Source organism: Hypomesus nipponensis, chromosome 16, assembly GCF_054491055.1.
Source record: "Hypomesus nipponensis isolate SF chromosome 16, ASM5449105v1, whole genome shotgun sequence".
Classification (NCBI taxonomy): domain Eukaryota; kingdom Metazoa; phylum Chordata; class Actinopteri; order Osmeriformes; family Osmeridae; genus Hypomesus; species Hypomesus nipponensis.
Window position 1 is genome coordinate 10,432,785 of NC_140376.1, and position 121,270 is coordinate 10,554,054.

General features: G+C 40.7%; 2 protein-coding genes across 5 annotated transcripts; one reads left to right on the plus strand and one right to left on the minus strand.

The window, feature by feature from the left end:
* Positions 1-910: 910 nt before the first annotated feature.
* tmem259 (transmembrane protein 259) lies at positions 911-102,474 on the minus strand. 4 transcript variants are annotated; one of them, XM_084675720.1, is made up of 13 exons: positions 101,564-102,472; positions 77,165-77,239; positions 76,916-77,059; positions 63,410-63,536; positions 55,235-55,345; positions 32,957-33,061; positions 23,136-23,258; positions 22,934-23,034; positions 22,716-22,773; positions 12,458-12,541; positions 11,935-12,067; positions 11,608-11,707; positions 911-2,656 (listed from the first exon to the last, which is right to left on the minus strand). In XM_084675720.1, the coding sequence occupies exons 1-13, from the start codon at positions 101,774-101,776 to the stop codon at positions 1,841-1,843; spliced, it is 2,190 nt and encodes a 729-aa protein (XP_084531846.1). In that variant the 5' UTR covers positions 101,777-102,472; the 3' UTR covers positions 911-1,840. The 4 variants fall into 4 exon arrangements, with proteins under 4 accessions (XP_084531846.1, XP_084531844.1, XP_084531847.1 ...); XM_084675718.1 differs by having other exon boundaries at positions 76,916-77,239; positions 101,564-102,474; XM_084675721.1 differs by lacking the exon at positions 101,564-102,472 and adding an exon at positions 78,369-78,717 and having other exon boundaries at positions 76,916-77,239.
* A 295-nt stretch (positions 102,475-102,769) lies between these two features.
* Positions 102,770-105,197, plus strand: LOC146254853 (uncharacterized). Its single transcript, XM_084675466.1, has 3 exons — positions 102,770-104,236; positions 104,536-104,664; positions 104,774-105,197. Exons 1-3 carry the CDS (start codon positions 103,985-103,987, stop codon positions 104,969-104,971), a joined length of 579 nt encoding a protein of 192 aa, XP_084531592.1. The 5' UTR covers positions 102,770-103,984; the 3' UTR covers positions 104,972-105,197.
* The last annotated feature ends 16,073 nt before the right edge of the window (positions 105,198-121,270 follow it).

Sequence of the window (121,270 nt, forward strand, 5' to 3'; positions counted from 1 at the left end):
TCGTTTTTAAAAATCGAGGCGACAAAGCGTTTGCTGAGCTGTCGAAGAGTAAACATTTGGTTTCTTATATACTACAGCAATACGTGGGAAGATCCCAATCAAACACGTCGAATCTGGAGCAGACGCCATGTTGTCAGAGCAATCAGCGGCACTGTGACGTTACTACACACAAGGCAACATATCAACAACTGAACAGAACAACTCTCTGGTTGGTTAAAAGTGTTTATTTAGCTCTGCGAACATTCGGGAGGTCAATAAACTGATTTATTAACTTTTGAGAATGCCTTCTGGATCAATAGGAACAGCGTATTAGTCCAATTATTACACTAGTATATATAAGAATTTTTTTTGTAACTGATGGACACTTGACTTGGAAACAAAAACTTATGACTTAAATTCTACCAATGGTGGGATTTTAAGTTTGTGATTTTTCTAAGTGTGGATTTCTTGAGTTAATACCAAAGTCAGGTGAAAATATGTGAATAGCCTCATTGGAAATATATTTACTTTTATTTCCGACTATGTATGGTCAATGTAATATTCCTAAAGACACAATGAAACAAATATCAATATCTAAAAATGGCTGCAGTCTTGGCAAAACATGTCAATAGACAGTTGCATATTTGGTGATTCAGCATTAGTGCAACTAAATACTCACTTTTATGCATCTTACAATTGCAGTAGTGAATTATTAAAAGCGACAAAGATAAAGATTGATTTTGCACTTCTGCCATAAATGCATCTTTTACTGTCATGTTACATAGGTAGGGGCACTGTAGACTTAAAAAAATGTATGTGTCAGAAAAGAAAATGCTTCTCTGGTGAATTCAGTTAAAGAAATTGCTTTTCATAAAGAAACTTTAATGACACAACAAACACAATGTGGCTATTCAAATAACATTTCAACACATTTTAAAGCAGGGTTCCAGTTTGGAATCTTTAATGTTGTGCATTTCTCCACCCAGCAGTAAATACTATGCAGTTGCTCACAGCAAAATAATTTCTGTATGCAAATGACGTGGCAAAATTACTTCCAACTTTTTGAGGATTTCAACTTTGTTAAGAAGCAAAAAGAAGCAAGTTGTAAAATATCTTGGTGTGATACTTTAACACACACACTGAATATGTAAACACAGGCTTGATTCCAATATAATTTTCCATGAACATTTTCAGCATATGGTTGAGCTTCTTTTGGACAGACATACGTTTTAAGACACAATATTTTGAGTAGGTCTCGTGTATGAATTCCTTTTCTCTCAAATAGACATTTCTTACTAAATGAAATATTGATTTTGAGTTTACTGACTAATTACACATTTTAATACAACAACTGATCCTTCAGCTATACACTTCTTTCACAATATATTGTCAAACTATTCATGTATTTTTTGTGGCAAATTGGTAGAAATGTTACCGTTGAGTTGTGTCAAACTGCACATATGCACAGTAAATTAATTAGGTAAGACAGAAAACGTGGGTTCAAATCTTTGTCTTTGTTGAACGGTCTTTAGTTGAACACAATTTTGGAAAAGTGTATTTCTTTAATAATCATTTATGTCTAAATCACATGGTAATCAAATCATAGTAGCCTTAAAAATGATTACAAATGCTTACCTGAAATGTGACACATTCTAAACATACTTCCAAAGAGAACAAGAAACTGACAAGTCCGGCCTTTTGCAGTTGAAAACTAAAAGCTACCCTAGTCCACAGCTAATGTGCAGAAAGAGACATTTCTGTTTGTACCAGTCCATTTATGTATTTTCTCCTCTCCTCTGTTCCACTTTGCATTGTGAATGACTAGTAAAGCATACATAATGCGAGAAAGTGATAAGTGGACTCAACATTGAGTGGGTTTGATAGAATTTGAGGGGTCATATTTCTTGGTGTCCCAGTCTGTCTTGGTCTGCTTGGGTGGGGATATGGGTGCCAAGGAGCTATCTCTACAGTCCGTTTGGGAAGAGGCGAGGCTGAACATCTGAGGGTCAGTCTCTCCTCTTTGGGTAGCTTCGTTTTGAACAGAGTGACAAAACAGTGGGCCTGAAGCATGTGCACTGTGACTAAAATCACCTATGCTTTTGAATTCTACTGCTACCATACTGGGACTACCAGCATTTATATTTCCAACTCCCCCTGCTGCTTCACCTCCACTTGCTGCTCCCATCTGAATCTCTGCCACTACGCTGAGGCCTTTTTCTGAACTCTCCACTCCATCAACCTCAACCAACTCTACTCCAGACCCTTCTGCAGTATCCAGCAGGAATTCACCAAGCTGCTGGGGAGCCGAGGTGGAAAATGCCTCAGTGAGGATGGCGGCAGTCTCTGCCATCCAGTTCAGGTCAGATGTAGCTTCACCTCTCATTGCGAGGTCACTGGGCTGAGATCCCTGCATGGGACCTTGACCCTGGGTAGCAGCTTGGGGTTCTCTTGGTGTGCTGTTCTCATCAATTGCTTCCCCTACCTGAGCTGGAGCTATGGCAGCAGGAATAGAGCCTTGGGTTGCACTGGTTGAAGTTGTATTATTGTTGAAATTGTCCTGCAGGGCTGTCTGGTTGCCCTGGCCCGCCTGCTGGTTCTGAAGCAGCATCTCCTGGATGCGGATCTGCTGCAGGATGGCAGGTAGCTCGTAGTGGTGAAAGAAATAGATCATTGAGTGCTGTGGATAGATGACGGAATAGAAGGCAGGTCATGGTTAATAAATGGTTTTTGATATGGTTATGGATTTACAGACTTAAGCCCAGTTCCCTAACCATGTGTGATTGTAAATGTTAAAAGACAGTTATTACTAGTTATTTGTAGAACTTAAGAAAAAAATAGTGTGAATGTCAACAACAGCATACGAATATTTATAATTGAATCCTAGAGATTTGAAGAACTAAAACGGCAACTAAATTGGCACCACAAAAAAGCAGTTCACTGAGACACTGTCCAAGTCAGATCTGGGTGGTATTGCATTTCCGAAAGCATTGGTATTGCATTTAACAGGGCACAACCACAAAAGGGAACATTAGCCGATCGCTGATTTAGCTGGAGCTGACTGAGTGCAGGGATAAAGGGCTTGATAATCTACACTTGTCTGCTCTGCAGTAGCCAGTTTTGCACATGGTTGCACACATACCAAGTTTATTCCCATTATTTTTGATTTAACAGTTTTGTAATGAACGTTGTGAATGAATCACGTCATGAATGTTCATGACATGACAAAAGTTGGGTAAGAATTTTATTATTGGCATTATAGTGGCATGTTAAGGCGTCAGAATCAGGATATGATTAATTCATTTGTTATTCAATTGAGAATCCAAAACCCCCCAAAACTAATGGGAAAACGTGCCACTGATTGAACTTGATTTGGAAATGTTGTTTTTGAAACCCTGAAGTTATTGACTTGACGTGTGTGGCAGCCATCGACTTGTATATAAAGTTGGACAACACGTCTCAACTTCCTTCCATTGTACAAAAATGAAGCCAAAATATTTTTTCACGTAATAATTATGGGGTATTGTGTGATTTTTTTTATTTATTTTTTATGTAATAAATTTTGGAATACGACTGTAACATAACAAGAGGAAAAAGATAAGTGCTGTTATACTTTCCAGATACACTGTACACACACAAACGCATCCACTAAAGTAGCTGGCTAATTTAGACTGACTTGAACTTTTCCAGTTGTTGAACACCAGAGGATAACATCTTCGAATTCCCAGAACTTCAGGGACACTCAACAAAAATCAGTGTTTGAAGCGTTTCACATTTTGCAACAATTTATTTAGAAATATTTTAGTATAGACTATAACACAAGGAACTACATTTGTTGATGTAACTACAGATAATTTGTTTTTTACTAGGATCCGCTATTCCACTAAAATGAATGAGTAAATGTGGTATGGTCAGAAAGGTAGCTACCTAGGTTTGTTTTGCTTTTGAAGTAACTACAAGGCTAGCTAAACTACCGTATTTCTTCAAATAAACGCTGCACAATGATCATTTTTGGTGCAGCGTTTATTCGAGGGTGGCGTTTAATTAGTAAGAGAGATTTAGAGAATTGCAGCTGAAGTGCGGCCATAGACAAAGAATACACAAGGAGGTCAAACACAAAGCATAGTATAAAATTAAAGCCATGCATGTGTCTAAATTGTGTGGAAATCTGAAGCAGACGAAACATTCTTACACTTCAGCTTTCAAACAAAAAGCTGTGCAGAAAGCACTCACCACCAGCAAAGATCTGTAGCACGCAAACTTGGGGTTGATGAAAGGCGAATTCACCAGTGGTTAAGTCAGCTACCTCACTATATTGTAGGATACATGTAATTGTCGCAATTACATTATTAGGGTTTCTCAGGTAGGAGAAAACCTATTGTTTTTGTTAGTATTCTTATTCTTCTTATAATTTTTCTTCTTCGCTAAATGGCCCAATAGCTCAAAAAGTCCTGGACCCGATTTTTTCCAATTTGGCCCAATGATACAACAGGTCCCTCACTACTCCCACACGGCTAGTGGCCCATGTGCGCCCATAGGTTGCGCTATAAAACACGCCCACAGTCTACGTGATTTCCCCAACGCCCCATTACTCCAAAATGCCTGAAAATTGGTATACATGCCTTATTTCTCACGGGGAACAAAAAAGCCTCAAGGACCCATATTGTCAGACTTATGAATTTTCTTGTACTGTCCAAATTTGGTACAACCTTCAGAACCCTTCTCCTCATGAACCATAGATCCAATCAACTTGAAATTTGTTCCAGATGTGTAGAATACATGTTTTTATAAAGGGTCAAATTGAATAAGAAATGCAATACAAAATGGCTGAAAGGGTTATATTTATGTAAATGTCCACATTGCCTCAATATCTTTGTGTCAATAAATCTAATATAATTTTGACTGATTGTATTTCAAACCTAATAGGGTTCAAGACGACATCAATCTCTAGTACCATAAACAATTGCACTTTGGTATGTCAATATATGATTGAATTCAATTGAATTGCTCCACAGTGCGCGCGCTCCAAATTCTCACAGACTCATCCTGCCCCTTGTCACTAGGGTGACCACCTGTCCCGCTTTGGGTTGTGTTGCACAGCATTTTCACCCCTTGTTCCGCATGTTGCATATTGAAAATGCTGTGCTATACAGCGCAAAGAGGAACAGGTGGTCAACCTACTGACATGTGCGAGCTTGGCGAGACGCACACACTTCCTTTCTGGAAATGGTGTGCTGACCAAGCCCCACCTTCACCCTCATTTAGCTTCTTAGCAGCTCGCCGTTACGAATATAAGTTATCTTTTGGCGGCCATTGTTGTTTTCAGTTGGAATCACCTGAAAGCCGTGTTGGAGGCAGCCACGTTCGATAAGTCCTATTTTACACATTTTAAGATAGAATCAATGATTGGGTTCGTGAAAGTACACTACGCTTGAATGATGGTGAAGGTTTGAGCACTTTGAGACCTTTAAATCGTGAGTTTGAAGTGACGGAAAACCAAACTCGAAAAGTAACTAGTTTTTCCCTCTGTGTAATTAGTGAATCATAGCATCTCGGCAAATTCATCAGAAAAGTAGAGGAGGGCAGCTTTTAGCAGAACAAGCGATTCCCCACAGACTTGTCGGCTCAGATTTTGATTTGGCTCGTGAAAGTCTTTGTAATAAGCCTATGCACCAGGGAGACCGCATAGGCTTAGGCGGCAGCCATGTTTTGGTCGCGTCATGTTTATAAGTTCACCATTTTACAGTTCGGTCGACACCAAAAATTATTTTTGTGATTTGTGGAAAACTTGCAAGTGGAGTGAGACTGCGTCCCGGGGGTACATTGTTTTGACTTTGATTCAGTGACAGACTCGGCTCGCTCACTCACTGGCAGTGTGTAAACAATATTGTAATTCACTAAATTCTAGTCCTAAAACGTCAGGGAGGGCTGCTTTTTGTAGACAAGAGTCTACTGAAGATAGCCAGTATATAGGATCTTTCAAAACAAGCCCATTTCATTTGTCATTTTCCTGAGAAAGCGACCTACGTTAGCCAGGCTAGTTTCACTCGGTCAGCCTATTTAAAGGTCTCTGACAGTCAGAATCACTGTTTACAGGCAAATGTCGAGCTGGTCTTTGGTCAGATGTGTATATTGACCAGTTTAGAGCTAAATAGCCTGGAATCGAGCCAAATGTTTGGAGTGACTGCATGGCCGGGTCTCCATCAGTTCAACACATTTGGATTCAAGTTCAAGTGATGCCACTGCATTTCACAGTCAAAACTGTAGTTTTTGTGTAGATGTAAAAAGCTTTTTTTTTTTTACAACTGACATGGATCATTTCTTCACTTTTACAGGTCTGGAGGGTCATGCAAAGGCCTGCTCAACAGAGTTCAACAGAGGATGCTGAGATAAAAACTGATCCCTTGCTGGACTACCCCCCTCTAGCTGGATGGAATCAGAATCAGGGCAGCTTCTCTTCAGCCCTGACCCCAGGACAGCTTCATCCAGCTGGCCTGCCCTGACTGACTGCCTGCAGGCCCTTCTTGCCCCTGCCTGCAGGCCCTGTTTGCCCCTGCCTGCAGGCCCTGCTTGCCCCTCCAGAGACAGACAGTCACCCCACAGACACAGTAGCTCTGCAGACTGCTTTTTTGAGGACATTGATGAAAAAGGACAAACCAGCATTTTTTACTTTGATGAAAGTCTAAATGTTTAATCCTTTCCATGTCACAGCATGCCAAGCTGCTGACTTTTAGTGTCTTAAGTAATGAAACCAGTTCAAGTTATAGACTTTTGACTTGAATCCAATGATTAGTCATCTGAATAAAAACCACGACCATTCAAATATGGGAACTTTTGTTCCCATGGTTCCCGCCTTAATATCTTTGCTGTCCAATCACCGATTTTATTTCTGAAAACTGCCAGATACTCATGACAACTTAAGCTCAAAGTACATATCATTGGTTAAGGGGTTACTGGGAGGGGAAAAAAACCGTATCGTCAGCAACGGCAGCCATTGTTTTCCGAGGCGGAGCCAGAGCGGAGACCATGGGAGATTGCCTACAGTGTTAGATTTACAGCTTCGAATTGAAATCGGAGACGATATTATGAGTAAAGACAAGTTTCTTAATATGTGTTGTCAATATTGTCGATTAAAAGTCTAAACTTTTTCCTTACGAAGAATTTGTTTGTGGGAGTGAAGCGAGTCTTTTCAGGAAAGAATGACGTGTCCGGCTTGGCCGTTTGTGACAGGCAGCTATGACGGTAGTAGCACTGTTTAGCTTCGATTTGAGCAGATTTCTAAAAAAATTGGAAAACCAACATTAACTAGCTAGATTATGTACACTGTAAGCTAAATGTACATGCCTTGTTTCGCCAATTCGGTCGATAGTGGAAGAAACTCAAACGTTTTTTAGTTATCGAGAGGAGTATCCAGCCATAGCGCTAGCTACTTTTGGGGGAGGAGAATTCCGGTTTCCCCTATGTCTCCACTAGTCACTAGAATGGTCATAACTTTTAATCAAAATATGATATTTCTAATCTGTTTTCTGTTCTACATTGCCCACAGATTTGTGGATATTCCACCTGCTCAAAGTTTTTCTCCATCTTGTAATTAAAGTGGTTAAAAATTAAGTTGTCTGATGAGGGATGGTGGACGGAAACGTTTTTTGTAAAAAATGGCTTCCTGAAACCACCTTGATAAAATATGATTTGCCTTAAGTAATCATATATTCATTTACATCATAAAAATCCCCTAGTTCTCATCTTCAATGTGGTATAAACAGTTAAGGTGTATGATTTAATATGAAAATTCATAAAATATGAAAATTAATGACTTATCATATTTCAACAGCATATGGAATGTTCAGAAATTTGTCTCAGGCAGTAAAGGGTTAAGAGAAGTACTGCTTCTTGGATGATTTGTGCTCCACATCAGTACATTTCACACATTTGCCTTTGTTTCCATGGGCTTCATGGAATTGCTAGTTTCTGCTCCACCATTGTGTAATAAAAAATATAATTTAGGACAGCAATTACATTTTTGTGTTATCCTTTCACATTACACACATTTAGTCAATGTTCTTAAACTCAATTGATGTCATTTTACCAGACATCCGTGTTTGGAAAGATTACTGTATATTTCCACTTCTGATTTGTATTTCCATCGTAAATTTGGTCTTTAATTTCGATGGGAAGTGGTATTAAAAGGTCATAAAAAGTCTTAAATGTTACTTGTTTACACCTGTAGACACCCTGTGAAGCCCCCACCCCCCACTCCAGAGACAGTTGATGACAGAGAGGTGCAGACATTAAGTTAAACATAGTTATGCCTTAAGTGTAGAGTAAAAAATTGAGACTAAATGTGGATGTAAATGGATGTTGACACTCAGTTCTCTGAGTTGGTGCATGTCAGTTTAGGCAAAGGTTGTCTTTTAAACCTTTAGGTTTCAAAAATAATTCAGATTTGATTGGAATTCTTTCTTTTATACATTTATAGTTGGATTTGACATTTAACAGCCATTTAATTCATTAAGCAAGTTGTTTAACTCAAACAACCATAACACAGTACATATGGTATACAAAGCTGCAGTCAGATTTGGAGAAATTGTTAGCTTGGATGTTATCTTGCCATATACATGGGGTCTATGATGATGATGCGCACGTAGCTTCAAGGCAGAAAGACGCGTTCCATTTCAGGAGACTCTGAGACCTTAGCGCGTCACTAGAATCTCGGCATACGCAGTCGGCACAGCTAGATCATCAACGTCAGCGCTCTTGGGTACCCAGCATGCAGTGTGGCATGTCAAAAAACGCCAAACCTTGTGGAAAATAGTTTGGTTACAACAGCTATGCAAGGGTTTTCAGTTGTTGCGTTCGTTCAGATAGATGTTTTTTAATATTGTTTGTTAGTTAAAATAATCTTGTTGGTCACTCTGAGAGTGCATGTTGTGTGGTTAATGGAAAGTGAGAGTCGGCAATTGTACATCAATGTCCACAAGGAGTTGATTATGGGCTGTTCCATAATGAGGTTAATGCCAATGAGGTTATTCTTGATCGTAAGTTGACTGTGGTTCTGGAAAGCGGTCTTCAAGCCATCTTTGAGAAATTCTGGAAACAGTGTTGTGAGCAATGTGTTTTGACTGTGAGAGGCAATTTTTGGTCATCACCTAAACCTCATGCATCCGCTACAGCATTTCTGCTTTGGCATGACTTGAGCTGGGAGGGAGGTAAACGGCATGGATTGGGATAGTGTGTGGGCAGGTTTATATTTATATAGGGTGAAATGGAATGAGAAATGTAATACAAAATGTCTGAAAGGGGTGTAATTATGTAAATGTCCACATTGCCTCAATATCTTTGTGTCAATAAATCAAATATAATTTTGACTGATGGTATTCAAACCTTATTGGGTTCAAGATGACATCACTCTGGAGTACCATCAACAATTTCACGTTGGCATGTCAAAATATGATTGAATTTGAGTAGTTTAAACTTTGGCTGAATCTAACAACTCTTACCACAGAAGAAACAGCGTACTTTTTTATACAGTAACTGAACATGACAATATTCAACACTGAGAATAGCTCAAAGGACTGGGACTGGGACAGTGACCTGTAAAGTATAAGGTTGCAGGTTTGAATCCAGCTGCAGTCTTTTAGCCTGTCTTAAATTTGAATATCTGTTTCGTTAAACAGGATGACATCATTATGAAATACCATGCGCAATTTCATGCAATTCCACTTTGAAATGTGAACCGCTTCTTAACCTTTGTCCCAAAGCTGACCAAAGCTAATTCTCTGCCCTTTCTTCTCATTCAATAGTTGGTGTGTAGCAGAGAGGATAGTCTGCCTTGTAACCTTATGCTCAGTTCAAATCCCCATTCAGACTATTGTAGTTGGCCCAACATGAAGTAGTTTTGCTCTCTTGTTGTCCAACTCTTGACCTTCTACAATGTACATTTTTAAAATATTTTGCCATTTTGCGGAGGAACCCGCATCGCTGCTTGCAGCTATATTTATAATGTATAATTTGTTTTCAACCAATGTCATAATTTTGGATTGTTATAATATTTATATATAATATTGCATTCAGTGTTATTAAGTGACTTTGGTAAGAGTACAGTGCCTTTTTTTTGAAGGCCTTTTGGAACACTCGTGAGTGAGAGAGTAGCAAGCAAAGCACGGACCATTTAATGCTCTGATAAGAGTTTAAGGTTGTAATCGGATGTTAGCGACCTAAGGAAACCTTTATTCCCTTGTGTACAGCATGCAGCCAATGAGGTATGTTGTTTTGTGTCTGTATTTTACTTTGGTGATACGTTATTTACATGCTGTGCATGTTATTGTACGTTCATATTAGGCTAATGTGGCCTTTATTTTCCCGTTATACTGTGGGTTTAGTTTTCACGGTGGATTTGGAGAAGAAGCTTCAAACTTGTAGCAAGAAAGCCACTTGTGTCTGCCATTGCTTCGAGGGAATTATACCATTGTGATTTACTTGTGTAATAAATACTGTGTTTTAATTTAACCAATTAAATAACCGTTTTCAGATTTTTTTGGTGAGGCGTTTAATCGAGGGCGGCGTTTATTACACAATGTTCATTTTTGGTGCAGTGTTTATTCGACGGCGGCGTTTATTTTAAGAAATACGGTAATATGGGATTGCAATTCAGAACAAAGAAGAGACCACTTCCGTTTTAAAAACCCTACTGCTAGCGGTACTTTTTGCTTAAACCGACAAGATGTTGATTTCACAGGATAGCATATCAAGCTAGCTACACATGAGAAATTATCATCATTGTCTGTGCCTGTGGCATTTTCTCTTAGGCTAATCATTTACTGTGCTGTAGCATTTATAACCAGCCAACTATCTCCCGGAAGCTAACTGCTGGTAGCTAGGTAACAAAAACTGAGAAACAACTACAGAACAAACAGGGCGACATGCCATATTTCCTGCGATAACACCACCCTGGTCTGTCTTTTCTGTCAGCTGGAGCTAGCTATGCAGGTAGCAAAATGGTTTAAAACGTAATGTTCACTGCGTCGGTCTACACTGAACAAGATTTGCACTATAAAGGCCAATGTTGTATGACATTGTGGCATTTGTGACTGCGACTAGCTAGTTAGCTAGTGTTAGCAGCTTTTTTCACCACAAATATTTAAGATTTTGTGGTGAAAAAATCTGCTGAATATAAGTGGGACACTCATTGAAGCTGTTGTCATTTCACTTGATCCTAATATGTGCATGTGTTATTTGGCTATTTTATTCAGTTATATACTTTATATTTGTTGATTTAGATTGAGGGATCAACGAGATGGACAACAACTGGTTAATTCGACCACACCCCCAGCTCAGGATGTTTGGTGGATTTGTGACTTATGCTTATTCTACAGGCGTCATTTGCCATCACTTTTAAACCTTTTGGTTTTATCCTATTTTATTGACTATTAATAAATTGCTTAAGGTCATCCTGCGTGTTTCCCCTTTTTTAACAGTGGAAACCACCTAATACACTTTTTTTTTGTTGCATTCATCCCTTAAGGATTTTGTAAATAGAATATCTAAATTAAGTCCCAAAATAACTAAATCTGTACAAACGTAAGGAGTCTGAATGTTTTTTAAAGGCATAGACTAATTGAACTTCCACATCACCTGTATGAAGAGCCAGGAAGTAACCAGTGCCAGGCTGCTGTACTGCCCATTGAAACGGTAGTGGTAGGCGTAGAACGCAAAGTGATACAGATAGAAGAACCTTGAAAAGAAACAACAGAGACTGTCTTATCTGAAATTGCCTCAAACATAAGGACAAAGGAGTGAGTAAAAAGTATGAATAGCATGACAAATTGCAGCTGAGTTTGGCTTATGCTTGTGTGATCCCATTTCTCAATTGTATTGGTGTAGTGTGTGGATTTGTTTTTGGCACCAAACAAGCCCCTTACATGACCAGTGTTGGTGTGTACAGATGTGTTTGGGTTTTACCTCAGCCAGTGACGTTTGCTGGTGTTGGTGTGGCAGCAGATAGCATCATACTGGTCAGCCAACCACACAATTAGGATGATATAGAAGGCTGTCGTTGTGTCATTAAAAAATTCAGACATGATGGCTTCCATGCCTGTGGAAAGGAGGGGGGAAACTATGTAAGTGTCTGAACTTGGTCCCTTCCCCCATATTTATAAAGAAATGCAGAAAATTCAATTTGTCACAAACAATACACGTGTTCTACTATGTAGAACTGTATGCACATGACTTATACGCACTACAAAAAATGCAATGCCAGATTGCACAGAGGTGTTCTACTTTAATTCCAAACTGCTGGACGGTTAAAGGAAGGAAAGACAAATTAACAAGCCAAATTAGTCATTTAACATTTCAGTCATGTGCATAAGAGGATATAAATGCATCAATAAAGGCAAACAATATCTTAATTTGCTGTGCACTTATTAATAGAATACAATATAATTTGTATTTCTAGTTATGGTACAAACCACTTGAAGGATCTTACCCACAAGGGCCAGAATGACAGTGAGCAGAGGAGCTGCAGGGAAGGCAATAGTCATATTCATTTCCAACATCTGCAGTAAGTCCACTGAGGGGGTAAAAAAAAACCAAAACGAAAATACATTATCATACAATTTGGATGGATGTCAAGCTGTACACCTTAATTGTATGACTTTAACATTGACTGCGAACCCGAGTTTACCTTGTCTGAGTTGAATAACGACAGTTCGGTGGGTAAAATGGACATACAGTAAATGTCAAAGTCCATTGACACCTCTTTCCTATCTAAATCTCACAATTTGAAACTGCTGCTGTAAAACCAGCGGTTTCAAAAATCATTTTAAAAAATCCACATTTTTTGGCTCTGGTCTGTACCTTTGTCACGCCCCGAAATTTGCTGTTCTTCAACGGAATTACAATGAAGAAAGTTTTTCAAGGATATTGAAAATTGACTACGGTCGTAAATGCAGTGTTCCAGGCTGTACAGGGAATACTGACACTTTTCAGAGTCTTCCCAAGGAACCAAACACTCACAGTCCGGCTGTGATTTTTGTCTATGAGAAGATCCCTGTGCAGTTTGACCCTCAATTACGCATTTGCTTTAACAATTTCACCGAGGACAGTTTTGAAAACCTGGGACAATGTAAAGCAGGATTCGCTATGAAGCTATTGCTGAAAAGAGGTACGTTCCGACCTTATATTCATCACAATCGCAAGCTGTAGTATGATTTCATCGGTAACAGTTAATAGCATTGCTAATGTATCCTGTATCTAGCACATGCCTTTCTCCAGTTCTTTCAAATAGATAATCTAGACAGGTGTTAGAAATAGGCTCGTTGGTGTACATGCCTTATTTCTCATGGGGAACTAAAAAGTCTCAAGCACCCATAAGGTCCGCCATGATAGATTTGGCTGTACTGTCCAAATTTGGTAGAAACTTCAAAAGTCTTCTCCTCATGAATCATAGATCCAATCAACAGATGTGTAGAATACATGTTTTTGTAAATGGTCAAATTGAATAAGAAATGCAATACAAAATGGCTGAAAGGGGTGCATTTTTGTAAATGTCTACATTGCCTCAATATCTTTGTGTCAATAAATCAAATATAATTTTCAAACCTAATAGGGTATAAGATGACTTCACTATTACGTACCATAAACAATTTCACCTTGGTATGTCAATATATGATTGAATTCAATTGAATTGCTCCACAGCGTGCGTGCTCCAAATTATCACAGACTCATCCTGCCCCTTGATACTAGGGTGACCACCTGTCTCGCTTTGCGTTGTGTCGCACAGCATTCTCACCCCTTGTCCGTCGCATATTGAAAATGCTGTGCAATACAGAGCAAAGCGGGACAGGTGGTCATTCTACTTGACACGCGAGCTCGGCGAGACGCACACACATCCTTTCTGGAAATGGTCTGCTGACCAAGCCCCACCCCCCACTTCCAATTGCAGCTCGCCGTTCAGAATATATATAATTTTTTGGCGGCAATTGTTGTTTTCAACCGGAATCGCCTGATAGCCGTGTTGGAGGCAACCACGTTTGGTAAGTCCTATTTTTACACATTTAAATCTAGAATCAATGATTGGGTTTGTGAAAGTACACTACTCTTGAATTATGGTGAAGGTTTGAGCACTTTGAGCTTTTAGATCGTGAGTTTGAAGTGACGGAAAACCAAACTCGAAAAGTAGCTAGCTTTTTCCCTCTGTGTTTATAATTAGTGAATCATTTAGCATCTCGGCTAATTCTTAGAGGAGGGCAGGTTTTAGGAGAACAAGCGATTCCCCACAGACCTGTTCGCTCAGAATTGAAAGTCTTTGTAATTGGTGTGCGTTCGGACGCAAGGGAGACCGCATAGGCTTAGGCGGCAGCCATGCTTTGTAAGTAAGTAAGTAAGTAAGACTTTATTTATATAGCACATTTCATACAGGAATTGCAGCTCAAGGTGCATTACATAAAATCAACAAAAACAATAATACAAGTGATAAAAGTAATAGATCTAAAACATATAACAACCCAGACGAGCCGCAATCTATCTGCGGTCTCTCGAATCCGTCTTGGATCCGAGCTGCCACTTGCAGTTTCCGCACATAAAACAACCCAGACGAGCCGCAATCTATCTGCGGTCTCTCGAATCCGTCTTGGATCCGAGCTGCCTCGTGCAGTTTCCAAACATAAAACAACCCAGACAAGCAGCACTCTATCTGCGGTCTCTCAAATCCGTCTTAGATTCAAGCTGCCACTTGCAGTTTCCACACACATAACAACCCAGACAAGCCGCACTCTATCTGCGGTGTCTCGAATCCGTCTTGGATCCGAGCTGCCTCGTGCAGTTTCCAAACATATAACAAAACACATGCACTCTTGCACAGTCTTTGTGGTTTCTCAATAAAAATAAAAATACTAAAATAAAAAACTAAAACAAAGTAAAATAATAATAATAATAATAATAAAAACTACAGAATAACAAAATACAATAACTCAACAAAATGGATAAAATGTAACGCATAAGCAGTAGTGCAAGTCAAACACAAGGGAATACAAAGCAAATCTATAAAAACAATAATATAACTACTACCAGTTGTAAGGCCCTTCTGAGATAAAAATGTGTTAAATGCTTTGGTAATAAGGTAGATTTTAAGCTGTCTTTTAAAAATGTCTAGCGTATTTGCTTCTCTGATATTTATGGGTAATTTGTTCCATAGTTTTGGGGCGTAATTAGCAAAGGCAGCATCACCAATCTTCTTATGGCTGCTTCCGTCAAACTCTACTAGGCCTGCATTTGATGATCGCAGTGTTCTAGCTGGTGTGTAGTTTATAAGAGAGTTAGCAATGTAGCTAGGTCCTTGTCCGTGTAGAGCTTTGTATGTGAGGAATAGGACCGTAAATTCAATTCTGAAGGTAACAGGGAGCCAGTGTAAAGTAGCTAGGACAATGTGTTCTCTCCTTTTAGTTTTGGTTAATAATCTAGCTGCAGAACTTTGAATGAGCTGTAGTCTTTCAGTGTTTTTTAGGGAAGACCAGCAAAAAGTGCGTTACAGTAGTCCAGCCGGCTGAATATAAAAGCATGAATTAACTTTTCTGCATCATTTTGGTTTATGAATGGTCGTATCTTTGCTATATTCCTCAGGTGAAAGAAAGCTGTTTTGGTCACTTTATTAATGTGGGAGTTGAAATTCAAATCTGAGTCCAGGATTACACAGAGACTTGTCACCTCTGGTTTAAGCCAGGGGGTTAAACTTCCTAGATTCTTAGTAAGCATCTCTCTTTTGGATTTGGGGCCACATAGTAGGACTTCAGTTTTGTCTTCATTTAATTTAAGAAAGTTCTCATTCATCCATTTGTTTATTGCCAACAGGCAGCTGGTAATGGAATTGATGGCCGTTGCATCGTTGGGTTCAGTGGATATATATAGTTGTGTGTTGTCCGCATAGCTATGGAAATTCATATTATGTTCTCCTACTATGTCACCGAGTGGTAACATATAAAGAGAAAAAAGTAATGGACCTAGGCAGCTTCCTTGAGCATCCCCGTAGCAGTTCTCATGTTTCTTAGACCTTTGGTCTCCTAAACTAACATAAAACTTCCTTCCTGTGATATATGATTTCATCCAGTTCAATACACTATCCGTGAACCCAATAAGCTTTTCCAGTCTATTGATTAGGATGTTGTGATCAATGGTATCAAATGCTGTACTGAGATCTAAAAGGATAAGGATAGAGACTTATTTTCATCAGAGTTTAGTCTGAGGTTGCTAATTATTTTGGTGAGAGCAGTTTCAGTACTGTGATATTTCCTGAAACCTGACTGCGAGACTTACAGAATGTTATTTTCTTCAAGAAAATTATTTAGTTGGACTGAAACCATCTTTTCCAGTACTTTACTAATAAATGGAAGGTTTGATATCGGTCTGTAATTTGCAAGTAGACTGTTATCCAATTTGGGTTTCTTTAATAGGGGCTTTACAACAGCTGTTTTGAAGGCATCTGGGAAGACGCCAGTTCTAAGGGATGTGTTTATAATCTCTAGCACCGGACCTGAGACACTATCAAACACTTGCTTAAAGAATGTTGTGGGTATAGGATCAATATCTGAGGTTGTGGAGTTAGATTCACTGACAATTTTTGAAAGTTCACTAAATGTGATACAGGTAAATGTGCTCATGGTTATGTTGCAGAATCTACTGATGTCAGTTTCAACCCCACTATTACTAGTACTAGCTCTGATCAAAGTTATTTTGTTCTTGAAGAACAAAGCAAGCTCTTCACATTTAACTGCTGAGGATGGCGGGGGGGCAGGGACAGTGTTTAGCAGCTGGTCAATGTTTTTCTGTAATCATGTTGGAAAAATATTCTCTCCTCATGCTTTGGTCGCGTTATGTTCATAAATTCACCATTTTACAGTTTGGTCTAAACCAAAAAAGACGAGCAGGGTAGCCTTAAAGAGATGTGGGAATTGTGCTTTTAGCCAGATGGTTTTATTGTGATTTGTGCAAAAACTTGCAAGTGGAGTGAGACTGCGTACCGGGGATACTGTACATTGTTTTGACGTGTTTTGAGTCAGACTCGGCTCGCCCACTGGCAGTGTGTAAACAATTTTGTATTTCACTCAATTCTACTCCAAAAACATCAGGGAGGACTGTTTTTTATAGACAAGAGCCTGGTAAAGATAGCCAGTATCTCAGATGTTTCAAGGCAAGCCTGTTTAATTCGCCATTCGCCCTGAGAAAACGACCTACGTTAGCTAGGCTAGTTTTGCCAATTTCAAGCTATTTAAAGGTCTCTGACAGTCAGAATCACTGTTTACAGGCAAAGTAAGTTGGTCTTTTGTCAGATGTGTATATATTGAACAGTTTAGTGCTTAATACTTGTGCCAGAACTTGGAATCGAACCTGTGTTTTGAGTGACTTTACAAGGGTCTCCATCAGGTCAACACAAGTGGATTCACGTTTGAACTAGTGCTACTGCATTTCACATTCAAAAATGTTGTGGATCAAGTGTAGATGGAAAAAGCTAAATTTTTTACTACTGACATTAACCCTTTCTTCACTTTGACAGGTCTGGAGGGTCATTCAGAGGCCTGCTCAACAGAGTGCAACAGAGCATGCTGAAAGCAACAACAGAGGATGCTGAGAGCAACACAGACCCCTCGCTGGACTACCCCTCTCTAGTTGGACAGCGTCTCTTCAGCCCTGACCCCAAGACAGCTTCATCCAGCTGGCCTGCCCCTGCCTGCCAGCCCTCCAGAGACATACAGTCACCCCACAGACTACTGTGTCTACTGGCTATGCAGGCTGCTTTTTTGCGGACATTGATGAAAAAGGACAAACCAAAATGTTTTACTTTCTTGATGAAAGTCTAAATGTTTAATCCTTTCCATGTCCCAGCAGGCCAAGCTGCTGACTTTGAGTGTCTGAAGTGCATATCAGTACATCTCACACGTTTGCCTTTGTTTCCATGGGATCCATGGAATTGCTAGTTTCTGTTCCACCATTTCCACCATAGTGTAATAATAAATATAATGTAGGACAGCGATTAGATTTGTGTTATCCTTTCGCATTACACACACTTAGTCAATGTTCTTAAACTCAACCCATTATTGTCACTTTAACATACTGTTCATATTGAATAGACATCAGTGTTCACCTGGAAATATTACTGTATATTTCCACCTTGTATTTCCATCACAAGTTTGGTCCTTAATTTCATTTGGAAGTGGCATTAAAAGGTCTTTAAAAGTCTTAAATGTAACTTGTTTATACCTGTAGACACCCTGTGAAGCCCCCACCCCTCACACCAGAGACAGTTGGTGACAGAGAGGTGCAGACATTAGGTGTGTTGGACTTCATGCAGCACCGGCGGCGCCGACAGCCGGCTGCCTTGACTGAGAATGACATTGCTTGCTTCAAGTCAGCCGGGCTGCAGGCGGCTGCAGGCAACTGCAGGCAATGCCGGCGCTGCATGAAGTCAAACTCACCAAAAATTGAGATAAAATGTGTAAATGGATGTTGAAACTCAGTTCTCTGAGTTGGTGTCAGTTTAATTCAGATTTGATTGGAACTCTCTCTTTTATACATTTATAGTTGGATTTGACATTTAACAGACATTTAATTAATTTAGCAAGTTGTTTAACTCAAACAACCATAACACAGTACATATGGTATATACAAAGCTGCAGTCAGATTTGGCAAAATTGTTAGCTTGGATGTTATCTTTACATATAGATGGGGTCTTGATGATGATGAGGCGCACGCAGCTTTGAGGCAGGAAGACGTGTTCCATTTCACTTTAACTGTACCCTACACTTTTAATGTTCCCGCCATCCCCCCCTTTCTGAATAAAGTTAGATTATTCTGATTTGTTAATTTCTGTTGCTATAAAAAACAGTTCAGCCAAGCTAACTAACATTGTTTTTAGCTAGCTTGCATTACCATTCAATCGCTAACAAATCATTACAGGGCTCGACAATAACGATGGCCCGATGGCCCTGGGCCAGTAAAAAATAACGTTGGGACAGTTAAACTAGCAACTCACTGGCCCGATCGGGCCACTGCAAATTATTGATTGAAAAAAAATGTGCATTGTAAAAGTTAACATCCTTCATATGTTTTGCTATCTGCTAAATGCATAAATAACTTTGCAGCTCGTGGGGCACACAGTTGGCAAATCAAGAGTTGAGGAGTGACGAGTGGTTGTCAAATTGTAATTCTCTAATCTCGATACATTTTTTAACAACTGGTGCAAGACTGGCGCAAGACAATAGAGGGTTTTCACCGACGTCACGTTCTGGGCGGTAACCCGGATACGCAGCCATATTGGAGGCACTCGGTGTAAACAACTGAACGGAGCACAACCAAAGAACGTATATTCTATAATCTTTGGTAGAACTGTAGCCATGTCTAAACGACCGAAATGGTTATCAAAACGTGTCCAAGATCCAAAGGCATATAGGGAAGGACTTGGACCACAAGAAAAGGGTCGATATTTTGAGAAATTTGGATTTATTGGTGGTGCAGATCCCTACCAGCTAACCTAGCTCCCTCTACTTGGATTTGTGACGACCCGGTGATTCTGCCTTCAGTTGGATATCCCGATATTGTTAACTACCTTTCTTGCCGAACCCATACACATGCAGTAGTTTGATATGAATTACATTATGTCAATGTCAGCTTTACAGTAAAATAAGCACAGTAAAAACAATAAAAGCAGTAATTGTTTTTACTATTTACTTTTAAAAATATTATCATTACAAGAGAACATTTTTAATGAGCCACTGAAATAAACATTTCACAATACCTGACAAGAAATGTGCCGAACAAATACGGATGTCGTCCAGATTTTTCCCTCGTAGATCTTGGTTGAGCTTTGCCAACCACAAGCGCCTCCTTTACTCAGATAATCTCTGGCATTCCTCTCCCTGGTTTTTAATTACTTTTGGAAGTCGATACTATACCAAATGTTTTTCTCGATCTGTCCTATTGATATAACCTGAAACACGGCAATAATTCAACATTTTCCTTGACGACGTTCGGGATATACTTCAGTGCCAGTGCTTGTTGTGATGCGGAGTGCCTCCAAGATGGCGACTTCCGGTCCGATGACGCGTCGTGAAAACCCTCTATAAAGTGAAGATGGCAGTAAAGTAGAGCTACGAGCTCAAATGGAAGCAACTTTTTTATGGAACGAAGATGCACTGTGTCGTTTGTCGTATGTTCCCGTCTAAAGCAGACAAAAGTGGATATTTGTACATTTTACAGAGGCACCGACAATTTTTGAAAACAATACCTGACCAGCCATGCTAGCAGTAGCAGACAGCACCTGGTTTGCGTGACACCTAAGCGGATGGTTGACAACCCATCTTCCAGGCCGTTGACTATGCTGGTCAGGAATTTCAATGCAGATGCCCATCGTGTTATTGCACAACTTATAACAAAGGCATATCAGGTAATTAGGACGGGCCAGCCGTTCGCCTCGTTCCGCCAGGCTATTGAACTGCAGCGGAAGAATGGTGTCGACTTGGGTACTTAGTATCATACTGATAAAATGCTACGGAACCTTTTATATATTAGCATTGAGGGACCAGAGGTTTCAGTTGTGCAGAGAGATGGCTGTCAGCAGGCAAGAAGGCACGTCACGTTTGAGTTTAAAAGTCAATTGTTTTGCTGACTATTACCTTTTTATTATCACTAGAAATGTGATTTCATTTTTGTTCTTTTTATATCCAGGATGTGTTTAATAAATTATTAAACATGTTAACAGAATAACACAATTTATAAGTCTTTTGTTTTGTTGTAACAATGATAAATTACAACTTTGAGGGGGGGGCCAGTAAAAATAGTCTCAGGGGCAGCAAGTTTCAAACCCACTAGCCCGGTAAAATGTTAATGTTGAGCCCTGCATTAGTAAAAATAGCTTGCTAATCGGGCAGAACTTGTTAATGCAGGAGACTCCGATAACTTAGCACGTTACTAGCATCTCGTTATTTCACGCAGTCGGAGCCCAGCTAGATAATCAGCGTCAGCGCTCTTGGGTACCCAGCATGGAGTGCAGCATGTCAAAAAACGTTATATGTTTGTAATGTTATTGTTTGTTATATGATCTTGTTGGTCACCCTGAGTGTGCATGTTATGTAGTTTATTGGGAAGAGAGAGTCGGCTATTTTACTATCAAATGCCATACTCGCATGCAGTTGAACGTGGGCTGTGCCCTAGCCCAGTTGCCAACGAGACTGTTTTGCTTGTGTATTGACTGAGGTCCTGGAAAGAGATCTACTCAGGGAGAGTCAATATAGCTGTTTTCAAGCCACCTTTGAGAAATTCTGCAAGCAGTGTTGCGGTTAATATGTTTTGATTGTGGGAGGCAATTTTTGGAAGACATCTAAACCGCATGCGGCTGCTACAGTTTTTCTGCTTTGGCATGACTTGCGCTGGGAGAGAGGGAAACCGTATGGATGGGGATAGTGTGCTTCAGCGTGACTTGCGCTGGGAGACAAGGAAACCGCATGGATGGGGATGGTGTGCGGGCAGATCAGGGTCTTTATATAGGGTGAAATGGAATGAGAAATGCAAAACACAATGTCTCAAAGGGGTGTATTTATGTAAATGTACACTTTGCCTCAATATCTTTGTGTCAATTAATCATATATAATTTTGACTGTTTTTCAAATCTTATTTGCTTCAAGGGGACATTATTCTGATGTACCATGCACAATTTCATGCAATTTTACCATGAAATGTCAACCGTTTCTTGACCTTTGTCCCAAAGCTGACCAAAGCTAATACTCTGCCCTTTCTATTTATAAAATCTCAACAGTTGGTGTGTAGCAGAGAGGATAAAGAGACTGACTTGTAACCTTATGCTCATGAGTTCAAATCCCCATTCATCCTATTGTTGTTGGTGAAGTAGTGAAGTAGTTTTGCTCTCTTGTTGTCCAACTCTCGATCTTCTAAAATGTACATTTTTACAATATTTTCCCATCTTGCGGGACGTTAGCATTGCTAATAGGCTAACTGTTTGCGACAAAATCATACTTACAGCTTGCGTTTGTGATGAGCATATGGTTGGAATAGCACCTCTTTTCAGCAACAGCGGCTTAGCAAATCCTTCTTTAAATTGTCCAAGGTTATTATTCAAAACTGTCTTTGGTAAAATGGTTTGAGCAAATGAATAAATGTGTTGAACTTCACAGGGATCTTTACAACCATAGTCCATTTTCAATATGCTAGAAACACGTTCTTCTTTGTAATTCTGTGGAAGTACATAGAGCAGCGCGCAGGAAATTTTGGGGCGTGACCAAGGTACACACCAGAGTCTCTGGCAGAGCCAAAAAAGGTGAAGGCATTGAACTGACGTCAGTTTGGTGGCTTTTTCGAAACCTACCGTTTTACAGATACATTTTTTATTGTGATATTTGCATAGGAAAGAGGTGTCAATGGTCTTTGTGGTTCACTATGTCCATTTTAACCACTGAAACTGTTGTTATTCAACTGTGACAAGGTAAATTCGATTCTGCAATCAATGACCCTTGTAAGAAGGTTAAATCTTAATAATTTTGAACTCTGTTGTAAATGTTGTTAAGGTATATTTAGGAAAACTACAGAAATCTGAAAAATTAGACACACTACACTGCTATATGGACAAAAGACTGGTGGTGAGTTATATTTAGATATCTGTAATGTTTTTATTTTGTATACGGTATTTTTGTATTTGACTTTATATTTTTTGAATTTTGTACTAACTTCTAAAATCTGCTCACCTATGAAAACGAAAATCTGGTGGTGGGAGTAACGGAGAAGCATAGAGACTGACAGGGTCTGTAGGTATGGAAAAAAACGATGGCACAAACTCATTTTCCCTCAATTACACCACAAAAACCAAGGGATGTAAGGTCCCTTGATCTAAAATTAAAGGTTGCCTTTGGGATGATTATATTACAGCTAATTTTCTACAGAAAAGGTGCATTGAACCACTTACAAATATGACCATAATGACAAAAGCTGCCAGGTAAGAGGTGCGAGCCATCCACATGCTTACAAATCTGTAGTGTTCACCAGATACCACATTCCTAAGGAAACCTGTTGACAAAGTGCAAAAACTGCATGAAAATATATTCAAATAGGACAAAATTGAGTAGATTAGAAGGAAGTGTACCAACACACAATACACATAAACATACCTTTATTTTCCTCATTCTCAGCCAGAGCCTTGACACTGGACATGAGGATATCATCGTAGCCGAGGAACTCATCCAAGAGAAAGCGGCTGAAACTATCCCCAAAGCACTGATCTTTCAGAGGATCTAAAAGCAAAAAGAATCAGTTGTTACCTAAGATAAGAGGTAAACCTATTATAATAATATAGCTGCAAGCAGCAATGAGGTGTCCAGGCCGGTTAAGCAGGTAAAATGAACGAAAAACATTTTAGACATCCTCAGAACAGGGTTCTGAGTAAATGCAGATTTTAATCCATAAAAGATTTGCTGAGATACGACCCAACTTCCTGTTTGCCGGCTTTGCCGCAGATTTTGATTGGCTGTACCAATCAAACCGTTTAGAAAATGTTAAATAATTTTGATAGTTTGTGTGAGGATTAGGGATGAGATAAGATTTTAACAATTCCGATTCCTTATCAATTTCTGCTTATCAATTTGATTCCTTATTGATTCTCTTATCGATTCTTAGTGGGCAAGGGGGGGGAAAAGCACAAACGGGTTTATTGTTGGAATACTGCTTCAGCATTCCATGTATTGTACTTTGAATCTATATTCAACTTCTTCTATTTCTTCCGTGACACCCTTCAGCACCTTCAAATCGTTAGTTATTAAAACCGTTCAACTATCAAACAATTCAGCAGTTTCAGGCTTTGACTGCTATGACTTTTCAGCTTTCTGCCTCTTATGTTTGAATTAATATAAATCAATATTCATAATATTTGTACATGGTTTTCCAATGGAGTTCTTTTTCAAATCCTCTCAATCTTCTTAAACTTCTTCAACTTTCAAATCCTTCTTCTTCCTCAATATTTTAGCTACAGCCACCATTTAAACTAAAAAATGTTGACAAAACTCTAAACCATTTTATTCAGATTTTTGATATCTATTCAACTTCGTTCAATATCACTGATTATGTTCCATGAGTTTTTCAAATAGTTTCTGAGATTTACATTGGTGTTTATGTGGAGAGCCTAGAGTGCTGACTAAAAGGCTTAGAGCTTCGAAATCAGTTTTAAAAAGTATTTCTACTAATTTGCCAGCATTGCAACAATTTTCACTCTTCATGCTTCATTTTTGGATCAATAGATAGCTAATTATGTGTTGGTCGTAGACAGTTGTCTGTGGAATCCAACAGACTTACACATTTCAGAGCTTCACGAAAGCAATTCAGAGCCCCACGAAAGCAAGACAAAGTCCAACTCTTGCCCCATAGAGACCAATGCAAATCTGGTGACAAATTCGTCAGAGAAAGCAGAAGGAACACGTTTTAGAAACTTCTGGTAGAGTAGTATTTCTGTTTCTATAATTTCAGCTACTAAAACAAATATATTACTTCTTGTACTACCACAGTTTAACAGTTCAGCTTTCAGCTTCTCCCGCATTGTATTTTTGCTCTTAGCATTTTTAGCTGATGCACTTCAGCTTCCACACTGCCTCTTTTGTGTGACTCACACATTTTTAAAGTTCATTTCAGCTTGTGGGTATCTTTTCATTTCTGTATTTTCAGCAATTTTTAAAAATTAATTTCAGCGTTCAGCATTCCAATGCATTTTCAGCAGGAAATGCACTTTCTAGTTTACATTAATTTTCTTTTATACAATTTTCTATAATGCTGCACACCATATACAGTATGTATATATACACATTTACATTTTTCCGTTGCTCTTCTTCTACACTTCTATTAGCTACGCTAGCTTAGCTATAGAATCTTCAATTTTCAGCCAAGGTCAAATCATATAATATGACAGTGTCAAACATCGACCATTCTGTTAAACAATAAAAATGCTAAGTTTAATGATGGAATAAAAATCGGTGTGCTCAGTTTAATAATGGGTTAAACACGAACGTTTGCTGATAACACACGCCCTCCGATAATTAACGTGAAGTGATCAACTATGGGAGACAAATGCCGGAGCTAAAATGTATGTTTCAAACGACGGGACAGATGATAACTTGGTCGACTATACACAATAAAAGGCAAATTGCTTCACACAGTGACAAGTGGTTGTGATCACTTTTGAGGAGTTTAGCTCTACCTTTGATAGTTAGAGATGACGCGCAAACGTTAACTGCGCTGCTGCATGCATCGAACACATGACGTTCCAGTAACTTCATTCCATGCTGTGTGTTCAAATGCTTCTTCATATTTGTAGTATTTCCTCCCTTTGACGAAATATACGTTTTACACGTGTTACAAGTGGCGTTGTTGTAATTTTGGTCTGAGAAATACAACCAAACTTTAGAACGCTTCTGCTTAGTTGCCATGTTTGCTGCAGTCTGAATAAACTATAAAAGTTTGCGCATGCGCAACGCCACAGAGAACCGTCCGCAGAATCGTTAAATAATTTAGCTGACGATTCCAAGGAATTGGTTCACTGGGAACCGGTTCTAAGCAAGAACCGGTTCTCGATACCCATCCCCAGTGAGGATTGCCATGACTATATACAGCTAGACTACAGGTAGCTAGCGACTGCGTTGTACCTGGCTTCCTTTGCTATGGCTTACAGTCTCGCTAAACAGAAAACCAGTGACAGGGCAGGCTTGTTGGCTTTGAACCTCTTACTGCCCTTGCCAGGACACCAATTTATCCTAGTGAGCTTATTCTCAGTGCTGGAATTGACTGTATTCAGTTACTGTGTAAAAATATAAGCAGTTTTTCAACTGGCAAGCGGTTGTCAGATTTAGCCCAAGTTTAAACAGCTGTAATTCAGTCCTATTTTGACATGTCAAGGTGATTGTGGTCTGAGGATAATATGTGCCAAATTTGGTGAAAATTAGATACATTTTAAATTGGAATAGGGAAAAAACTTTTTATAAAACGTAAAATGGCAGCCGCATCAATTCATCTGGTATCACAAGTTAACATGTGTCAGACACGGGATCGCCGCCAAGAGGTTAGACGACACAACCTTTTGTGGTCCTCTTTGGAACAGGGTCCCGAACACCTGTACCAAGTTTGATGTCAATTCAGCAAATATTTCCTGAGATATGATCTCACTTCCTGTTTTGGCGGCTTCATCGCCGACTTAGATCAGCCTTACCGGAAAAACAGTTTTGAAAAATCTAAAACCATGTGAAAACTAATTTTTGCTTATTGCAGCACCACCTAGAGGTGAAATGGCATGACCTATTGGACCTCTTTAGAACAGGGTACCTAGTCCTTATACAAAGTTTGGTGTAAATGCAGTAAAGAGGTAGCCTGGCTGCCAGCCCAACTTCTCCCGCCCACAAACAAATTTGTTCGGGAAGTTGGGTCTGGAGGGTCTCGTATTGGGGACAACTACAGAAAACCCAGAATTGGGACGGACCAATGAAATTCCCAGGGCGGGCTTTATACGATGATGGACAGATGATCAACAGTAACGTAATCAACAACGTCACGAAAGAGCCCTTGGGTTGAATTCGTTTTCAACAAACAACATAATACGTTGCTCTGATTGGTTGTAGGTCTATCCAATTGAGGGTAGAGGCATTTGTTTTACGAGTTCGGTTGAAACACGCTCCGTACTCAAAGCCCAACGGAGAGTTTTCAGACTCATATTCTGACTAGAATTATGAGTATGACAACGTCAGGCTAGTAAAGAGGTGCTGAGATATGACCTCACTTCTTTTATGGTGGCTTGGTTGACAACTTTGATTGGCTGTTCCAGTCAAAAGGTTTAGAAAGGGTTAGGGTTAGTCTTGTCTTTTGTGAGACTTAGTCTGAAGATCATCTGTGGCAATTTTGAAGAAGATTTGACCAAAATTGTAAGAGTAGTTACAAAAAAACGATTTTCCTTAACATTCCAAATGGCGGAGAATCTATATAAGTGGGTATGACGTCATAGAATGCGTTGGACTCGTCTTGATCCAGGGAATACAACGATATCTCATTTTCGAAAATGGGACATGTGGTTCCAAAGTAACATGTGTAAACACACCTTCAACTTTGACCCATTGGTGGTGCTAGAGGGTTTGAAATGGAGACATGAAACTTGGTGAAATTGATGAGGGGACTGGCCCCAAAGAGTGTGCCAATTTTCACAACTTCTGACAATACGGTTCTAGGGGCTACCATAGACTCCCATAGCAGAAGAAGATGTATAATAATAATGATAATAATAATAACCAGAGAGGGTACAATTTCTGGTGAAATTGTAGGGTGTGCTTGCTTGCTTCAGATGCAGGTGGGTGCGTTTTCCCTTCTTGTGATATGTTCAAGCATTTAGCCTACTCATATTGCATAATTCATTAAGAACACCCTTTGAAACAAGGAACCCCCTTTGAAACAAGCTCCTGTAACAATGTTGTCACTGGCAGTATTTCAGATGGAATTGTGATTCAAATAGTACCGTCTGCTAACTGAAAATAAGCCCCCCAAAACGTAAATAAGTTCGATATTAATTTAGGGGGACATGGCTAATTCAAAAGCAGTTTGCTAGAGGCAAGCTAGCTGCCGTTGCTATCCACACTACACTGATTGTTTGAAAGCGCAGGAAATTAAATTCAAATCAGCTGACGTCGGTAAGCAACAGAGTACGCTGGGGTTGAAAAGTTACCGGACTACTTGCGGAGTGCTACGAAAGACGTGAATCCGAGGCAAAAAGGCCACTTCCCTTGACAGCGGTCAAATATGCATAGCAACGGTCAAATGTGAGAACATTGTTCACTGCAGAACGTTGGGAAGCCCCATTCAAGTGAATGGAGCATTCTACAGCATTAAGAACAGCCGTGTAACCTACTACTAGACACTGCCAGTGGGCGAGCCGAGTCTGTGACTCAGAGGCTAACGTCAAAACAAGACGCGGTCTCACTCAAATTCCAAGTTTTACACAAATAACAAAAATATGCTGACACGCTGGCTGTCTTCACAATCGCCATATCTTTAAAACACTGCTCTCCATTTGGATGTAGAATTTACCCTGGTACGAAATTAAGAAAATACTCATCAGACGCAGATCGACAACACTGTTGTCGACGATTGCTTCCGCAATCGTCAATGGAGGCTGACGGGGCTCTCGCATAGCAAACAAATCAACGTTTTTACAGCAACCTATATTAAAATCTCACCACCTGGCTGTCTTCACAATAGTCATATCGTCATAAAATGTCCCTCTTTCTATAAAATTAGCTACGAAAATACTACTATGACGCTTTCTAGCATGGCTGCCGCCTAAAAGACTAGGCGGTCTCACAGGCGACCCGCACTCGCTCAAATTACAAAGACTTTGAGGACCTAAATCAAACATCCGAGATTGCAGTTCCACTCGAAATCGCTTTCTCAACAAAGCCAAATGGTTGGGATATTTTGGGGGTGGTATTTTTCACTCGTAATCCAAGCTCCAATTTCCGTGCTAGAACGTCTCAATCACGTTGTATCCATGCGTTGTTGCTAACGTGTGTTGACGTGGTGACGTAGCTAGCACAGATTACCCTTCGTCGACTAAAGGCACTTTGACGTCACAAAAACGTTGTAACCTCCTAAACTGTGCAACGGGACGTAAATCCCAATACAAGCAACTCAATCGCTACCAAGACGAAACTTTTGACACCTTGGTTGTCTATGTAGTCCAAATATTGAAAAAGTTTTAGGGGTGGGAAAATAAATAAATAAATAATAATATATATGTGAGATAACAATGGTTGTGCCCTTGCCGAAGGCAAAGCACACCCAATAATAATACGTAGAAACACTGACTGTGGCTTCGCCGCTTGGCCACCAATAATGCTTGTCTGGAAGTCCAATTATAATTTAATATTTTCATGAAATGCTGGCTAGCTAAAAAGCAGCAAGACTATATGAAGTGGATATTTTATTTTCCGTAGGGATGCAGTGAATTGTAAAAAATATTAGGGCTGTCAAAGTTAATGTGTTAATAACGCATTAATGCAATCTTACTTGAAGCCCCTCTTAGTAGCCACTTTGGCAGGTGGAATTCTACATATCTCTCGCTATAAGATTTTGTATTGTAGTCTTCTCAAAACAAAATAATAAACTCATTGCAGGGTTCTCAAGCCTCACGCACTGACCGTGAGAAGCACGCATTTCAACCAGCACGTATCGTTTCCCCCTGTGTTAAACAGTCTCGGCCACCGTACATTCGTTGCTAAGCAACATAGACGCACGAACACACGCAAAAGCTCGTCTCGTGGGGCTTTTGATTAAACTTGAGGACCCTGCTCAGTGCAAGGCAAGGATGTGGCGGTCGGCTACATAACAGGTGTAGGAAAACCCGGAGGGCAGACAAAAAGAGAAAAACTGGTTATGAAAGTGAAACCAAAAATAAATAGACTAAAATAATTGTGTTGTTTATAAATATTTAACTGGACAACAAAAAATTCTCGTTAGTTCCTATATTTGAATACATCTTTACAACCCGTTATATGCAATGAGCTAACGCTACTCTTTTTGTCTTTGTCTTAATTGGTTGCATATTTTCATACAAAAGGAGCTTTACACACTTATAAGAGCTGAAGATTTGGCGACACAGCCTACATTTTATGTTGTCTTGATTTGGGGTGTTTACAATGGTAATTTACATTTGAAAGGATTGTAAATCTCGTTCTTCAAGTAAATTGTAGCAAACCGTAGTCAACTTTAATCCCATAAAATGTAATTTCCCAACAACAAAATTTTGGCTAGTGAAATTGCTGAGTGGCTAGTAACTTTGGAAAACCACTAGCCACAGTGGCTGGTGAGCAAAAATGTTAATGTCAAGTGCTGATAAAAACCCATTCAGAGTGGGACCACTCCTGAACACTGACCCTAAGGGAGAGAAAGTGAAAGGACAATTAAAAGGAGATTTCACCTTCACTCTGGACAAAGTACCAGAAATCTACACTGGAAGCAGAAAAGCAGAGATATCAAACAGAAGAGAGCTGGTCGAAACTGGCATGGGACAAGAAGACAAAAATTCAACATGCAGCAGTGAACAATCACAAGACTATTTAGACAGACTGGAGTACCAGAAGAAAACTGCAGTAAAAGCAAAATTGGCGGTCTTGGCTGACAAACTGAATTATCTGGAGAAAACAATAAATGAATCTACCAAAGAAGAGTGGAGAAAGCAAAAACAGCATGACCATCAAAGCACCAGACAAAAGGAGTGTGAGGACACCAACGCAGCACCTCTAATGCAACAATGAGATCAGTCACTTGGGACACACCCAAAACAAAAAAGCAGAGATCAATTACTGAAAGTGGGGAAAACAAAAATGCCAAGATTGGGAGGAGTCAATACACAGAATGGAGAGTGAAATACACAACCTATCAACAAAATTGAGATACCACAGGGATAAGACGTCAACTCCCAAGTTAAGACCTGAGGAACAACCAAACAAAGACCCCCACAGTGCATGGCAACAGCCCAGCAGCAGAGGGGTAATGCATCTGAGTTGGAAAGGCATGATAACTCCAAAAGACAGTGGAAGTGGACAAGGCTTTAAATGGAAGGTAACAAAACAAGAACAACGAACACAGCAATGGGTGAGAGATGGAGGAAGATTGAGGAGAAGACCCTGCCTAAACGGCCACCTGGAGGAAAGAGGGGCAGAGGATCTAGACAATCCGGTCCCGATATACCCCGTTGTGGTAAAAGGAACCGGACAAGATCCACTGTCGTACCATGGTCGTTCATGGACATGATCGGCCTGGCAGGAAGGCTGCCTACACTCACTGATGGAGCTAACAAATGGATAACAGCATTAGAAGAGAGCACAGCAGGGGTGACATTGGCTCTGGGAGACATAAAGGCTCTGCTAATGCACACGGACGGAAAACAGATAACAGAATTGCCAAGAGTGGTTACCGAAAATCAAGTGGACAGCGTAGGTTTTGGAGGTCACCGCAACCTAATATGGGCAGAGCTAAGAAAACACTACCCAGAGAAAATGGATCCCTCCAAACTGGATGGCGTAATGCTGAAAGACGACATATGTCCAACAAAATTTCTGCATGATTTTCAATGAAGGTGGGGAGATGAGACTGGGGAGCCTGGAACACAAACACCACACAGAGACTGTTTATGCTCATGGTGAAAAAAGATATGCCACCAAACGTCACCACCCCAACCTCCTGCTCCACCAGGACCAATGCAGGCAACACCAGTCAATCCCCCAGCTACGGCCATACCACCAATCCATGTACACATTAGTTCCTCACACTGGAAGGGTAGGGGTGGACCCACACAACGTGGTGGGAAACCCCGTGGGGGAGGACAAGGCCCACCCCCACAGCAGGACAGAAAAGCACAGCCCAAACCAACGGACAATCAGCAAGCATGGGCGTGCTGGGGATGCGGACAACAAGGACATTTCAAAAGAGACTGTCCATCAGGACAGTATTTGGCGCCAGCTGCAGACTGGCAATAGAGGTGCCCAGAAAAGCCAGAGGGGGAAAAAATGTCGCCAGTTATCTCATTACAACCACGAGAAGAACCCACCATATCAGTTACAGTGCAAGGCCGAGAACATGCTTTCATAGTGGACACAGGAGCAACGTACTCATGTATTGGAAAAAATTGCTTCAATCTCCCCCTCTCAAGTTCATCCATCCGAACTGTTGGCTTTTCTGGGAAAACACAAATAATACCACTTACGGAGCCACTCACAATGAAAATTTAAGGAAAAACTATTGTAGCGCCTCTTCTGTATTCGGCACACACTCCCATCAATCTATTAGGAAGAGACATTTTATGCATATTAAAAGCCAATATTGTGTGTACCCAAAGCGGCCTGCGAGTGGAGTTCTATGAAGATCCCACAACAAACCAGATAATTCCAGTGATGGTAGAAAAAGAACTGCAAAACATTTTAAGTCCACTAATAATTGCAACAGCAGAAGACTCCCACAGCCAGATGCCACCACTGGTGTTCTGGCTACAATTGGTCCCACAAGAATCTTACTGATCACTGATCCAATCATGGAAAACATGGGAGCCGTGGGCCCAAGTATTAGTAGGGAAACCGAAACCACAACACATGCCGCTTCACTGTACTCTTCTTTATGACGAACATCAAAAACCACACAGACTATGCTGACTGTTGGATAGAGTTGATCAATAAAAAACAGTACTCTATCATCAGCCAGGATATTTGTGTGGGCCCTGAGGGAGCTGCCGCATCAGTAACACTCCCACCAGACAGACTGCAAGAAAAGTATCAAATCAAAGATTCTGCCCCACACTAATGACAACTGAAGGACATAGGACTAGAGAATTAGGACCAATGGTTAAATCAGCTTTACATGTATTAGAATGGAGGCCCACTAACAATAAGAACATACACATATCCCCTGACACACGTTTTTATAGAATTTCTGCAAAGAATTATAACATAGGGATAGCATAGACAGTGGTATTGAATATACAAGCACCAACCAAACTATGCTTACTATCAGAACATGAAGATTTGTTCAACTATTTATAACCTGCCTTTTAATTAATCAACTGATTTTAGAAATGGCCCATATGGAAGGTAAAACCCTCCCAAATTATGTTGAATATACTAAAATAAATTTGCTTCACTGAAGAAAGATTGATCATTTAATGAACACAAAGGTCAGATTTTGGCAAGACGAAAGTCTTGTCGCCTTGTCATATGATGCAACACAGGGGCGGCTTTAGACCCTTTTTACAGGGGCATGTGCCCAGTATAAATCTGCTGTGCCCCAGTGAAATCTAAAGTTTGAGTTTTAACAATTTACTTTTAGTCAGTGCATTAATTTAGGTTGATAAACCAGAAAAAAATTAACGCAGTATCCCAGTAAACGCTTGTAAAATCAAAACAGTTTAACTGAAAACACAAACCGATGCATGTCAGCGCGCTCTTCTGAGCTTGCCAAAATAAGCCACTGCAGGACGCACACAGAAGTCCAGGTGTCGGACTGGCACACAAGTCCGAATTGAGGTAGGCTAAGAAAACAAAACAAAAACCAAAGAAAGTTTCTAAATGATAGGCCCCCTGATAATCGTATTTTTACTAAACATAAAAACAATATTACATGAACCAAAAAAAATGTTGTAGCTTGCATTAGATATCCCTGTCAAAACTGATACAGGGTATATGCAGGAATCCTGAAGTTAATTTCAATACCTTTTTAAGACTTTTTGAAGACCTTCTCAAAATATTTTAAGACCTCATCACCACTTCAAGTTCTAATCTGCAAAAAACCTTAAACTTAATAAACAGCTGTAGTTTGCAAATAAATCTATAGAGCACAACTATACAACATACCTTAGATAAGCTCGGAAGAAAAAAGCTCAAAATAATAAATTAAATAATAAAAGGCAAGGTTTATAGAAATATTTGAATGTTTGAGTTCAGTGAGCGGAGATTCACCGCAGTATTGAGACACCTGTTAACGTCCGAGCGCATCGTTGATGTGCCACCCATAGCCACCCTGATGTCGGGAAGACTGTTTTCAGGGACAGGCTTCAGCCATTGTATAAACTCATCCTTCTCCAACCAAGAGTCCGCAAATTTACATTTCCCCATTTCGGAGTCTGTTTCGCGACATGTGGAGGGCAACACATCACCGAACTGTGCATTTTGTAAAATACCGTGACTCGCTGACAGAGCACGTTGTTGTTTACAATAGTCATGGGGAGGAAAATGAATATATTCATGCATACTTTTTGGAGTCAAACTATTTGGACAAAGTGTGAACAAAATGTAATACTTCATAAAATTAAGACTTGATTAAGACTTAGGGATTAAGACTTTTTAATACCTTTTAAGAGCCTTAATTTTCCCTAAATGGATTTATCAACTTTTAATACTTTTTAAGACCCCGCGGATACCCTGTGATATCAAACTTGCGTCCCTGAACTGTTAGTAGTGGGTTAAGCAAAGGGAGTTTTTTTTAGCTTAATAGTGCATTGTGCACAACACGCTTGGAAGAAGGGATATGAAAAGGGGCCTGTGCCCCAGTACAGTTTTATGTCTAACAACGCCACTGACTTAACAGTTAATGCTGTTAGACAACTATCAACTTTCACTCTGATAGAACTAGAACAAATACTTTAAGAAACATGTATATAGTTTATAATATTTTCTTAAAATACTGGGACATTATAGACTATGTAAGCACGCCATAAATTAAAAGGCTTGGTAGTCAACGCTAGGTAGACCCAAAGTCATATAAAGGGGTTGAAATAGGAGTGTCTCAAGGTCAATGCGTGAAGTTTGAGAACCCTGCATCTGATTAGAGCTAGCAACAATGAATTGTTGGGCTCTGGCCCAATGGTTGCGAATCGTCGCTCACGTGTCATTAGGCTATGTTCACATTTTTGCAGGGTGGAAGGCAATATCAATAGCCTAAAATATCAAAAAGTATTAGCTACCTCTTACATTCCCAACCATAAAATGGGTCAAATTTTGCAGCAGGATGGTGCTCCATCGCATACTTCCATCTCTACATCAAAGTTCCTCAAGGCGAAGAAGATCAAGGTGCTCCAGGACTGGCCAGCCCAGTCACCCGACATGAACATCATTGAGCATGTCTGGGGTAGAATGAAAGAGGAAGCATGGAAGATGCAACCAAAGAATCTTGATGAACTCTGGGAGGCATGTAAGACTGCTTTCTTTGCAATTCCTGATGAGTTCATCAATAAATTGTATGAATCATTGTCGAACCGCATGGATGCAGTCCTTCAGACTCATGGAAGTCATACAAGATATTAAATATGGATCTCACAGCACCACTACTTAATTGGGATGTGCTTGCCTTCGGCGAGCACAAACCATTGTTATCTCACATATATATTTATTTTTTATTATTGTTTATTTTCGCTCCCCTAAGGCTCAGTCAATATTTGGACTACATAGACAACGTCGATGTCAAAAGGTTCGTCTTGGTCTCAATTGCGTTGCTTCTTTTTGGATTTACCTTTAGGAGGTTACAACGTTTTTGTGGGGACAAAGTGCCTTTTGTCGACGAGAGGTAACCTGTGCTAGCTATGTCACCTCGTCAACACACGTTAGCAACGACGCATGGATACAACGTGATAGACTTTCTAGCTCGCAAATTGGAGCTTGAATTACGAGTGAAAAATACCACCCCCAAAACATCACAACCATTTGGCTTTGTAGAGAAAGCAATTTCGAGTGGAACTGAAATCTCGCATTTTTGATTTAGGTTGTGACAGTCTTTGAAATTTGAGCGAGTGCAGGTCGCCCATGAGACCACCTCGTCTTTTAGGCGGCAGCCATGCTAGAAAGTGTCATACTAGTATTTTTTGTAGCTAATTTTATAGTTAAATTTTACACGAAAAAACTGAAAGAGGGAAATGTTATGACGATATGACTATTGTGAAAACAGCCAGGTAGTGAGATTTTAATATACATTGCTGTAAAAACGTTGATTTGTTTGCTACGTGAGAGCCTGTCAGCCTCCTTTGACGATTGCGGCAGCGACAACAGTGTTGTCAACAGCGTTGACACTCAGTCAACTGTCGATCTGTGTCCGGTGAGTATTTTCTTAATTTCGTACCAGGGTCAATTCTACAACCCTACTAACCTACTAATCCTAAATGGACAGCAGTGTTTTAAAGATATGGCGATTGCGAAGACAGCCAGCGGGTCAGCATAGTTTGTTATTTGTGTAAAACTTGGAATTTGAGTGAGACTGCGTCTTGTTTTGACGTTAGCCACATAGTCACAGACTCGGCTCGCCCACTGGCAGTGTAGTAGGCTACAGTCTTCAATGCCACAGCTATGGCTGAACTTTATTAAGTCTTACACGGCTTCTTAATGCTGTAGAATGCTCCATTCACTTGAATGGGGCTTCCAACGTTCTGCGGTGAACAATGTTCTCATATTTTACCGTTGCTATGCATATTTGACCGCTGTCAAGGGAAGTGGCCTTTTTGCCTCTGATTCACGTCTTTCGTAGCACTCCGCAAGTAGTCCGGTAACTTTTCAACCCCAGCGTACTCTGTTGCTTAGCGACATCAGCTGATTTAAAGCCTAAATAATGCTAAAAGTCTATGAAGTTCAACGTCTTTGGCGAACTATTTTGTCTGCTGATCAACAAAACAAACGGTAACAAATACATTGTAAAAAGACACACTGTGTTAAGTTATTTTTGTTGGCAAGTAGCCGTGTAATAAGTGGGATAATTTATAGAACGCCGGTCATTATCAGAGAAATAAGCCCCTTCAGGGCGAAACAAAACCCCTTCGCTTCGTGCTGTTCGCCCTGTCGGGTCTACTATACATCCCTTACAAAAGAAACATTCTAATTTCCTGCGCCTTCAAACAATCAGTGGTGTGGATAGCAACGGCAGCTAGCTTACCTCTATCAAACTGCTTTTGAATTAGCCATGTCCCCCTAAATTTATAAAGAACTTATTTACGTTTTGGGGGGCTTATTTTCAGTTAGCAGACGGTACTATTTGAACAGTGACGTGCGGGGAGGTTTGTGGCTGGGGAGGCACTGACACTTTCAAAGTCAGATTTACATATGAATTCAACAGAGCAGCATCAATTCACGATTCAACTGGCTGCTTGCCTTAACTAATGTGATTCATATCCCATATCAGCATTCTTTACACACACATATTTGGCCAAAGAAAAGCGTTACATTTATAGAGGCTCAGTATCCTCCGTGTTCTTAATTTGCCATCACAATTCCACAATTCATACTCATTCAATAGAAATGAAAGTATATACAGTCCATAACTAAAAACATTTCTTATCTGGTTTTATATAATTTTGTTATCTTCTTTTACGTCGTTTGAAGCAAATCTTTTAGCTCCGGGCATCGATCTTCCATGATTTATCACTTCCAGTTTTGATTGAAAGTCCAGTTTTGAGAAATGTTAAACTTATATATATGCAAGATTATAAAAATGCAAGAATATATATATATATATATATATATATATACACATACATACATACATACATATATACATACATATATACATAATGTTATAATCAGTCAGGGCAAAAAAAATAAACGATAGGGTACACTTTTTCTATTTGACTTTTTTAGCTAGCAACAACCATACAATGGCATTTGTCTGTAATACATGAAGAAGAACAATAGCAGAACAAGCCCGTGTGCTCACACACGCCCCCTTCAGTGAGGCAGAGGTACTGGTTGCCTCCCCCCTCCTGCTTTTTCACTGCGGCGTTTTGTACGATCAGCAAGACTAATATGTTATACAAATACGTAAAATACATGACCAAGGCTATGAAATGTGAGGACATATAATAAAAATGTGTACAAACATTACATTGGTGACATACAGAGAGATGAAATTGCACATGCTCAAGTTGAGCAAAAGAATTTGCAGCTCAGCCCAGTTTGTGTGGGATTGCGCAATCCGAGAGGAGGCACAGCTAGTCGCTGCCTCCTTCCGCCTCTTTGCCCGTATTTGAACAGGAAAATACACAAATTCAGCGATATTGGCTATAAAATCATTGTAATCATACAATAATTATATTTCTATCACAGATCAGTGGACAAATATTATTATTTTATATTATTCGTTTTTTACATTTCATGATGATGACACAGGGGAGGCACTGCCTCCCTTGCCTCCCCTGACCGCACGTCACTGTATTTGAATCGCAATTCCATCTGAAATACTGCCAGTGACAACGTTGTGCAGTGAAAATTATGCAATATGAGTACTAAATATGAGTAGGCTAAATGCTTGAAAATATCACTAGAAGGAAAAACGGACCCACCTGCAACTGAAGCAAGTAAGCACACCCTACAATTTCTCCAGATATTGTACCCTCTCTAGTTCACTTATGTTATGCAACATATTTTTGTATATGAAGTAAGTTATTTCTTTAATTTTCACATTACTTTCTGTAGGCGACAACACTTTTGTCTTGCCAAAATCTGACCTTTCTGTGTTCATTAAATGATCAATCTTTCTTCAGTGACGCGCATTTATTTTAGTATATTAAACATAATTTGGGCGGGTTTTAGCTTGCATATGAGCCATTTCTAAAATCAATTGATTAATTAAAAGTCTGGTTATAAATAGTTGTTTCTACAAAATGGATAAGTGACAAGACTTTTGTCAGGGACTGTACACCCATCTTTCCAATAAAGAAACCACATTCTAATGATTATTGATTGGTACATGATTTGCGGGCAATTATTTCCATTGTAAACGTTCCAAAGGCGATTGTGCCCAATCCACATACATTACTCACGAATATCCCACCAGGCACAAAATGGTATACAGTTATAGATCTCTGTTCGGCATTCTTCTCAGTGCCTTTACACCAGGACTCACAATATCCGTTTGCTTTCACCTTTGAAGGTAAGCAAATGACATACACTCATTTACCCCAGGGAGTCCGGGACAGCCCCGCTATATTTAATCGGGTGTTGACCCAGGACCTGCAAAATATGCATGTTGCCAGTACCGTATTGCAGTATGTAGATGACATTTTAATTTGCAGCAGCTCGAAGGAGCAGTGCGAGAGAGACTCTGTCACTGTGTTAATACAGCTGGCAGAGGGAGGTCATAAAGTCAGTAAAGACAAATTACAGTTTTGTCAGACGACTGTAGATTATCTGGGCAGGAGACTTAGTGGGGACAAGAGACAGATAGCCTTGTCACAGATAGAAGCCATAGTCAAGGCACCGAAACCTCAGACGGTAGGGCAAAGCTTAACTTGTTGGGAATGGTGGGATACAGCAGGCCAGGGATTTGTGATTATGCCCTCAAATCAGCACCTTTGCGAGCCCTTATTAGGGCTGCAGGGCAGACTAGTAATGCTGCTACATTGCAGTGGACCGAAGAGGCGGAGGGAGCTTTTTTAGCTCTTAAAAGTGACATGCAATCAGCCCCCGCCCTTGGCAATCTCGAATACTCTAAACTAGTGGTTCTCAAACTGTGGTACGCGTACCACCAGTGGTACGCGGGGCCCCTTCTAGTGGTACGCGGAGGAATATCAGAAATATTTAAATACCTTAACTATGATATAATTGAAATGTAATTTTAAAAAGTTCTGCCTTCCCTATAATATTTTAGTTTCGAAACAAAAATAAATGTTGTCTCGCGCTACTACCTGACGGTTCTGGGGTAGTGGCGCATGCAAACATCCACAATAGTTGCTGCGCGAACAGTGTATCTCAATAGGGCAGGGCTTCAGACTGCGACCAAATGGTTGCATTTTGCGACCAGTTTTGAGACAGTGCAAGCATTGTTTACAAGCACTCACGCATGTGTGACCTACAAATTTGGAATTTATTGGGTGTGCACCCCCCATAGTGTTTGCGCTGTTGCGCAGTTATACTCAGAAAGTATCGTGTCGTGGTGTAGGAGGACTGTTCGAAAAGCGCTGCATCATACATTTAAGTTATTTAGATAAGACTTGCATGTTGCCTACAGTACATAATGTCACATGAAATAATGTATTTCAACTCAAGTTTGTGTGGTGCGTCGCTGTATATCAGTCTAAAAAATGTCAGTAAAAAAACGGACCCATATGCAACCGACGCAAGCACACACCCTCTCTGCATTAATAATTGCATTGCAGATCGATATATGGTGTACCCCTAAATTTTCTGCTTGCGCTCCAAAAAAATTCAGTCAGGAGCTACTGTAATCCTAGTAAAAAAAGTTTGTGAGCCCAATAAGGTAGGCCTATACGCTACTGTATATTAACGTTGGTCATAATGGTGGTACTTGGAGAGTCAAATAATTTCTGAGGTGGTACGGGGTCTAAAAAGTTTGAGAACCACTGCTCCATAACCATTTCATCTATATGTTGCAGAACAATCTGGATAAGCTACTGCTGTACTGTTACAGGACACACCCATAGGGAAACAACCATTGGCCTATTACTAGTGGTGCACCGATGTATCGGCCGTACATCGGTAGCGGCCGATATTCGCCTTGTTTAATGTCATCGGCAATAAACTTGACTTTCACCGATGGCACTGGCCGATGTTCACATGTGTGCACAACAGGTAGCCTACTACATGTGCTTCATGTTTACATACAGGGTGTGTTCTAAAACTCTTAAAATGCTGTCTTACTACGGTTCGAAATCCGTTATTCTATCTCTTCCGTGTTTATAAGACACCTAACTTTCTTTCAGCGTCGTCATACCAACGTTACACGCTATCTTAAAAGACCATTAGAAATCAACGGGGGTTTTTTTTTTTTTACGTTGATTTCACGCGCAACAATATCTCGCCTCAGAACAGCAGAAACAATGTCGGTAGCATCAGCTGTGTGGGATTTCTTCACTGTGTCAGAAAAAGATCGCCGCTTAGCTATTTGCAGGACATGTTTAGCCGACATTTCAAGAGGGGGTAATACATCAAAGGACTTCAACACCACAAATTTGAAGTGTCATTTAAAAAGCAGACACATTGATGGATACAATGAATTCCTGAAAGCTGATAAGAAGCGGACAGATGCTATGGCTAACAAGAAAATTCAATCCACCAGTAATTATAAAACTCAGTCAATAGCAACAGCATTTGAGAAAGGGAATAAATTCCCCACGGATAGTGTCAAAGCAAAAAACCTCAACAAGAAAGTTATGGAGTTCATCGCATTAGATGACCAGCCTTTCTCTGTTGTGGGGGATGTTGGTTTTCGAGGCCTGGTGGAGTATATGGAGCCCCGCTACACACTGCCCAGTCGCCGTCATTTGGCCGAAGTCTGTCTACCCGAATTATACAGCGTTGTGGCTGACCACATTCATCATCTACTGTCTGGAGACGTCCCTGCCATCAGTTTCACCACTGATATTTGGAGTTCAGACTGCAGCCCTGTGAGTATGCTTAGCCTCACGGCACAGTGGATCGACACAAAGTTTAACCTGGTGAAAGCAGTGCTACACTCCCAGGAGCTCACAGACTCCCATGCCGCAAATGTTATATGAGAGACTTTTGAGAAAATGTTTGAGACATGGAAGATACCAAAGTCCAAAGTCCATGCTGTTGAAAGGAATAATGCCAGAAATATGGCGAAAGCGATGAGAGACAGTAAGCTGACTAGCTTTGGTTGTATGGCGCACTCTCTGCAAGTAGGTATACATGGTGGCGTTCTGACCCAGCCCAGCGTCACGAAAGCGTTGGCGATATGCCGAAAAATAGTCGGCCACTTCAAGCATTCTAGCAGCACTTGACGCCCTGGTGAACACCTCTGCTGGGGATGAGACGCATACAGTCTGATATGAGTCTACCGATGAAGATGACCTCCCAACGAGTGACGGCCCACTGCAGAAGAGGCCACGAACAGACGAGGAACAATGGGAACGGCCCAGTCTGCACGACATGTCTGATGAGATTCTGCAGGAAAAGGGACCAGAAATGCCAAGGTATATTACTTTATTTTATTATTAAGCAATAGGGTACGAAAGGCAGTCCTGTATCGTCAATAATGTACTGTACAGCAGAGAGCCGGCTAACCCTTGAACAGTACATTATTGACGATACAGGACTGCCTCGAGTACCTTATTGGTTTTATAATACGGTTGCCAGCGACATTATAAATTAAGCTGCCTTTCAGCACAAAATTGTTGTAGCCACCAAACGTTGTGTATCGCATTTCAGTAGCCTAGAGAAAATAGTCCCCGTATGTGTGGCTGTTGCTATGCAACAGACACACATCATTGGGAACGTCACGTTTGTTAGCCTAGCACCAAAAGTTTGTTGATGATTAGCTAGGAGATCGACATTAATTTGTGCGTCGTCTGAAAACATCCCAGGTCGCCTTGTTAGATCTCACACCATCTCATTAATTCACATCACTGTCAAGCTTGAAATGACAACTAACGGTCGCGCAAAATCTACCGTTATTTTGAATGCGCACTGATATGGAATGCTTGGGTAAATGTCAACAGGTGTACAGTACATTATGGCTCAATACAGTACACCCCGTGACTCACTCTCAACCAATCAGAATGCTTGATATCATGTACCCGTATTATAATTGTTGTTATTATGTTGCTGTTAGAACAGTATTGCGGACCACACTTGCATTTTTACTGCTTGCCTTGTAGCCAACCTGTATGAATAATGAGTGAGTCAGTTAAGTAACCTCTCGATTCTTTATTCTTAAAGGACGAGGGTGTCAGAGCAGGTGGATAGTTTCTTCGCAGAGGCCACCATTCCCAGAAATGAAGCTGCACTCAGATATTGGCAGGAACATCACCAGCGTTTTCCAGCATTGGCGCAAATCGCCCGCAAATACCTGAGTGCCCCCATGCACAAGCGTGGACAGTGAGCGGCTCTTCAGCACTGTGGCTCATGTTTTGGATGAGAAGAGAAATAGACTGGCCCCTGACAAGGCAGAGATGCTCGTCTTTGTAAAGAAAAACATGCATCTTATTAGGAAGTAGAGGCCCACTATAAGGGAAGGCTTTTTTTTGTGTCTATTTAGTTTTGTTAAAGACTGAGGCCCATGTTCAACTCCGCCAGCCTACTGCAATGGATACACAAGAAGATGAAACTGTGAAAGATAGCCCTATTTGACTTTGTATTTATCTTATTTTTCATACTTATTTAATTGCATGTTGCGTTTCTAGTCACTTTTACATTATTTAAGTGAATTTGTTTAACAAAATATTTGTATTGGGTTGTTATTTAATTTAACACATATATTTACTGTAAGTACAGAAAGTCATTTTTTTGTCATTGAGTAGGTAGTTGTATGGCAGGCAGTTTTCACAGAAAAATATTTTTATTTTATTTGTTTTAATCTTGAATTTATATGGCATTCCCTAAGGGTTTATGCTAGTGTTTTGTAAGGCTGCATTGCAAGCATCTGTTTACAGTTAAGATGATGTCTTGAGTAAGCCTGGTGATATTATAATTATATTAAATAAAGTTTAGTTAAACTAAAGATTGTTTCATAAATCTGATTGAATTTTTGCTCATTAAAAGATAAGAGTGATAAAGGGCTAAAATCATTTAAAATAGTGCTTTTTAAATAATGATTTCATTATTTTCCTGGCACAAAAGGGTGAATGAATAACAACAAAAACAAAATAAACAAATATCGGTATCAGCTAGATTGTTGTTTTAAACATCGGTATCGGCCAAGAATTTCCATATCGGTGCATCCCTACCTATTACAGTACAAAACTTGACAATGTAGAGGCAGGACTGCCACCCTGCTATCAGGGATTGGCAGTCGCTATTTTTGCATTCAAGAAGGCTTCATCACTGACGATGGGACACCCAGTAACTCTGTACACATCCCATCAACTATATACCTTACTCACAAGCCCACAATTTGTGTTGACACAGGCCAGGAGAACTGGCTACGAGGTGATACTGTCTGCCCCTGAACTCACCATACAAAGGTGTGACACAGTAAACCCAGCAACTAAGATGGTGTTGCCAGTAAATGGGACACCACACCATTGTGTCCACGACAATTACATCTTTATGCGTGCACGCCAAGACCTGCACTTTTTAGTGGATGGATCTTGCTTTAGAGATGCTGTGGGCAATCATGCAGGCTATGGCGTAGTGCAGCTCAAAGATGATGCCACATTCGAAACTATCCAATCTGTGAAGGTTGATCAACCGTTTGATCTCAGCCCAACTGGCTGATCTTACAGCAGCATTCCTGATGGCAAAGGGTAAGAGTCTTAATGTTTATACAGACTCTGCGTATGCATATGGCGTGTGTCATGTGTATGGTAACATATGGAAGCAGAGAGGCTTCTGCAGAGCCAATGGTACAGTAATCAGCCATGGACAGTCTATTTTGCAATTGTTAGACGCCATGCATGCTCCAACAGCCTTGGCCATTATTAAATGCCCGACGCCTTCAAAGCGTGTGGTGGTCACCATATTTAACTGCCACAGTTGATAAAGTGCTACACAAATGCAAAGTATGTGCACATTACAATGTTAGGAAGACATTTTCTGCTCCCATCTCACACATTCCAACGCCAGACGGACCATTTAGACATCTGATGATAGATTATGTAGACATGACGCAACGTATAGGAAGGCTGAGATACATCTTGGTAGTAATCTGTTGGTTTAGTAGATGGGTAGAGGCAATACCAACTGCAGGTCCAGATCAGTAGCAACATTTCTGTGTAGAAAGGTATTTCCGAGATTTGGGATCCCTGATAGCATAAGCTCAGACGGACCACATTTTGTGGCTGAAACATTTAAATTGGCACTGAAAATGCTACGAATTAGAAAAGGTTTGGCTGTGTTTATCATCTTCAGTCACAAGGAACAGTCGAGATAGCCAACGGTATCTTGAAAGCCAAGTTAGCAAAAATCATGGCTGATGGTAAGTTAAACTGGGTACAGGCTTTACCACTGGCACTAATGGCAATGCACTCGAGTACTAACCAACTAACATTTCTAACACTGCATGAAATGGCAACTGGAAGGCCGCTTCCAGTTCCGTATTTACGAGGACCCGTTGAGGGTCCTCCCCTTGGAGAGAGAGCTTCAAAGCTACCTCCTACACTTAACACAAGTACATAAGGAAGTGTTCTCACAGGTAAAAGGTGCCACAGAGAAGAGGTTCCAGAGAACCTGCAGACGGTTGTGCCTGGAGATCGGGTATACGTAAAAAGCTTAAACTAAGCTAGAGCCAGGATGGGTGGGTATCAAAGCGCCAGCTATGTTATATGGAAAAGTAACAGTGTTTGTACCTCAAAGAAACGTACCAAACAGAGATAAAAGAGACACTTAGACTCAGTAGAAAACAGATGACAATGTAGGGCTGTTTTGGCAGCCCCTTTGTCACTGGTCACCCAGACACTCGTCTGGGACAGTTGTTGATTTGCATGAATGCTAAAATGACAATCACACCTTGATGACACACCTCTGGAGAGGTGGTCTCAACAGTTGAAGAGGAAGGTGGACAGAGGAAGACTCTGAAATTATCATTAAAAGTTGTGTTCTTGTAAATATCATTTTAAACAGCTTTTAATGTCATGTTTGATATGCTTTTGTTTCTTATTTTATGTATTACATGCTTGTAATAATTTTAATACTGTTACATGTACATGTACAGGGTTTTACAGAGTTTGTGCCTGCAGCAGACCAACATGTGTTTAACATATTCCCTTGTCATTGCAAGGGCAACACTTGGTCTACTGCAGCCTTGATTAATGATCCAATTTGAATTTGTATGCGTTAGACAACTTTTCAGTCATGTGACCGGTGTCCCCATTTTTAGTTAGGTTTGGGTGTATATAGGAAGAAGTTTTTACCAATCACTTCGAGTTCTGTTTACGATACAGCTCCGGTGCGTTAGGCGCCTAGTCCTCATTGTGAATACCTTCGTTAACCATTGCTCTGAAGGTATGTTTTGTACTTGATGATATTTCATTATCATTGTATTGATTATCTTGCTATTTAGATAATAAACTATTAATGTGTGCATTTTAAAGTTACTTGTTCTCCTTGAAACGTATCTATCAAGCTACGGCGGTGAAAACTTTGATCTAGTCTGGTTGATGCGGCTAACTGATTATAAACATAGACTTTTGGAGTAGGTTTTAACTTAAGGCCTCTGAGTCACTTACAGTGGATCTCCACGCTCCGAAGGAATTTACCGGAGCCTCTGAGTGATCGATTACATATCCTACTAGGTCTACTATGGTTAAAATCCATATTATAGTAGAGATAAACGACTGTTTAGTGAACACGCATACTTTAGGGTCGGTGCTCTGATCAAGCAGACGATTTTTACCTACGTCAGAGTTTCATGTCATTAACTGTTTAGCGCTCAAGGTTACAGGTAACGCACTTGTGCACATTGTCAAAAATTGGAGTCAGATATTAACGAGTCAATTATCTCCCTGAGAATCTAACCAAAGGTGACTTGTGGTTCCCAAGCCAGGGACAAACACCAAGCGCGTCTCTGGCCTTTCGATTCACAGTCTACAATTTGGTGTACATCACTTACGACCAAGTACCTTACAAGTGCAAATTTGGTGGAAAGAACGCTATAGGGAAAAAGAGCATCAGAATGAGGAGATGGCGACACTTAAGAACAAGAACAGGATGCTGATTTGCCAGAATGAGGAGCTGAGAATGGAGATAAATAGCTGGCAGCAACATTGTGGTGCATATCAACCCATGCCTCTAATGGATCCATATTAGAACATGTGGCAGTACTTCTAAGGAGATGCTTTGGCTGAGGTGTAATTCTTCTGGCAGAAGGGTGTCATCCAACCACTTGGTCTGTTTCACTTTGGATTATGTTACATCCTGGAGTACCCAGTTTTGCCCTGGACTATTCTGACCCCCATTAAAATATACTGCCCTCCTTTGGACACCCGCCGGAGACCCAGCCCCTTTCCCCAATCATCTTCACACATCCAACCCCCTCCCCTGAAGATCAGTAAACATCAACCCCTTTCCCTAAACATCTTTTCACAACCAACCCATTTCCCTGAACACCTCCAAACACCAGCCCCTCTCCCTGGACATCATTGGACACCTGCTCATAACCCAGGGCATTATCAGACGTTTATTTTAACCATTTAGTAATAAGTCACACTGTTTCGCGATTGTGCACCAATTTTATGTATTGCATGGAGCACGACATCACAGTTATATCTGTAAATACATAATCACCCTGTACATGCACCCCTTCCTTATTGTGCTGTCACAGCACTGTTTTGTTTTCAATAACATTCTGGTATGTTGTATTGAGGTCATTGTTTGTTTTGTTTTGTCTCGCATACTGTTTAGAGATGCTTTAAAGTTGGGTCCTCATCACATGGATGTAGGGTTATGTGGGATGGGTAGAAGGTTTGCTATCCATTGCAATTTACATCTGCAGTATAGTAATGGGGCTAGATCCCGTCGCTCACTGGCTCATCAAATGACCTGCAGTCCCTATGTATGTGTGAAAGCTTGCTGTTAAGGGAGAGACAACGAACATGCAGAACCTACGTCACACACTGGCGGTGGAGATGTGTATAACCAACATATAGTCACATATAGAACATAGGCATCAGTCTATTACTTGTTTTTTTATAAGTAATAGGACCTCAGTGCGAAACTCCTCAGGGTGGATGGTGAATGAGCAGGCAGGTACAGTATGACGACTAGCGATTACTCAGTTTGTCACATATATTTAGGTAGAGGCTGGAACGGATACTCATGTCGCATTGTGAGCATAGTTAACCCAGATGGCTCGCGTTATGCGTGTCATTGACTACAGGGAGTTTCTATTCCCCATACCCTTATAATTTTATCCCCCTGCTATGTGTTGCAAATAAGATGAAAGCTTAGCGAGTATTGGAAAGAAGGACAGTCCACCAGGCCATCGAGGATGAGCTTCGCACATGATGACATTCCTGAGTAAGGTCGAAATTAACAATTGTATTTTTTATGATTCTACTGTCACGCTGAATTAATGCCTGTGTTTTTGACTACTGGTATTCTATCAGCATTTATATTACTCCAATATTGTTTCTGTTGAATAATTACAGCGTCGTGGTGAGATTTTGTAAGTCTCACAGGGAAGACTGAAGTGGAATAACGTCACACTGTTGTAATTACGAAGATGAAGAATGAGTATGGATTATATGATTGAAAAATGCCTCTTAATCACGTTTATACTTTTTTACCTTTATATGTTATACTACTGAAAAGCCTGATGCAAAACTGTTGACTTTTTAGTATTTCCACTAATATGTACAAGAAATCAAGCCCAAAGTTTTAATCTGGGTGACTGGGGCTGGGTGTGAGATAAGGCTATGTGAGCAGGCTCCTACCATTGAAAAACAACAAAGCCCAGCAGTAATGAGGCAAATTTACGACCCAAGGCCCGGACCTTAGTGTGACTGGCCGTCAATGTCGGAGCAGGCCTACAAAAAATAGATGAATTCTCTATGCACCTGTAATCTGAAGCCTTTAGAGAGAGAGGCCTATAGATTCTGAAATGCATTATGACAAACACATATTGTACCAATTGCAAAATGACAGAGCTGATAAGATTTGGATATAAAAAGAAGTGTCCGGAGGAAATTTCTTAGTCTGATTCTGCAGAATTTGGCTCACGTTTGTTTGGAATCACCGTGTTGTATTGGATTCTGATAAAACACTTGCATCGAACTCTGCTGAAGTTTCCTGTGCTGTTTCCAAAACTTTTTTTATTTTTATTTTGACCAAAACCAAGTATATAGGATTTCTTCACCTTCACAAACATACATAAGATGTATGTTTAAAGACCATCAATTGATTAACTTTACACAAAAGCAATAAGTGCTTTTGATTTTTTCCAGTTCAGTTCAATTTTTCTTACTCAGTGAGAAAAATCCAGTCTGTCTTGGGCTTGAACAAGCGCATCTGGTTGAATGTCTGAGGTAGATAAGCAAAGGACTGACAGGTGATCATCAGCGGCCTGCGCCCACTCTGCATCAGTCAAGTTATTGTATTTGTCTGTGTGTTTAGTCCCGTAGTACCAATTCAAATTGTAATCCTTCAACACAGTGACCTGTTCTCCACAAACTAAGCACACAGCTTTGCCTTTGACTTCAGTAAACAGATACTTGGATGCAGTCATCAGACCAGGGCAATACATCAGAGAGGATAACAGACTGCACTACTCCCGTGTCTCTCAGAATCCGAACAGGAACTGTTAGAAATATTTATAGGTGCATTTTATGCAAGCTAAAAGAATACTACTGTGCAACATATTTTTGAGTGCAGAAAGATCCCCCAAATGAAGTTAAGCCCACTTTATACTACTCCGTTTTCAAGGGGAGACAGACACAAGGAACCCCCTCTCCGATGTGGAACGCCTCAGAGAGCTTGTTGTGCACCTCCTTATTTTCCTGACTATCGTCCGAATTTTACAGATACCCCTTGGCCATGATCGGTCCGTTAACGACACAATTTCCGAAAAAAATCATTTCCGGACCTCACATTTCATACATTCCACCTCGGCATCCGTCTCCTCTTTTTTCCTTGTTCTTGTCTCAAAAAATAAATTAAAAGCAAGTCCTCTTCCATATCAAGCAGCTCCTTCAACATTCGTGTTCTATTCGCCATCATTCACTGTGTGTGAGGAAAAGGAGGGGGTAAATAAACAATCGACAACTTCCAGCACAAAGACGTTATGGGGCAGGCTTCTCTATGGTTCAAAAACGTTGCTCCACCTACTGTTCTGGCGGTGAATTGTTTTCAGCACCCACAGCCTTCGGAGTACTATAAATTCAAAAGAGTAAATCGAATCAGTCCGAATCCGTTTGTCTGTCTGTCTGTCCGTATTGGAATAGGAGTAGTATAAAGCTAGCTTTAGACATGCTCACAATTAGTTAAACAGACTGACCGTTGTGGTAGAAATTTTTGTCATATGCATAGATGTATGTGTATGAAATCTACAAGCTTCTATGTTCATTGGTAAGAGACAGGAAGGGAAGATAATTAAGTTGAGTTCAAAGGAATGTGAGGTGCTAATGGCTCTGTGGGCAGCTTGCCCTGGGGGATGGGTGAAGCATCTTATATGGCCTTCTGTCCCCTAGTCGGTGTAAAGGTACCAGTATGGTACTCAGACTCCGTTACGGATGGGCGGGCTGCCGGATAGGACGGATTAATTTGCATTTCTGTTGCCTTTATGGTTCTCCGAAGGCTGGGGGTGCTGAAAACAATTCACCGCCAGAACAGTAGGTGGAGAAGCGTTTTTTTGTCGAAAACACGTTGCTTTGTTGCGTTTTTGTGAGTTAGAAATCGTCGTTGTTTATTTCCCACCTCTCATCACACGTGTGACCCTCCTACCAGCTGTCACTAGTCAGACGATGAGTGCTGCAGGTGCAGTCGCATAATATTATATTAAAGACTGTGTCTAATGCAATTTAACCACCTGAAAAAGCAAATGTGGCCCGCCACGTCATTTTATGTGGCCCGCGGAAGCTTAATGGGCTATTGAAATAAGTCTACGCTGCTTTACAGCGTGCATTGACCATAAACGACATCTCTCACCATGCATTTCGGTTGTGTTACGGCAAAGTGACGACATCCCGCCTCTAGAAAGCAGTGTATGCACATCAGTGTTAAACGCAAAGTTTAACTGGGTGAAGGCGAGCATGGTTTGAATGACAGCACTCCAATGCAGCCGGTTCTACAAACGTACCCCATGTGCATTTTCAGTCAAGGTCCTCGGGCATTCAACCCAAGTTGGTATCGCTCTCGAACTTGGTTAGAGTACTCAGCCAAGCTAGCATGTTTCTGCTTCCCTTGTCGACAATTTGGAGCCAGAAATGATCACCTTCATTAGACAAGGTTTTACCAATTGGAAAACGGCAATGTTTATTTTACATAAAGCTCAAAAAGCTATTCTGCGTTCAAATAAAGGGCAAAAAAAGTTTTGCTCTTGCCCTATATGCTCTTGCATTTTGTCACCAAACACTGAGAAAAATATGCACATTTATCCTCCATGAAAAACAGCAGATTGTCCAAGAATTAAAAGGCGGACTTCAATTGCAGCATAATAGGCCCTATGTTCACAAAAGCTACAACAAAAACACCATGTTTTTACATCGTTACTGACGTTACATCGTAGTTACAACTGGCCCTTTGACGGCAACCATAATGCTGATGTGGCCCTCGGTGAAAATGAGTTTGACACCCCTGCGATATAGACAAGGCTCTGGTTTTGTGAATTAATTTCTCCACCACCAAGTGTTTAATGCAATGTGAAAAATGATAAACAAAAATTGCCATACAAACTGTATGTACAGTCAAAACTACAATGTACTACTCTAGGTCACTAAACTGTGGCAGTCAGTGCACAGACAACAAACTCACGTTTCTGAATTCGCTAGAGAAGAGCATAAACTAGCTCACAATAAACTTTCTCTCCTAGAAGTGTTCATCACAGACGTCTTTCAAGAAGACGACCTTAGAGAAAACACAGAGTGTCATTGTGCAGCTTGTGATTTAAAGTCAGTGAGAGTCCGTGGCCTTGTTAAAGTGGCCAACAGCGGATGGGAAGAAACTGTTCTTGTGGCGTAAGGTTTTGGTCTTGATGGACCGCAGCCTTCTGCCGGAGGGGAGTAGCTGAAACAGGGATGTGTCCAGGGTGGGAGGGGTCGGCCACAATCTTCCTCGCTCGCCTCAGGGACCTCGAGGTGTGCAGATCCTCAAGGGCAGATTGCAGCCAATCACCTTCTCAGCTGTGCAAATGATACGCTGCTGTCCGCTCTTGTCCTTGGCAGTGGCAGCAGCGTACCAGATGGTGATAGAAGAAGGGAGGATGGACTCAATGATGGCTGTGTAGAAGTGCACCATCATTGTCTTTGGCAGGTTGAATTTCTTCAGCTGCCGTAGGAAGTACATCTTGCTTTGGATATATTTATACGTGCTAGATGACGTACCTGTAACCAAGTGGCGTTCCATTTCTTAAGGATATGTAGCCCTTACCCCTCAGTTTCGAGGGCCAAGGGCTAGGGGTAAACTAAGGGGAAGGGGTAAGGGGGAGTTTTGGGATTCAGCCTTAACCAAGCCCACAGGCTTAGGGGGCTGGACTCGACAAGGGGTTACTGATCTCTGCTGTAACTTTATACAGTCGGCTATAACATGTCCCATTCGATGGCAATAATATCTCTCCTGCTCTTTGCCTGTGCGAGGTGGGAGGGTAGCGGAACCACGCTTAAACTGTGGGTTACGCGAGGGTGCTGACTCTATAGGAGGGGCAGAAAACACAATCTTGTGGATCAGAACGAACTCATCGGCCAAAACTGACGGTTGAGACAAGGACGCAACCTTCTGTCAGGCAGGCTGTTCTTAAAGATGCTGTGAAGCAGAACTGAAAATGAGTTTTAAGTTCATCACACCACAGAAGAATGTGTTGTTAACTACCTATCCAAATTCGAATGAAAAAAACCCCACAGACAACTATGTCAAATTAGGCTTTGAAATCGTGAGAAAATCAGCAGTCTTCTCTGCTTGATAGTGGGGGGTCGTGTCGCCAAAAGGATCTGAAGTTCCGCCCCCTCAAATGTATTGAATTTAGCAACAGCAACAACTAGCTAAATAAATTGCAGATATCAGAACAGACCTACCTGCAGTGTCTGAGTGTTTTATGTGTTAATTACTTTGTCTTTGCATCGTATCAACACACCAGCACTAACAATTTGTTAAAGGTCCCATGACATGAAATGTTCACGTTAGGAGGTTATTTAACATTAATATGAGTTCCATTAGCCTGCCTTTGGTCCCCATGTGGTTAGAAATGTCGATAGGTGTAAACCAAGCTCTGGGTATTCTTCTCCGACTTTGAGAAAATTAAAGCTTAAACGCTCGGTTTTGAAAATGTTCCTATTATGACGTCGTCATAAGGAAGGTTACCTCCCCTTTCTCTGTTTTGCTCGCAAAGAGAAAATGGCCCACCAATGAGAAAATGAGCTACGACCGTGCGAGCGCGATATTGGTTTTTCATCGAGAGACATCATGGCTTACAAACGACCAAAGCATGGCAGATTGCCCCGCCTCTTTCCTCCTCATGCCATTTAAAGCTTCAGGCACAGAAACGGCACGTCCTGAGAAAGCTTATTGTGGGACTGCTCGTAGTGGCTGTAATTCAGCCCCAAGGCTGAATTTCGCAAATAAACTTCAGATACAGTAATAGGGGACCACTTCCTCTGGAGATGGCGCCGGTGAGGGCGGCCGTGGTTGCTAGGTGCGCTCTGTTTTGTCTGTTAATTCAGTGTTCTGCCAAATTTTCTTGGGTTCTCTATCAAGAGAAGTACTTCTGAACATAAGGACTTATTTCCCACTTTTCTGCGGCAGATTTAGTGGGAATTCTAGCCAGTGCCGCGCTAGGCTTTGCTCATGCAGTGTAACGCTGTAGAAGTCCTGTGTGGGAGCGCTAGTTCGGCTACGCAGACGTGGAATCCAAACAGTGCTTCCAAGTTTTTTCCTCTCCAACGTACGTTCACTGTGCAATGAAATGGACGAACTTCAGCTACTGATGGTGAAAAACAGAGACTTTCTTTCATCTTCGATTTTGTGCTTCACGGAGACATGGCTGTGCGATTTGATCCCGGACGCCGCTTTACAACTGGCAGGCTTTCAACTCATAAGAGCTGATCGGGACACTGCACTCTCTGGCAAAACCAAAGGCGGTGGTATTTGTTTCTACATCAACAGTGGCTGGTGTGTATATGTGACAGTGAGTCTGTAACATTGTTCTCCAGATCTGGAATCATTTTTTATAATCTGTTAACATTTTTACTCGCCACGAGAATTTGCATCGCTCATTTTGGTCGGAGTTTACATGGTGCCGGGTCCACAGGTTAAAGAGGCCCAACGCACGCTCGCCGACCAGATTCTGAGTGTGGAGCGAACAAACCCGGATTCCCTTGTTATTGTTCTTGGCGACTTTAACAAAGGTAATCTCAGCCACAAACTCCCTAAATACAGACAATTCATCAAATGCCCAACCAGAGAAGAGAACACTCTGGATCACTGCTACACTACAGTCGGTAGAGCCTACCACGCCGTCCCTCGTGCAGCACTGAGCCACTCTGACCATACCATGGTCCATCTGATTCCTGCATACAGGCAGAAATTAAAGCTCTTTAAACCTGTTGTGAGGACATCAAAACAGTGGACCAGCGAGGCTATGGAGGATCTGCGGGCGTGCTTGGACTGTACTGACTGGGATATGTTCACGACTGCTACCAATAGTCTGGATGAACTCATTGAGGCTGTGACATCATACATCAGCTTCTGTGAGGACTGCTGTATACCAACACGCACCAGGGTGAGCTTCAACAACGACAAGCCCTGGTTCTCAGCAGAGCTGAGAAGGTTGAGGTCAGAGAAGGGGGAAGCTTTTAGGAGTGGAGATAGAGACAGATTCAAGGAGTCGAAGAACAGAGAGAGGCTAAACGACTGTACTCGTTCTGTACTGAGAAACTGAAGCGTCAATTCTCTGCTAACGACTCTGCTTCTGTCTGGAGAGGGCTCAGGCAAATCACTAACTACGATGTTTCAAATGATAAGCCATGTTTGAGGTTGATGAATGATGCAGAGTTAGGGTTATCATGTAATCTTCTGGAGTCATCCTTTAACCTCTCAAAATAATCTCAAACTTTGGATTTCCTGCCCAACGTAATTAATTACGGCATGGACCAGCAGTGTGATCATGTTTGTGCGTCAATGACTGTGAATTTGAGTTTTTTTGGCGACCAGCCGACCAATCAAAACTTGGTTGACCAAGACTTTCCTCATCGACTAACATTTTGTAGACTATTAGGGGGCAACCCTAGTTTCACCATCCATTCAGTTACAGTTTTTATCTCTATTCTTCCTGCATTTCAAACCGTCTCTGGAAGAGGGGATCCCTCACTGAATTGCTCCCAAGGTTGCTTAAAGGTCCCATGGCATGCTGTTTTTGGATGCTTTTATATAGGCCTTCGTGGTCCCCTAATACTGTATCTGAAGTCTCTTTCCCGAAATTCAGCCTTGGTGCAGAATTACAGCCACTACGAGCAGTCCCACAATGAGCTTTCCTTAGGACGTGCCATTTCTGTGTCTGTAGCTTTAAATGCTACGAGGAGGAGAGAGGCAGGAATAACTGCCATGTTTCGGTCGTTTGCAAGCCATGATGTCTCTCGAGGAAAAAACAATATCACGCTCACACAGTTGTAGCTCATTTTCTCATTGGAGAGCCAAATTCTCTGTGCGGGCAAAGCAGAGAAAGGGGAGGTAACCTTTCACCTTATGATGACATAAGAAGATTTTCAGATTGGAGCATTTGAGCTTTCATTTTCTCAAAGGCGGAGAAGAATACCCAGGGCTTGGTTTATACTTATCTTAATTTCTAGCCACTGGGGGACCAAAGGCAGGCTAGAGGACCTCATATTAACGTTAAACAACCGCATAAAGTGAAATATGTATGCCATGGGACCTTTAAAAACATTTCTCTGTTTTCCTGGGAGTTTTTCTTTGTCTTCCTTGAGAGTTTCCGGTTGGTTAAGGAGCAGTTCTATGGGGATCAGTAAATCCCTCTCTAACATTGAAAGTAGTGCTTGCTAAATAGATTTTAAAAATAATAATAATATATGAATTCCAGGCCATGTACTTCACTCATTCTTTTCTTTTAACTTTTTGTCCAAAGTTCAATAGTTGCACTTAATGTAGCTTACCTAGAGTGACCACCATAACGGGGATGTTGAGTCGCTGTCGGGTGGTTTGGGAGAGCCGGAGGAAGCCATACTCCAGAGAGTACTCCACTATGTACTCCTCCTGAGGCCATACTAAAGAAAGAAATACACATGTATGTTTAATCAAAATACTCACCTTAAACACAAACATTCTACCCTCTTAACACTAGAAGCGTAGAGCAGGGGTCATTTGACTCAAATTGTGTCTTTGCACTCAATCAAATTCTACTAAACTGCTTTCTAGACTTTTTACTAAATGTGTTTTATCATCCAGTATTTTTATATTTTCAAAATCACAAAAGTTCATTTAAGGCAAATTTACTGATGTTTTGGTTTAATTGCAGATTAAGATTAAAACAGATGTTGCAAGGGTTCCATTGCAGTTTGTCATTCAGACAAAGATTGTATAGCCTAAATAATATTTGTTTGTCCAGAAATGTCTAGTTTATATATAGCCTATAATTACGTGCCATATGATGACAAAAACATTTCAAAATTCTATGAAGTGCATTAGCTTTACATAAGCGTTTGTTTGGTGACTGGTAAGCGCAATGTTTATGTCATGACATAGCGGGAACAATAATTTTAATAAAATGTTTTGTAAAGCGGACAAATTAATAAAGGACATTGGCATAAATTCACATATGGTTGCAACAAATCTCAATATGTTTGACCAAATAGTTTGACAATGTTGCTAATGGTAGGCAAAACCGTTTATGAATATAAATAGGCCTAATAAACAGTAATCTAGATTAATCTCACTGTAAATTTGGCGTTAATCTAGATTAAAATGGCTCATTTGAATTCCGCCGGAGGCATTCAGAACGTGTGTGCTATCCAAATAATGACTAAAAGTAAGTCTTAGAGAACGGGTTTCTCAAGCCAGGTGGCGCATTAGACCAGGGGCTCGTGTCCTTTTTCCAAAACGCATCACAAACTGCTTGAGAAATCTGTTATACTATGATAATTGGTGATGAAAATAAATGATGTTCAATAAGATGTACTTGTGTTTATTAGATTAGTTAGCTTGGCTGATAGAGCTGTGCTGACGGGCTTGCCACGGTTGCACTCAAACATCGTAGATGACGACTCTTCCCCTGCGCTACATCAGTGCTTGGCCCGGCATCTTCCGCATTAGCTAAGGGATGCTTTGCATTTAGGTGGTATTTGAGACTGGAAGAACTCCAACAATAAACTAATTCAGCATAGCACAAGGTTCAAACAACCATAGTCTTGTTGAGGTTTCCATTGGAAAGCTTCTTAAAAATACATTTTCCCTGAAGCAAACCAGGCGGCTTCATAGCTGCATCCATGTTAGCACGTCACGTTTGATGTGATAATTTAATACACAAGGCATACACACAGGTTCGAAGACTCGTTCTCGCCCCCTACAATGCAATTTGGCTAGGTATACATCCGCGCTAAAATATCAAGGTGAAAGTCACCTTACGTAGTATAGACCCAGCTCCCAACCGAACTTTCAGAATAGATTAACGCCAATATTTTTTTTTATCGCCCGATAAGAGTCTCACGTTAACGCAGCATGTTAACGCCGATAACGGCCCACCACTACTTTTTATACACTACACGATCGGTCATTAGAAGGGGGGATAGGATGCCGCACCTTTCAAACAGCCTGAAAGATGCCTTCACGTCTACCAGCTCAAAAAAAGAAGAAATCCTGTGCACAATGCAATGCCGTACAGTAAAGGGAACAAAAAATTCAAAATGATCTGTCCGGCTAGTAGTAGTAGAGAGGCCACCTACTAGGGGTGGAACGGCACATGTATTCGTATTACTCAGACAATACACGGTATGAAAATAAATAAAACTTGCATGCAAATCAATTAATGTAATGCGGAACTACTGTTAGATACTTGTGTTCTTTAGGGACACCTAATCTGTTGCCCCGATTTAGTGGTACAACCCATGAGAGATAGAGGACCCGCCGGCCTCTTTAAGATTGCAAGTTTGGGAAAACTTTGGTTTCCCATTCAGGCGAGAGAGTGGTGGATAAGACAGGCACTGTGTGTCGGCATTGTTCAGCAGTTGTGGGGTATGTGAGTGGAAATACATCTAACATGCTAACGCATATAACGCATCTGGAGTGTGCTAAATGACAAAAAATATCCGACGCCATCACCCAGGTGTGCCAAACACTGTAACGAGACAAAAAAAACACGAGAGATGTGGAGGGCGACACATCACCGAACCGCGCATTTCGCAAAATACATGACTCGCTGACCGAGCACGTCCTTGTTTATAATAGTCATGGGGAGGAAAATAAATATATCATTGCATACGTTTTGGAGTCAAACTCTTTGGACAAAGCTTGAACAAAACGTAATACCTCATAAAATCGTGATTAAGACTTTTTAATACTTTTTAAGGACCGTAATTTTCCCAAAATTGACTTTTAATACACAACATCACTTTTTACTTTTTTCAAACACCCACCAGATTTATCCATGAGGACTATTCCAAAAAAAAGTATTGCAGTACAATAAAATCTTAAACATAATTACTAAATTTTAAATCTGCAGTAGGTAACAAGTACCTGTAGTAGGTAGTAAGTTAGGTTTCCATGAGAACATGGAAATGTTTCCTGGCTTTCGTCAGCCAAAGGAAGTTTAAATGCAGGGCTCAACATTAACTTTTTGAGGCACTTGTCCTTTGGACAAGTACATTAACATTTCACTTGTCCATACACAAAAGTCACTTAGATTCATCATTTTATAAAAAATAATAATTGTTGTTGACTTTTCTAGCTAGCTAGCGTCGGCAGTGATGTACCTAGCAAGCGTTAGCAGCATTTGTATTGGTTAAATGTACATAGTTAAATATCAGCTAATATTCAACTCTAAAGTAGGCTATACACCAGTGGCGATTTAAGACCCTTTTTATATATATATTTGTGTGTATATATATACATATATATATATATATATATATATATATATATATATATATATATATATATATATATATATATATATATATATATATATATATATATATATATACTATTCTTTATTATCATTTGATGCTGGTAGTTCATGAAGAAAGGGACATCCTTACTGTTTTAATTCATTCAATATTTTGCATAATAATACAAAAATCTATTAATTGTTATCAAGTGAAATTAGGGATTTAGCACTTTGGCAGTATTCATGTCACATTGTAATTGGGGTCTGATCCTAGAATCGCCCCTGCTCACACGCTCTCACGCCAAATCTTGTACTTCTCACGCTAAGAAGGCAGCCAACCAAGTTGTCCTGCTAACAATGTAAACAGTAATGGACAAGGTGCAGGCCCCCGGAGTGAAGCAACATAGACACGCAAACACCTGTGAAAGCTTGTCTCAGGGCTATTTCTCTTATTTCAGATACAGTATAAGTTTAGATAGCTTGCAAATACTGAGGATAGCCTACCGAAGTTGAGTTAGCCAATGTCGTAGCGATGCTAGCTAACATTAGTTTGCTAGCTGTATAACATTTCACTGGGTCTTACAGCGTTGCTTGATTTACTGAATTTATAATGAAATTGTATGTTCTACTAGCCATTTGCCTACTTGAGCAAGTCACAGTTTTAAAGCCCTGATAGTGTAACTGAGATGACGCAGTAAATAATTCCTCTTTCAAGTAATAAGCCCCCGTTCAAGAGTTTAGCATTAAATTCGCTGCACGGTCTGTAGAGATCTTGGGACAAAGCCACTTATTTTGTGTTTTGCTAATGCAGAATTCGGTCAAATAAAATCGGTAAAATAGACGTAATGATTGGAACATAACGTGAAGTAACATAACATTTTATTTTGTTTGAGTTTTAACTTGTCCAGTGGGACGAGTAAAGTTCTCTTCCACTTGCCCTACAAAAAATTTACTTATCCCCGACAAGTCTTAATGTCAAGCCCTGAAATGTCCAAACACATTTGGCTTTTGGTATGTTTAGTCCAGTGACAAACAAAAACATAAATCCATGTTCTGGCTTTCTCTTGCTCTGTGTCTGGTAAAAAAAGTTAAGGTAATATGTCCTACTAACTAGCTGCATATGCTTACCCCATTACCTGTCTCCTATATACTGCTGGAGTGAGGTATGTCCCTAGTGGCCAAAAACAATGAAACAAATACAGGGATGCAAACACATGTATGGTCAAAAAAGAGAGAGGTCATTGAAGCCCTCACCCCGTGGCAAATATCCATATACTTACATTGCCACCAACCCCCTGACATCCCTGGCCCACCCCTATATGCACAGAGTAAAATTACATTGTGAAGATCAAAATACACCGACACTAATTTGTAATATTCAATTTCATTTTTTATTCAGAGACATAAACTCGTATTAAATTATCTAGCACGTCTTCTGGTTTTACTCCTTCTTCCTCTTCTTCCTGGCCACCTCTAAGGGCACTAAATGTTGATGATCCTAGCCAACTCCTTCAGCTGAGTAACAGCCTGGGAATGGCCCCTCACCACAAGATCAATGGAGGACAAGGCCTGGAGGTTCTTACTTCTGAGAGGTAGTTTGTTCTACTTGCCACAAGCTATGTATGCCTTGGTCATCTTCCTAATAAAATCCATGACAGTAGGAGATTTATTTAAGACTGCAAGGGAAAGTCCGGCTTCCCCTAAAACAGGGGTACTCGATTAGAAACTGAAAAGGTCCACTCACCAAATTTCCTTTCAGTCCAGGGTCCGGAACAGACCATGATATATTTTTCTGGCCCTTACCTCTCCCATTCAAAATTGACTTAGGTTTAGGAGGGCATCTTTCTCCTACAGACCAGAGTTCTAGGGGTAATTTTGTTCAAAGTGTCTATGCTTTGTGCACTCATAGTTACATTTCACGTTAGCTCTACCACTTTTGACAAGGGCAACCGTCTCATTGCAGATTTAACACATCGGTTTTGTGCTCCCCACTGGCAACAAAAATGCGTACTTGTCAGTCCATTCTGTCTGATATTTGCAATTTTCAGATTCAACTTTTCGCTAGGTTTTGTCACGCCATGATTTTTGCTAAGGAAGAAACAGGTAAGCTAGCTACCATTAGCAAATCGATTACCCTGCGTTGTTGCGAATGACACACACAACCTGCGTTTCCCACAGAGGTTGCGGCCAACGTTGAGTGAGTGAGTTGTCATGGTGATTACAGTTATTACAGTTCCTGATTGGAGCTTTATATTGGACACGGAAGCACATCTAGTATGAAAACAAAATAGGCTATTGCACAAAATCACGCACCAATGAATTGCGTCTAGGTATTGCGGTGCGGATCCGGACCGGAGTCCGTTTATTGAGTACCCACCGCTGACAGTAAAAGATAAGCAGCAAGAAGAAACTGTGTATTAAAGGGTTTTCACTGACGTCACGTTCTGGGCGGTTACCCGTATGCGCGGCCATATTGGAGGCACTCGGTGTGAACAACTGAACGGAGTACAACCAAAGAACGTATATTCTATACTCTTTGGTACAACTGTAGCCATGTCTAAATGACCGAAATGGTCATCAAAACGCGGCCAAGATCCAAAGGCATATAGGGAAGGACTTGGACCACAAGAAAAGGGTCGATATTTTGAGAAATTAGGATTTATTGGCGGTGCAGATCCCTACCAGTTAACCTAGCTCCCTCTACTTGGATTTGTGACGACCCGGTGATTCTGCCTTCAGTTGGATATCCCGATATTGTTAACTACCTTTCTCGCCGAACCCATACACATGCAGTAGTTTGATATGAATTATATTATGTCAATGTCAGCTTTGCAGTAAAATAAGCACAGTAAAAACAATAAAAGCAGTAATTGTTTTTACTATTTACTATTATTATATATATATATATAATATATATATATTATCAGTACAATAGAAAAAAAATTATGAGCCGCTGAAATAAACATTTCACAATACCTGACAAGAAATGTGCTGAACAAATACGGATGTTGTCCAGATTTTTCCCTCGTAGATCTTGGTTGAGCTTGGCCAATCACAAGCGCCTCCTTTACTTAGATTATCTCTGGCATTCCTCTCCCTGGTTTTTAATTACTTTTGGAAGTCGATACTATACCAAATGTTTTTCTTTATCTGTCCTATTGGTACAACCTGAAGCAATAATTCAACATTTTTCTTGACGATGTTCGGGATATACTTCAGTGCCAGTGCTTTGTTGTGATGCGGAGTGCCTCCAAGATGGCGACTTCTGGTCCGATGACGCGTTGTGAAAACCCTCTATAGTGGTTCACACTTGCGCGCATAGGCTACTGCTGATTTGCTTATTTCCTATTTACTTGTTTGGTGGAGGCAATCCACAATTACTTAACCCCCCCCCCCCCTGCACGATTCACGCAAGTCACCCAAACTGACGTGAAAAAGCGAGAGGCGCCGAAAAGCGCGCTGTTTGCATCCCTGCAAATACCATAAACAATACAACCACTGATAAAATTACAAATTGTGAAAGGGCTTCTACAACATGGACACAGACATGATCCATGGTGTTGACTTGGTGGTAAATTTAGCTTTTAATCCTTCTTTAATATCAACTAATCTTTTAACTATGATTACTAATACTACTATTTACTCATTTACTTATACCATTCAACATCTAATACCATTCAACATCTAATATTCTATAATAAAATTCATATTTTAGTATTATTAATAATGTTATCTTATATCAAGGATTAAAATTTAAAGTAATTCTATGATGCATTTTATAGTCTCCCAATTATTTTTGAAGGCATTACATAAAATGGACGTAAATTGACCCCGTAGTGTACATGGCACTGACACTGCATTGAAAGCGGCTGTGAAATCAGATCAATTGTGTTGCAAAATTGGCAGCTTTTGATTATATTGTATATTTCGATGGCTTTTGAGAAGATTGTGAGTTAAAAAAAATACTGACATTAATATAAAAAACAGTCTTCCTGAATTAGCTGTAGTCATACCCACACTTGTGCTAGTCAGAATGTTTATGGTATTTTAAGGTATGTGTAACCTAAGATCAACTCAACAAAATATTATTTTACGGTGTGAGTGGACCAACTTTGCTATTGTGTGATTAGGTGGAGATATTCGCCATAGTATTTTACAATTTTCAATTAAAGTGCTGACCAATGAGTTCTTAATATGTTTCAGCAATTATGTTTTCTACAGAGTTAAACAGTAGATCAGAAAAAAAAGCATGAATTGGGGTGCTAATTTTATTTATTTTTTAGCTTTTTCTAATATAAACATTACATTGAACTTGTATTGTTATATTTGCCAAATGCATTTACCAATGAATATTATTATATTTAACTTGAATGTATCAGGTTTGGAAACATTTGTGCAGAAAATTATTATACTAGGCCCAATCCCAATGTTTAACTCTAAGCCCTGAACCCTCACACTTACTTGATGTCAGCTGTTAAGTGAGTAAGTGCAAGAGGCTGCAAGGGCTCCAAATGCTATAAATTGTAATGGGACAGCACTTTGCTGCATAAACTACAAAATAGTAATGTTTTTGGATCAAATATGATGAAAGCATATTTGGAATTTATCATCAAAGGACAACCTACACACAGTTCTGGCTATATTAACCATCAGTGAGCTTTGTGTTTACACATACATGTAAACTTTTATTTCGAACTATGTTTACAGTTACATTTAGTCATTTAGCAGACGCTCTTATCCACAGCGACTTACATAAAGTACAAGAAAATTCCCCCAAGGCAATGAAGTGCCTTGCCCAATGACACAACGTCATTTCGCGTGGCCGGGAATCAAACCGGCAACCTTAATATTAATAGCCCAATTCCCGAACCACTCAGCCAAATGACTCCCGTGTTAAAGTCAGGGTTGGTTGCTCCTTCCATGCATGCTTTGTTTGTTTTGTTTGTTTACCATTCTTCTTGTTTTATAAGGCGGGTTTGCCGCAATTTTTCTCCGGCTTGTGGGTTTCCCCTAGTATTATGTCACAACGGTGGTGGTGAAGTCCCTTAGCTTAAGTCTGCAAAAATGTGGCCTAAAGAAAAGGGTGCATAAAGGGCTCAAAATGTCAGCGAAAGAGCTCTCGTGCACTTGACGATTTTTTAATAACATCCATTTGTGGCTGCAATTTTTTTAATATGGTGGGCCACCACAAATAAATCAATATATGGGAAACACTGTACTGGCTGCATACCTTTTGTGGGCACTTGGCTGAAGGACGGATCCTGGCTCTCATTGAATCCCCCTCCTCCCTGTCCACTGCTGAAACCAACACCACCTTTCAGTGGGGACTTCAGACGTGGCTCAATGTCTAGCTCAAACTGGGGGGAGAAAAGAGAGAGAGAAGTGACGGTATGGGAGAATAAAGGGATTTACGCATATGAGAAAGAGCAACTAAAATACAGAAATAGATGGCCAACAAATATTTAGGCAGAGATTCCCCTACAGTGTAAAAGAACTATAAAAGTGGTTCCAGCTGGATTCGATCCAAATATACATAGGACATAAAGGTTGTTATAATAGCAAAACAATTATAGATGGAGACCTTAACCACAACACTACCAGTGAGCACTATATTCACAGTATGTTTAGTGTGCTCAGCTTAGGAATAGTCTACATAATAGCCCACAAAGACCTTTTATTGATTACTTACAAACACTGTCAGTATCAGAATCTGAATTCGTTTTTTTCGGCATGTATGTTGTACAAACACGGAATTTACTGTGGCAGGGAGGTGCAAAACACTAAACATATACGAATCTTAAATTAAGTATAAGTACAAAAGTTTAACTATTTTAAAGAATTAGTAAGTTTTTGTTATGACAGTGCCACCTTTTCAGAAGAATTGTCTACGTCTAAACTGCCAAAAGCCCATTCTGGAATGTTGGGCTCCTAAACATCAGATCTCTATCCACAAAGGCCGTTTTGATTAATGATCTGTTGTCTGAATGTAGCCTGGATTTGATTGGACTCACCGAAACCTGGCTAAAACCTGACGAATATTCCCCCCTGAATGAAGTATCGCCTCCTGATTTTGCGTACTCACACATCCCTCGTGTATCAAAGAAAGGTGGTGGTGTTGCTATGATATATGAAGCTAGCTTTAACCTCAGCCTAAAATCTGTAAACACCTTTGTATCATTTGAAATAATTTGCATGACACCACCAACTATTTAAAAAAGGAATAATGCTACTACTCCTGCCTTGTCTTGCAGATTTTAGTGCTGATCTTGTGACATATACTGATAATATCTTAATTATCGGTGATTTTAACATTCATGTGGATGACCCAAAAGATCCTTTAAGTAAGGCTTTTACTGCTCTAATGTATTCAACAGGTCTCACTCAGGTAATTTCCAAACCTACCCATCTTTCTACTCGCATACATTGGATTTAGTTCTCACGAGGGGAATCAAGATTAGTGACGTTGTTGTCCACCCCCACAATCCTATATTATCAGACCATTGCCTGGTTACCTTCAAAATGGACCTCTGCCGGAGCCTTGGAGGCACCCAGAATATTTCTACGAGCCACTGCATAACCCCAAACACAGCTCTGGAACTGGCTAGTATTCTACCCGCTGCATAGAAGCACTTGACGTCCCCAATAAGTCATTTAATGCAAAAAAAAGGGATCTGAATTTGGTTCTTCAGCTATCTCTAGACTCTGTTGCCCCACTCAAACCAAGGAAAAGAAAAGGCGAGAAACTGCCTCCATGGTATTCAGAGGAAACCCGCACTATCAAGAGGTTCACTAGAAAACTAGAACTTAAGTAGTGTACCATTAACTTGCAGGTTTTCCGCCTGGCATGGAAGGACAGCTAAATGGAGTACAAGCAAGTCCTCATCAGGTCCAGACCAGAATATTTCTCTAAATTGATTAGTAAAAAACACAACACTAAGTACCTATTTGATACTGTTGCAAAACTCAGTAAGAAAAGTACACTGTGTTAGTTCAGATCTCTCTCCCAATGATTTCTTAGATTTCTTTGACCAAAAAATCTATGCAATAAGGGACAAACTACAGACTAGTCCTGGAGGAGTGGCCATCAACAATGAATTTTACTCTATACCCAGCATGCTGCATGTTGAGGCTCTCACTCACTTTAACCATAATTCTATGGAAGCGTTCACTGAGCTGATAGCTGCCTTCTCGATCCCTCCCTGCCAAACTTTGTAGGGAACTTCTCCCTATAATTGGACCACCCTACTTAGTATTATTAATGAATCTATTGTATCTGGCCAAGTCCCCGACAATTTCAAACAAGCTATTATAAGCCCCTTCTTAAAAAAACAAATCTAGATCCAGGTTGTCTTAGCAAGTACAGGCCAATTTCAAATTTGCCATTTCTCTCCAATATTTGAGAAAAAGCTGTGGCACAACAGCTCACTGAGCACCTCTCCTCAAATCAGCTTTATGAACCTCTCCAGTCTGGATTTTGTCTTCACCACAGCACTGAAACTGCATTAGCCAAGGTAGTCAATGATCTATTATTAGCCTCTGACGCGGGCTCCATCTCTGTCCTGGTTCTTCCAGACCTAAGTGCAGCTTTTGACACTGTGGATCATGAGATTCTCCTGGAACGTATGGAAAACTATGTTGGGATTTCTGGTACTTCACTTCAGTGGTTTAGATCATATCTATCTGATAGATCACAATACGTCCACTATGATGGCTGCTCATCCAGGAGCTCCACAGTAAAATACGGAGTACCACAGGGTTCAGTTCTAGGCCCTCTATTATTTTCACTCTAAATGTTGCCGTTAGAAAACATAATTAGAAGCTAGCATAATTTGAAATTAGACGGTGTCAAAGTCTCACAAAGCCAGCTGGTCAAAATCTAGGAGTCACAATGGACCCAGACCTTTTGTTTGAGTACCATATTAAGCAAATTACTAGAACTGCATTTTCCCATCTACGTAATATTGCCAAAATACGAAAATTCCTTTCAAAGGATGATGCTGAAAAACGAATACATGCATTTGTTACGTCCCGATTGGACTACTGCAATGTCTTGTTCTCTGGCGTCACAATTACCTACCTAAAAAATGTACAGCAGGTACAAAATGCTGCTACTAGACTATTGACGAGAAAAATAAAGTTTGATCACATAACATCTACTCTTGTCTCCTTACACTGGCTCCTTATCCCAAGCCAGAGCTGATTTCAAAGTTCTAATCCTAACTTACAAATCTCTGCATGGATTGCCACCACTGTCCCTCTCCAGTCTCCTTGCACCCTATTACCCCGCAAGGACACTAAGATCTCAAGATGCCGGCTATCTGGTGGTTCCCAAAATTAAGAAAAAAACAGCTGGAGGTAGGGTGTTCTCATATAGAGCACCTCTTCTCTGGAACAAATTACCTGTCTCAATTAAGGAGGCTGATACTGTTTCGACTAAAATTAGGTTAAAAACGTTCTTGTTTAGTCAATTCTACGATTGTTAAAGGTAAGTATGTGTGCATGTTCTTTATTCATAAACCTTGGGTGCGTGTTTGCCTATGTGTGTATCACATGTCATTTTTAAATTGTAATTATAGCTTATATGTTCATATTGCCGCATCTAGATGTTACAAATAAAGTAAACCCGTTACTGTATGTTGTTACTGTTATAGTTTCGGTTACTAGTTGGAGACAACGGGGGACGGGTTGTTGTCATCTTTATTCGTATAAATATAACTCATTTTAGAGTTCTTTCCCCTGGAACAGATTTCATGTTCCAACCGAGGGAGGCTGTCACTGTCTTCGTGTATGGGGCTGCATCAAATACCCCTTTTTGCTCTGTTAAATTGCTGCACTAGTCCACACTTAACCAGTGGGGATCTCATTCTAGTATGACTGTAACTTAGCTACTCCTGGCATTCTCTAATCCCTACTCTCCCCTTTATGTCCCCCCCACACACATCCCCTGTGATGTGGGGGGTTTGAGCTGTTAGCTTCTGCCTGGTCGTCTGTCTGCCAATGCTGGACCTGGTTGTCAACCGGAAACCAGTCACCATGACGGCCAACAGCGAGTCTCCCGGTCCTGTCCTACATCTATAAAGTTCAACAATGGATTTTGGTGTTTCAAAACCCATTGACACTGTATGACTATGTTGAGCCTTTGTTCTGCTCCTCTCTCCCACCAACCATCTCTGGAGGAGGGGATCCCTCTCTGAATTGCTCCTCCCAAGGTTTCTTAAATTTTTTCTCCTATTGGGAGTTTTCCCATGTTTGTTGGAATCAATCCTTTGTGTTAGATTCGAATAAACACTTGCTGTCTTACATTTTGATATTGGTTAAAAACTTAGACTATTATTTCGACAACAGTTATGCCTTGCCAAAGGCAAGCCCATAGTAAGGAAGAGACAAGACTGCATCACTGCACCCTATGGAATGGAGATTGAGTGCCCTAAATCATATAAAATCTATAAAATCCAGAGATTTGTGAATTTCCCTACCCCTATTGGTTCCTCACAACATAGGTTAGGGTTAAGGTTTTGTGCCTGATTCTTGCAGCGACTAGCAGCCAGTGGAGCAACCTCAGCAGTGGAGGGGTGTTTGAGAACTTGGTGTGCCTGATCACTAGGCCCATGGCATGTTCATGTGATTCTTGAAATCCAGCTGGCATCAAGGGTGTATAGGTGTCTCGCCGAGCGAGAGGATGCCTCTGAGATGTTGTCAACAGTGATGGAGTGGAGCCAGTAAGACCCATTTCAGAACTCCACCAGCGATAAGCAGTTGCACAAGCATTGGCCTCATTTAGTGTTGATGTACACAAGCTACTAGTTACGGCACTACTACAGAAGTGTAGTAGTTAGCTAGCTCTACAATTTACCGGGACTAGGTCTGAATCTACTACTAATGTGGAGGGCTCGCTGATATAGTTGTCTGTCTAGAACTGCGTATCTATGTGTCGTTGCTAATGTGTGCTGATGTTGTGATGTTGTGACTGTGTGTCTGTATGTGAGAGAGACGCATGAGTGACCGAGAGACGGAGAGCAGGGAAAAGAAATGCAGCTGCATGTTTTAAATAGTGTAAACAACATTTTTTTTAGAATAACAAAACGCAATACGTGGGGGCCGGAACTGATTCTGAGGCGCACCGCCACAAATTAGTTTATGTGTGGGAACATAAACTAATGTCTAACTTTGTCTGAATAACAGAAAACTCCCATACGGGAACAGTTGCGGAATCTGCTGATAGAAAACAGAATCGCAGCCTTGGAATGCAGGAAAGAAAATGGCCAAACGCACACCTGGCAACTATCCACCTGTTTCTCCAGCTACCAATGGGTACTGAACTACTTCCTCTTTCCGGTTTTGTGTTTCCTGTTCAGCGTCTAACCTCTACTAGCGAACCATGATATCGACAGAGAAGGCAACATTACATTGATTAGAATAAGTTGTGTTTAATTAAATGTTGTTAACATGAGTTCAGGTTACACTTGTGCCCTTGTCGGTTGCCATAACAATTCAAGAAAATTGAAGATTTTCGTCGGAAACGTCTTGCTTCGAACATCAACAACTTCGAAGAAATTGTCAGTGTCCATCGCTGCTTGCACTCCATGCCAGGGAATAAGGAACGCTAAACAGCGTGGCTTGCAGCTTTGAAACTAAAACACCCTCCAAAGAAAGTGTGTTTCCTCTTTCCATTTCTTAAAAAAAAAGCCAACCGAACTGTATCCTGATCCGGAGCTTCATCTGGGCTATGCAATAATGCAATAATGGCATCACTATCAATATTGTAGGTGGATAAATAAATACAATAAGCATGAACATGTTAAATTACCAGTGTAAAAGTACATTTTGTCAAGTGCTGTGCATATGTAGTATTATATTTTTACTTTCCACAGAATAGCTGCTGCATGGCTACATGACTTCCCTAACCCGGCTGCCGTCTCAATGTATTGTAGCTAATGTATTGTAACTTGCTTAACTACATGCTCTTATGGTTCTTCCCTTTGGCACTTATTTTGGTTGTTCACAATATGTGTTTCATGTTTTGGCTACCCGCAATGTTGTTGGGGCTTGTTGTTATTATCAGTGACCAATGTACTTTGCAAAGCTCTCTCATGGAAGTCGCTTTGGATGAAAGCGTCTGCTAAATTAGTAAATGTCATTGACTCAACTTTCCCTCAGCGTTACCCATGCTGTAAGTTTAGCTTTATTGACACTGACTGGGCTCTACTGCTGCCTTCAAAAATATAAAGCTGCTGTCTTTCTTCAACAATACTGTAGGCTACCTATTTTGTTACTATGCAAGTATAGTAAGTATATGCTACTGTGCGCGTGTAATTACGCAACTCTTCGCCATCAACACCTTCAGAAAATAAAAGGTAATTAAGAACGTCGATGTAGGCTAGCTAACATTGGGTCATTGCTTCATGTCATCTAGCCACTCCGTCAGACGGGATGGATGAGGGACTGTACGGTACTCTCGTCACGACTTGTTAAAACATCCATGGTGTGTATCCACCTAATTTTTTTGTCCATTTGTGCTTCATCCATGGAGAAACACCGTCTTTTACAGCAAACAAGATAGCAAACTACGGTCTAACAAACGTACACAAGCTTCGAACCGGAAAACGAAAACCGGCTTCCAATTGAAACCCGCTATGAATCATGGGTAAATTCGCTAACCAGGAAAAAGGTGGATATAACAGTAAGCAGGAGTGAAATAGCCTTAAATTAGTTTTTCGACAGAGAAAATTGTCATCAAGTCTATGGCAGCTTGGGGGATAGCTTTCGGAAGCGACAATGAACTGTTGGGCTCAGCGCATAATGGGAATTATCTTGGGACATTGGAGGTCATTGCACCTTTTGACCCATTTTAAAAAGACCACCTTCTAAAGCATGGCAACAAGGGGAAAGGTAAGCCCTCATACATCTCTTCCACTATGTGATGAATTAATTGCATTAATGGGTGACAAAACAAAGCAAGTCATTGCAGATGAAATTAAGCAGGCAAAATATTTATTTGTTATCGTCGATTCCACCCCAGATCTTTTGCATGTGGATCAGCTGACATTTGTATTCATTTGTGAAGGGGCACACATTATACCTGTCATAGAATGTCTCGTTATGGCTGATTGATAGTTTGCCTTTTTGCAGTGTTGATACAGGGCGTCACTTGTCAGGGGCATGGATAGTTCTGGCAAAGCTGACGATGCCATGCAGAATGCTTTGTATGTTGCATCGTTCAAGGTTTTGGCAGTAGTTGCGAAGTAGTTCATCATGGTGTCAGGACAATAATCTCTCTCTCAACATCAGCAAGACCAAGGAGATGATTGTGGACTATAGGAGGCGGCAGGAGGAGGAGCATGCAATGAGTTCATCAGCAGATTGTCTGAAGAAGACCGTAGGTGGCGGGTGGGGGTGTAAGGCTGCAGGAGAGACTTGATGTAGTCGGGTGCAGTCCCGTTCACTGCTCGGAAGGTCAGTACCAGGGTCTTGAATTTGATGCGGGCCGTGATGGGTGCCAGTGGAGGGAGATGAGGAGCGGGGTAACGTGGGAGCGTCTGGGTAGATTGTAGACCAGGCGGGCCGCTGCGTTCTGAATCCTCTGAAGAGGGCGGGTTGCGCATTCTGGGAGACCGGCGACCAGCGAGTTGCAGTAGTCCAACTTGGAGAGGACAAGTGCTTGGACAAGCAGCTGGGTGGAGTGCTCAAACAGGTACTTATCATAAGAGGCGATCCATCCCCGTCGGCCTTCCTCCGTGGACTCCCGCAGGTAGACTCCCTGTCTTTGTTCGACCGAGTCTTTGTGCAGCGAGGCTGCCAGGCGAGGCTGCCTCTGTAGTGCTAGCCACCTTAAATATGCTAATGCACAGATACAACGCCCCCAATTACTGTCAAACAAAAGAATACCCTGAGTACCCTGAAACCGAAAATGACTCACTGGCTAGCTACTCTTTGACCAGTTTAAACTTGTTATCTCACTGCTGACCCTTCAGCTCTACCCAAGAGATTAAGTTTTAGCTCAACTCAATATTATACTACAGCCTTGATCACTCGCAGTCAATGCGGCGGTCTCGATGTTCGCTTCAGCATGACGCTATACTGGTTGCACTATCAGTAACATTGCACTACTGTATTTCACTGTACTTCGCCATCAGGCTCCTGAATGGACATTGACATGGTCATTGATTCACATCCATCCATCCATTCCAAAATATACATGTTGCACTTAAAATGTTTTTAACTCTGCCCGTCTCAAATTGTGAGGATGAGAGGTTGTTTTCTGTTTTAAAACGAGTAAAAAATGCATTAAGAACCACTATGACACAGGCAATACTTGCTGCTCTTCCTTTACTGTCCATAGAAAATGAAGTTGTTGAGGGAAGATATTGTGCACCAGTTTGCATATTTGAAGTCTAGAAGGGAGGCCATTGAGTAATCTTCTATGGAGAACATAATTAACTATATGTGTTGATGTGAGAAGTTTTAAAAGCTAAGATAGGTCATTAGGCCTAATAATTGAATTGTTTGTTTCTTCATGAGTTCAGTGTTGAAAAGAGGCCAGTTGTGAGGCATTAAGTGATTGAGTTGATAATATGTGTTTTAATGTGAGAAAATTATTAATATGTGTATATGAATTCTAGTATGTTAATTGTTACTGCTGGCATTGGTTATTGGTTGGAATGGTTACTGGAATTCATATATGACATTAAAGTAAAGATAGGTCACTAGGCCTCATAATTGTTTGTGTAGTCATGAGCTCAGTCTTAAAAGGAGGACAGTTGTAAGGTCCATTTGTTTAAATAAAATAAAAAGGATATATAGTAGTTAAGTGATCAACATCGAATGTTGAATTGTGATACAATAAACATGATCTTGACTTTGAAATTACATGCAACAGTGTAGCCAATGGTTTACTTTTACTCAAAATATACAAATTGCCTGCTTCATGGCTGGTGATCATTTCACATTTTTAAAATGTTCTCTGGTTTTAAGTTAAGGCTTCCCTAGCTGTCTGCTTTATTTAACTGTTGCAGTCAACAGGTAATTGATTGGCTACATATTGAAACATTAAGTACTCATCAAGCCACCAAGTTCTGTGAAAGATTCATCGTAAAAAGTTATGCATAGTTGTGCATCTTTTTTATCTTTTGAATGCATGCACTTTATGCTGAGGCTATTGCATACATCTCCACTGAGCCACGCAGAAGCCTGATCGTATAGAAGTGTAGGCCAGTGGTTCTCAGTCCAGGGGGTACGTGAGATTTTTAAATATTAGCATCCATTAAAAAATCCTTTAAAAATGGTTATTATACGGCTCTTCAGAATGTTCCAAAAAGTTTTGTTGATTGGTATGGGCCATATGTAGGTTAAATGTCTGCGTTTGCAGGTCTGTAATTTCTTGATATTCATCGCTGCAAAAAGTTTATGACCGCTATCATTGGCAACGGGTTTTGTGCTTCTAATTCACATCTTTCATATCATTCCACAAGTAGTCCGGTCATTTAACGTAATGGATAGTCCTTGAAACTTGAAGTCAGAAGGTGGGTTGCTACGCACAAAGTTTACCAATTAAAAAACGGCTTTGTTTATTTTACACAAAGTTAAAAAAATATCAATAAAAAAATGTGGATTGTGCGCTTCGCTTGCTCGCATTAACTATTGATCTTCCGAACTAGCATCATATCTAACTCAGAATGTGCATGCATTAGCAGGGCAGGGCAGCTGTGGTGGCGTATCCGGGGTCCGGTTCTGGTGGGCGGGTCTTGATCAAAGTCCAGGGCCTATTTTTACCCCACGTATACGTAAACCACCTCCGTGGATGCGGGGGTCGTGAGTCACTGGTACCATTATTTTAGGGGTTGTGGGCTGAAATGTTTGAGAACCCCTGCTCTAGGTGGCACTGTTATCTCCTCTGAATATAGTTTTTTGTGATGTTAACATTAATTTGCTTAATGTTTTCTGGTCAAATTTGAATAGCTCTTGGCTAGTAGTATGCATTGAATATAAGAGGTAATGTTGAATAACACAACATTTTGTATTGCTTGAGGGAAGCTGAGGTGCAAAGAGAGAGAAAATAAGATGGTAATTTGTTGTTTCATTGTCTTCTGCAGGAGCAAATACATCTAAAAAACCCACCCATGAGTTGTGCCTGTTCATGCCCTGAACACATCCCTTACAATGGCATAGCGCTGTGTATTAGGGCCTACATCTTTTTTTCAATCAAAAATGCTCTGCGCTGGTTAGGGGGTACTTGGCAGAATTTTTTTTTCCACAAGGGGTACATCACTGAAAAAAGGTTGAGAACCACTGGTGTAGGCTATATGATCTTGATGGGAGGGGGGGGGGGGGGGGGGGGGGCTTGAGCCTAGTTGCCCAGGGCACAGAAAATTGTTACTCCGGCCCTGGCTGTTGCAGGCTTAAGTCAAAGTGCTACAACATAATACACATCAGGGCTCTAGAGTGCGACCAAAATTTGTACGGGTGCGACTAAAAAGTTTCCTTGGTCGCACCTAACCTCCTCGCATCCGCTGTCTCTCCACGAACAAAGTGTTTGTTCTCCTTTGACGGAACTCTCAAACACGCTTGGATCATATCGTGGTCTAAACCAATCAGAGACAGAGAAGGGGCGGGTCTTTGCACATGATTGGCTGCGGTCCAGATATTCCTGTAGGCCTATACTGTTCCGTGCTGTGTGATTGAAATTACGACCGGAGCACCAGAGAATCAGTTATGGCAGACCTGGGCATTGTACACAACCGGCCCACGGGCTGTCCTTATCCGGCCCGCGTTTGGTAAATCAAAAATAAATAAATGTGTTGAGTGGTTGTAAATATATAGTCCTAAAAAACTACAGTGATTTACATATGTGCGCTTGCGCAACCTCACCAACAGGAGAGTTAGCTGTTGGTTAGCCCTTGAAAATTAAAAACAAAAGGATGATACAGAATGTAAAGTTTTTAACAACTAAGTAATTAAGTAAGACTTTATATATATATAACACATTTCATACAAGAACTGTAGCTCAAGGTGCTTTACATTAAATCAATAAAAACAATAATACAAGTGACAAAAGTAATAATTAAAATAGTAAATCTATAAGAACAATAATATAACTAATAAAAGTAGTAAAACCCTTTTGAGATAAAATTACTTACCGTAATTTCCGGATTATAAGGGGCGCTTTTTGTCACATTTTTCAACCCTGCGGTTTATATAACGGTGCGGCTAATCTATGGATTTTTACAGCTAACGGCAAACGGTTAATACATTGGAGCTTCCTCAAGCAGCCATCTCTTTCCTGACAACTACTTACATATGGTAATTAAACATTAAAACATCTGCGGTTTATAGTCCAGTGCGGCTTATATATGTACACATCATTCAATTTAGCTGCTGCGGCTTCTATAACGGTGCGCCTTATAGTCCGAAAATTACAGTAAATGCTTCGGTAAAAAGGTAGGTTTTAAGCTGTATTTAAAAAAAGTTTATGGGTAATTTGTTCCATAGTTTTGGGCTGTGCTAACCCATGGAGCTAGGATTTTGATGGTAGTGAGTGTGTGGCAAGCTGGTTTAGCCAAAGGCCAAATTACAGGTGTTGGCCATCTGAAGGGCATGCGACAGCAAGGGGGGACCCGCTTTAAGACTTTGAGCCATGAAATGTTAGGTCTCAGTTCAGGGAAGCACTTTTAAACAGAAATAGAAAGTAGCACTTTCTATTTTGAAATGTTTTATTTTGCTTAAATTTTTTAAGTTTGGCAGCTCAGTGAACCAATCAAAAGATTTTTATATACAGTATAATTGTGCAACAAATAAAAAAAGTATTTACCTACACCTTATTCTTGTTTAAGATCATTTACATAATATATATGAATGTATATGGAGCGTGATAAAAAGGTGACCTTGAAATTGTGGCGATGCAAGGAAAAATTTGGGTGCACCTACATTTTGTGCGGGTGCACCTAAATAAAAAAGGTAGGCGCACCAGTGCAACCAGGCAAAACGTTAGTCTGGAGCCCTGCACATGAATGGGTAGTTTCCCATCGGAAGTCATCTCCGCATACACAAAATATGCTGGTGTTGATTGATGAAATGGTAACGTTTTAGCGTTGAAATTGAGATTTGAGAAAACATTAGTATCCTAACAAAGTAAAAAAAAAAAAAAAAAAAGGTAATTAATTATCTTTCTTAGATTTTATGAACAAAGGCTAACCACACTAACCCTAACCCAGACCTGGGCATTTTACGGGGACATTTTAGTTTGTGGAGAACATGTCGCTGTTTTGAAAGATTACTATTTGAATCGGCACTAATATTATGTGCCTGCAGAGCCGGAGAGCTGCAGTTTCAGGAACGCAGTTTCAGGACCACAGTTTTAGGACCACAGTTCTAGGACCCTAGATTTATCTGACAGCGCCACCTAGCTAATTGGATGACAAAATATACTATTGAGTGTCACTAGATCGCAACAAGATAGGCTATTTGAACGGTTTGAGAGAGGCAAGAAACAAGGAAAACCCTGGGGAATATAATTATTCAGACATGGATACATTTAAAATATATATACAATAACAATCGCAGTATAACATCCATCCACCCCTCCACCAAATACACCTGCATCGCTCCATCCAAATCTTCATCATTCCCTCCACCCTATCAACCACTCTTGAGAGCAACATGTAGCTGTAGTTTCACAATGGCATTTTTTGGATTTCTAGATTTTCACGACCACCAAAAGACCAAAAAGAGTGCAACCAAAGCAGTATTCTTCACAAATATTTATTTCTGTCTTCAACTTGGTTGTTAACAGTTAAGTTTGGCAATCAGTGTAGCTCATAGGTAAAAGTAGCTAATAGAAATAATTTCTACAGCAAAGTTGAAGTTAACTAGCTAACATTAACTTCATTGTCCAATTCAAGACCAAGAATTGTTTTACACATACCCACACGTGATTCTCAGCTACTTGCACTCTGATTCGCGTCCATCTTGTTATGAAACAAGCTACATTCACATCCTCTTCTTCTTGTTAAAATTTAATGTCGAGCCGTAACCTACATTCACTACTGCAGGAAAATATTGATTATCTTGTTGCAGTCCATGGTTATCCAATTCGCAAGGTGGCGCTGTCAGATATAACTAAGGTCCTAGAACTGCGGTCCTGAAAGGCACATGCAGGCTCTCCGGTCTGCAGGCACATGCTACTCAGGACAGGACTAAACGCGCGGACAAATACAAGAACTTGACTGACGCAGAGTGGGTGCGGGCCGCTGATGGTTTGCTAGTTAAACTGCAGACCCTGACGATCACCTGTCAGCTGTCCTTCGCATATCTACCACAGACATTCAATCAGACTTTGATGCACTTGTTCAAGATCAAGACAGACTGGATTTTTCTCATTGAGTAGGAAAAACTGAACTGAAAAAAACATCAAAAGCACTTATTGCTTTTCTATAAAGTTAATCTATTGCTGGTCTTTAACATACATCTTATTTATTTTGAGGTTTAAAGGTATTTTTTTTTTAAAGAAGGCACTTTTGACATTTTCATAGCCTTATTGTAACATGTATTACCAGTAGCATCTCAAAACCATATTATTTACAGTTTTTCTTTTTTTACGTAATAAAATTAATTTTGAGCAGCAGTTTATTGGTTCAGCCTATTGGTTCAGCCCGCCACAACGGTCCCAATTTCTCATGTGGCCCTTCGGGAAAATTAATTGCCTACCCCTGTCCTACCCCATCAGAAAAGTGAAGCAGCTTACCTGTACTGAGCTGTTGTCAAACATCTCCAAGGTCAATTCATCATCTTCCCCCTCTTCCTGATTTAAAGCAGCCAGCTCTGATCCACCTGCTGCTCCGCCATGCAATTCTCTTTCCACCTCTCCTTCAGGTTCCTTCACCAGACCCTGAATATTGTCAATTTCATAGAACTGCAGATATATAGGTGCCCTGCTGGAGTTGCGTTGAATTTCTACACGTAGAATACCATCGCGTGGCCATTTCTCCCTTACATGTTCCAGACAGTTGATAGGTGAACGGGAGAAGGCAATGTGGATGTATGCCAGAATGAACAGTACAAACAGGGCCTGAAGAAAAAATGGACAAAAACAGAATACTACTTCATTAACAAGAAGCACTAACGTGTCAATATCAAATGTAGAAAACAGACATAATTTAGTTGAGCGAGAGCAGCACTAAGTTGAAGATACAACCCATTAATTTCATCAACATGAAATTACAGTAACTATGACCAAAAATGAACGGAACACAATCGAAAACATATAATCTCAATCATGATTGTGCATGAGTCAGAAGCCTACCTTTCGTTAAAGGGAAAAAAGGCACAGAATGATAAGTTACTCTAGCTTGTGTCTAGCCAGCTAGACTAACAAACCGTGCTGAAACGTCTCTGCAAAGTCAAATGTCTGCTTGCTAACATTAGCAACTCAACACTCAACCAGCTTGTTTACTGTGCCAAATATTTCAGTTTAATATCCATGATTCATTGTCCCCAATATGGGTGATTTTAAACATAGCTTCCAGCAGGGCTGGTTGCAGCCTGCTTTGACTGGGGGGGAGGGGGGGATCATGATTACGGAAACAGATTCTATAATTTTTTATATTGCTATCATTTTTGAGAATGCTTATCGATCCGAGTGTTAATCAGGCGCAGAGGCAGACGTTGTAAACATTTGGGGCTTAGCCAAAACCGTTGAGCTATCAAAAAATTCTGCAGTCTCAGGCTATGACTGCTGAGACTTTTTAGCTTTGTACCTCTTATGCTTGAATTAATATAAATCAATGTTCTTTTTTTTATCCTCTCAAACTTCTTAAATCTTCTTACATTTACATCTATTCATTTAGCAAGAGATTATCCAAGAGAGAGCATTACAAAGTGCATATGTCACTGATAATAACAAGATAGCCCCAAAGCATTGCGGGTAGCCAAAACAAGAAGCACACATTGTGAACAACCAAAAAGTTCCAAAGGGAAAAACCATAAGAGCATGTAGTTAAGCAACTTACAATTAAACAACATGAATCTCTAAGTGCAAGCAACAGTAAGATACAAATAAGATTAACAAAAATAGAATACAACAGTTTAAATCAGGTACCACTAACCAACAAGAGCAAGTCTCTAAGCAAGAGTCATTGTGATCCTTGAGGAAACAAGCATTGGGTACTACTAGCATTCAGCAGACCATTTCTAAGTACCATTGTACTCCCGGAACAAGTGCGTCTTGAGCCTTTTCTTGAAGGTGGAGAGACAGTCTGTGTCTCTTATGGAGGTGGGGAGTTGATTCCACCACTGGGGGGCCAGGCAGGAGAAGAGCTTGTGTTGGGACTGGGCAGTCTTGAGCGGTGGGACCACCAGGCGGTTTGTTGTAGGTGGCGGTATCTGATGCGGGACGTGATGGGTAGCCAGTGGAGGGAGATGAGGAGCGGGGTAACGTGGGAGCGTCTGGGTAGATTGTAGACCAGGCGGACCGCTGCATTTTGAATCCTCTGAATAGGGCGGGTTGCGCATGCTGGGAGACCGATGAGCAGCGAGTTGCAGTAGTCCAACTTGGAGAGGACAAGTGCTTGGACAAGCAGCTGGGTGGAGTGCTCAGACAGGTATCTCCTGATCTTCCGGATGTTGTAGAGGGTGAATCTACACGACCGGGAGACCGCAGCAATGTGGGCCGTGAGGGAGAGCTTGTCATCCATGGTAACCCCATGGTTCCTGGCAGAGGATAAGGGGGTCACCGTCGCAGATCCCAGGGTGATTGAGAGGTCGTGGGAGATGGAGGGTTTGGCCGGGATGATGAGAAGTTCTGTTTTGGCGAGGTTCAGCTAGGTTCTTCAACTTTCAAATCCTTCTTTTCCCTTAATCTTTCAGCTTGAGCCACCATTTAAACTTTAAAATGTTGACAAAACCCTACACAACTTTTTTTTTAATTCTGCTTTTTATTCAACATTTTTCAATATCACTAATTATGTTTCATGAGTTTTTCAAACCGTTTCTGAGATTTACATGGGTGTGTATGTGAGAGCTTAGAGTGCAGACCGAAACGCTTACAGTGAAGAAGAGCTTCAGATGTCGTTGAAAAAATATTTGTAGTTTGCCAGCATTGACGCAATTTTCACACAATGTGTGTGCGTGCGTGCATGTGAATAGGAAGTTTGGTTTTCCATGTTGCTTTTATTTAAAAACCTCAAACAAATCTAGATATATCTACTTAAAAACCTCAAACAATATAGGGATGTCACAAGAACTGATACTTACGATACCTTTTGATGCTAAAATAACAAAACACAGACGATGCCCATTTTTTTTTAAGCACCGTGAGCACCGATACCAGATGTTAGCATTGATGCTGCGCCTCTTCTGGAACTGATGGGGCAGTATTCAGGTGTTTTCCCAATTGACGTTTACATTCAGAAAACCAAGATAGCAACTGCAGCTGCAGCGATTGCCCCACCTCGACTTGTTGACAAGAAAGGCACAAAAAGTTTGGAAATACTTTGCGTTTGAGGCAGATGACCGTGGTGTTATAATTAATCCGCAGAAGCCATTATGCAAAAAATGCTACCGTGGTCTTCAGACCAAGGGAGGTAATACTTTTTTATTTTTATTTAGCTAAGCACCTAGCTAAGCACCTATAAAGATCGTTATACGGATTTGTTTAAAGAATTCAAGGTGAGTTCTGATTAGGTTCCAGAAGAGGCGCAGCACAGATGCTAACATCTGGCATCATACAAAACAAATCAATGTTTGTTGTGGTCGCAGTGAAATTCTGAATGCATCAAAAGAATGCACTTTTTCAGTTTTTTTAATCTGTCATACTGAAATACGTAACATAACGTTTGAGATGGTGGGCACGTGTGTTAACACGTGTGCCCACCATCTCCATATGTACATAACACATAACATAAGCCATTGGATTATGTTATGTACATAGTTTAGGTTAGCTATGCTGTAGTTTTAACGTTAGCCTATCCTACCTTGGTTAGAAGGTAAACTCATGTGCTGAATGGCTTAATTGCACTTTATTATGTTGTGCTATGCTCTATTGCACATGTTTTGAATGTCTTATGACATTTAGCTATTGTTCAAATATTTTAATAAAGAAGTTAATGTTTCAAGTTCAAGTACATGGAATCTTAAAAAATCATTTTTTAATGTTTTTTTGACCGTGGTATCAAAATTTGCATCGACAATCGTGTCATTTTACAGGTATTGGCACCGACTACTGAATTTTTTGTATTGTGACACACCTAAAATATACATAAAATCTGAAAAATTTAAATATGTGTACGTGAGATTCTGAACACTAATAAAAAATATATATAAAAACAACTGAAAAACAAATCTAGAAAAATCTGCGTAGCGAATTTATATATATTTTTTAATCAATGGTGGACTGATCAACATAGGCTTGTGTCGCGGACCCCCTGCAATGCCGCCGCGGACCACCAGGGGGCCGCGGACCCCCGGTTGAAAACCCCTGATTTAAAGGATATTTATGGTTTGGGTCTCGGAACATATTCTTATTTTTTGGATTGGACGTATAGTTTTGCATCTAAGTTAACTTGTTTGAGGTGTGGATTTGAGGTGTATTTCTGTTATTCTCTCTGCCCTCTCTGTTTGTTTGTTTGTTTATTCGCATTTATACAATGATTTAAACAATATAAAGATACAAAAGAAGAGAAAAAACATTTCAGAAACTTTAGTCAATATTATACATTAATCAAACTAAACAACATTTTCCAGGATAAACAAATAAAATAAGTCAAAATTCTACCATTAATTATCTATATAAATTATATGTTAATTACACGTGTAAAACTAAAGTGAAAGCAAAAGAGAATCGTTGAAATTTTACCAAAAAATACAAAAATGAAACTCATTTTATATCATTGAACATTATAAATACGTGATTGATACTAAATATATTTAACAAATTGCAAAAGAAATGAGTCGAAATGATGCATAGAAGTGTTTATGTGTATATCAGGTTGTCAAATATTAAAAAAAAACAGAAAACCAAAACAAAGAAAACAAACCAGGAAAACATAAAAATCTGGTGAAAGTAGTGCTTGAATGTCCTATTAAATCTTTTTTTCTAAGTTCTTTGAAAACGGGGAATGACAAGCAAGATTGTTGCAGTTGGGTTGGATTATTCCATATGGTGGGGCCTCTAAACATTATTGTATGTTGTTTTAGACTAGATTTTGTCATTATTGGTCTTAAAAAATTCTGGTGTCATGTATAGTGGTGGTGAATATCTGGGTTGAAGTAAAAAAATATATATATATATTGTGTACGTGCTAGCCCATATTATATTGCAGGACGTTGGATAAGGATAAATCAAACTGTAATAAAGAATTGTGAATATATTTTGTGATAGGAAGGTTTTGACTTAACTTATGATGCCAATGTTTTGGGATATTTTTTTACAAACAAAATCCATTTGGTTTTTCCAGGAAAGTTTCTATTATTATTATGCCTAAGAAGCGGGTGTGACTTACCTGATTAATAGCTTTGTCATTAATATAGATCTTAGCTTTTTCTTTATCATATTTCTTGTTTCTGCCTGCAAAGATAATGACGTTTTTTTTGTTTTTTTTACATTGAGGGATAATTTATTTGCCTTTAACCATTGATTTACCTTATACAAATAATTATTCATAGATCAGTCACTAAAGTGTCTACATTTTGGGACATAAATAAATTGGTATCATCTGCCAATAACGGCAAATAATTGTTTTGATAAGGACGCCAAGTCATTAACTTAAATTAAGAATAAGAGGGGGCCAAGAATGGATCCTTGTGGTACCCCACATGTTGATACATTTTCGGAGGAATTGTTATTTTATAAGAGACTAACTGCTTTCTGTTAGTCAAATAGTATTTTAGCCAACATAGGGTGAACTCTGTAAATCCGTATGTTGTGATCTACTGTATCAAATGCTTTGGAAAGGTTAAGAAATATTCCTATAGTATATTAGTTATTTTTTTAGAGATGTGGTGATTTTATCAACAAGTTGTAAGAGCACCATGTATGTCGAGTATTTTTTGACGTTGAAATCCATATTGATGTGTGTATAAGATATTATTAACTTCTAGGTGATTCACAATCCGTTTATAAACGACCTTTTCCATGATTTGTGTTTCATAGCTGCACCATCACTGTGGCACAACGTAATCTCTCACACAGGTGATTGGTGTTAGCTTATTAGTGGAGTCAAAAGTTGGAGCTATTCAGTCAATCAACTCATTTAAGAGCACCACAACACAACACAACTGCTACCACTACTGATACTACTACTGCACCGGCTGCTATATCTCATGCCACTACTACAACTAATTCTGCAGATGCTGCTAATATCTCTTTTATGAGCTACCATTGCTAATGGAACTGTTTTATTCTTTGCCACTGATACTACTGTATCTGCTACTGCTATTATTATCCCAACTATAATTTCAGCAATTACAATGTATATTCTTGTCTTGTTACCTCTTCTACTACAGTTTAACAGTTCAGCTTTAAGATCCTCCCGCATTGTATTTAAGCACTAAGCGTTGTTAGATGATGCAGTTCAGCTTCCACACTCCCTCTTTTGTGTGACACACATTTTTGAAATTCATTTCAGCTTTCAGCTTGCGGGAATTTTCTTATTTCTGTATTTTCAGAAATTTAAATATCTTTCAGCATTGTAACGCATTTTCTGCAGGAAATGCACTTTCTAGTTATTAATATAATAATAATAACTAGAGAGGGTAAAGTTTTTGGGAAACAACAATTTTGGGGAAAATTGTAGGGTGTGCTTGCTAGCGTCGGTAATAGATGGGTCCGTTTATTAACTGTAATTTTTCCAACTGATATATCTGAATATTGTATATAAAATTGTGTAGCTATTAATTTTGAAGATTGCATAATTTAAAAGCATACATTTGTCGCTGCTCATTTACAATTCAAAATACAAAAAGTGAAGTGCAGAATGAAACGGTTGTCTTCTCATTTCCCCTGCAAGAGGTAATAATAAGCTATAGCAGCCTCAGTTGAAAAGTTGGGGATCAAACGAAGATATTGGGCAATCCGGTGTAAAACGGTCCTAACCTCTATGACTTGTCACCTTAAGTTTTTCTCTTGCAGTGATATTTTCAAATACTTAGACTACTTTTATTGCATTAATTAACTAAGAACCCCCTTTGAAACAAGTTATTGTAACAACATTATCACCGGCAGTATTTCAGATGGAATTGCAATTGTTGGAAAAATGTATATGTAACTGTTATCCTGTTTAAGAATGATTCTGTGTTAAGTATTACTTGGGTGCAAAGAAAGGCCTACCCCAAATCTCAACTCTGAGTAAACATTCAAGTCCCCAAGGCTGAGGACAAAGAAGAGGGTTTTTTTTTTGTTGTTTTAAGGATATGTATGACAAAGACTATAGGTGGAAACGCAAGGTCTGGTGACCATTTGTTGACACTTATAGAAAGGAGCTTTTATGACATCAAGAGATCCTGTTGTTGTGTTTCAATCAGGGTTGATGTCGTAAACACGCACACACTAACACGCACGTACACATGTGTGCGCCAGGTCTATGCAAGGGAGCCAATGAAGAAGAGCCATGGGATATTTGCATGCCTTTGTCTCAGCCTTATGACTATAAAGAGCGGGGCTGCTTAAATAGCTAGCTAGCACAACATGCTAGCAGACAAACTTCGTAGCACAATGGCGTGTGATGTTTTTGTCTCCTTGTGGGCTGGCCGCAAGCAATAAAGCTTTCTTAAACTTGTTCACCGACTGACTGTGCAATACTTGATAGATTAATATTTCTGACGGCGATTCAAACAGTACCATCTACTAACTAAAATTATTATATGGCAGCGACGGTACGAGCTTTCTGATTGGCTAATGGGTAGTCATGCCAGACGCGTATTGCCCTCCTCAGCGGTCAATACGGCTCCGTATTGCCCTCTGACGTCATTTTCAAAATGAGCAACGGGTCAGCTGCTGAGTTTTACTATCCAGATGATGCTGAAAAGATTTGTCATCGAAAGTGAGGATGAAGGAAGACTAGACTCTTTTAATCACTTGTGTCTTATTTTGTGTTGAAATTAAAGCCATTTTAGCAGAACCATGTTGTCCGCATTCTATCAAAAGTATGAGTTGCTAGGCAACACATGAAACACAGCGTGAGAAGACTTGAGAGCTAGATACAATTAGCATAGAGGTACCATTTATTTCATTTTACAAAATGAAAAGCAAAAAATGCCATATAATAAACTACTTACTAACCTCGACCGTTCGGTCATGCCGGGAAATATCAAACCTCGGCTTTGCCGTATCGACCGAGCGATAGCGAGTTTGATACGGCAGCCTCAGTTTGATATTTCCTGGCATGACCTCACTCTCGGTTAGTAAGTAGTTAATATACCCCCAAAAACGTAAATAAGCTAGATATTTATTTAGGGGGAGATGGCAAATTCAAAAAATGTTTGCTGGAAGCGATCATTGTCAGTAACAATGCCAAATTGATTGGATACCAGTGGAGAGAAAAAGGACGTTTCCTTCTGTAGTTTCAGTTGGGTTACTAAAACTCTCCTGTTTTGTCTTTCTCTTTTGTGCTCCGATCGGGGAGTTGCGTTTCATTTCGCAAATAGTTTTTTGTATTCACTTCACTCTTCTACCGTCTCATATTAACCAACTGATATGACGTACTTTGCGGCGCAGTTGCTGCAATCCATGGAATAGTCCACAGTAGTATCGGTGGGAGGGGAAGCCTGCGTTGACACAAATAGAATAAACACTGTTGGTATTTTTGGGGGATGCTTTTGGGGGAGGTTATGAATTTTAATCGATTTCTATTATTATTATTATTATTATTATTGTTATTCTTGATCATATAGTATTTTTTAGAGTCTTTCAAGGGGCAGCTGGGGGCCCCAGGCGGTTGCCTACTTTGCCTTATGGGTAAGTCCACCCCTGGGTTAAATGCCCGGGACCTTGACAGAAAATGTGCATGGGGGTACGTTTGCAGAACCGGCTGCAGTGCTGTCATTCAAACCATGCTCGCCTTCACCCACAGCAGCGATAATGTAGGTACCGAGAGACAGGGAAGTGCTTCCACTTGGACAAGCACGCTCCGCCTACTCTGGAGAAGGATCTTTTTGTCCAATATCCCTTGTCGCAGGCGCAGTAGTAGATGGTTTGGGGATCAGACATCGATGCATGATAAAAGGTTTTTCTTTGTACAAACACGCACGCAAAGAACAACCGGTGACTAACCAAGCTAAAATACTACTGTACTGTTAACGTCTTACTAGCCGTGTATCTTCTATGAAAACAAATAGGCTAAAGATTAAAATGGAAACAGAAGTATGAAATTGCTGGGTTAAATATTAAACACCATGCTACACTTTACTATCCATACCTTTTTCATTTACGTTCAAAATCTAACATTTTTGGCTGAAGTTAGAAGGAGCTGGAGCAGTGTGCGAAATACGGGGGGGTTCCGGCGGGCTCGACCCCCCCCGATAACCCCATGAGCCCATCTGAAAGCCTCAAAAGCAAAATTTGAAGGGGGTCTCAATTGTTTTCAAAATAAATTAATATTGTCATTAATGGTCCCTAAAATGTTTTTAACCTCACCATGTCCAGTATTCAGAATTCAAAACATTTATTCACAATTTCTTTGGCCAAGCGGAGCCAGCCAGTCCTGTGTACGTATAGTTAGCCATGTGCGCCAAACCGAAACGTTGAGAAGTCAAGGGCTAGCAAGCAAAAGCAGAGCGTATCATTCACACACTTTGGGTTCACATCCAAAAAGTTGGCACTCAGAGATGAAGAAGAGGCACCGAATGATAATGCTGTTGCAGCTAGCATAGTGGGCACACTCACTACCAGAACAGAGGATCCTCTCCCACACAGTGATTCCCCAGAAGAACAACGTTTAGTTGAGGCCAAGTGTTCCGAAGACGCTGCAGGTGCTGAGGTAACATCAGCTGCTACTGCTGCTAACACACGTGACTTGCAGGCTGGTTGGTCAACGAAGCAGGTGGGCGCATGGAAAGACCGTAACTGTCTCTGATAGGCTATAGCCTACCCGGCATTTATTCAGTTAATTGCTCTGTTAAATGCACCAGGTTGGTGCCAATGTCTGCATTGTAATGCACAACTTTGCCTCCTTGTTATAAATCAATCCAGCGCTAGGCTCAATACGTTACTTTTCAAATATGTGGACTCACTGGCATCTGAGCCTCCTCAGAAAATGATGTACCTCGTGTTTTATTATATGTCTGTATGTTGTTTTGTAATCTATGGACCTAGTAAGTGTTCGAAATTTATAATAATACAACGTGCATCCAAACAACTTTAGCCAATGCAACCTCTTATGTCAGTGTTGCTTTACAAATACTAGCCTACCATATAGAATAATACTTGAATACTAGAATAATAGCATATCGGATTATCAGCACTGGATCTCCCCAGGGCTTCGTCCTTTCTTCTCAGCTCTTCTCCCTGTACACCAACAGCTGCACCTCCAGTCATCGATCAGTGAAACTCCTGAAGTTTGTGGACGACACCACCCTCATTGGGCTCATCTCTGGTGGAGACGAGTCTGATTATAGGTGGGAAGCAGACAACCTGGTGACCTGGTGCAGCCAGAACAACCTAGAGCTCAATGCTCTCAAGACAGTGGAGATGTTTGTGGACTTCAGGAAGAACACCGCCCCACTCACCCCCATCACCCTGTGTGACTCCCCAGTCAACAGTGTGGAGTCCTTCCGCTTCCTGGGCACTATCCTCTCCCAGGACCTCAAATGGGAACTGAACATTAGCGACCTCTCAAAGAAAGCACAACAGAGGATGTACTTCCTGCGGCAGCTGAAGAAATTCAACCTGCCAAAGACAATGATGGTGCACTACTACACAGCCATCATTGAGTCCATCCTCACCTCCTCCATCACCGTCTGGTACGCTGCTGCCACGGCCAAGGACAAGAGCAGGCTGCAGCGTATCATCCGCACTGCAGAGAAGGTGATTGGCTGCAATCTGCCTTCCCTCGGGGACCTGCACACCTCGAGGTCCCTGAGACGAGCGAAGAAGATTGTGGCGGATTCCTCCCACCCTGGACACTCCCTGTTTCAGTCACTCCCCTCCGGCAGAAGGCTGCGGTCCATCAGGACCAAAACCTCAAGCCACAAAAACAGTTTCTTCCCTTCCGCTGTTGGCCTCCTCAACAAGGCCAAGAGCTCACACTGACTGAATGTCTTAAAAACTATTTATATTTTGCACTACATTCAACTCCTGTAATATTTGTATTTTATATTGTATTTTATATTGTAAATTTGCAACTTATATTGTATTTTATTGTATATTTTATTTTAATTGTATTCCACCTAGTATTGCTAGTTTATGTATCCTTAGTATAGTTAAACCACTTTTAAATTTAAGATTCCTATATGTTTATTGTATGCACCTCCCTGCCAAAGCAAATTCCTTGTCTGTGCAAACATTCATGGCGAATAAATCCATTTCTGATTCTGATTCTATCAAAAATGGTTAAGTGTGTGCGTTGTCATGTAGGTAATAGACGGATTGTCTTAGCATGCATCTATAAAATAGGTACTATTTTATACCTACGGCCAGTAGCGGACTGGCCATCGGTAGCGACATTTTGGGATAATAACAATAAAATATATATATTTTTTTTGTATTCATTCGCTCACGCACATAGCGTACTCGCATTAACTGTGGAACTCCCTAGCATCACATCAAACCCAGAATGTACATGCATTAGCAGGGCACTGTGGTGGTGTATACAGGAGCCGGTTCTGGTGGGCCGGTCTGGAATCAAAGTCGAGGGCCTATTTTTACTCCCAGTCCGTCCTTACCTACTGCATATTGAGCAAATTTAGATCAGTATTGCGCAACAATCGCAAGATGGGGACCCCCCGAATATTGACGGGTATTTCGCACACTGCAAAGAAGACATCTAGACCAGTGGTTCTCAACCCTGTCCTCAGGGACCCCCTGTCCTACATGTTTTAGATGTTTCCCTGCGCCAACACACCTGATTCAAATAAAAGGGTCGTTAATTAGCTCTGTAGAATGGTAACGAATATGCATTTGAATCAGGTTGGAGCAGGGAAACATCTAAAACAAGCAGGACAGGGGGTCCCTGAGGACAGGGTTGAGAACCACTGATCTAGACGATAGAGCTATGATGAAATTGTCTGAGCAATTTGCTCTATATGAGCCAACTAATCATGAATGCTCTCTGAATGAAATGGTAGAGAACCTCACTGATGCACTATTATCTGTGTTAGACTCTGTTGCACCACTGAAAACCAAAAAGAAGTCCACAAGCAGAACCTCCCCATGGCTGAGAATTAAAAATGTTAGTGAAACGAAAAAATTCAGGAAAACACTATCCACTACAATATCTACAAAGATACACTAACCACCTATAACAAAACCATCCGTCTAGCAAGGAGAGAATATTTAGCCAACATTTTTACAGAAAATGCCAGAGTTCTTTTCTCCACCATTGACCAGCTGCTAAACACTGTCCCTGCCCCCCCCCCTCAATCCTTAGCAGTTAAATGTGAAAAGCTTGCTTTGTTCTTCAAGAACAAAATAATTTTGATCAGAGCTAGTATTATTAATAGTGGAGTTGAAACTGACATCAGTAGATTCTGCAACATAAACATGAGCACATTTACATGTATCACACTAAGTGAACTTTCCAAAATCATCAGTGAATCTAACTCCACAACCTCAGATATCAGTGTTTCCCATACATCTAATTCGTAGCGGTGTGCCACAGAATCAACACTGGCCGCCACATATTGCGTTTCGAAAAAAATAAATGTTAACACTATTTAGGTAAAAAAAAAAACAGCGTATTCGTTCAGCTGCATTTCCTTTCCCTGCTCTCCCCTCCGTCTCTGTCACTCACGCGTCTTAAGGTGCCAGTATGGTACTCCGACTCCGTTACGGATGGGCGGGCCGCCGGATAGGACGGATTAATTAGCATTTCTGTTGCCTTTATGGTTCTCCGAAGGCTGGGGGTGCTGAAAACAATTCACCGCCAGAACAGTAGGTGGAGAAGCGTTTTTTTGTCGAAAACACGTTGCTTTGTTGCGTCTTTGTAAGTTAGAAATCGTCGTTGTTTACCTCCCACTTCTCATCACACGTGTGACACTCTTACCAGTTGTCACTAGTCAGACGATGAGTGCAGCAGGTGCAGTCACATAATATTATATTAAAGACAAACTCAAGGCCCGCCACGTCATTTTATGTGGCCCGCGGAAGATTAATGGGCTATTGAAATAAGTCTACGCTGCTTTACAGCGTGCATTGACCATAAACGACATTTCTCACCTTGCATTTCAATTGTGTTACGGCAAAGTGACGACATCCCGCCTCTAGAAAGCAGTGTATGCACATCAGTGTTAAACGCAAAGTTTAACTGGGTGAAGGCGAGCATGGTTTGAATGACAGCACTCCAATGCAGCCGGTTCTGCGAACGTACCCCATGTGCATTTTCAGCCAAGGTCCTCGGGCATTCAACCCAAGTTGGTATTGCTCTCGAACTTGGTTAGAGTACTCAGCCAAGCTAGCATGTTTCTGCTTCCCTTATCGACAATTTGGAGCCAGCAATGATGATCGCCTTCATTAGACAAGGTTTTACCTATTGGAAAACGTCAATGTTTTTTTTTACATAAAGCTCAAAAAGCTATTCTGCGTTCAGATGAAGGGCAAAACAAGTTTTGCTCTTGCGCTATGCGCGCTTGCATTTTGTCACCAAACACTGAGAAAAATTTGCAAATTTATCCTCCAAGAAAAACAGCAGATTGTCCAAGAATTAAAAGGCGGACTTAAATTGCAGCATAATATGCCCTATGTTCACAAAAGCTACAACAAAAACACCATGTTTTTACATCGTTACTGACGTTACATCGTAGTTACAACTGGCCCTTTGACGGCAACCATGCTGATGTGGCCCTCGGTGAAAATGGGTTTGACACCCCTGCGATATAGACAAGGCTCTGGTTTTGTGAATTCATTTCTCCACCAAGTGTATAATCCAATGTGAAAAATGATAAACAAAAAGATAGATATAATTGGAAACAAAAAGATCCATACAAACTGTATGTAGCCTACAGTCAAAACTACAATGTAGCCTACTACTCTAGGTCACTAAACTGTGGCAGTCAGTGCACAGACAACAAACTCACGTTTCTGAATTCGCTAGAGTAAAGCATAAACTAGCTCACAATAAAATTTCTCTCCTAGAAGTTCTCATCACAGACGTCTTTCAAAAAGACGACCTTAGAGAAAACGCCTTTCTGTCGAAGTCGGAAATGATGTCGTTTGGAAATGATGTCGTAGCGGACCAATCACGGCCAAGGGGTATCCGTCGCGTACAGCACGGCACGACAGGAATTTAAACGGTGCACGGGAAAGGGCGTTTCAGGGCGTTCCAACTATGCGTAGGCCCTTCCCATGTGTCCGTAATCGTATAGTACGGAGTAGCATATAACGCCCTTTACTCTCATACGCCGGTCACAACGTCAGCACACGTTAGCAACGATGCATACCTACGCCGTTCTAGTAAGGCCGACAGCTATTCACCTTATTCCGCCCCGCCCACTTTCTTCATCTTTTTGCACTTCCGTTGTATTTGCACTTCCGCTTTACCGGGGATATCATTCAATTCAATGGAGAACTGCCGAGAAGTCCCGCTGCTAAAATATTAAATCATTTGGTGGATTTGTGCAAGATGTGCAATGTTCGTGTGCTACAACAAGTCAACAATACACCCTTTCACTGGATGGCTTGAAAACGACTTTTAAGTGTTGATATAATTTGTCAGATCGCTGCCCTGCACTCTGCTGTGCTGCGATATGCATGCATCACATTAGCCACAAACATAAGATATTCTAACGATTTCACTGCAGGGCATATGCATTTGCTATACTTTGTTCGAAAGCTTAGGTCCTCTAGAATTCAGTCGTGTGATAAATTTTACAGTCAGTACATGTATTTGAGACTTCCCCTCTAAACCGACCAGCTAGCACTGTTAGCAGTAGAACGTTAGCTAGCTTCTTGTTTATCTACTTGAGGCTCTAGTTTTTACATCAGGTCCCTGCTATTAGCCATAAACTGCAAATTTATGAGTGACAAATTGTGCTGTAATAATAAAAAGTAACAACCTTTTCATCGAGGGGCTTTGGTACAAGCGATATGCAACGTGTTAAAACTTACAAGATATGTATCTTCCCTCCTATCTAATGGCAATTAGAAAGACGCATGAAATAATTTGATTGCCGCGTTGTTTCAAAAGCTTTATATAAAATGTAGATGCACTGCAGCAATTGTTTTGCTCACAGCCATGCCCATACATTTGGTTATAATCATGTATCTACTTATATCATGAATTGAGAACACTAAAACATACTAAAATATAGTTAGTTTACACCCTTTATTAATACGAGCAGACAAAAGGAAACTTCCGTTTTTTTTTTTTATTCAGCGCCTTCAGCCAGGGACGCAGATCCTCAACTTTGGTTGGAGGTCGATGCAAATTATGTCGGCCCACAACACTCGGACCTCTTCTTTCCATGGTCAAAACAATGATAATACAGGGTCTGATTCCGTCTTCTCCACTTGTTATGGCAGCCACAAACTGCAGTTGACGCTGGGCATCTCTATTAGCCATAAATGAGTACCAGAGCCTGTTTAAGACACTGTCTTTTAGCACCGTTATAAAGTGGAAAGTATCTAAACCGGAAATGAGAATATGCGGATGGCCGCGCCCATCGTGACTTCCGGAATAAGGTCAATAGACTATAAGCTATAAATTATTGAGCCGTTTCCGCTCTACTTCCTGAACTGCTCCCCTATATGCATCCACTTCCGTTCTGACGGGCTGGGTTTGTTTTGCTAGCTAGCTCCGTTGTGCCGACAAAGCACTGCTATCGCAGTGACAAAGAGGATACAAAATGTACAACCTGAAGAAAAGTGGTTCGGGAACAACGTGTGCCGTAGTTGGTTGCAAACACTCGAGAAAGCACCTGAATGAGTGGTTAGATAGAGTGCTACGACCAGTTTTAAAACCTAGAATCGCCTCTAGCCTGTTAAGAGTTATACTACTGTAGTATGCTTATTGTTTGTAGGCTATTTACATTTTGTTGGAGGTCCTTTGTCCTATTGTTGCAGTGGATTTAATAATTATACATTGATATGTGGATATAATATTTCAGACCTTTCAAAGTGCCAATACACACATTTGCATAAGTCCGGCATGAGGTGTGTAGCCAACCGGTACTTATTTAAAGCAGTCATAAACGGGTTCATAGGAAGAATAGATAGATACGTAGGCACTTCAGGCTAGACCCCATAGCCATTTGTCTTGAGAATAATGGCTGGCTGATGAAATTATTGGCTCAGCCAAAACCTAAATGACATCCAAATTTTTATTTTGGGGCACGAAAGTATTGAAATTTGAGGGAGAATGTCGCCCAGCAGACCGCTTAGTTAGCCTGACGTTGTCATACTCATAATTCTAGTCAGAATATGAGTCTGAAAACTCTCCGTTGGGCTTTGAGTACGGAGCGTGTTTCAACCGAACTCGTAAAACAAATGCCTCTACGCTCAATTGGACAGACCTACAACCAATCAGAGCAACGTATTATGTTATTTTTTGAAAACAAATTCAACCCAAGGGCTCTTTCGTGACGTTGTTGATTACGTTACTGTTGATTATCTGTCCATCATCGTATAAAGCCCGCCCTGGCAATTTCATTGGTCCGTCCCGATTCTGGGTTTTCTGTAGTTGTCCCCAATACGAGACCCTCCAGACCCAACTTCCCGAACACATTTTTTTGTGGGCGGGAGAAGTTGGGCTGGCAGCCAGGCTACCGCTTAGTATTAGGCGGCAGCAATGTCTTCACGTCATGTCACAAAAATCATAATTTTACAGTTTTACAGTCAAATCTACACCAAAAAAGGTTGTGCAGTTTTTTGTACCTAAAATACAAACGTGAGCAAAGGCAGCAATCGCTATCGAATCAGCAGACGTGCCATTTACTGTAGCTAGCAGGGGAAGAATACAAAAATCGCCAGTTAACTTAATGTAAATTAACAAGAACTATAGACTAATACAATAACAGGCTTAAATGAACTAACAACATAGGTTATACGATTTACAGTTCTCAAGGACGCACACACTAGTGATGTGTCGTTCGTGAACGATTAGTTCATTTTGAACAAATCCTTATAAGGACTCGGGAGTAACGAGTCCTCTCTATGATTGATTCTTTCATTTCCCGACTTGGTCTTTCTATGAGTCTTTGGATCATTTTTCATGTGACCTGCATAGGCTCTGTAGTTAGAGGAAACAAACGATTCGATCATTTCCCGACTTGGTCTTTCTACGAGTCTTTGGATCCTTTTTTCACGTGACCCTCATTGTATTTTTTAGTAGAGGAAACAATTTCCTTATTCCCTGTCGCGTGGCCGCTGTTTTAGTAAGACGTGAATGATATTCGCTACTGAACGAGATTCAAAGAACCGAATCAATAAAATGAACCGAACTTCCCATCACTCGCACACACGCAATCTGCGGCAGGTCGCCATGGCAAAATGAATATAGAGGAAAGAGTACAAAAATATCGATAAAACACTACTAGTAGTCCTGACACAACAACAAACGGCATTCTAGTCCTGACAAAACGGCATTCTTACTTCCATAAACCGAAGATCTAACTAAAGTCTGAGTAGCCTATCCAACGTAGAAATTCAGAAAGTATGTGAGAACAACACAATTACCTTTTCTAGTTGTTTCCGCCATTTCTATGGAACGCCGAGTTAGTCAAAATTAAATCAATAAATAAATAGGTAAATAAATAGATAAATACATACATAAATAAATATGGCTATGGAATAAATACTGAAATAAAAAAAGATGGCAATAAATATATAAATATAGCATTATATAATTACATAGCTGAATCCATTTATCGACATCAATAAATAAATACATGTATTTATTTCAAAATGACGTTTTTGTAAAAACAACATTTATTTATTTCATGGGACTTTTACACGCCACATTTATTTCTGTGCTGTATTTATTTCAAATCTCACATGCAAACGAGAGGGGCGTGGTTATCGTCAGACCAACGCAGCAGATAGCTATGCTACCTGTATGGGGGTGACAGTGGAATCGCACTGCCGAACGGCATGGCTTGTCAGGATATATTATTTTGGCACAGATAGTAGATTTTGTAGAGGTACTTGGGCGGATAAGTGCTCTACAGAACATAGATTTTGAAGTCTTAAATAGTTTGAGACTTATCGAGCACTGTTCGTGTGCAAGATGTACAGGTAGTGGGGGGTGATAAGTGCCAGGTAATGTTAGCTAACACAGCTAGCAACAAAGAAGACAATCACTGCCACCACCGCTACATCGCTCTGCTATTATGTGGATAACTAGGTCGATAAGGCACCTGATAACGATCTAGCCTCACCATTATGCCATGCATTTACCATTTAGTGAGACGAGACCTGAAGTGAAGCCAGACCATTCCAGACATTACCCATACCTTTGGATTTACAGTAGGCTACTGCTTCAAATTGAAGTCAAGTTTCTTAACGCTTTGTTATTATTGGCAATTTAAAGTTGCAACTAACCAAGACGTGTCAAGACCAAGACCCATTCAACATGGTACACAATAACCAAACCCAGATATTAGGTACAAGTTTATGGAATTATTCAATTTTAAATCAAACCACTACCACTGGACTCATTTTAATGACCATTCAGTGACAAAACGGGTTTGGCTGTTCATATGTGCCAATACAGCACAACACTACTAGCTCTACAGTAGCTAGCTCTAGCTGAAATGGCCACACTGATGTCGTACTTTTATTATTTTGTCAGCTAGCTAGCCGGATAGCCAGCCACTTGGCCTACAGTTGCCGACTTCGAGACCGGTGACAGCCAACATACCACCTCGGAAGACATAGTGTTGTCAGTGATTGTTAGCTTTGCAGACGAGTTCCACGTCACACGAGCGAAAGCCATGTTTATAAAGGTAACTTCAGCGCAACCTCATAGCTATCAAAGATCAAGTCCCCACACGTAGGCTACTAAGTCACCGCCATCACTCCCATACAAAGGCCAACCACGCCCCTCTCATTTGCATGTGAGATGTGAAATAAATACAGCACTGAAATAAATGTGGTGTGGAAATACATGTGGAAAAAAATGTGGTGCGTAAAAGTCTCAAAAAATAAATAAATGTGGCATTAGGAAATAAAAGTCCCATAAATTAAATACATGTTGTCTTTACAAAAACATCATTTTTAAATAAATAAATGTATTTATTTATTGATGTCGGTAAATGGATTCAGCTATATAATTATATAATGTTATATTTATATATTTATTACTATTTTTTTAATTTTATTCAGAGTTTATTTCATAGCCGTATTTAAATCATTTTTAAATAAATAAATGTATTTATTTATTGATGTCGGTAAATGGATTCAGCTATATAATTATATAATGTTATATCTATATATTTATTACCATCTTTTTTTTATTTCAGAGTTTATTTCATAGCCGTATTTATTTATGTATGTATTTATCTATTCATTTACCTATTTATTTATTGATTTAATTTTGACTAACTCGGCGTTCCATACATTTCAGCTCAGTAGGAGAGAAAATGCATTCCTTCTTTTACTGTCAATGTCTATGATCATCACTATCGGAAAACGCACAATTTTAATTGGTCATCAATTCACTGAGTCCTGGACATTGCCTTTGCTCCATGTTAAAAGCTCCAAAATTATGGACTGGCAAAAGCTTTATAACTATAAATCTACTCTAAATTGTACTTAAAAGTATGGCGACAACGTTATCCACAAGCACATGCGACAACGTTGGAAACTTATCCAGTAGTAAATGTCAAACGACAAGTATGTCAAAGTAGTCGAATCGTGATCCCAAGCTAGCATAGACAAATCGCTGTGTTTACACCGGCAGACGCTGTGCAAACCCCTTCCGGCGGAAATGAATTGCATATGTGTAGAGTTATGGCGGCCCCCTGGTTTTGGCGCGTAAACTTGTGTATATCAGCGAGCCTTCAGCATTAGTGCCGCTAAAGGTCTAGGAAAGTTGAGGCTACTTTTCACTAGGTACCTACAGACATGTCTTAATCGAAGGTTCGCTGATATGAAACACCCCCCGCCACAAAGAGCTTTCGAATCTGTGGGAAACACTGGATATTGATCTTATACCCACAACATTCTTTAAGCGAGAGTTTAATAGTGTCTCAGGTCCGGTGCTAGAGATTATAAACACATCCCTTAGAACTGGCGTCTTCCCAAATGCCTTCAAAATAGCTGTTGTAAAGCCCCTATCAAAAGAAACCCAAATTGGATAACGGTCTACTTGCAAATTACAGACCAATATCAAACCTTCCACTTATTAGTAAAGTACTGCAAAAGATAGTATTAGTCCAATTCTATTATTTTCTTGAAGAAAATAACATCCTTGAAGTCTTGCAGTCAGGTTTCAGGAAATATCACAGTACTGAAACTGCTCTCACCAAAATAATTAGCGACCTCAGACTAAACTCTGATGCAAATAAAGTCTCTATCCTTATCCTGTTAGATCTCAGTGCAGCATTTGATACCATTGATCACAACATCCTAATCAATAGACTGAAAAACCTTATTGGGTTCACGGATAGTGTATTGAACTGGATGAAATCATATATGACAGGAAGGAAGTTTTATGTTAGTTTAGGAGACCATAGGTCTAAAAAACATGAGAACAGCTACGGGGTTGCTCAAGGAAGCTGCTTAGGTCCATTACTCTTTTCTAGCTATGCGGATGACAAACAACTATATCCACTCAACCCAACGATGCAACGCAATAAACAAATGGATGAATGATAACTTTCTTAAATTAAAGGAAGACAAAACTGAAGTCCTACTATGTGGCCCCAAATCCAAAAGAGAGATGTTTACCAAGAATCTAGGAGGTTTAACCCCCTGGCTTAAACCAGAGGTGACAAGCCTCAGTGTAATCCCTGACTCATATTTGAATTTCAACTCTCACATTAATTAAGTGACCAAAACAACTTTCTTTCATCTGAGGAATATAGCAAAGTTACAACCATTCATAAACCAAAATGATGCAGAGAAGTTAATTCATGCTTTTATATCCAGCCGGCTGGATTACTGTAACGCACTTTTCACTGGTCTTCCCAAGAAAACCACTGAAAGACTACACCTCATTCAAAATTCTGCAGCTAGATTATTAACCAAACCCAGAAGGAGAGAACACATTAGCAGGGCTCTACAGTGCGACCATTTCGCATTTGCGCCTAAAAATATGTATGTGCGAACTTGAAAAATAATTTACGAGCAGTGCGCGAGTGACGGGCTATTGTCAATACACGGAACAACAGCGCGATGAATTGAAGCATACCATTGATTTCACATGGAAAGCAAGTGACGGAGTTGCGACTGCACTATGTACCCTTACAAAAAAGAAGTATACTTCAAGTTTATTTTGTAAGTATACTTAGTATAAAAAGTATACTATTATCATGTTACTTAAAGTATACTAGCAGTGTACTCATTTATATACTTTTTTTTGTACTAAGTAAACTGAATTGGCCCACTTTTTAGGTCATTTAGTACACTTTAAAGTGTATTTCAAGGTTTACTTTTGAATACTGCAAAGTAGCCTGTGTACTGCACTTTCAGTTCATCAAGTATACTTCCTCAAGTACTTCAAAGTAGACTTTGGAATACTCTAAAGTAACCTGTGTAGTGCACTTTGAGTTCATGAAGTATACTTCCTAAAGAACCTCAAAGTATACTTTGCAATACTTTCAAGTGCACTTTCATTTAATGTATGTATGTCAACAAGTAAACTTCTAAATGTAATTGTACTATTATTTACTTATGTTAAAATGTTTATGGGCCCCTCAAACGCCTCAGATCTTCAGTCACTTGGCGAGAACGGGGCCCTCGTAACAATTTACTGCAGATTCGTAGCTCTTCACTACATACTTAATGACGTTACTAGAATCCAGCTGTTCTTATCAAATGTAACAGTCATTTAACTCATGGTTACAATGGTAAACCAGCACAACAATGACAATTACCACGCAACAAAACTCTACATTCAAAGCAGACACATTTAAAAAACGAAATTCATGAAGTTACATTTGTATTTCGAACAAACGGCAAACTTATCAGCACATTTTAACACTATTTAACGCCTTGCATCATGGGAATTGACTAGCCAATGAACCACACTATCTTCATTATTTCCCGTCGTTATTTCGTTCTTCAGTCAGTTTGACAGTATAACCTTCAAATTCTCAAGTAGCTTTTTCGTTTTTTTCCATTAATACTCCAATTGATAATTATTAGTATAAGAGTATAGGGTTTCAGAATGTTCAGTTAGTTCAGTAACAAAAAAAGATTCAATGTGCAATGCATTAGATTTTCTAGACATGAATAATTAGAAAGAGATGGATCTAAAAAAAATGTAACCTGTAATGTACTTATATGTCAAATTATTTTGACTGTTTTTGCTGTATAATAATAGAAAACATTTATCCTACTCCATAAATGTATACCATTTTCTGTTTCTAAGCATACTTCTTAAAAGTACGTTATTGAGTATGTAGTGAAGAGCTACGAATCTGCAGTAAACTATTATGAGGGCCCCGTTCTCGCCAAGTGCCTCAAGATCTGAGGCATTTGAGGGGCCCATAAACATTTTAATACATTAGTAAATAATAGTAAAATTACATTTAGAAGTTTACTTGTTGACGTAATTACATTAAATGAAAGTGCACTTGAAAGTATTGCAAAGTATACTTTGAGGTTCTTTAGGAAGTATACTTGATGAACTCAAAGTGCACTACACAGGTTACTTTAGAGTATTCCAAAGTATACTTTGAAGTACTTGAGGAAGTATACTTGATGAACTGAAAGTGCACTACACAGGCTACTTTACAGTATTCCAAAGTATACTTTGAAGTACTTGAGGAAGTATACTTGATGAACTGAAAGTGCACTACACAGGCTACTTTACAGTATTCCAAAGTATACTTTGAAGTACTTGAGGAAGTATACTTGATGAACTGAAAGTGCACTACACAGGCTACTTTGCAGTATTCAAAAGTGAACTATTTTCAAAGCATACTTAAAAGTATATTAAAAGTAAACTATGTTCTAAGTATACTTCTTAAAAGTATATTAAAAGTGAACTATTTTCTAAGCATACTTCTTAAAAGTATATCAACATTTTCGGTATAGCCTACACATAATATCAACTGGTTATTGGTGTATTGTACTATGTATATGTCTGATACTTTATTAACATTTATGTATTACATTAACTTATAACACTAGGCAGCAATATTGTCAAGCAGAGCAAGAAATGGCTATGCTAGCTACCATAGCTCACACCAGCTCAATGTAAGACAAGAAAGGAGTTTGGTAAATAGAACAGAATATACAAGGCAACTAATTGCATTCAATTAAACATTTTATTATGGAATATGTCCAGTGAGAGGGTCGTTTGTTTTTAGTAAGTGGAACTGAAATTCCTGCCGAGCGTCGACAGTTAGCTGGACGATAGGGGACCCCTTAATCTGCAATTCATTGTTGCTAGCTCTAATCAGATGTGCATTTAGAATATAACAAGCTATATCTTACAATAAACTTGAAGTAAAGCTGGCTATATAACATTTGGGTGAGCGATTTTGACTAGTCGGAAATTTGTGTTTCTCTGGGTCTTTCACATACTATTACGTTATTCATGTTCAGTGTTACGAAGCAAGTTAGCTGGTAAATTGATCAAATTACTGCATTATTTTAAAACTTTTTTCAAAATCAGCTAACTTGATTTGTAATACTGAACATGAATGGGGTTGAACGTTGCAAAATACAATGTTTGGGACTATAGGTCGCAAATGAAATGCTTTACTTCTGCCTTCTTTGATTACACTAAAATGGAAGTCTATGGAAGTGTCCCAACTCTCTTTATATGGCTCTGGGTCTACCTAGCTTTGACTACCAAGACTTTTAATCCGTGGCGTGCTTACATAGTCTATAATGTCCAGTGTTTAAAGAAAATATTAACTATAATTATATACATGTTTCTTTAACTATTTGTTCTAGTTCTATCAGAGTGAAAGTTGCTGTCTAGCATTAACTGTTAAGGCAGTGGCGTTGTTAGACATAAAACTGTACTGGGGCACAGGCCCCTATTCATATGCCTTCTTCCAAGCTTGTTGCGCACAATGCACTATTAGGCTATAGAAACTAACTCGCTTAACCCACTATATAACAGTTCAGGGACGCAAGTTTGATATCAGCTTTGGCAGGGACATCTATAATGAATGCAATCTTTGTGTTTTCGGTTTGTTAAAACTTAAACTTTAGATTTGACTGGGGCACAGCAGATTTATACTGGGCACGTGCCCCTGTAAAAAGGGTCTAACGACGCCCCTGTATTAAGTTATGTTTAATAAAAAAATAAAATTAAAATAAAACACTGTGCTCCTAAATTTCTTTGTGTGCTCCTAAATGTTTTCATTTTGGAGCACATGTACTCCTTGGTGAAAACATTAGCGTAGAGCCATGAGTAGTCCTGTCCTAGCTACTTTACACTGGCTCCCTGTTACCTTCAGAATTGACTATACGGTCCTTTTCCTCACATACAAAGCTCTACACGGACAAGGGCCTAGCTACATTGCTAACTCTCTTATAAACTACACACCAGCTAGAACACTGTGACCATCAAATGCAGGCCTATTAGAGGTCACCAGAAGCAGTCATAAGAAGATTGGTGATGCGGCCTTTGTCAATTACGCTCCAAAAGTATGGAACAAATTACCCATAAATATAAGGGAAGCAAACACGCTAGACATTTTTAGAAGACAGCTAAAAACCTACCTTTTTAACAAAGCATTTACCTAATTTTATCTCAAAGGGGTTTTACTACTTTTGTTAGTTATATTATTGTTTGCTATTTTAATTATTGCTTTTATCACTTGTATTATTGTTTTTATTGATTTTATGTAAAGCACCTTGAGCTGCAATTCTTGTATGAAATGTGCTATACAAATAAAATATTATTATTATTGAGTTGCTGCCATGTGATTAGTTGATCAGCTACTTACAAATTATTGTTGTTTACCAATTATTGAAAAGGCGTACCTAATAAAGTGGCCGGTGAGTGTGTGTATCTATCTTTATAGATATAGCTAGATTAAGGCGAATAGGAACACTAATTGAGTAAGGATTTTAATAACATGTCAATTCAATTAATTAAGTTAATTATTCGTGATAATATCTTACCTTCAAAAGGACGAAAAACTCAAAGATTCTCCGGAAAGACGGTGGAAACAGCCGGGCGTAAGTCACTGCCATCTTGAAGAAGAGGGCGTGAAAAAGTCTGTCTCTTACATTGATCAGTGGGTTCTGGTTGATGTTAGGATTTCGCATCCTGTTCACCCCACCGTTGTTATTTAGTGGGATGTTATTGTTTACGTTAGCCTGGTTTTCCGACATTTTTTCTTTACTTTATGGAGGATGAGAGTAATGCTTATACAGTCAACTGTGGTCGCAGTCAGAACAAAACTAACTTTTCATAAAATTCCACGACGATGGTTGGTAGCTTGTGGCATAGGCTCAAAAACAATCCCAGATATACACCTTCGTTCGCTTCTTGTTTGTAAGTAGCCTACAGTAACGGTGGTAACAAGGATGCCTTTTTTAGCTAGCTAGCCAAATGGTTGCAATGCTCCCAATCTAGCTGAATACACATGCTAGCTATTTTAGCTTAGACTAATAGAGCTAGCTACTGTAGCTTCAATCCATCTTCAGCTGCAAAAACAAGCAGACGTTATGATGCTAGCTAAAACTGTTGGGGCACAGTAACTATGGATCAGTATTCAATAGCGCAAGATAGTCAACTATCCCTTGTTAATAGTTAGATAGCTAATATGCTGGATTTCTTTTTTACATTACAAGCTAGATCAACAACCATCTGATGGGCCGAATTTTAACGTGTTAAAAACTAACCTGTACAAACGCTGGATAAGCAACTCGAAAGAAATTAAAGGACTACAGTACAGTACAGGACGACATCTAAGAACAACGCGGTAAGCCGACCTACATTAATCAGCCCACTCTATTAGCATGACGGTTAGCTTAGGTTTTGTAGAGCTATTGCTTATCATTAGTTCAACTTCTAGGTCTACTCCAGAACCCGTATGTTTTTGCCAATAGCTTCCTTTCAGTCGTGAAATGGCAGTACCGTGAAAGTGGCCTATTACATCGAACTTCCGGTTTAGTGAATTTGCCTTCAGAATAAAAGCATGCCTTGACTTTGTTTTTAAAAGTCCCGCAATGAGCTTTCCTCAAGATGTGTCTGTAGCTTTAAATGCTAATAGTTTGTAGCTGGACCAAGGACAGTTGGTACTGATCCAGACTTCAATAACGGTCAGCAAGGCCAGCTTTGTATTGGCCCAAGTTGAGGAAACAGTCGTCGCTGAAATTTTTGGTTCCATTGGTTGTTTCTCCAGCAACCAATGGTTGCTGAAAAAAAAAAAAAAAAACAATGGATGCTGAACCACTTCCGCTTTCCGGTTTTGTGTTTCCTGTTCAGCGGCTAACCTCTACTAGCGTACCATGATATCGACTGAAAAGGCAACATTACATTGATTAGAATAAGTTGTGTTTAATTAAATGTTGTTAACATGAGTTCAGGTTACACTTGTGCCGTTGTTGGTTGCCATAACAATTCAAGAAAATTGAAGATCTTGCTTCGAAACATTAACAACTTCAAAGAAATTGTGTCCATTGCCCTATGCTTTGCACTCCATGCCAAGGAATGAGGAACGCAAAAGAGCGTGGCTTGCTAGCCTGACGTTGTCATACTCATAATTCTAGTCAGAATATGAGTCTGATAACTCTCCAATGGGCTGTGACCATGGGGCGTGTTTCAACCGAACTCGTAAAACAAATGCCTCTTCGCGCAATTGGATAGACCTACAACCAATCAGAGCAACATAAAATGTTGTTTGTTGAAAACGAATTCAACCCAAGCGCTCTATTGTGACGTGGGTGATTACGTTACTGTTGAGCATCTGTCCATCATCGTATAAAGCCTGGCAATTTCATTGGTCCGACCAGCTTCTGGTCGTATATAGTTTGTCCCCAATACAAGACCCTCCAGACCCAACTTCCCGACCAATTTTTTTTGCGGGCTAGGCTAAATTGGGCTGGCAGCCAGGCTAGTGGCTTGCAGCTTTGCAACTAAAACACCCTCCAAAGAAAGTGTATGTTTGCTCTTTCCATAAAAAAAAATTAAAAAGCCAACCGAACTATACCCTGATCCAGAGCTTTATCTGGGCTACGCAATAATGCAATAATGGGATCATTGTCAATGTTGCTATTATTAATGGTAATGTTAATAGTAAGTGGATAAATAAAGACAATAAGCATGAACAAATTAAATTACAAGTGTAAAAGTACATTTTGTCAAGTGCTGTGCAATCCGTTTACCCTTCGTTCTTTCGTTTTTCCGTTTCAAAACCAAATCGGAAAAACAAACTTGTTTTTTGTTTTTCTGTTTTAAAACCAGAACGGAAAAACGGGGAAAAAAGAACAACAGAAAATCCCAAGTACTGTAGCGTTTTTTCTGTTTCAAAACCAAAAACGGAAAGGGAAAACAGAAAATCAAGACATAAATTCACTTCAAGTTTGTTTTTACCCATGAACACAATGCGGAAGTGGAACTTTTTCTGCCAAAATCAAGTCCTATCCTATTTACGATTAGTTATGGCTACACTAGAAACTTATGCAGACTTAATCTGCACACTTTTTGAGAGTGGGAAAACACACTCAGAAATTAGTTGTGCTTTACAGCAGTTAGGTGCCTCGCAATGCTCCATAATGAGTGTTAGGCGATTTTGCATGGAGCACAACCTTTGCAGGAGACATCATGTGATTTCTTCAATAAACAGGGTACCTCTATGTCTGTTTTAATTTTGATTAATGTGGCACAAAGTAGTCTATGTATTAGCATGAAGGTTGTTCTGTCAGGAAACATACATTTGTACATTGTGTCAGATGGGGGGGTCATGGAATCGGGCTATTATTCGGAAGGTTGCTGGTTCGATTCCCGGCCATGTTAAAATGACGTTGTGTCCTTGGGCAAGGGACTTCACCCAACTTGCCTAGGGGAATGTCCCTGCACTTATTGTAAGTCGCTCTGAATAAGAGTGTCTGCTAAATGTTTAAATGTAATGTAATGTGTTAACCAGACAGGTCCATCCTATGGCCGGAAATTTATGACGGGTTATTTAGCTTCTGTGGGGGTACATGCTGCTGAAAAAAGGGTTGGTCGAGTTCTGAGAGAAGTTCATCAGCCCTACCACGAGCAAAGACGACATGTAAGCAGCCTAACTTTGGCAAATTGATATTCATTTGGTTATTTCATTTGTGTCACATATGCATGCACTTAAGGACCGACAAATCTGTGTTTTTCTCTTCTTTTTAAAGGGTGCTCGTAATCTAAATCCCATCCGCTACCATGCCGAATACATGGGCCTTAAGTTACACATGGACCAAAACGAAAAAATTGGCATGTTTGGGGCCACCCACGTGGTTGCTGTAGATGGCTTCAGCAGCAGAATTGTGGCAAATGCAACTATGCCCATAAAAAATAATTTGATTATTTATGATGAGGTGTACAGGTGAGTACTATACTATGCAAAAGTAATATTGTTTCTCTCAACAAAGGAGCACATATGGATGATTGACAGTTAACATTCACCCAATTTCTGCTTTCTAGAACATCTGAGCCCTCTTTACCTGTCCGTACATCACATGATTCAGTGCTGCATAGCATCTCACCTCTTCCCCTTTCTCCTCCATGTCACTAAATCTAAACTCACATCACCCTTTATCCACAGGGGGTGTCTGCGGACATCACTTACACACAATACCCCTCTACGCAATCAGTAGGCACCCCTAGGCATTGGGCAGCTACCAAGCCAGACATGCTTATTATCAACGCTCCATTTAAAACATGCTTTTTAGCGCTCCCTATCGAGCACTGAATTAGAGAATTTGAAATTGTGCGGCTGACCGGAGCTGCGGCCGCAAGGCGGTCGGTGCATGTCGCGGCGGTAACCCTCGGACCCGGTGGTGGACTCCGGAGGTGAGGGATGCCGTCAAGCTGAAGAAGGGGGCCTATCGGACTTTATTGGCCGGTAGGACTCCTGAGGCAGCTGATGTGTACCGGCAGGCCAAGCGGTATGCGGCTTTGGCGGTCGCGGAGGCAAAAACCTGGGCATGGGAGGAGTTCGGCGAGGCCATGGAGAATGACTTCCGAACGGCTTCAAAAAGGTTCTGGACCACCATCCGGCGGCTCAGGAGGGGGAAGCAGTGCTCTGTCAACACTGTATACGGTGCGGATGGTGCGCTGCTGACCTCGACAGGGGACGTCCTGGATCGGTGGAAGGAATACTTCGAAGACCTCCTTAATTCCACCAACATGCTTTCCGACGTGGAGGCAGAGTCTGGGGACATCGGGGGGGGCCCTTCTATCTCTGGGGCTGAGGTCGCCGAGGTGGTTGAAAAGCTCCGCGGTGGCAGGGCCCCTGGGGTGGATGAGGTCCGCCCGGAGTTCCTTAAGGCTCTGGATGTTGTAGGGCTGTCTTGGCTGACACGACTCTGCAACATCGCGTGGACATCGGGGACAATGCCTCTGGACTGGCGGACCGGGGTGGTGGTTCCCCTCTTTAAAAAGGGGGACCGGAGGGTGTGCTCCAACTTTAGGGGGATCACACTCCTCAGCCTCCCTGGGAAAGTCTATTCAGGGGTCCTGGAGAGGAGGGTCCGTCGGATTGCTGAACCTCAGATTCAGGAGGAGCAATGTGGTTTTCGTCCTGGCCGTGGAACAGTGGACCAGCTCTATACTCTCCGCGGAGTCCTGGAGGGTACGTGGGAGTTCGCCCAACCAGTCTACACATGTTTTGTGGATTTGGAAAAGGCGTTCGACCGTGTCCCTCGGGGGCTCATGTGGGGGGTGCTCCGAGAGTATGGGGTACCGGATTCCCTGATCGGGGCTGTCCGGTCCCTGTACGACCGGTGCCAGAGTTTGGTCTGCATTGCCGGTAGTAAGTCGAACTTGTTTCCGGTGAGGGTTGGACTCCGCCAGGGCTGCCCTATGTCACCGATTCTGTTCATTACCTATAAGGACAGAATTTTCGAGGCGTTGCCAGGGTGTTGAGGGGGTCCGGTTTGGTGACCTCAGGATCGGGTCGCTGCTTTTTGCAGATGATGTGGTCCTGTTGGCTTCATCGGGCCGCGACCTTCAGCTCTCACTGGAGCGGTTCGCAACCGAATGTGAAGCGGCTGGGATGCGAATCAGCACCTCCAAATCTGAGGCCATGGTAATCGACCGGAAAAGGGTGGAGTGGCATCTCCGGGGAAGAGATCCTGAACCAAGCGGAGGAGTTCAAGTATCTCTGGGTCTTGTTCACGAGTGAGGGAAGAATGGAGCACGAGGTCGACAGGCGGATCGGTGCGGCATCCGCAGTGATGCGGGCTCTGCATTGGTCCGTCGTGGTGAAGAAGGAGTCGAAAGGCGAAGCTCTCTATTTACCAGTCGATCTACGTTCCTACCCTCACCTATGGTCACGAACTATGGGTAGTGACCGAAAGAACGAGATCACGAATACAATCGGCCGAAATGAGCTTTCTCCGCAGGGTGTCAGGGCTCTCCCTTAGAGATAGGGTGAGAAGCTCAGTCATCCGGGAGGGGCTCAGAGTAGAACCGCTGCTCCTCCGCGTCGAGAGGAGCCAGCTGAAGTGGCTCGGTCATCTGATTAGGATGCCTCCTGGACGCCTCCCTGGTGAGGTGTTCCGGGCACGTCCCACTGGGAAGAGGCCCCGGGGAAGACCCAGGACACGCTGGAGGGACTATGTCTCTCGGCTGGCCTGGGAACGCCTCGGGGTCCCCCAGGAAGAGCTGGTGGAAGTGGCCGGGGAGAGGGAAGTCTGGGCCTCCCTGCTTAGGTCGCTGCCCCCGCGATCCGATCCCCGGACAAGCGGCAGATGATGGATGGATGGATGGATGGAGAAAGTTTGAGAATGAGAACACTGTTGTGGTTACTATGTTTTTATTGTGGGAGGCTATTTTTGGACTACATCTAAACCTCATGCGGCTGCTGCAGCATTTCTGCTTTGACGTGACCTGCCCTCGAAGAGAGGGAAACTGCATGGATGGGGACAGCGTGCAGGCAGATGTATCTTTATTTAGGGTGAAATTAAATGAGAAATGCAATACAAAATGGCTGAAAGGGGTGTATTTATGTAAATGTCCACATTGCCTCAATGTCTTTGTGTCAATAAATCTAATACAATTTTGACTGATGGATGTTCAAACCTTATTGGCTTCACGGTGACATCATTCTGATGTACCATGCGCAAATTCATGCAATTTTACCTTGAAATGTCAACCGCTTATTAACCTTTGTCCCAAAACTGACCTAAGCTAATAGTCTGCCCTTTCAATTCATAAAATCTCAACAGGTGGTGTGTAGCAGAGAGGATAGCGAGACTGACTTGTAACCTTATGCTCATGAGTTCAAATACCCATTCAGCCTATTGTTGTTCTTTGACCTGCCTATGGATTCAGTCTGAATAGGGCCACAAACGTCGCTATGTACCAACTGCAGTCTTCGTTTAGAACGGATTTCTCCCACTGGCTTATGTGGTTTCCTAGACAGCTTGCCTTCCACGCATGCTTCACAGAAGGGTAATTCTTTCTTTTCAGGGAAGTCCACTCCATTTACCATTTCTTTAAGTTCTTTCACCTTAGTGGTGTGGCCCAGTCGCTGGTGCCACAAGCTGGCTGCTATTGATGCACTTGGCGCACAGTGACAGGCGGGCAAACTCCCCTCGACATCCAGTTGATACAATCCATCGGATCTTTGTGTTCCCATTCCTCTGATATTCCCACTTTCATCACGGATGTAACACTTTACAGTGTTTCGTTTTTCGACAGCAGCTCCCACTGAGAAGAGATTCCCGGATAACTTGGGAACATACAGCACGTTGTACATTGTGACGTTCTTACATTTACATTTACATTTAGTCATTTAGCAGACGCTCTTATCCAGAGCGACTTACAGTAAGTACAGGGACATTCCCCCCGAGGCAAGTAGGGTGAAGTGCCTTGCCCAAGGACACATCATTTTTGCACGGCGGGGAATCGATCCGGCAACCTTCTGATTACTAGCCCGACTCCCTCACCGCTCAGCCATCTGACTCTTCTTCATATCACTCTTGTAAAATGTAATTCTCAGGTTAACGTTACCAAGTCCTAGAGCGTCAACCACTCTGCCATCTCCAAGTTTCACAGACTGTGGCTTTGGAAATTGCCTGTAGTCCTGGAGGTTGTCTTCAGGACACGTCATGTGCTTTGAGGCTCCAGAGTCAATTAACCACGCAATCCGTTGTGTCATTTCAGCCCGAGTCGCCTCTCCGGCGACGAAAGCACTCTCAGACGCGTCTCCATTATGGTCGCATGTTACGTGTTGGCTTTGTGGGATCTGGTCTGTCTTCTCATACTTGGACAGTCACGTTTGATATGTCCTTCCTTCCCACACTTATAGCACCTCCACGAGCCGGGTCTGTCTGCTCTCAATGTCCGGTAGCTGGCCTGCTTACGGACTTGTGAGGTTGTCAATGGTGACGCGCCTCCGGACGCGGCACCACTGAATACAGCATCACCTTCAGCGAACACTCGCTTTTGTTCTTCGTTAATTAAAGCCTGCTGTACGAACCGCAGCGTTAGACTGTCCAACTTCGCCTCCAGCACAGTGACGATCGTAGCGTAGCTTGATGGCAGACTACCCAGAAGTGTTACGATCTGGTCCTCCTCTTCCGCACCTATTGCCCCCAGTTGGTCGGTTACCTCTTTCATTCGCTTTAAGTGTTCAGTTATATTGTCTCTGTCCTTCATTTCACATCTGAAGTACATTTTCTTTAGGAACAGCTTGTTTGCTAGAGTGTCTCTCTCGAAACGTTCTTTTAGCGTGTCCCACGCTTCCTTGGGGGTTTTACAGCTCATTATCAGGTACAGCTGGGGGGTACTCACGTTCAGCATCAACACAGAAAATGCTCTTGCCTGTGCACTTGCTCCTTCACGCACGTAGTCAGTTTCCATCACCATGCCCCATAGTCCTTTAGCTTTCATCAAATGTTCCATCTGGAATTTCAACGTTTCCCAGTTCTCTGGCCCACCCAGCTTTTCAATAAACAGTTTGTCTTCCATTGTGAGTCCCACAACACTGTCTATGCAGCGCACACAAAACAAACACCTCTTCTTTGCTTCAGAACTGGGCCCATAACCTGTTGAGTTTTGTATGACACGTCTTTATTGTTCACAAACAATTGTCAATTTATAGGGAGGCACCAAAGAAGAAATAACAGGGTTGTGGTACCACACTTGATGCGGTGACACCTATTGGCAAATTACAATATTACCAACAGGCCAAACATGAAGTTGTTTTGCTCTCTTGTTTTCCAACTCTTGACCTTCTATAATTCTCTTCTCTTTGGCTTTTGAAGAAGGCGGTCGCATTTTCTCTCCCTCCCCTCCCCTGCTTGGCTTCTATCGTATTGTTTTGTCTTCTATATACTCAAGAGACTCTCTATGCATCATTCTCCAAAGCAATAAGCATAGAATTGATTAGCTGGTCTCAACGCAATTGACACCATCTTCTCGAAGAGAAGCTCAGGTTCGGGGGAACCTAACTGTCCTGACGGAACGTTGGCAGCTTGGTACTCAATAAACGCGTGGGATGGTGTGTTGTGTGCCTTGAAGACATCTTTCTATTCGGAACCATGATTACAGGCTTTCTGCTGATTGGACTGGGCGCTGGCCTGGTATATCGGAAAATTAAAGAAACGGCTGCAGCTGTCAAAAGCCCCCTAAGGCTGCCCGGCATGATTGATGCGGTGGGCAGAGTTGGTGGCACTCAGACTGTGACTTTACAACACATTGAACGCAATTTGGATAACATCATGGAGAAGCTAGCCGCTCTGCAAAGGAAAGTAAACAACATGGAGGCCATAATGATGAGTAGACGTGAAATTGAAGGCGCCTACTCGACCAAACAACTACCCCAATCTTATCTGCTTTCGGCCCCGTAACCAGCTCAGGCCTTGGCCAAAACAGTTGCTGGAACAACATTTCCCCTGGAGAGCGCTGCAGTGATATTCTCTGTAGTCTCTTCCCTTCCCCCTCCCACAGACACCTGTGGATTGCGTCTCTGTCTTGGGTCATGACCAAGGATGTCTCCATGGCAATACTATCTGCAAACTGAGAATCTAACTGATTGTGGCCTCGGCGAAGGCGCCAACCCAGGCACACTCATACACCAACTTTCATCTACTAAAGATATGCTATCACACCCTTTCCCCCATCCAACGCCTTCATCTGCTGTTCCCCGGTGTGGCTGGCGGGTCTGTGACCAGCGCCTATTATGGCTGCAGGTCCAGATGCTGCTTGTCCATACCCCTCCCCCCCTCCCCGTTGCAAGTCATGTGGTTCTGTACTGTTGTACAATGTATGTGCTTATGTGTTTTTTTGCCTGTTCCCACACTGTACTCCTCTAGGAGCATAGTCTGGGGATTGCCTTTTTTCGTTTCTCTCCTCATGTTCTGCTGAAATTTAAGCTTGTTTTCCCGTCTTGTCCACCCCCTTGTCATGTTTGTGTATTAGAAACTGCAAGTGGCAGCTCGGGTCTAAGACGGATTCGAGAGACCGCAGAGTGCGGCTAGTTTGGTTTTAGGTAAAGCACTTTTAGCTGCAATTATTGTATGAAAAGTGCTTTTTAAATAAAGTCTTACTTACTTACAATGTACATTTTTAAAATATTTTGCCATTTTGTGGAGGAACACGCATCGCTGCTTGCAGCCATATTTACATTTTTCTTGCGAATACATTGTGTGGCGGTCTGCAAGAACCCGTCGGATGTTGCGGCCGCTCATTGTTGGCTATAAGCCAAAAAAGTTGTGATGTTTTGTATAGTTAACACCCTAAACTTAATTGTAATGTACAAAAAGTATATGATTACTTATGACAAACAGTTAATTTCAACGGTTTAGCTAGCAAATTTCAAGCCATGTCAAATCAAATGCTCAGTTTGCCTGCTCTTTTGAGTGCAGCAGCAGCCCCAAACAACTGATCAATGAAGGCAGGCTGTTAAACGTAAAAATAACTTGCATCTGTTTGAAACAGTTGAGTTGAGTGTTGGTGTTTCCCTCATGCATCACAATAGAATTAGAATGAAACGGAGTCTTTGAATGCAGTTTTCTCCCACTTTTTGACAAAGGTCAACTTTATGTAACTTCAGTTGTGCTAAAGATAACTGAGTGATTTAAACAGATTTATATTCAGGAAAGTTTGTAGATTCCAAAGATGTAAACCAATCAGATAGTCAAAGTTTTCTCCATGTGAAGAGTTTCCCCAGGCCGCCACACAATACATTGCTAATGCTAATCATTAGGCCTATATCTCTCAATACCAGTTGCCACTTGTGTTTGTTCTCTTGAAAATGAATCGGTAAGCTTGGCACATTTGGCAACATCCTCTTCAAATGCCTTTCTTTTCTTCGGCCGGCCCAGCTATCGGTAGCCTATCAAAAGGTGTGTTCGACATGGACTGTGGCTGCATAAAACAACTGGCGAGAGTAGCCGCTTGCAGTCGGGAGGGGTTAAAAACTTCACCTTAAAGTCGGACGTTCCTGTTTCTCGTGGTTTGCTTCATTGACGTCAGTCATGGCCGATCAAGCGCTGTTTGCTTACTTGACTTTATTTATAATTAAACGTAGTCTTTCCGTTAGTGAAGAGGTGGACAAAAACGCTTTCTTCAACACATTTTTTATTCAATTAAACAGGTTGGTCCAGATTTGAGCATTGGCGAAACTGAAGGTGTCAGAATAATTACAAAACAAGCGTCAAAATTGTTGTCTGTAAGTCTGACCAATCATGAAATAGCTGTGTCGTCATTAGAACCCGTGCAGTTGCTCTTGAGAAAATGCACTCGGCTACACAGCCGGCAGTTCTCGAATTGATCTCACAGTAATTTGATGGCTACGTCACAGTGAGCTAGCTTCGGCGCCGTCTCAAGACTGGAAAACTGTGAATTGAACAGTGAAGTGAACAGTGGCTTGAAACAGTGAATTCTGGTTAGACTTTTTGTCCGACTTGAGAAGACGCCGAGGTTAGGGAGATAATTAACGTTGGCTGTGCAGCATTTGGATGCACCAATCGGTCTGAGAAAGGAAAGTTAGGAAAGACAGGAAAAGAAAGGTTAATACTGTGAGGAGAATGAGAGGGGCATTCTAGGAGCCGATGAGCCAGTCCAGTGTCCAAGTGAGCCAGTGATAAAGACCTGAGGGAGGAGTAAAGAAATCAAATACATCAGACAAGAACATTACAGGCAGCCCTAAAATGTCAGAAAATAATGAATGTGGGAGTAATGGCAAATACATTTGCAGCAATTTTATCAAAATATCAGATAAAAGAGATCTGCATGGAAAGTAAGAGGGGCATGAGATGGGGAAATGATTAAAAAAAGGCCATACCACTCAACTTTTCTACTGGCTCAACAGGCTACCAACTGTTTCAGGACTTGGAGATTCTTCTACCTGACATCAGAACCCTGCAAAGAACACAGCATACAAAGATGGAACCAGGTATATTAGGGGATGTGTTTGACATGCTGAAGCTGAAGGTAGATGGCCTGACAGAGATGGAGGGGAGCCTGTGCTTGCTGAATGAGATGGCAATCACAACAATTGTGCTGAGATGCATCTGGGAACAGGGAAGCTTTATGACGTTACCGTTAATGTGGAAACAACAAGTAGTGGCTTACCAGTGGCAATTCCAGTAACCTTTGAAGTAATCAAAATATTAGGATATGGCAAGCAACAATAGTATGAGCATTAAAGTTATGAGCTACCTGCAGTTAAAATGACATTTTTACTGTGATCATCCCCACGTGGTGGATGCTGCTAATCTTCAGTGACGGACTTACCCATTAGGCAAAGTAGGCAACTGCCGCTTGAAAGACTTTTGGAAAAAATTATACCACGATCAATAATAACTAGTGCTGTCAGTTTAACGCGTTATTAACGGCGTTAACGCAAACCCAAATTAACGGCGTCAATTTTTTAAATTGCGCGATTAACGCTCTTTGGCCTAGCAAACTTTGTAGTTATTGTCACATGCTGTTGCAACAACTACCGACGTTAGTAGGTGTTGTAAAACTACAACACCACACTGGATCTAGCTAGACAGGAAACAAAACAACAGGCACGCCACACACACTTGTTTGGCTTGCAAGCCGACTAAAGAGTGGTGGCAGAGCCCGTTTACATTTACATTTAGTCATTTAGCAGACGCTTTTATCCAGAGCGACTTACAGTAAGTACAGGGACATTCCCCCCGAGGCAAGTAGGGTGAAGTGCCTTGCCTAAGGACGCAACGTCATTTTGGCACAGCCGGGAATCGAACCAGCGACCTTCTGATTACTAGCCCAATTCCCTCACCACTCAGCTGTCTGACTCCCGTTTACAGATATCAGACATTCTCTGGTAGTCGGCTAACGTTACGTTTTGAGTGGATGGCGAGCGCGAGACGCCGAAATGGATGCCAATAAGATTCTGAATAAAAAGTTTACTTTTAAAAAGTTGCCAAATGGTTCCATTGACAAGACCAAAGTGATCTGTGTGTTTTGTCGTTGTAAACTGAGCTATCATCGCAGCACGTCCAGTCTGAAATACCACTTGATGGCCAAGCACACAGCTGATGCGAATTCTCTGCCCCCTCGTCAAAGTCAGGCGATTGCAATGTTGTTTTCAATAAAAAAAAATATTTGCACGAAGCAATCCGAACCAATTTTCCATGTTGATAAGATAATTAAAATTTGAAAAAAGAATGGGACAAAAAGAAATCTATGGACAATTAGAATAGATAAAAATGTGCGATTAATTGTGATTAATCGCGAGTTAACTATGACATTGATGAGATTAATTTGACAGCACTAATAATAACTATAATAATAATAAATTATAAGTAATACATTTGGTGAATATAGCTGCAAGCAGTGATGCGGGTTCCTCCTCAAAATGGCAAAATATTATAAAAATGTACATTGTAGAAGGTCAAGAGTTGGACCACGAGAGCTAAATTAATTTTTGCTTGACAAACAACAACAGGCTGAATGCAGATTCAAACTTAAAAGCATGTGGTTGCAAGTCAGCCTTTCTATCTTCTCTGTTACACGTCATTTTTATGAATAGAAAGGTCAGAATATTAGCTTTGGTAAGCTCTGGGACAAAGTTCAAGCAGCTGTAATTCAGTCATCTTTTGACATATGAAGGTGAAATTGTGCATGGTACTTCAGAATGATGTAACCTGGAAGCCTGTAAGGTTTGAACAATCTTCAATCAAAAGGACGTGTGTTATTGACACATAGACAATGTGGACAATTCAGCCATATTGTCTTGTATTCATTTTTGCTATAATATTGCTTTGAAAGACATGTATCCTATACTTCTGCAACAAAGGTAGGTTTTCTACACACATAATGCAAGAAAGCCAATGCGCTGTCTAAATGAAGCAGGATCTTATCTACAGAGCACAAGTTAAAAAAGAGCCAAACCTAGTTCTGGCTCTTCTGCTGTAGTAATCCCCTCAGAATGAAACAGTGTTACCATCATGATTGTGCAGCTAGACAGCCACTGTGGTGCAACTTGATCCCTGTTTAACTAAATAAATCCTTAGTATCATGATAGGCTCGATGGCTGTGGCTGGAATTGAACCAATGACTTTGCAGTCACCGTCTCAGCCCAGTGAGCTATTCTCAGTGGTCTTAATTAAGGCTTGTCCACAAGTGGAAAAGAAATGTACTTGCCCCACTGGACAAGTTAAAACAAAACAAAATGAAATGCCATGTTACTTCATGTTATGTGCCACTCATTACGTCTATTTAACAGATTTTATTTTTCAGAATTCTGCATTAGCAAAACACAAAAAAGGGGCTTTGTCCCAACATCTGTACAGACCGTGCAGCTAATTTAATGTTAAACACGTGAACGGGGGCTTATTACTTAAAAGAGGAATTATTCACTGTGTCGTTTCAGTTACACTATCAGTAGGGATGAGTATTGATAAGATTTGAAAAATTCAGATTCCATATCAATTCCTGCTTATTGATTTGATTCCTTATCAATTATCTTATCGATACTTATTGGGCAGAGGAGGGGGGGGGGAGAGAATAAACGGGTTTATTTACATTAATTTTCTTTTATATCATTTTCTATAATTCTACAAAGAATATACAGTATGTATACATACACATTTACATTTTGTCGTTGCTCTTCTTCTACACTTCTATCTGACCTTGGCTGAAAATGGAAGAATCTATAGCTAAGCTATGTCAGTTATCGCTACGCTAGCTTAGCTATAGAATCTTCAATTTTCAGCCAAGGTCAAATCATATAATATGACAGTGTCGCTCAGTTTAATATTGGGTTAACACGACAACGCGAACGTTTGCTGATAACACACGCCCTCCGATTTTTTACGTGAAGTGATCAATAATGGGAGACGAATGTCGGAGCAAAAATGTATGCTTCAAACGACAGGACAGAAGATAACTTGATCGACTACACACAATAAAGGCAAATTGCTTCACACAGTGACAAGTGGTTGTGATGACTTTTGAGGAGTTTAGCTCTACCTCGGATAGTTAGAGATGAAGCGCGAACGTTAGCTGTGCTGCTGCATGCATCGAACACATGACATTCCAGTAACTTCATTCCATGCTGTTTGTTAAAATGCTTCTTCATATTTGTTGTAATTCCTCCCTTAGACGAAATAGACTTTTCAAAAGCGTTACAAGTGGCGTTGTCATTTTGTCGTGTGAAATACAACCAAACGTTAGAACGCTTCTGCCTAATTGCCATGTTTGCTGCAGTCTGAATAAATTATAAAAGTTTGCGCATGCGCAATGGCACAGAGAACCGTTAAGAGAATCGTTAAAGAATTTGGCTGACGATTCCAAGGAATCGGTTCACTGGGAACCGGTTCTCGATACCCATCCCGAACTATCACGGATTGAAAATACTGTGACTTGCTAAAGTAGGCAAATGGCTAGCAGAACATAACATTTCGTAATGATTTCATTAAATCAAGCAGCACTGCAAGACCCGGTGAAATGTTTTATACGGATAGCAAACTAACATTAGCTAGCATCGCTGATGACATAGGCTAACTCAACTTCAGTATGCTATGCTCAGTATTTGCGAGCTAGCTAAACGTATACAATATTTTAAACTTTAAACTTGAATATTGGCTGATATTTAACTACTTACATTTAACCGATACAAATGATGCTAATGCTTGCTAGGTACTGTCAGAAGTATTAATCTATCAAGCATTGCACAGTCAGTCGGTGAACAACTTAAAAAAGCTTTATTGCATGCGGCCGCAAGGAGACAAAACATCAGCATGTTGTGCTAGAAACCTATTTAAACAGAAACCGCTCTTCACAGTTATTGGTTAAAACAAAGGCATGCAAATGTCCCATGGCTCTTCTTTAATTGGCTCCCTTGCATAGACCTGGCATGCGTGTTTACGTGCGTGCGTACGTGCGTGCGTACGTGTGTGCGTGTTCACGTGTGTGCGTGTTTACGACATCAACCCTGATTAAAATGCAACAGCAGAATCTCCGGTCCTGATGTTGTAGAAGCTCCTTCATATAGGTGTCAAGCAAATGGTCACCAGACCTTGCATCTCCATCTAGCCCTTGTCAAACAGTATCTCTTTGAAACAAGTGTAACACTCTTAATTCTTTCTGTAATGATCTCTATAATATATATAAAATAATAATAACTAAAGAATGGGTCTGGTATTTCTAGGAACGCTCTTGGAGGAATGATACTGGGCACAAATTAAGCAATAAGCCCCAAGAGGCCATGGTTTGCGCTGATTTTAGAACAGGTAAGGGGAGTTGTTTGGCACGACGCGTGCCGAAAACCCCCTTACCTGTTCTAAAATCAGCGCAAAACACGGACTCGCGGGGCTTATTTGCTTTTCTAAAACTGTTACTACAAATATTTGATATGGTTTTGTAAATAAAAACAATTAGAAACTAAATAGTTGAATAATAAACTGCCATTCTTCCGCCACTACAAAGTATAGTTCCTACTTAAATCGTTGCCACGCAACAGCCAGATGGACACCTTTGCAGAGTTTTTTTATTTGAACTATTCGATGCGCAGTAATATGGAATCTTAAAGAATGTTATGAGAACAACCTGTAAGGTTATGCTGGATTTTACAATGGCATGGATGCGATATAGCCAATCACAATCAAGGATGGGAACAACCAGAGAAGATACAGTTTGAACATTTGACGTTTATTCACAATTATCAGTATCAGTATGTGGTGTATGTAGTGGATGTAGTGTTTTGTAGGGAAATGCGTCAAGCACTCAAGAGTTATTGTCCATTAAGAAAATTAAAGAAGAAGAAAAAAAGTTATCTGCAAACCTACTACCCGGGTAGTGTAATTAATGTTGTAGATCTCACGTAAAACAAAAAACATGAAGGCACAGTCCTATCTGTTTTCTCTCCAAGTCCACATGCGACAGGAACAGCATCCACCTAGGGGCGAATCTCGAAAAATATTCATGGAGATTTTGAGGGGTGGCACCCCCGTGGCAGAAGTATATATGCTGATTTAATCGCAGTCATATTAAAACAGTTTATTTGGAATGCCTTAAATCAAAGATATTGAGGAAACACTGAAAAATGTGTGTTTTCATTTATTTATTGGCTATTGATTAATCAATAATAAACTGTATCACCAAACCGAAGGTTGGACAACTTGGTCAGCTAGTAGTAGCAAATGTGCTACAAGTTCAAAGTTTGTAAACACTGAACATGATGTGTATTCAAATGTCTGTTAGGTTTTTAGGCATTTGGGTTGCCTACTCTTTTACTCTAGTCCCTAAATATGACACGGAGCCTGAACGGAGGTACAAATATGAATGTCTGTTGAATCTCGAATATAAAAATGATCACCTCGGTCTTTCGCAAATGTCCGACTCGGCGGAGTGGGGAGGGTGGTTGGAGTCGTCTAGTGCTGCATTCACTTGCAGTGGGATATTAATAGTAGGCCCAAACGTAATTCGCGAGCGCAAAATTTTGACAAAAAACTGCGGAATTTCAAATAGAATGCATTGGTCTGAGGCAAAATTTTAATAAACTTGTTAACTCATATTGCGTCTCTATTCTTTCTAAATATTTAACCTGTTAACAGAGCCCATTGCCACCAGTGTAGGTAGGTCTGACTGTGATAGCAATCGAAGGAAGTCTGTCAACTTTGAAACGGATACAGTAACGTGCACGTTAGACTAGCCACTATTAAAACGTTAGTCAAAAATGCCGAGATTCAGCGCTGAAGAATTGACACAGAAACACTTATCAAGCTAAATTACAACAATAGACAGGGCCAGGGAGTTTTTAGGCGATCTTTATGATGATGGATCTATACTGTTTTGCAAAGTCTGCATTCAATCAACCATATTCTGCGTCAAACTGTTGTGGAACATCTTCGGTCGCTCCAACATAAGAACAGGCTATCAGAGTTCCGCATATTTTCAATCTGAATAACCACAGATTTTTTTCATTTTTTATCAGCAGATTTTGTTTGGGCTTGGATATTAGAAATTCGGAGGAGTGGGGAGGGTGTTTTGAGTCGTCTAGTGTTGCATTCACTTAAAGGGATATAAAAAATTCGCTCTTGCAAATGTCCTGGAGGAGTGGGGCGGGTGGTTGGAGTGCTGCATTCACTTAGTCGGATATTAGAAATTCGCTCTTGCAAATGTCCTGGAGGAGTGGGGAGGGTGGTTGGAGTGCTGCATTCACTTGCAGTCGGATATTAGAAATTCGCTCTCGTAAGTGTCCAATGAGCCACAACTTTTCTTTGTTTTCAAAGCTGCCAACTGGGGTGGCATCTGGGGTGGCAAGTCTATTTTGAGGGTGGCAGTTGCCACCCCATGCCACCCCGGTAGATCCGCCCCTGCATCCACCGGATGATAACCGGACTTCAGTACGATCCAATCCATATGTAGTCAATTACACTGGGGGAAAAAACTAATCTGCACATAGCAAACAGTAACAGAGTTTAATATTAGTTATCAACTCAACTCATACAAATATCACACAAATCATATTCCCTAATTGTATCCCTTCCCATGTTAACGCTGCAACATAGCCATGCTTCAGCGAGAGACAACAAAAAGGTCAAACTACAAAATGCGGCCAGTGCTCTCATTTACTGTTGCTAATTCGCATTTTGTTCAACAAAACCACGCTAGTCTAAATGCAAAACATACCCCAAAGTAAAAGAAAAAAGAAATCGTTATATATATTTATTTTACAATAGGTTCCTCATTCTAGCAGCACAATATTACCACGTGTTATCTGGCACGTTACACATTAGCAAAATACATTCCGACCACTTCAATAAAATACAAAACAATAACTTCACATATCGGCATATATATCTCCGACAGGTTTTAAACTAATTCTCTCAAATAACTTTGGTTTCCACTCAAAACAATATATTTCTGTTCAAATTCAATTATGTTCATTTTGACCATGCTAGGGCTAAGCTACAACATATCACCATGATGTCACGTTAAAAGAAGAAAACTTACCCAAAGACATAGGATGAAAGAACAAAACAAAATGTAGCTTCCACTTCTTATATCATTAATTATTTTTTTGCAAATGAAAGTAACTTTACTATCTCAAAAATGATTATACTATAACTTAATTCTTTGATTTTGTTTATGCGTGTTTGTGTCGACAACTCTGCTCTTTTCGTATGCTCTCCTTCTGTGCTCTTGAACTTTTTAACCGGAACACCCAGTTACAGCATCCACTAGTGGATATAAAGGAGTATTGCACTAGCATGTCATATTAATCAAAAACAATGCAGCTCCAATCATATAAATATATTCGATTACCTTTCTTATGTGAAAGTTACATATGTTACACAAACAAACAAACCCCCCTATTCTTAGTCCTCAGCCCCAAGATAAGGGTCTTGTATGTTTACCCAGAGTTCAAATTTGGGAGTAGGCCTCTCTTTGCACACAAAGCTAAACACAGTATTATTTTATACAGAATAAAAGCTTACATCTTCAATTTTTGTTTTTCCAACAGCACACAGCTGCCAACGCTAGCTAGCTAATGTCAACACAAAAAAACTAAACAAAAAAATCTTTACCCGGACATTCGACTTTTGTGCATGGACAAGTGAAACGTTAATGTACTTGTCCAAAGGACAAGTGCCTCAAAAAGTTAATGCAGAGCGCTGGTTTCTGTATTAAAAAGGAAGCCGTTTCTCCTGTGGCAAATATTGTTTGATTCAAATTGAAAAACCAGTCAAAATGATGAAATATGATTTATTGACACGAAGATATTGAGGCAATGTGGACATACAATACACCCCTTTCAGTTATTTTGCATTGCTTTCCTCTTGTCTTCGCAAACTATAGAAAGACATGTATTCTACACGTCTACCAAGTTTGAAGACAATTGGACTTACGGTGCGTGTCCACTACAGCGGAGCAGGCGGCGCCTTCCAATTCATTTTCAATGAAACTGGGCGTTGACGCTCGCGTAAGACATTGTGGGACGGCGAGCAGTCGGTTGTGAGTTTACTTTTATGTAAATGCAGTGTTCCACGCTGGTGTTGGTCAATCGGATTGGTTTCTTGTTTCTTGTAACGTAGCAACCGTTGGTCATGGAAACTTATCATGTGTTGCTGCACACCCAGTCCTGTCCAGAACAAAGTTACGTAATGTGTTGAGACTGAATTTAAAGGTGACATGACATGCTGTTTTTGGATGCTTTTATATAGGCCTTAGTGGTCCCCTAATACTGTATCTGAAGT

Coding starts and splice junctions, on each gene's coding strand:
- tmem259 (XM_084675718.1), bottom strand. CDS start 101,776: ATGTCGGAAAACCAGGCTAACGTAAACAATAACATCCCACTAAATAAC. Junction 77,240..101,563: donor AGTTTTTCGTCCTTTTGAAG/GTAAGATATTAT, acceptor TTTTTTCTTCAG/GCCCTGTTTGTACTGTTCAT. Junction 23,259..32,956: donor GAGCGCGCTGACATGCATCG/GTTTGTGTTTTC, acceptor TTTTGCTTTTAG/ATCCTCTGAAAGATCAGTGC.
- LOC146254853 (XM_084675466.1), top strand. CDS start 103,985: ATGAACACAATGCGGAAGTGGAACTTTTTCTGCCAAAATCAAGTCCTA. Junction 104,237..104,535: donor TGATTTCTTCAATAAACAGG/GTACCTCTATGT, acceptor TGTGTTAACCAG/ACAGGTCCATCCTATGGCCG. Junction 104,665..104,773: donor ACCACGAGCAAAGACGACAT/GTAAGCAGCCTA, acceptor TTCTTTTTAAAG/GGTGCTCGTAATCTAAATCC.